Genomic DNA, 144,179 nt, shown 5'->3' on the forward strand with positions numbered 1-144,179 from the left:
AAACTTCTACACAAGTGTCCAAACTCCAACTAGGAAATACAAACTTGCAATTAAACTACAAACAAGGATCTCAGCTTTTCAAGATTTAACAACCTTCTTTGTTTAATCTGAAACCAGACAATTTACAAAACAATCCAAATATATCACCCTCAAGATTAGATTTGAACCCACAACCTTCCAGAAATGTGGTCCCTGCTTACATGGTCCCTCATGTAAGCTACCATCAGCCTGTAGGATATTCACAGAGACAAAAGAATTTTCCAAGTCCAAGCATTCCACATCTCCCCCCTCTCGATCAAGGTAAATTTAAAACTCTGCAGTCTTATTCAAGGCCACATGAACAAGCTGGGAATTATTTTTTAAGATAAGAGAATTCTAAACCAAAACTTAACAAATTTGGAAGTCAATCTAACCACCAGTTTGCCCCTATTCTAAATCCACAGACAGATAACATGGATTCTGAGCATTCTGGAAAGTCTATCTACACTTCGATAATCCTTGTCATTATGTTCAAAAACCATTTCAAGTTCCTGTCACAGCCATTTTATTCTCATAGTTCATTTGATTCACCTCAAAGACTCAAACCAAGGCAAAGATTTCCACAGCGTTCCCAAATTCCATACAGCATATTCCAAGTTTATCAAAATTAATTTCAAAATCTCAATCCAGGTTACACATTTTACCAAAACTCTCTCAGACCTCTGCAAACTCATAAATATCCTGATGCCTCTTTGCAAAAACCATCACGACTTGGTTCATTTTCCAGACAGAACCAGTACTTCCGGAACCAGGGCGCGTTTGTAAGGGCGCGTTTGTAAGGGCGCGTTTGTAAGGGCGCGTTTGTAAGGGCGCGTTTGTAAGGCCTCCTTTGCCTCTTAACAGCCTAGCCACGGTGCACTTTTCTAGGCCACAAACTTGGGCTCGTCCCCTTAAACGTCCCTGGAACCAAAACACTCGCTCTGGTTCTATTTTGCACAAACCCAGAGTCTACAAAAAACAACAAAACTACCACATGCTTCTACAACCCAGGACAGACCACATAAGCCAGATGCCCTCCCTTGGCCCAAGAGGAGACAGATCTTGGGACCGAAATCAGATGTCCTCCTGATGGGACTGGACATGGCTTTGAGACGTGAGTGTTAAAATGTGTTTCTCATTCTCATCTCATTATGATTGAATTTGACTTTTATTTTCAAATTTGGGGGAAATAGTGACTAACAGATATTTCTGGTTCAAATGTGAAATATTTGAAGCCAGTTTCACATTGTAAAAGACAGGTTAGAGAACACATTTTACTAAAACATGGCAAACATCATCACACCTTTATTTAGTTTGAACTGTCAGATAAATGTGTTCCTTGTGCGTAAATTGTCTCTGTATTTTGGAGGGAATTTTCTGTGTTGATGACAGAGGCAGAGGGATTCTGTTTTACAACTCAGTGCTAGTTCATTTTTTTTTTTTATTCTTCACAAACTGTCACTTAACTGATGAAAAAGTGTGATAAATATTCAGCACACCAAACCAAGTCACAATTAGAAAAATATATGAATCTGTCAAACACATTTATTATACTTACTCTGTTGTCATGGAGACGTCAATTTTTTTGTTGTATCTTAAGAGTCTGTCTTTCTCACAGGTCTGTCCCAGATTAACAATACCCAAATCCCAAACAAAAATAAGAGGGATGTTTTTCTAAATAAAATGATCCAGTCCTATTTGTTTCTGCTTGACTTTTATTCTATATTTTTAATGTTCATAAGTTCATAGAATTCTTAGAATTTTTTTTATTTATTTTTTTTTTTTTTCAGAGAATTTGTGTTTTTCAGATCCTAGACTGTGATGATGTCATACTCCCAGATGGGGCAGAGATAGTTTTTCCTATTGTTTACAGTGTACTTTGCCAAGAAATATTTGACTTATATTTGATAAGTTCACAAATGTTGAACTGGATCATTTCTATGAATGACTAGACCCAAGAAGTCGCTGTATTAAACACAAATCTGAATGTGAAAAATGTTCAAATTAGCCTTCATCTGTGTTGAATATGATTGGCCTGTTGAATGTAGTGATGTCATATTAAACGCAGCACTAATATGTTTTCATCCATACTAAATCACTTTTAAATCACTCAACATTTAAAGCTTCAGTATGTAACTTTTTGGAGGTGGCACGTCACCTGCATGATTCCATAGAAACAGAAAGTGAAAACAATACTTCAAAACATTCTCCATAATATTCAACATTTCATGCCATACTGTGGGATATTAGAGCTAAAGGAAAACTACATTTCCATGGAAACAAGCAGGAGGAGGCTAAATAAGAGTCAGGTTTGTGGAGATGCAAGCCCACTCACAGCATGAATGTTTTTCAGTACTTTTACTTCAGTCTATTTTTAGCTAAAAAGTTACATACTATAGCTGTAAGAAGAGTTGAGATATGCTTACTTTACTGTACTTTTAATCGGCTCCAGTTGGTAGTTTCAGTTTTCTTGTTCAAAAGTGCGATAGGTCTTTTTAATAACAACTTGTTCTAAAGCTGACGGGCTCCCAGGGCTCAGATGGTGAATTGGCTCAGACCCAAAACTGAAACACACTGATTTAAACCGAGTTAATGACACAGAGAAGTGAGAGAACATTCATTTAAGATAAAGACTGATATTTAACAGACATAAGGCCGGAAAGGAAGGGAGGAGAGAGACAGAGGCAAAAGCAAACTCACAGCAGAACAAAAAACTTCTGCAACATATGTATTCAAAACAAACTGTCTATGTGGAGATTGAATGTTCTTACTGTGTCTTTGTGGAGTTTGCATGTTCTTACTGTGTCTTTGTGGGTTTCCCCCATCAACCTAAAACATGCACAACAGGTTAAATCCTCCAGCTAAGGTTGTCCTGCCCAAGACTAGGTCAAGATCTGGACTCGCTCCCACTGCTCCTGACAGATTTAACCCAGAGACACTGAAGGATGAGTCAAGTGTTGGTTTAACCCAAAGACACTGAAGCTGTGACTGAATCTAAAGCTACACCAAGACTGACCCAGGACTGACCTAAGACTGAACCAGGACCGAACCAGGACTGAACCAGGACTAAACCAGAACTGAACCAGGACTAGTGTGAACACAGCCTTGTCCCTGGTTTAGTCTGGTCCTGTTAGAGTTAGTCTGGTTTCGAGGGCATAACATCTCTAAAACTCCCCACATCTCCAGACTTTTCCACACAGCTGTATTTCAAGGGCACGTTTTTTTTTGCCAAATGTCGGATTAAACACAGATCTGTCCTCATCAACTCTGTCCTCTGTAATTACCCCCAAGTCTACAGCTGAAGGACCGCCTCCAGACAGATGGTACTGTGGCAGAGTGGTTATCCTGTCTTCTCCTCGCTGTAAGGAGGTTGTGGGTTAGACTCCTGATCTCTCTGAGTAGAGTGTGCATGTCCTCCCTGTGTTACTGTGGCGGAGTGGTTATCCTGTCCCTTTTCTTATTGATAGAAATGTTCGTTTCTGATGCAAGCGTCAAAGAGGAGAAAGAGACTGAAATATAAGTCAGAAGGGTTTAATGAGTTCATCACAGGTAAAGTTAACAATGGAGCACCGGACTCTCAGGAAAGGATAGGAAGAGAGTCCTGAGATGTTTGTCTTTCCAGCTTTTATAGGCCTCCCAATGTGTGAGGCGGGTCTTCCTCTCGGCAGCATGTGATTACACATTAAAAACCTTTTTTGGCAAAATCCCTGAATGTGCGTTTTTAAGTCAATCAATCTTATTGTTTTATGACCCTCACAGGATGGGGGCACTCAGTCCTTGGTGAACAGGGCCACAGATAAGAAGTGGCCCTGGTCCTAGATGTTATCTTCTTGGCCCCAGTGCTGTAGATTGCTTTACGACCCTCTCAGGGTGGGGGTCTTTGGTGAGTAGGGCTACAGGCATCTGAGGGTAGCATTACATTGTTAAAAAAAATACCTTACATTATGATGCCACCAGAGGGCGCTGTTGTCCAGTTGTTGTCTCACTGATTTAAATGTCACAGCTTTGTTTACTTTGATATTATGTTGAATACAACTTTTTTTTTTTTTTTTTTTTTTACAAAGAATCATCCAAAGTAGCTGCACATGTATAGAAATTTACATAGAGCGTTCAAAGTGAGAACAGCCTCAGTCACATGTTTATTAAATATGTTAAAGGTCCTATATTACACAAAATAATACTGTTATAAATGGACATAGCTAACCTGTTAGACGTGTCTGGGGTGAGGGAAGCCCCTGCTTAGACTGCTGCCCCCGTGACCCGGCCCCAGATAAGCGAGAGAAAATGGATGGATGGATGTTTTTATTAACCCGCTATATGATCCCTCGCTCATCACTCGTATTATGGAACGTGGCTCCAGATTCGCCCCTGTAACTGCTAGCCTCGATGAATTTCATTTGACTGGAGCCAAAGGCTGTGGGAGACGTCACACTTACTTTGTCTACTTCTTTATACTGACTTTGCACAAAATTGACACTTATGATCGTTAGGACATGTTATAATGTTGTAACCTGTTGTAATGTTGTGATGTCATAAAGTGGTAGTTTTCAAGTGAACAGTTCCTTTTACTTTTAGTTCAATAGTGATTGGCAAGAGCTGAAATGATCTAAATGATTCTAGTGAAGGTGTATGGAGTTCAAAAACACAGTGGAGCACTTCCTGTATCACCAGATGACATCACAAGGTGGAAAAGGGTGTTGTCAGTTTGAGAGAAGAACTCAGCCTAAATATGCAGGGTTCGTGTGTTAAACATGTGCGAATGAAGCAAAACACAGCTACACATCGATCATAAACGTGAGTAATGTGGGACCTTTAATGAGCACATTTTGCATGTCTGAGGAGCCCTCTCGCTGCGCCCCTCGTGCTGGGGGGCGTGGTCACTGCTGTGCGCGCTCCCGGACTACATGCGCGTTCCAGGCTCCTTCGCATCAAGCAGTGGCGTGTGCTCGTGTGCGCGTGCGTGCGGCAGTGCGGACTGTTTTCCTTCAGGCTCCATCCTCAGCGCCATGGTTTCACCCTCCTGAGGCTCACCTAAGGCCGGGTAAACCCTGCGCCGCAGCGCGCTGTTCCGGAGCTCCGGTCTGGTTCTCAAAGCGGGGAGAGGCGGGCGACGAGGCCGAGGACAGAGGCTCAAACAGTGTGGAAAATACAACATGGAGACGGTGATGGAGAGAGAGTGCAGCGCGCTAGGGGGCCTCTTCCAGACCGTCATCTCCGACATGAAGGTACCACAGACTGGGTTTAGTCCTGGTTTAGTCCTGGTTCAGTCCTGGTTTAGAACTGGCTCGGTCCTTGTTTGGACCTTGGTTCTAGACTATACTTGGTCTGGTTCTGCAGTGCAGTTTGTGGGTCAGTGTGTCAGATGAACGCAGACAGAGTGATGTAACTGTTGTAAAATGTAAACCAAGTCTAGTCCTGGTCTACTTCTGGTCTCATAGCCTTGGTTTTCACCCAGGTTTAACCCTGTTTGGTCCAGGTTTAGTCCAGGTTTAGTTCAGATTTAGTTCAAGTTTAGTCAAGATTTAGTCCAGGTTTAGTCCAGGTTTAATCCAGGTTTAGTCCAGGTTTAATCCAGGTTCAGTCCTCTCGCCTCATTATGAACAGTTTTTTTTTCATTTTAAGGAAATTATAAAGAGCCGTGTCCAGTCTGAGTCATGTCCAGTCTGAGCCATGTCCAGTCTTAGCCGTGTCCAGTCAGATCTGCGTCCAGTCAGAGCCGTGTCCAGTCAAATCTGTGTCCAGTCTGAGCCGTGTCCAGTCAGATCTGTGTCCAGTCTGAGCTGTGTCCAGTCTGAACCGTGTCCAGTCACAGCCGTGTCCAGTCAAAGCCATGTCCAGTCAGAGCGTCATTTACTGACTTAATAAAATGACTGTTGATAACAATAAAATCTGTTTAACATTAAGAATGAATGGAATAGAACATGTCTCTGTTGTGACTGGCCAACGTTTGACCAAGGAGGAGCCTCTGTTTTAGTCCTGGTCCAGACCTGGGTTAGTTTAAAAAAAAAAAAAAAAAGGTTGTTAATGTTTTGTTTATTGCCCCTGTGTGGTATATTCATGGGTTTGAACTGGTTTAGTCCTGGTTTAGTCCTGGTCTGGTCCTGGTTCAGTCCTGGTTTAGTCCTGGTTTAGTCCTGGTTTAGTCCTGGTTTAGTCCTGGTTTGGTCCTGTTACAGTCCTGGTTTGGTCCTGGTACAGTCCTGGTTTAGGCCTGGTTTAGTCCTGGTTTCATTCTGGTTTAGTCCTGGTTTGGTCCTGGTTTAGTCCTGGTTTCATTCTGGATTAGATCTGGTTTAGTCCTGGTTTCATTCTGGTTTAGTCCTGGTTTAGTCCTGGTTTGGTCCTGGTTTAGTCCTGGTTTCATTCTGGTTTAGTCCTGGTTCAGTCCTGGTTTAGTCCAAAGGAAGGTCTTGTTAGTCTTTAGTCTTTTTATAAAAAAGATAAACAAAAGAATGAGAAGGATCTGAGTATAAAGAACCGGACGGAGGAGAGGGAGCAAGGGATGAATGAACGAAGGAGAAGAGGAGTGTGCCCCCTCCCCCTGCAGCACTGTTACCACGGTTACAGGGTATGACGCGGGACACACCCCTCAGCATCAGCACCGACTCCAGCATCAGCAGAGAGAGAGAGAGGAGAAAGGGAGGGAGAGAGAGAGCGAAGGGAAAGAGAGAGGGGAAAGGGAGAGTGGGAGAGAGGGAGAGAGAGCAGGGAAAGGAGGGGGAGAGAGAGAGAGAGGGGGGAGGGGAAAGGGAGGGGGAACGGGAAAGAGAGAGAGGGAAAGGGAGGGGGAGAGGGAGAGAGAGAGAGGGGAAAGGGAGGGGGAAAGGGAGGGGGAGAGGGAGAGGGGGGAGAGAGAGTGGGGAAAGGGAGGGGGGAGGGAGAGGGGAAAGGGAGGGGGGAGAGCGAAAGTGGAGATGGGGAGGAGGGGGAGAAAGAGAGAGAGGGGAAAGGGGGGGAATTAAAGGGAGAGAGGGGAAAGGGAGAGAGGGAAGATGGAAAGGGGGGAGAGAGGGAGGAGAGAACGAAGAGGTGGGAGAGGAGGAGAGAATAAGAGAAGAAGGGAGAGGAAAGAAAGAGAGGAGGGAAAGGGCTACAAGAGAGATGGAGAAGAGGGGTAGAGGGGAGGAGGGCAGATTGAAAGCAAGGGAGAGGTGGGAGAAGTGGGAGAGGAGAGGGAGGGGTCAACAAGAAAAAAGCAGAGAAATAGGAAAGTGTAGAGGGAAAGAGTGCAAGGAGTAAGAGGGAGTAGGAAGGAGGGAAGAGAGCAAAAAGGGAGGTGAGAAGAGAGAGAGAGGAGACAGTAGAGGGGAAGAGAGAAGAGAGGGAGGAGAGAGCATGTGGAGGCCATAAGGGGAGAAAGAGAGAGGACACAGGAAGGGGAGGAGGAAAGAGGGAGAGAGAGAAGGAGAAGAGGAGCGAGAAGAGAGGTTGCAGAAGAGGGGAGGAGGGAAGACAGAGAGCCGAGAAGGGGAGGAAGAGGAGAGAAAGGGGAGTAGGGAAAAGAGAGAGGGAGAAAGAGAGGAGAGAAAGAAAGGGGAATGAGGAAGAAAAGAGGAGAGAAAGGGGAGATAAAGATAATGAGAGAGAGTGAGAGAGCTGGAAAAGGCTTGGAGAAGGCTTGGAGAGTGGAGAGAAAAATGGAGAGGGGTGAAGGAAAGAAAAAGAGACAGACAGGATTATAGAGAAGACAAAAAGGACAGAAAATGAGAAATGGTAGGAGGAGGAAAGACAAGAGGAGAAAAAAAGAAAGGGAAAGAGCAGGGAGAGAAAGATGGAGAGAGAAAGAGACAGAGTGATAGACAGACATAAGGAGAGAGAGAACTAGAGAGAGGATAAAAAGACACAGAGAAAGAGAGAGAGTGATGAGAGAGAGACAGAGATAGACAGAGAGATAAGAGACAGACAGAGAGACAAGAGAGAGAGACATAGATAGACAGAGAGAGAAAGATAAGAGAGAGACAGAGAGACAAGAGAGAGAGACAGAGAGAGACAGAGAGAGAGAAGAGAGACAGAGAGAGAGACAAGAGAGAGAGACATAGATAGACAGAGAGAGAAAGATAAGAGAGAGACAGAGAGAGACAGAGAGACAAGAGAGAGAGACAGAGAGAGAGAAGAGAGACAGAGAGAGAGACAAGAGAGAGAGAGAAAGAGAGAGGCACAGAAAGAGACAAAGAGCTAGACAAAGAGAGAGACAGAGAGACAAAGAGATAGACAGAGAGAGAGAAAGAGAGAGAGATGGACAGGGAGAGAGAGAGTTTGCAAAAGTACAAGTTTAATTGTCTGTTTTGTTTTTTTTTTCTTTCCTCAGGGCAGTTTTCCGATTTGGGACGATTTCATCAACAAAGCTGGAAAACTGCATTCCCAAATCAGGTTTGTTTGAATATATAAATAAAATGTAATGTGAAAGACACAGAGTCCAAAATCAAACACAAAAATCAAATGTGTAAAAAGTAATTTAAACAAATCTGAAATGTTTTTTTCTTTGTTCTTCAGAGCGACGGTTGTGGCCGTAGCTGCTTTTCTCGATGCCTTTCAGAAAGTGGCCGACCTCGCCTCCAACAGCAGAGGTATGCCAGATGCCCTCCCATCTTTTTGTATCCCTGTGTGTCAGATGCCCTCCCATCTTCTTGTATCCCTGTGTGTCAGATGCCCTCCCATCTTGCTGTATCCCTGTGTGTCAGACTGAGATGGAGCAGGTCAAATGTCTGTAGTTAATGTGCAGATGTTGTGGTGTGGTTGAAGAAATATAGCGGGAGAATAGACCTTAAATCCAGTTCTGGTTTAGTCCTGGTTTAGACCTGGTTTGGACCTGGTTCAGTGCTGGTTAAGTCCTGGTTTAGTTCTGGTTATGTTTTTCTGATGCTAAAGCTCTATTGGGCAGTGGTTTCCATAGTAACATTGTCATCCTCTGTTACCGAGGGCAACAGGAGACAGGAAACAAGGAAGGGAGGAATTAAGGAACCAGGTCTAAACCTGGACTAAACCAGGTCTAAACTAGGGCTAAACCAGGACTAAACCAGATCTAAACCAAGTCTAAACCAGGTCTAAATTAGGACTATATCAGAACTAAACCAGGCCTAAACTGGGACTAAATCAGGCCTAAACCAGGTCTAAACAAAGAATAAACCAGAACTAAACCAGGACTAAACCAGGACTAAGCAGGACTAAAAAAGATCTAAACCAGGTTTAATCCAGGACTAAAGCACAGTGAAGCCAGGACTAAACCAGGACTAAACCAGGACTAAACCAGGACTAAACCAGGACTAAACCAGGACTAAACCAGGACTAAACCAGGACTAAACCTGGACTAAACCTGGACTTTTCTGGAACAAAAGTGTAATATTTGTGGCGTCATTGATGTTCTTGGTTCAGACGTTTCTCCAGAGACCAACTCAGTTCTGTATTTAGCCCGAGGGGTGTTTGAGTTATGGCCCAGCGCCTCTGAGCAGCTGCAGACGGGTGGAGACTGTCCCTGAGGAGAGGCATGAGATGAGACTCACAGAACAGACCTGGTTTAGTCCTGAAATTACTCCTAGTCTAGACTTGGTTTAGACCTAGATTAGTCCTGGTTTAGTCCTGGTTTAGATTTGGTTTAGCCATGGTTTAGCCCTGGTTCAACCCTAGCTTAGTCCTGGTTAAGACCTGGTTCAGTCCTTGTTGAGTCCTGGTTTAGTCCTGGATTAGTCTTGGTAAACTCTAGAAGATGTAATTGCGTCATATCTAATGTTAAATCTCTTAATCCAATAAAAGATTCTGCACTACTGCACTGTTTTTTTCTGTGTTTTCATGACAAAAACAACCACAGCTCTGAAGGTTTTTTATCTTTACAAAGATTTTTTACAAATCTTCATTCTGACCTTGAAGGAACATTGTCTGTTCTGATTGGTTTGTCTGCCCTTAGTACCGCCCTCAGGTTCAGAACGTCGTTGTTCGTCCAATCCCTGCCCCAGAATCACTTTAGTCTGATGACACATGAAATGCACTGGAGCCTTTATGAACTTGAACCATATTTATAGTAGCTGCAGACATGTGCTCTGAGTTCTGAATGATTTTGCTACTTCTCAGTGTGAGGCTTGAAGCCAGTGGAGTGTGTGAAACTGCTCCATCTGCTCCTGGGGTTTGATTCTGGTTTAGTCCTGGTTCAGTCTTGGATTAGACCTGGTTTAGGCCTGGTGTAGTTTCTTGTTTAGGCCTGGTTTAATCCTGGTTCACACGTGGTTCAGTCCTGATTAAGTCCGGTTTAGTCCTGGTTTAGTCCTGGTTTAGTCCTTGTTTAGTCCTGGTTTAGTTCATCTGCTCCTGAGGTTTAATCCTGGTTTAGTCCTGGTTTAGTCCTGGTTTAGTCCTGGTTTAGTCCTGGTATACTCCTGGTTTGGTCTATCTGCTCCTGAGATTTAGTCCTGATTAAGTCCGGTTTAGTCCTGGTTTAGTCCTGGTTTAGTCCTTGTTTAGTCCTGGTTTAGTTCATCTGCTCCTGAGGTTTAATCCTGGTTTAGTCCTGGTTTAGTCCTGGTCTAGTCCTGGTTTAGTCCATCTGCTCCTGTGCATCCTGTGGAGTCCAGTCTGTTCCTCAGTTACTGGTCCAAGTGTTTTACACATCTCTGTCAGGTCTTATATTGTGCATATTGAATACATTTTTTAACCATGTCATTACGTGTCGTTTGTTTGTACCTTGGCCCACACAGAGACACTCATCAGTCATTAAAAAGAATGAAATTTAGGAACAGGGTCATGATTTATAGGTAAGGTTAGGATCTAGTCCAGACATGGGCAAACTACGGCCCAGGGCCGTATTTAACTGAAATTTAATACATTAAATTTTAATTTAATTATTGCATTTGGAAAACAATTTGTACAATGCACCTTGCATATACAGGCCAAATATCTAATGTAACATATATATATATATATATATATATATATATATATGTTCTAGTCTGTAGGCTGTAGTCTGTCGGTTCTACTCTGTAGGTTCTAGTCTGTAGACTAGTTTGTGGGTCTAGTCTGTAGTCTGTAGGCTGTAGTCTGTCTCTCTCTAGGTTTGGGTTATAACAGTCTCATTTGTTGTTGTCTTCTTTTTTTCAGGAGGGACGAGGGACTTAGGCTCGGCTCTGACCAAAATGTGTCTGAGACATCGCAGCATTGAGACCAAACTCAGACACCTGTCCATGTACGCACCTGTCATAAAACCTACACACCTGTAAACACCTGACACGCACCTGTCACACAACAAACACACCTGTCAACACCTGACACGCACCTGTCACACAACAAACATGTCTGTCAACACCTGACACGCGCGTGTCACACATCATACACACCTGTCAACACCTGACACGCGCGTGTCACACAACAAACACACCTGACACGCACCTGTCACACAACAAACACATCTGTCAACACCTGACACGCACCTGTCACACAACAAACACATCTGTCAACACCTGACACGCGCGTCACACAACAAACACACCTGTCAACACCTGACACGCACCTGTCACACAACAAACACACCTGACATGCACCTGTCACACAACAAACACGTCTGTCAACACCTGACACGCACCTGTCACACATCATACACACCTGTCAACACCTGACACACACCTGTCACACAACAAACACACCTGTCAACACCTGACACGCGCGTCACACAACAAACCCACCTGTCAACACCTGACACGCGCGTCACACAACAAACCCACCTGTCAACTCCTGACACGCACCTGTCACACGTCATACACACCTGTCAACACCTGACACGCACCTGTCACACAATAAACACACCTGTCAACACCTGATACGCACCTGTCAAGATCTGACACACACTTGTCACACGTCATACACACCTGTCAACACCTGACACACACCTGTCAACATCTGTCCCCATCTGACACTCACCTGTCAAAACATATCTACAACTGACACGTACCTGTCAACACCTGTCCACACCTGTCTAAAATATGATTTACACAATAATATTATATTAATGACATCGTGTCCTGCTGCAGGGTGTTTGTGGACTGTCTCATAAACCCTCTTCAGGAGCAGATGGAAGACTGGAGGAGAACCACCAGCTCACTGGACAAGGACCACGCCAAAGGTAGACCTGGTTTAGCCCTGGTTTAGCCCTGGTTTAGTCCTGGTTTAGACTTGGTTTTGTTCTAGTTTAGACCTGGTTTTGTCCTGGTTTAGACCTGGTTTTATCCTGGTTTAGTGCTGGTCTGGAATTGCCTGGCCAGCCACACCCAAAACTGACTATTGATAAATACAAAGAGATTAGAATTGAGGCCAGGTAAGCCTTAGAGCTGGTTTAAATTGAATGCCTAATTATTCACCGCAATGAGTTTATAAGCACTTTTCTCAACTCTCAGAGGCCAGAACGGAGTTTTGATGTTATGGTAAACATGCACTTCCTTATTCTTAGACAATAGAACACTTTATAATTAGATGCAGAGAGTACACAATGGACTTTTTTTTTTTTTTACTGAAGAGCTGCTTATACAAGACACATTTTACTTGATGAAAAAAACTGTTTCTTATTCAACCCTGTTTTTTCTCTTGTTTCGACAGAGTATAAGAAGGCTCGTCAGGAGATAAAGAAGCGTTCTTCAGACACTCTCAAACTGCAGAAAAAAGCAAAGAAAGGTTCAAACTGCACTCATGTTATCCACACACAACAGGAGTCCAACCCACAACCTCCTCATGAAAGTGAGGACAACCACTCTACCACAGTAACACACTCCTCGCAGACTGAGTAGAGGTTAATCCTGGTTTAGTCCTAGGTTGGACCAGGGTTACACCTGGGTTAGACCTGGTTATAGTCCTGGTTTAGTCCTGATTTAGTCCTGGTTCAGTCCTGGTTCAGTCCTGGTTTATTCCTATAAATTTAGTCCTGGGGTAGTCCTAGGTTAAACCTGGTTTAGTCCTAGGTTAAACTTGGTTTAGTCCTATAAATTTAGTCCTGCTTTAGACCTGGATTAGTCCTGGGTTAGACCAGGGTTAGACTTGGTTATAGTCCTGGTTTAATCTTGATTTAGTCCTGTGTTAATCCTGGGCTAGTTCTGGGTTAATCCTGGGTGATGTCATGTTATTCACACACAACAGTAGTCTAACCCACAACCTCAGAGACAGGGTAACCACTCTGCCACAGTCACACATGGAGGGTATGAGAGATGGGGAGTCTAACCCACCACCCTCTGGTGTGTTGCTCAGTTCGTGGGGAGCAGGCCGCCTTGGACAGTGCGATTCAGTTGGTGTCGGGTCAGTACCAGGTTTTGGAGGAGGCTGAGACCTGTGCAGTGAGGAGAGCCCTGGTGGAGGAGAGGGGGAGGTTCTGCTGCCTCGTGTCCATGCTCCGACCCATCATGGTACGACCCAATAGATAGACCTGGTTTAGACCTGGTTTAGACCTGGTTTAGACCTGGTTTAGACCTGGTTTAGACCTGGTTTAGACCTGTTTTAGTTCTGGTTTAGTCTGGGTTTAGTCCTGGTTTAGACATGGTTTAGACCTGATTTAGTCCTTGTTTAGTCCTGTCTTAGTCCTAGTTTAGACCTGGTTTAGACCTGGTTTAGTCCTTGTTTAGTCCTGGTTTAGTCCTGAGTTAGACCTGGTTTAGACCTGGTTTAGTTCTGTCTTAGACCTGGTTTAGACCTGGTTTAGTTTTGGTTTAGACCTGATTTAGTCTTGTTGGACTGTCCTTGTCAAGTGTTTCGTGTGTATGTGATAGTGATTATCGGAAAGTATCAATTCTCCTTTAAATATATATATATATATATATATATATATATATATATATATATATATATATATATATAAATTAACTTCAAAGTCCACACCAGTTCAAACTGGTGTGGAGCAAAGATAAGGAGGGAAACTGGTTCATTTAAATGGACATGTTTATTTGTTTATTCACTAATATTTTTGATTTCAGGACGAGGAGGTGTCTTTACTCGGGGAGATGTCTCACCTCCAAAGTCTGAGTGAAGACCTCAGGACTCTGAGCATGGACCCCCACAAGCTGCCCCCCTCCTCTGAACAGGTAACCCTCCCGCTCAGAACAGGTAACACCCCCCCCCCTCCCTCCTCTGAACAGGTAATACACTCCCCTCCTCTGAACACCCCCCCCCCTCCCCACCCCCCAGGTAACAATCCTCTCCTCTGAACCAGGACTAAACCAGGACTAACCCAGGACTAAACCAGGACTAAACCAGGACTAAACCAGAATTAAACCAGGAACACACCAGGACTGTCTATGCCTCTGATCCAGGTGCTTATGACTCTCTGTGTGTTTCTAAACCAGTATTAAATAAGGACTAAACCAGGACTACACCAGGACCAAATCAGGACTAAACTAGGACTAAACCAGGACTAAACCAGGACTAAACCAGGACTAAACCTCTGTGTCTCTGGTCCAGGTGCTCACAGACCTGAAGTCCTCAGACTGCTCCTGGTCCTTTCAGTCTCCGCCCTCGTCTCCAAGCTCCACCTCCAGGAAGTCCAGCATGTCCAGGTCTGTTTCAATGGAGACACTTCCTCCAAGACTAAACCAGGAGTAGACCAGGACTGGGCCAGGACTAAACCAGGACTGAAACAGGACTAAACCAGGACTGAACCAGGACTGAACCAGGACTGAACTAGGACTGAACCCAGACAGAACCAGGACTGAACCAGGGTTAACCTCGATCTAAACTCGGGCTGACTCAGGTCCTTCCCTCCTGTAGCTCGGTGAACAGTGTGAGCAGTGGGGACTCGCGCTCCTCTGGCTCTCCTCACTTCCGGTTCAGATCTGGATCTGGTCCAGTCCAGAGTGGCTCGGTTCGACTCTCTTCCGTCTCATCCCATGACTCTGGATTCAACTCCCAAGACTACAGCTCCCGAAGCCCCAGCGCCACGGCCCCGGTATGTTCCACAGAATAGCTTTAACCTATGTAATGAGATGTTCCGCAGAAGAGCTTTAACCCTGGTCTAATGTAGTGTCCTTTTCAAACATCCACAGAGCAGTTTTGCTTCATTCACATGTTTGAGTAACTCAGATTTAGTCTGTCTCCTTCTGTACTGACTTACAGTCGAAAACTGAGGGCAGGTATGGTACTAGCTGCTGTTTTCCAAACAGGAAGTGAGCATGGGTACGATTCCACTCCACTGACTCCAGTTAATTTCTATTGAAAAATCATGGCCTCTCTCTGTAACTGCTGCTGTCAGACTCATCATTCTCATCTTAAAATGTTTGTTTTAACCTGATCTACATGATCCTCGTGATCAACTTGATTTTCGTAAATCAAGATATGAACATTAACCAATCAGACCAATCAGACACCTTCTTTCCCGAGGTCGCTGGCGATAGCGTTTAGAACAGGTTTTATATATATATATATATATATATATATATATATATATTCCATGTGCAGAAAAACACCCCCAAAGCATGATGTTTCCACCCTCATGCTTCACAGTAGGGATGGTGTTCTTTGGATGGTACTCATCATTCTTCTTTCTCCAAACACAGCGAGTGGAATTAAGACCAAAAAGTTCTATTTTGGTCTCATCAGACCATATGACTTTCTCCCATGACTCCTCTGGATCATCCAAATGGTCACTGGCAAACTTAAGATGGGCCTGGACGTGTGCTGGGGAACCTTCTGTGCCATGCATGATTTTAAACCATGATGTCTTAGTGTATTACTAACAGTAACCTTGGAAGCGGTGGTCCCAGCTCTTTTCAGGTCATTGACCAGCTCCTCTGTGCCGTTCTGGGTAGATTCCTCACCTTTCTTAGGATCATTGAGACCCCACGAGGTGAGATCTTGCATGGAGCCCCAGTCCGAGGGAGATTGACAGTCATGTTTAGCTTCTTCCATTTTCTAATAATTGCTCCAACAGTGGATCTTTTTTTCACCAAGCTGATTGGCAATTGCTCCGTAGCCCTTTCCAGCCTTGTGGAGGTCTACAATTTTGTCTCTTGTGCATTTTGACAGTTCTTTGGTATTGGCCATGTTAGTAGTTGGAGTCTTACTGATTGTATGGGGTGGGACAGGTGTCTTTATGCAGCTAACCACCTCAAACAGGTTGCTTCTAAATTTAGGATAATAAGTGGAGTGGAGGTGGACTTTTTAAAGGTGGACTAACAGGTCTTTGAGGGTCAGAATTCTAGCTGATAGACAGGTGTTCAAATACTTATTTGCAGCAGTAACATACAAATAAATGATTTAAAAAAATCATACAATGTGATATCCAGATTTTTTTTAGATTATGTCTCTCACAGTGGACATGCACCTGAAATGCATGAAAATTTCAGACCCCTCAATGATTTCTAAGTGGAAGAACTTGCAAAATCACAGGGTGTTCAAATACTTATTTGCATGTGGGTGACTCTCAGTTCTTTTACAGTGTATGTGTAGACTAAAGCGCTGATGTCTTGAATACAGCAGAATAATTATCAGAATATTGTTAATGATATTTGCAGCTGTCGGTGAGCGCTCTAAAGAGGAGCCGCACTGCAGATCCCATCAGCCACCCGAGCGATGACATCGCTGCAGGGGAGGAGCCACGACTTGGGCGACATCTTACAGTCCAGTCCAAAGACCACAAGGACCCCAGGGAGGAGCTGGTCCAGGCTCTGACCCGAGGATTAAACCTGGACTCTAAGGGGTCTTACAGGGACTCAGCCTACAGCAGCCAGACCCACACCCCATCCTGCTCCGAAGACCAGACAGGTACTGAACCAGGAGTATACCAGGACACAACCAGGAGTATACCAGGACAGAACCAGGTCTAAACCAGATTTGAACCAGGACTGAACTAGAACTAATTTGTGCAGTGAGTGTAATGTGCAACTGTGTGGACTGTGCAGTGAAATGTAATGTGCAATTTTAACTTGACCCTTTTGTGACCCCAGCCCCTGGGACAACAGATGGAAATTAGCCTTTGGCTATAATCTGGCATGTTTACATTCATGTTGAACCATGTTTGTTCATTAACATGCATTGTCCCAGTCAAATAAATAACTAAATAAATAAATAACTAAATAAATAAGACTGAACCATGTCTAAACCAGGACAGAACCAGGACTGAAGCAGGAATGAATCAGAACTGAACCAGGACTAAACCAAGTCTAAACCATGACTGAACCAGGACAGAACCAGGACTAAACCAAGTCTAAACCATGACTGAACCAGGACAGAACCAGGACTAAACCAAGTCTAAACCATGACTGAACCAGGACAGAACCAGGACTAAACCAGGACTAAACCAGGACAGAACCAAGACTAAACCAGGACTAAACCAGGTCTAAACCAGGACTGAACCAGGACTGAACCAGGATTAAACCAGATCTGAACCAAGACTGAACCAGGACAGAACAGGACAGAACCAGGACAGAACCAGGACTAAACCAGGACTAAACCAGGACTAAACCAGGACTAAACCAGGACTAAACCAGGACTGTTTCTTCCCTCTCTCCAGGCTCAGATGGGGATAACTTCTCAGTGAATTCTGAAGCCGAACCTCAGACTCCGGATCAGGAAAAGTCCGGTTTTCCTCGGAATCCCGACCAGTCCCTGTCGTATCGGAGACTGTACCAGACTAAATGCACCTCCTCTGTGCCAACACCAGGGGTCGCCACCATCCGCCGCGCTCCCTCCTCCAAACCCAGCCTCCGAAGGCCCTCTTTGAGTCTAAACCTGGGACTAAACCTGGGACTAAACCCAGGTCCCGTCAGACCGCCCATGATCCCCGTCAAAACCCCCACCGTCCCGGACGCAAGGGAGCCGCCCAGCCCGCCGCCGCAGCCCTCCACTCGGGCAGAGGCGGAGCGAAGGGCCCCTCTGCTTCCAGAGCTCTTGGAGGAAACAGAGACGGAGGATTATCTGGTCCTGATCCGACGAGGGGTCAAACTTAAGAGGAATCGAGACGTGAGGGATCGGTCAGCGCCGGCCATTCACTGAAACCAGAGGGAAAGGTTCAAATGGAAAAGTGTTAACCACCAGTTTAAAGTGCATCTGACAGGTTTGAGTACTTTTTCACTAAAACATACTCACATTTTTACTAGTGTAGTCCTGTTTTTAAATTTTGGTAATTGGTAATTTTACTACTACCTGGTTGGACATGAGCAGCAGATGTGACAGACATAGAGGTAATTCTATAACTGTTACCTAGCAACCACAATGTAAATAAGGGCCAAAACTAGTCTAAATTACACAATAGTTTTGATTAGACTAATACAAATAATTTACTCCTTTATTTTCTTAAATCTCAGAAAATGCCTTTCTTGTGAGTAAATTGTCTCTGCATTTTCTGTTTTACAACTCAGCGCTACTTCCTGTATTTTTGTATTTTTCTTTTCAAAATTTCTTCACAAACTGCCACTTAACTACTCTAAAACCATGATAAATATTAACCACAGGTACTGTCCCCTAAACCAAGTCCAAATGAGAAAAACATGAGAACCTGTCGTATGCACTTTAAGTCCTGAGGAGGACATATCTGGAGCTATTGGTGGGAAATTTGTTGGGAAACCAAAATTTCAATATTAGTTAAAATAAGATGTTGCTTTGTAATCCTTAAAGATGAAATGGTGAATCAAAAACCTTCAGTATTTGAAGCGAAATAAAGAGAAAACTAAATGTAATGTTTCAAAAGTTGTTGGGACAATCAGAATGTCTTTATCAAGTCTTCTTTGAATTTGAAAATGTCCAAATGTCGCCAGAAATGTCCCCTCTACATGCTGAGATGCTGCTGAAAGAGTCATCATTACACCTTATACTGTATTAAAGATCAACCGATATGTTTTTTTTCATGGCCAACTCTGATACAGATTGTTTAGAGTGGATATTTATGGGATGATTTTGAATATTTTCCCCCAATGCTAATATTTATTTTACTCTCTTTTACTACAGTCTGGATAATTTGACAGTGTAGTTACGTTTTGTGGAGTTATCTCTTCTCACTAAGGCAGGGGTCTGCAAACTTTTTCCTCCTTTGAGCTACTTTTCCAAAATGAAAATGCCATAGAGCTACTGAGAAACAAAGTAAATACAAGAGACACGGCATTAGATGAGGAACAGTTAGACATCTGTAAAACATAAATCATTATCCTTTTATTAAGAGTTAAGCATCAAAAGTCCCTTGGTGAGCTGCGTGGAAGTGGGCGGAGAGCTGCATGGAAGAGGGTGGAGAGCTACTGGCAGCTCCAGAGCTAAAGGTTGGATCCCTGCACTAATGGGTCTTAAAGAACTTTTCCCAGAATTGTGCCAAACGTTTTGATTTCTCCCAGTGTGATGTCACCAGTGTGAGACTCTCCAGTCCCTGTAATTTCCAAAGTAGTTTTAAATTGTTTCTTTATTGGTGTAAAATCATTTGGCCTGGCCAAAAAAAGCCACCTGGAGGAAATAGGTACGAGCCTCCTGCAGCTGGTCAGGTCTAGGTTCAGCTCAAAGAATGAGGTCAGCTGACTGCCTGAATATACTGAATGACCAGGTTATTCCATCAATGGATTTTTTCTTCCCTGATGGCACAGGCATATTCCAAAATCACAATGCCACGATTCATCAGTCTCAAATTGTGACAGAGTGGTTCAGGAGCATGAGACATCATTTTCACACATGGATTGGCCACCACAGAGTCCAGAACTTAACCCCATTGAGAATCTTTGGGATGTGCTGGAGAAGGCTTTGTGCAGCGTGTCGTAACGGGCGGGTTTGGACCCAAGGTGCAGACCAGAGCGAGTTTAAACAGTGTTTATTTACAGAGGAGTGAAAATACAGTCTTTCAACAGTTCACAAAGCAGGTACAGGAACCGGGGAGCGGGAGACGGATCAGGCAGGTGCGGTGCAGGGAGGACGAGCAGAACAGGACCAGGACGAGGATCAGGACGGGCACAGTACCGGGAAGGCAGGACAGGCGGAAACCAGAGCGGGGACCAGGCGACAACCAGGGAGCAGGACAGAACGGAGGACGAGACGAGCAGGAGACGACACCAGGACAGGAACGTAGGAGCTGGAGCTGGGCGAGCAGAGGCAGGGGTCTGGAGGGTAGCAAAAAATCCAAATAAGCGCATGCAAAAAGGCAACAGGAATCAAACAAAGCTAGAGGCATTCACGTTGTACACGCGGACGGTCTGGCGCCGAGTGTAGTCTGCTCAGCTCTCAAATACTCAGCCACAGGTGGTGCTGATTGCAGATGCGCTCCAGGTGCGCACGGGAGGAGAAGACCACTCCGCCCAGCTCCAGACACACAGGTAGGGGAGGGGGAGAGAGCACGGGAGGACAGGACAAACCGGCATCATGACACAGCGGTCACACTCTACCATCATCAATGCAACATCTTGGTGAAAAATAATACAACACTAGATTGAAATAAATCTTGTGACATTACAGAAGCAAAATCGAAACAATGCCACAGTGAATGTGTGCTGTAATCAAAGTTAAAGGCGGAACAACCAAATATTAGTGTGTGTGACCTTTTGTTTGGTGGTGACTTTTTTTTGGCCAGCCAGTGTATTTACAACAGGGCTTTTCTCATGAGTTTAGGTTAAAACCCGAGAATCATCAAAACGTGTCATGCGCACTTTAATGCTGATGCACTACAAAGTGCAAATATTGACCAACCAATATATCGGTCTGTTCTATTCTCTAGTGGAGGTTTGTCAGTTCCTGTCATTGCTATGAAAATGTTATTGCTTTGTCTGGAAAGTTCCACATTGTGGCATTAAACTTATCCCTTTCATTTATTCACTTATGTTTTAGTGCCAAGTATACTCTTGGTGGAGTCACCACTGCTTTTATTCCATGTTGTGGAACATTTCATGCAAAACAAACATCTCTATAGAATAAAAGGTTTCAGCTCTCCCCCAGAAAAGTTACGTGGTACCCCTTTCATCTAGAATTTTGGAAACAGCAGCGTATTCTAGATGAGCCCTTTAACCCAAGTCTGGTTTAGGTCTGATTTCGAAGGCACATTTTGATTAATCATGTCTCTTATATTGTGCTAATCTGCTCCAGTCATGTAAAATGAACGCTCCTCTGCATTTTTAAAGTCCACACAGCTGACTAAAGCAGGACCTAAGACCTCTTATCTTTAGGGTCTGGACCCTGCAGGTAGTGCTGCAGAAACATGTAAATAAATTGAGATCAAAAAGTATCAAAAATAAAAATATTAAAAAAGGATTTTTATGAGAATTTAAATCAACAAATGTTTTACTATAATTTATACATGTGTCATTTAGAACCATAGCATCACAGTGCCACATGTTATATTCACATATTTTCAGTTAGTTTTATACATAAACAAAGTAAGAAAGTAAAATAAAAAGTTATAAATGTATAAAAGCATTTCACTTACAGAGGGGGTATTTTGCAAAATAGAATATTTTTGTTTTTTAGCTGTCTACCATGTTATAGCGTTCCCTCATCAAAAACATGTCTGAAGAGGTTTTAGTTGTCATTCATGCATGTTTGAGTAATCTAGTGATCTCTCCTGGGCCCTGTTCTTATGTTCTGCTGTAAGATTCTGTGCAAAGCTCCACCCAAAAATTTCCCAAACCTGATACAATGTGCAGTAGTTGCATTAGCGGGATATATGCTGATTATGTTATGATAGCGCTCTGAAGGGGAAGCGCAGGGAGTGAAGGGAGGGGGAACTCAAAGCATTAAAAATGAAAGAGAGAGAAGTAAAATACCCCCTCTTTAAACTTGGCATGTTTTACACTGACGCAGTTCCAGTATAACATCATTTAACCGTCTCCGGTCCTTTAGTACAGTTATACTTGAATTATTATTATTAGTATTTTTTATTTTTTTTTGCTGGATAAAACTTTTTTAGGCTTTTTAAATGAATGCTAAGCTAACAGAAACAACGCAACACTGAAGCTGATGTTAGCATAATGGAAATATTTATGACTGTCAAATGGTACAGAATAAACATCAGTATTATCAGGAGTTTAAGATAACGATAGCTTAGCCTAGCCTAGCCTGACTTTTAGCTCAGATTATGAAGCTTTTGAATGTAACAGCAGAACAAATGTGTTTCTCTCATGTTTACAGCGTTTGGGCTGACCACTGTTACATCGTTTTAGCCTAAACTCAAACGAGTTCAAGGCAGAATGTTGGATTTTTATTTATTTGTGTTAAATAATGTGTTTGCTCAGCTGCTAATGTCAGTGTCACAATAAAAGACTATTTATATTATTAGCCTAACTGTTCATAGCCTCACCCTACAGCAACAGGTTCGATTCCCAGGTCTAGTGAAGTGTTGTCGCTCAGTGGTCAGAGTGCTCAAGGTTGGTAGTTCAACCCCCACTTGGACCAGTGACCAGTGCTACTGTTGCTGAGAATTTAACCCAGAGACATTAGTTATGAAAGTCTATGTTTCCAAAATAATGATGATTTGACAGTTGCCCCGCAGTGACCTGACAGCAGCAGAGCAAATCCACATGACCTTTGACCTACCGATCTCGTGCCAAATCCTCTCTCTCTCCTGTCCTCCCCCTTTCTCCTCCTCTCTGTCCTCCTTCCCTGACTCTCCTCTCTCTCCTCCTCGTCTCTTTCTCCTCCTCTGTTCTCCTCCCTGCTCTCCCATCCCCCTTCTCTCTCTCTCATTGTCTTTCTTTCTCCTTCTCTGTCCTCCTCCCCACTCTCCTATCCCCCCGTCTTTTACCGTCTCTTTCTCCTCCTCTCTCGCTCTCTATCTCTTGTCCTCCCTCTCTTTCTCCTCCTCTCTCTTCTCCTCCCCTGACCCTCTTCTCTCTCTCTCCTCTTTCTCTCCTGTCCCCTCCCTTTCTTCCCTCCATGACTCTGTAAATGTCCCATCTGCAGCATGTCTCTTTATAAACCGTTTTTGTGCCAAACAAACATGTTTTTACGACAGAAGTTTGATTTAAAAAGAAATGATGACTTGATCAGTGTGAATGTCGTGAGACTGAAGCGTTTTTACGCAAATGATGCTCTTACGATAAAATGTTCAGTTTATTGAAACTGGGAATGAGAAGGTCCTGTATTACACAAAACTGACTATGTCAGCTTTAAGCCAAGGTATAATGCTGTTACCTCCTCCAAAACCTGGAGGTGTGTTTTGGTCCATTCACACATTGGAGTAACACTTTTTTATTAGTCTGTCTACATCTCCAAAGCTCAAAATGCTCTGTTCCCCCTTGTGATGTCATGAAGTGGTAGTTTTCAAGTTAACAGCTCCTTTTACCTTTAGTTTAGTAGAGATTGGCAATTCCAGAGCTGAAATGATCCAAATGATTCTAGTGAAGGTGTATGGAGTTAAAAAACATAGTGGAGCACTTGTGCACTGTAACATCACATGATGACATCATAAGGTGGAACAGAGTGTTTTCAGTTTGAGATGAACTCAGCCTAAATATGCAGGGTTTGTGTGTTAAACATGCGTGAATAAAACAAAACACAACTCCAGGTCTGTTTGTGATGAGGAAACACTATAACATAGATCAGAAAACCGTGTAACATGGGCCTTTTAAACAGCCTCATATGGGCCTTTAAACAGCCTTATATGGGCCCTTTAAACAGCCTCATATGGGCCTTTAAACAGCGTAACATGGGCCCTTTAAACAACCTCATATGGGCCTTTAAACAGAAATGAGCAGAGAATATAGTTTGTGTTTTGTCACTGAATTTAGCAAATGTTGCCAAATTTTTATAATCTTTTTGCGATGCTCTGATTTGTGCTTTTTATTGTATTTCAGAGCTAAGTGAATGATGTTGTTCTTTTTGAATAAAATGTCTCAAAGCTGTGTGTATTTGTGGTTAATATACAATCATACAGTAGATTTGAGAGCTGACACTTTGACTCTTACTTGAGTAATACAGCGTACAGTGCAGGGTTGTCAGGTTGGCAGGTTAGGGGCTGGATGGGGTCCACAGGTGCAAGTTAGGGACTGGATGGGGTCCACAGGTGCAGGTTAGGGGCTGGGTGGGGTCCACAGGTGCAGCTTAGGGGCTGGGTGGGGTTCACAGGTGCAGGTTAGGGGCTGGAGATGCAAAGACCAGGCAAGAAACTGGGAACAGTGAGTTTCAGAAAAGTGTAATCTCAAAAGTGCCGTGAAGAGTTCTCCTCCTCCTCCAGGTGAGAGCGAACAGCTCCTCCAGAGAGAAAGACAAAGAGCAGCTTTAGGATGACCTTGAACAAGGGATGACACACATATAACACACATGGGAATAGAAAAGAACTAACATTTAAAGTTGAAAATCACATTCTATTATCATGGTATAGGAAGTGGTATCGAGTCTATTTCTTAGTGTCAAGTTGAAATTTTAGCATTACTTGAGTAATATATTTTTCAGTGTGAGTCTAAAGTGACTGGGACTTTATGTAACAATATGGATTTGAACATGTGTGTTTGTTGCTCCTTCAGATGTGATTTAGTTTGTCTCATTTTTGTGTCTGTCCTTTTACCAGATTTTGTGCATTATTTAATGTTTTTTCTAGTTCCTTTAAAATTCAAATTATAAATCAATTGTTACCTCCAGACAGTTCAGTAGCTATTTTCCCAAACACTAAAATTCTTGAAGAATATTATTTTGAAGTAATAGTACTACTACATGGTTTGGCTACTCACCCATGTTGACTTTGCAGCGACATCACACTGAGGATGTTCAATATGTCTATGGCAGAATATTCAGCGGTTATCATGAAGACACAATGCACATATGAGCAAACACAGTCTGTAAGTTTTAAGACTGTCTTAAAACTCAAGAAAAAACACAAAATAGATTTAAAAAGCACATTTTCAGGAGCCTGTGATCAATCTGAGCATTCATGGTCCTGTTTAGGAGTTTGATTTTACACATAAACGTGAGAGTGACTCACTGAAAAACTTTTAGCTGATGCTAGCAACAGTAACGAAAGCTAGCTCGCTTGTGACTGTAATCTGACAGGGACTTGTTTAATAGCTCAAATCATCTCCCGTTTTGGTCCCAGTTTAGTCAGTTCTTTCAGATTGTGTTAGCACAAAACCCAGATTAAAGTCTAATTTGAGTAACAGTTCAAACAGAGCAGTACCTACAGCTGTAAAGTATCAACACTGAACCAAACCAAAAAGCACAAACCACAGAATACTGGGTCTTTTATTGACTTAATGTACAGATTCAGTCTCATAATTCACCTCTGCCAAAGACAACATAACATAACCTGATTACGCTCTCATCATAATCAGATTACACTCGTCATTATCAGATTACAGACCAGAGAAACTCCAGTTAAAGGATTTCCATATACACATAACATCGGTACATATTTACAAAATAAAACATCTGTCGTTTTGTAATAAAATGTGAAATTGTAAAATATAAAAGGCCTTTGTTCGTTGTGTTGCAAAATGTATTTAACACAAGTAATTTAAATATTTTTGAAAATTATTATATAAGGTCCCAGTAAATATGTGTGAATCAGGACTGAACCAGGACTAAACCAGGACTCAACCATGACTAAACCAGGAGTAAATTAGGAGTAAACCTGGGGACTAAAAATGAGGACTAAAATAGCACTGAACCAGAACTAGATTAGGACTAAACCAGGACTAAACCAGGATTAAACCCAATCTGTGCATTTGTGACTTGCTAAAACCCTAATCATATTTTCATTTGTTTAAAAAAAATTAAAAATGCTGTAATATTTGGATGATCAAATTGTAAACATGTGGAAGAATTATGAAAACATTAAATAATCAAAAATAAACTCCTCAAACTTTTAAAACAAGAATTCAGTCTCATTTTGCAGAGAATTTGTTCAGTCACTCCTTAATATTTTGGTGAAATTGAGTTGTAAACAAATGAAAACTTATCCTTAGCTGTCTCTCTGTTATAATAATTCAAAAATTATCAAAATAATTTTACAAAAAAAAACCCGTTATCTCTATAACAGGGAATTTAGGGATTTTGTTAAAAAACATATACACAACACATATATCTCAGGCACTGTGCACACTTAGGGTAGCTCAAAAGACCTAGCCAACAACACTGTAAACAAAAGCTGTTTACAGTTTCAGTGTAGTTAACCCCTCCCTTCAGACAGATATAAGGCAGTTTCCAGCAGTAATCTGACCAGAAGTGAAAAAGCGGTTTGGATGAGCAGCCTAACGTCTTCACTCCTACAATGTTTTGTCCAGTTGAGAGATTTTATATTTTTCTTTTATTATGAATCAGACCTGGACGACAAAGGGATTACACAGACTCCTCTGCTCCTTTGATTGGTCAATTCTGCTCCTCAGCTTCTCTGGGTGATTGTTTCCTGCTCCTCAGCTCCTCTGATTGGTCGGTCCTGCCCCGGGCTCCTCTGATCTGGTCGGTTTCTAACTCTCTACTGTTTCAGGGTGAGCCTCTTCCTCCTCTGACCCACAAGAGGCACTCTGCTCTTCCTCTGATCCAGGGTCAGAGCCACACAGAGATGCCGAGCGAACTGCAACAACATGAGAACTGTCATCCTCTGCTCCGTTTGCTCCTCCTCTGACCCTCACCTCTGTATCCTGCGTTCCTCTGACTCACTCCGGCCTCTGACCCTTTCCTCTACTACTCTGACCCTCTCTCCTGCATCCTCTGCTCCTCTGAACCTCTCCTTTGCTCCTCTTTTTGTTCTTTGAGATGTTTTTGAGATGTTTGGGAGGGACTTGGCTCTCTCTTTCTCTTCTCTGCTTCTTTGGCCCTTTCTTCCTCTCCTCTTCTGCTCTGTTCTTTGAGATGTTTTACCATAGTTTGGGAGGGACTTGGCTCTCTCTCCTCTGCTGCTCTGACCCTCTCCTCTGCTCCTCTGACCCTCTCCTCCTCTGCTCTGTTCTGGGATGTTTTACCGTAGTCTGGGAGGGACTTGGCTCTCTCTCGCTCTTCTTTCTCCGGAGCTTCTAGGCTCTGGTTTCTCTTTAGGGACGACCAGGGTCTGCCGTCGACGCCCACATTTCCCACAGTCACTGGGGACTCGAATGCAGCGCTGCCACACACACACTCACCTGACAAAACAAAACAAAAGTCTACCATGAACAGCTTTTCATATTTGGACAGAAAAATGCAGAAATGAAGGTTAGATCAGCTGCGCTGTCTCATTAAAAGAGTTGGTTTTCAGACAGTAAAATGTGTCCCTCTCTCAGGATTCTGTCTCAGAACCTGGGATTTTTGTCAGAAATCTTCAAAATTCAAATTCACAAATGTTTTTTCCCTGATCGTTTCTATCAGTGACAAGGTCCATTCTCCTGTTGTATTTCTCCAACCACAACACAACAGGAGGATGGGAGGGCATCTGACACACAGGAATACAGGAGGATGGGAGGGCATTTCTATCCATGACATGGCCCATGCTTTTTCAGTTAATCCTTAAAACACATTAACTAAAAAGAAAAAATAGATCCAATATGAGCCACAAAGTCACAAATGAACGACACTTTTAAAAAGACTCATTTTGGGGCTTGCCATGGAAACATCCTCACTGATATCGGTGCATCTTTTTCCATTATTCCACCATATTTATCCAACAACATCTGCAGGTTAACCCTTTCCTGTCCAGTCCTTTCACTCAACATTTTGTTTTTGTTTTTTTTAATCTGGAGTTGTGTTTTGTTTCATCGGTTTTTATTAGTCTGTCTACATCTCCAAAGCTTAAAATGCTCTGTTCCACCTTGTGATGTCATGAAGTGGTAGTTTTCAGATTAACAGCTCCTTTTACCTTTAGTTCGGTAGACATTGGAAATTCTAAAACTGAAATGATCCAAATGATTCTAGTGAAGGTGTGTAGAGTTTAAAAGCACAGTGGAGCACTTCCTGTATTACGACATGATGACATCATAAGGTAAATGTTTCCGTTTGATGCAGGGTTTGTGTGTTAAACATGTGAGAATGAAACAAAACACAACTCCAGGTCTGTTTAAGGGAGATCAGGACACAAAGTAATATGGGCCCTTTAAACTTAGATTGGCATTGGCATCATTGGCATATTTCTACTGTTCTAGAGCAGTGTTCCATCTTCTTCTCCGTTATAGGCTAGAACAATGCACTTTAAAGTCTAATATAGCACCGTAATGTTTTAGCTACTTAATCTTTTGTAGTTTGTTTGCACTTTGAGCTTCTTGCACGTTTAAAGTAAGTTTGGAGATACATCCAAAAAGAAAAGCATATGATTTTCCAAATCACATCACATTTCCCTAATCACATACCATTTCCCTAATCACATTACATTTCCTTCATAATTACAGTTTTATGGTTATTCTGAGCTGAACACTGACTGTCAACAGGAGACATCACAGAGACTCCACAGTCCTGCTCTGATGACACCCTCTTCAGACGAGGAGTGGGAAGTGGAGGGACGGGAAACTCCTCTGGGAAAACAAAGAGACAGAGTTTGATTCTGGTTTAGCCCTGGTCCAGTCCTGGTTCAGTCCCGATTCAGTCCTGGCTTAGTCCTGTTTTATTTACCCTGCAGACTGACAGTTGGACTGGTTGGACTGGTTGGACTTTTGAGTCCAGTGGAGGAGGAAGACCTGACTCTAGATCTTGGGGCTGGTTCAGGTCTGGAGTCCTCTGGGTCTGAAGGTGGTGAGACATCTGGCTTTTCTTTAAGAGCAGACATGGCCGGCGGAGCATCCGGTATATCTTTAAGAGTAGACGTGAGTGGCGGGGCATCTGGTTTATCTTTAAAAGCCCACAGGAGTTAGAGAGCGGACAGAGTGAAATATAAGACATTTCATAACTGGTCCTGCGTCCCACCTGCTGTGGCGTTCTTGCGTTCAGCTTCACTTATTTCAGGTTTGGTTTTTGTCTCAGACTAAAAAAAAAACAAAAAAAAAAACAGCACATTTATAAACTATTTCAACCAAATATTCAAATACACTTTTTTTTATGTCAGCTTGTACTTCAAATAGACTGTAACACATTCTTGGTCTAGAATGGCCAGCCCTAGCAGAGCCCAACATGCACAGAATTTCAGGGGCCGGAGGGGATCCGGGACCACTGGATCTCATCTCTGCTTTTTGCAGATGATGTTGTCCTGATGGCTTTATCAAACCAGGACCTGAAGCAGGCACTGGGGCGGTTTGCAGCTGAGTGTGAAGCGGCTGGGATGAGAATCAGTTCCTCCAAATTTGAGGCCATGGTTCTCGACCGGAAAAAGGTGGCTTGCCCTCTTTGGGTGGGTGGGGAGTCTCTGCCTCAAGTGGAGGAGTTCAAGTATCTCAGGGAAGACCCAGGACATGCTGGAGGGACTATGTCTCTCGGCTGGCCTGGGAATACCTTGGGGTCCCAACGGGGGAGCCGTAGGACGGGTCTGGGATGAGGGAAGTCTGGGAGTCCCTGCTTAGACTGCTGCTCCCATGACCCGGACCCGGACAAGCAGAAGAACATGGCCAGATGGATGGGCATTCTTGATCGACTAAAACACGTCCTGCTGATTGATTAGTCGATCCTGATCCTGTTCTGTGGCCCCGGACCCTCCCTTCGCTCGCCTGGCTGGATGACCTGGTGCCTAGCTGGGATGACTCCAGTCCTGCCGTGGGTGGGCCCCCCTCTGTCCCTTAGTTGAGTGGCTCTGGCCCTATAGACTTGAACTCTATCTGCAAATGGGTGCACATTAGTCCTCGACACATCTGCAGAATGTCCATCCATGGGAGTGGATATACAAAGGCATGACACAAAACAATAAACCACAGCTTTATAAACTTGATGCTATGTGCAGTGGTTTCATTAGCGTTGATTGTAATGTGAAAGAGGTGTGAAGAGGGAGTGACTTTTGAGAGTCAAAAATGAAAAGTGAAACTTATAAAACATGTTAATATGTTGTTTGCGGCAAATATAGCATTTTCAAAACAATAAAAGGAAACATGGTGATCTAAATATATTCTGTGTTAGCAGTTAATGATCCATAGAAGTAAAATGCCCTCTTCATCCTTACGCATTCATGCATGGTTATAAGTCAGCCACAGTTGCCACAGGACAGACTAATCCAAACCTTCTGAGCTGCCAGTTTGGCCTTCATCTCAGCCATTAGCCCCATCCCCAGAACTGGCACCCCCATATGGCGCGGGAAGGGAGGGGCTCGGAGGGGCTCTGGCCTGATCTCTGGATTGGTCTCTGGTGTGGTCTCCGGTCTGGTCTCTAGTCTCGCCTCTGGGTTGGTCTCTGGTCTGGTCTCTTCAGATTCATTTGGATGGTTCTCCTCAGTTTGTTCCTGGGATCAGAGGTTAAAAGTGCATATGACAGGCCAGACTATTAGTTGATATAGTTACATTCCAGATGTTGTTTTTTTATTTTGGAGGTTACTTAGTTTATTCCATATTTTTCAGACTATAAGTAGCACTTTTTTCATAGTTTGGCCAGAGGTGTGACTTATACTCAGATGCGAATGTGAAATTATTCAAGTAAAGCTCAGAGTGAGGGCACTCTATACTTGTGTACCAGTATGACATCCACACAGAAGTGGTGCTTCATCTACCTCCGGAGCAGGTGGAGTTGTTCAGAAGCGACACCGAGGATGAAGATTTCAATGGATTTAGTGATTTGGAGTGAGATCCAGAGTAAACTTGTTAGCTTGTTATTTATGCTTTAGTTATCTAATTAACTGTTAATATCTTACGTTAACATACCAGACACATATTCAGTTCTGTCTATGTTTCATGTAGCTGAATAAATATAAATATGTTACATTAGTGTGTACTGCTATTCAGCCTGTTGTTCTCTTTTTTATTGTTATTATTATAACTTGCCTTCAAAGATAAAATGTCTCTTCTCGGTCTCGGATTTTGTAAAATAAATTTCCCCCAAAATGGGACTAATGGTCCAGTGTGACTTATATGTTTTTTCCTCATTATTATGCATTTTTTCGCTGGTGTGACTTGTACTGCGGAGTGATGTATATTCTGGAAAATATGGTAATTTTTCTTCCTGTTTGGGCAGCAGATGTGACATACATAGAAGATATGCTAAATAATATAACTGTTATCAAGCATGATGTAAACAAGGGCCAAAACCTGTCTAAATTACACAATAGTTATGATTAGACTAATAAAAATAAATGACAACATTTAGTTAAATGAAAAAAAAAACAAAGTCTTCCTTGTGTGTACACTGTCATGAAAATGTAAATTCATAATAGACTAATTGGGTGCCTGCTTTCCTCAAAGTCGTTTCCACTTGCGTTAGCAACAGGTTTGATTGAAAATGTTGCTAAGAATCTGTTTCCTCCTAAACCAGTGGTGCAGGCAGGAAGGGGCGTTACCTTCAACAGTCTTGCTCCTGATTGGCTCTTTGGTTGCTATGATGCTACTTGTGGTTGGAATTCCAAATATGGAACTCCAAATTGGCCCATATAACTGCTAGACTCAGCAGGCTTCATTTGACTGCAGCTGAACGCTATTATGGGTGACGTCACAATCACTTAGTCCACTTCTTTATACAGTCTATGTTTACAACTCAGTTATTTTCTGTATTTTTGTCCTTTTCTTTTCAACTTTTTCCACAAACTGCTATTTAACTGGTGTGAAACTATGATAAATATTGACCAATCAGACAAACATGAAAACCAGTCAGATGCACTTTAACCCAATGCAATTACAACTGGCCTCACCTCCTCATGTGACAGAACTCTGTACATTTGATGGTTGGTTTTGGGGGACTGATCCGGAGACAGTGAAGGACAGGGCGAGACCGGGGACAGCTCCTCTTCTGGCACACTAGCACTTGCAGTGGTGCTCGGAGCAGCAGCGGGCACTGTGGAGGAGGCTGGTGGACTTACAGCCGCCGAGCCGTGGGACTTTTCGGAGCGAGATGTTCTGGACTTTATGTAGTTGAAGAATCCACTCTTTCGTTTTTTCTCTGGGTCTTGAGAGTTTGACTTCACCAAAGGACGTCTGTGAAAAGATTTAAAATGACACTATTTTAAGACCTATTCTGACAAATGGACTTTTCAGAGCTTTTAATCATCTTCTCATTGTCCTCTGAAGTTGTACTTAAAGTGATTCATGCATGCATGTTTTAGTAATCTTTATACAGCTCTATGTCAAGATGTCATTCATCTGATCTGCCCCCATTTCACATGCCTGAAGAAGTTTTAGATCATCCATGCATGTTTGAATATTTTAGCGATCTCCCCTGGGCCCTATTTGAACATTCTGTACAAGGCTCCGCCCACAAGCCTATGTCATCCATACTCCCACATGACAATTCTCTATAAATATACAAAAGTATGATACAAAACTGTACTCGACAACTTGACAAAACTGATGTGATGTGTAAGGGAGGGGAGACTCACTGTTATAAACGAAAGTGAAACTTATATAACATGTTAATACTTTGGCGAATATATTGTTTTCACAGTTGGCCCGTGTTTTATTTTCTAAACATGCAGGTATGTTCATATCATGTTGGCATGTTGGTGCTGTATTACCATAGTTTAAAAAAAAAGCGTGTCTTAAATTAAAACTCAAAAAAACTGTGTAACGTCTTTCTATGTAAAAATCTCATGTTACAACATGAAAACCTACAGCTTATATTCAAGTGTGACTTATATATGAATAAAATTGATCTTCTTTTAAAATTTAGCCAGTGCGGCCTATATTCAGGTTCGCTCAATAGTCCGAAATTTACAGTACCGTAATTTCCGCACTATAAGGCGCACCTAAGAGCTTCTAATTTTCTCAAAAACCCACAGTGTGCCTTATAATCCGATGCGCCTTATATATGGATCAATATTGGTCAATTATGACACCCGTATTCAGGAGGCGTCGCCGAAGTAATAGTGGTAATAACCCTTTAAGGACTGAGCACACTATGGGCCAGTATAGCTTACCTAGACCTACACTTTTATTCTTTTTTAGCCATAAAAATCATGTTAAACGAAGTATCAGAATTTACTGCATTTTTTCACACAACTACTTCTATTTTACACATCCATCCGTATTTTTTCTTTTACGCATCGAATAAATGACTGGGAAAATCCCCGCAGCACCCACGCTCTCATTCGTCACCTTCGAGGGACAACAGAGGCAGATTACCATAATGATGGTAAAATATTTAGATAGCCCCATGTCTCCGCTTTGAGATGCCCTTTGAATTTACATGAGAGCATGACTGGTTGCGGAGTTACGCTGCTGGAAAGTCCACAACCGCGAGTCTAACGGCGACGATAGGATCTGACGCTATAGGGATAACAGGGAGACGGAGACAGCGCCGGGCGACATACGCCACAATCTGCCAATGGATTGCGGATGCCTGGGCTGATATATCAATCTCAACTGTGGTCCGAGCTTTCACGAAGGCAGGAATTGTCACTGAACTGCCAGACAACAGAAGCGACGCGATTTTGACGAGACGGAATCGGGCACTTTGAATGCCGAGCTCGCCCAACTGTTCAACTCAGACACTGAAGAGGAAGAATTCGACAGATTCGTGAATGAGGAATGAACTGAAAAAGTGAGGTTTACATGTTTCTTTCACGTGTTTACAACTAAACAAGGCTGGGAGATATTGTGAATATAATACATTAACGTTTGAACAACGTTGAGTTATTGTTATTGCGTTGCACTATTTCAAGAGTTACTATATTGTGAATGCATAAACTTGTTTTGTGAGTGAACAAAGTTTTCAGAACTTTTTTTTATTATATTAATAAAGTTTGACTGACTGAATTATCTGACTGTTTTGTTGACATTCCCTTTAGCGCAGCTCCATCTCTGCATCTGTGCATTACACAACCCCAGCTACTACAGTAGTTTCTATTCTATGCGCCTTATAATGCGGTGCGCCCTATATATGAAATTTGTTTTAAAATAGGCCAGTCATTGAAGGTGCGCCTTATAGTGCGGAAAATACGGTAGTTAATTTTTATTTTTTAACAGATCCTTTAAAGAGGCTTATTTTACTGAGGCATTAACAGTAACACATAACATATTTACATTTTATTGTTTGGAAAATGCTATATTCACCGAAAAAAACATGTTAGCATACTTTAAAAGTTTCACTTTCATCCCTTTTCCTTTGAACCGTCATGTCCCTCCCCCTTCAGAGCAACATCACAACACAATCAGCTGCATTCCACTAATGAAACTACTGCACATCACATCAAGTTTGTCAAGTTGTTGTACACAGTTTTGTATCATGCTGTTGTATATTTATGCATAGTTGTCGTGTGGGAGATGTAGGCTTGTGGGTGGAGCCTTACACAGAATGTTACAGCTAAGGAGTGTTCAAATACCATGAGCGAACGCTAAATTAATGAAATATGCATGGATTACGTCTAAACCCTCTTTAGACATGAGGGTACACCGTTATAACATGGTAGAAATCTAAAAAAAAAAGTTGCATAATGCCCCCTCTTTAAAGACGACATGTTTTGTGTTCTCACTTGAAGCTGAGTTTGGACACAGTTTTGCTGAAGAATTCATCGATTCCTTCATCCAGTTTCTCCATTAAACTGCTCTGCTCTGTGTCCACTGCACCAGGAGGGGGCGCCACCACACGCTGCAGAGAGAGTGAGGATCGCACAGATCAAATATTCTGCACTATTCAAACATTTTAAATGCTTTGTACACCTTAGACCTATTTCAAAATGAAACGCTGTGTGCATGCTTCTCTCCAGGGAGATGTTATTGCTTTGCTTAAAATGTTCCATTGTACAGCATTATATTTATATATTGCCATGGAGACAAGCAGTTGAGAGCATAGACATAGATGCTGATGCTATGTTCGGGAAGATTTTGGAACACCATGGGTCTCAGAATGATGAAAAGTTAGGACCGTTGTCACAAAATATTATATCTTTAGAATGGTCAACCATCCTCAAAATGGCAGCTGCAAAAAATAGAGCCCTGTTTAAATTCATAGTTGAGTGTGTAAACGTTTTGATGCCTTATTTTATGATAATTAGTGTGTAAAACTGACATCTGAGCTTACAGCAAACCCACTTTCAGCTGAGCTTTCTGAACGTGTGCAGTTCTGGTAAACATCTAGTGATGCTAAACCTCATCTTTTACACGTGACAAAAGTGGCTCAGTTGTATGCTGCATTCGCCGGTCGAGAACCATGGCCTCAGATATGGGGGAGCTGATTCTCATCCCAGCTGCTTTACACTTGGCTGCAAACCGTGTAGATGTCTGACAGTAAACCCCTAAATGTATTAATAATTAGAGCTCAAATGTTTAAGATACATTGAAAAATCTTGCATTTCATCCATCTTCACACAGCAGGTGAAGTCAGGTGTGGAAGTCTGGCTGTCTGGAAGTCATGCCTTGTGTGAGGATGTGCATTTCTCAACTCAGAAAACTCAGAGGAGCACATGAACAGCAGTAGCAACAGGCAGAGAGAGAATTTTTTTGCATCTATTCATGGGTTTCAGACAAACAATTACTGCCTGATTTGAAGGACTTGTGAGAACCCGTAGAGGACTTTCCCCCGTTCAAAAGATATAATGTTTTTATTTGCTTAATTGCTATGACTGCAGAGGATGGTTGACATAGCTTGAAAACCCATGAACAGTGACAAACAGACAGACAAAGAGAGAGATTAGGCACGTGAATACCTTTGCTCTTGTGGGTTTGCTCCGTTTCTTGGGTTTAGGTCTGGACTTGGTGTGATGCTCCAGAGTCTGGACTTGGGCCGGGGGGGGCAGGTCAGGGGGCGGCGTTCCAGCGTGATGAGTGGCTGTTTTGTCTGATGGCGTGGGGACAGGAGAAGAAGGGGGCAGGTCCTCGATGTGAATGGGGACTTCCTCCAGAGCTTTGTCCAGATCAAACTCACTCTCTGTCAGAAAATCACACAGTTACGCAGTAATAAGCGCTTTGTCAGAACTTTCTCTAACTATTCATCTAGATAAGAGAACAAAACACAGAAGGCAGATACTAATTTAACTCGCAGCGAGGGGTAGTGGCGCTCATTACAGCTCGTCCCAGGCTACTGAGGAGCCACTTCCCTAAACTTTCTTTTATTGACTTCGACTCTCACATGTGCAAATGGGAGGTTACATACAGTTACACAAGCATAATTTCTGAGAAACTTGTCTCGCACCTGTCATCACTGGAAACGGATGGGTGCATTTTTACATGACAGAAAGAAGAACATTCGAAAATTACAGTTTGCACATTAAGAATACACTTTGAAATATACTTTGATAAAATAGTAAAATAAGCATTATACAATATAAAATCCTTTACAATCTCTGAGACCAAATGTGAGAAAGTTTGAAATGTTTTGGTCAGTTTGGTAAAATACAACATTTGAGTCTGAACTAACTGCTGGGAAATTTACTTGAAATTAAATGTTTCTAGAACTGTGTTCCTCCAGTTGGTCACTACCTGATGTTTAAGAGTCTTTTTAAAGAGTGAGTATTTTACTTCTCTGGGGTATTAACTGTAACACATAACATATTTAGATCACCAGGCTACCTTTTATTGCTTTCGAAATGCTATACAGTTGTCCCTTGCTATATCGCGGTTCACCTTTCACAGCCTCACTGTTTTGCGAATTTTTTTTAGAGCAAGTTTGGATGCTTTTTTACAGTGTATGAATATGCATTGTGTTCTGCGTCCTGATTGGTTAAGGGACTGTGGACCATTGTCGATCAATCTCCTCCGTGCCGTGTGTCCTGTACAGTACAGAATGTGTTCAGCCAAATTTATATAAATGTTGGATCGCAGTGTGACTCTGAAGTGCTGTATGTTTGCAAGTTTTCTCCCCGACAAAACTGCCAATGTCGATGAAACATTCTGCACCAACAAATTTCAGAAATGTTTGGACTGAAGTGTTTCTTTGCACGGAGAGGTGCCTCTGTGGATACCGCTGAAGCAGAGGCACGAGCACAATACATTTAAAGCAATCACCGAGGAAGAGGGATATAATATACAAAGGTTTGAACTTTGAGATGTTTAAACAAGAGAGAAATGTGAGAAAATGTTAATGCCTGTCTGAGAAAAGCGTATAAAGTGTGTGAGGGGTTTTACAGCCTTAAAACATATAATAATTGTAAAAAATAAAGCTGACTACTTTACGGATTTCGCCTATTGCAGGTTATTTTTAGAATGTATCCCCCGCAATAAACCAGGGACCACTGTATTCACCAAAACAATGTATTAACATGTTTAATAAGTTTCACTTTTGTTTTGGATGCTCTGAGTCTCCCTTCAGTTACCAGTTGCCTCGAATGCACCATAACTGTCTTTTTCTGGAACATCACAAGACTCACCAAACGCCACAGACACTGGCCTCAGCATCCGCACCAGGATACTCTTCCTCTTAGACTTCATCTGAGGAGACAGCAAAGAGCTTTAGAGTTGTGTTTTTTACAAACAAAGTCCTCCAACACAGGGGTGGCGCCAGGGAAGGAGGGCTTGAGGGGCCCAAGCCTCCCTTAGAACAGCCAATGCTCCCCCACAGCTCCCCCAAAGACCACAGAGCGTTCATAATGAGACTACAATAAAAAAAAAAAATCCATATTAGGTTTTATAAAACACTACAGGGTGCGAAACACAAACATGACAGTTCCATTGTTAAAAGGCTCAACATTAACATAAAACTTGTGCACCCACATGGAAGATCTTAGCACCTCTTAGCTCCTCCAACCAAAACTGTCCCAACACAGGGTGTTCAGAGGGGTCCCCTCCCAAAAAAGTGAAATGTGTGATTTTCTATGCTCCGGTAATTTTTTGTTGCCTGGGCTTCAGAGATACACTTCTGCAGTACTTTCTGAAGAGATCAGTCTGGTCACCGGTTATCACACTTACACTAGACTGCATGCTGTGATTCATTGTTATTCGCTCTTTTGCATCTCTCTGAATATGAACTGCAATGTAGCGAAACACCAGAACAAGACTGTAGCGCAAAGCCACCACCAGCAGGGGCAATGGTGAGGCGTTAGATGTGTACTCGTACCAAGTTGGAATCCATGTGCTTCGTGTCCAGAACCACTTCCTCTTCCTGTTTGTCTGCTTCCTGTTGTAGTTCAGTCTCCTCGATGACCTCAGGCTCCAAGGGGCGGTCCTGCTCCAGAGGATGACCTTTGACCCTCACGTGCTCTGCCTGAACACAGCAGAGACAAAAGTTACAATAAGGACATAAATATGACATTTAGGTCTGTATGCAGCAGAGACAGACAGATTGTGCTAGAGTAACCTTATTTTTAGATTAGCCTGATTGGTCTGTGTTCATTAAAAAAGACTGCATACTGAAATAACTTGGCCATTTCGACTATATTTGATTCAAAAAGGAAGCAATTCACTAATCAAGCTTAGAATAACTACGCAGACAGCAGACAGCTGAGAAGAGAGACTGAGGGGTCAGCAGATCATAAAATCATCTTGTTTGCCTCAGTCTTGACTCTGGAACAGTTAGAAAGATGCCAGAAAGGGAAATGATGATTTACTTTATATGAAAATGATAAAAACATAAATACTGTAAAAAACATAAGACTGTGTACCAGTGTGAGTTGTGACTGAGACAGAGACTCCAAGATCTCATCCACGATTCGATCCGACATAGAAGACGCCATATTCAACTTCACCTCACTGAGACACAGAGAAAGACCTACTTTATTTCTGGTTTAGACCTGCTTTAGTCCTGTTTTAGTCCTGTTATAGTCCTAGTTTAGTTCTGATTCAGACCTGGTTTAGTCCTGGTTCAGTCCTGCTTTAGTCCTTGTCCAATCCTGTTCTAGACCTGTTGCAGTGCTGTTATAAAATAAATAAAATAAATAGCCCTGCTTTAGTCCTGTTATAGTCCTGGTTTAGTCCAGGGATAGACATGGTTTAGTTCTCTTCTAGACCTGATCTAGTCCTGGTTTAGTCCCGATTTACTCCTGTTTTAGTCCAGGTTTAGTTCTGGTTTAGTCCTGGTTTAGTTCTGGTTTAGTCCTGGTTTAGTCCTGGTTTAGTCCTGTGATAGTCCTGCTTTAGTCCCGTTATAGTCCTGGTATAGCCCTGTTATAATCCCGCTTTAGTCCTGGTTTAGTCCTGATCCAGACCTGATTTAGTCCTGGTCCAGACCTGGTTTAGTCCTGGTCCAGACCTTGTTTAGTCCTGGTCCAGACCTGGTTTAGTCCCGGTCCAGACCTGATCTTGTTGATGATGTCAACTCCACTCTGCTCCAGGAGAGTGGAGCAGATGAAGTTCTCAGATATGGTCTTCTTCTGGCCTCCCCTGAGCAGCAGCTCCTGCCTCAGCGCGCTCCTCTGCATCACATGGGGACAGAGGGTTTGGGCTGAGGACACCATCTGCTCCAGGAGAGACTGAGACAAGAGAGGACATAAGACCAAAACTCAGAGACAAGAAAACAGATAACAGAGAACAGACCAGCCCAGACACCAAACCAGAGACCAGAGAAAAGTGAGAACAAAGAGTTTGGGCTCAGGAGACCATCTGCTCCAACAGGGTCTGAGACAAGAGAGAACATAAAACCAGAGAAAGGACACTGTACAATATAGTTGTACTGGGGCAAGACACATTTTGCTCAAATACATGGGAAAAATCAGGAACATGGTCATATAAGTGTAACCCTGCACGGCAAGATGGATTCTTGCGATATTTGTGAGTTCACAAACTCACGAAATTCCATCTTGAGGGCTGTAAGGTAAAGTGGGCAGACCAGTCACATGGCCAAATAAACTAAAACAAAGTACTTCAGTCTAATCTCACAGAAATACAAATGTATTTTGTGAAAATTGTGTAGAGGGAAGTGTTCCGTGCATTTGTGGAGGGAAAGATATCTGCTTTTCTCTCTTCTGGATTTAACTAAAGTTTGATTTCTCTGACTGTTCTGCTGTTGTGATGTTTCAGCCAATCAGATTCAAGTATTCATCATGACGCTCTGCCTTTTCCCGATCTCTTTCAGCAAAAGTTGTTCCAGATAAATGTTAGAACTCAGAGTTCAGAGTGACACACATGAGTCAGGTGTGAGGTGTGAGCAGGTTAATGTCTGCATTCTCTTTATGCTAGACCTCTAGTGTTATTCCCACAGACCTGCAGCTGCTGGTCCAGGACTTGGAACACTTCTCCAGCCATAGACCCCAGAGTGTCCTGGATCGCTCCCACACACGGTCCCCGGGAGGCACTGTCTTGCAGGTGGTACAGATTCGGCAGGAGCTGCAGACGAAAGGAACAAACTTTACAACTGTTACTTTACACTTGTCATTCACATCTGAGAGAGACTGAAATCTGAACTTTAAACTAATCTGAGAATCCCATACATTAAACAAAATGTTTGTAGAGGGCTAAACTACAGGGTTAGCAGCTTTTTGCACAGAATTAGACGCTATGAAGACAAAGGGAGGGCATCTGATACTCAAGGAGGATACACATTTGTAGAGGTGTCAATTCTGACCGTTTTGGAGTGTCGTGCGTCCCTCATGAGGCTCTGTGCTCTCCTCACATCCTCCTGAATAGCACCAGACTTACAAAATCTCAGAGAGTTCAGATGGTCCTGGACCTTCACACACACAGAGTCCATCATCTGTGAAGAGAGAGAGCGGGTCAAATACAGGAGAGAGACAGTGCTGTGTCCATCATCAGTGAAGAGAGAGGGTCAAATACAGGAGAGAGAGAGAGAGAGAGAGAGAAAGAGAGAGAGAGAGAGAGATAGAGAGAGACAGTGCCGTGTTGATCATCTATAGTATTAGCCTGGCTCTGCAGCTCTGCAGACTCTCTTCCTTCCTGTTGGACACAGGAGATTTGGGACCCGTTACAGAGAGTCTTTGAATTAACACACACAGAGCAGAGCGTTCTATGGCCCACACTCACACCTGCACAACTCTTAGCCACGCCTGGTTATGTCATCACACAAAACTATTTGCTTACATGTCAATGAAGATACAACTGTTCCAAAAAGTTTGAATGTGTAAATGTTGATTTTTCACACTGATTAAAAAAAAAAAAAAAAATTAAAAATAAAAATAAAAATTATATATATATATATATATATATATATATATATATATATATATATATACACACTTTTTTTTTTTTTTTTTTTTTTTTTTTTACACATACAAATTTTATTTTAAAGGTACAACTTTGTAATTTTACAAGTACAAATCTGGAAAATTACACTTACACGATTTTGAGACATTTCTTGCACCGATTGTCTTAAAATGATTTGTAAGACAGCAGGGGGCGGGGCTAGAGGGGGTCGGGGTTGCTGTGGCAACGGCTAAACTGGTTTATATACAGTAAAGGAGCTAACCTGAATTCAGACAGTACATCACCCTATGTGATATTATCATGTGCATTATTAAGCTTATTGTTGTAAACCAAGGTAAATTGCATAGATGACAATTTGTAGCCACACTGGATTTAACAAGATTTTTAGAAAAAGGCCCCCCCCCCCCTTTCTCGTATGAATTGCGCTAAGCCCGGCCCCTTTCCTCTGTGACAGTTGGCTTCATAGGTGGACAGTATCTGCTGTCAAGGGATGACGGTCCCTTGATAGCAGATACTGGCATATTTACAGAAATGTCGATTAATATGCACTGTCCCTGAAAAAAATAAAATAAAAAATTCAAATTCAAAAGTTGTGCGATTTATGCTAAGCCCCTCCTTTTATTCTATGATTCACGCTAGGACCCACCCATCTTCTCGTATTGTTCACGCTAGGCCCATTTTCTCATATGACTCACACTAAGTCCTGCACATTTTTTCGTATGATTCACGCAACGCCCCGCCCCTTTCTTATATAATTTCTTTCTTTCTTATATAATTTCTTTCTTTCTTTCTTACATAATTCACGCTAGACCCCCCCAATTTTTTGTATGAATCACGCTAAGGCCTGCCAATTTTTTCATATGATTCGTGCTAAGCCCCTCCTCTTTCCTCTATGACAGTCATATGATTCACGCAAAGCCTCGCCCTTTACTTCATATTCACGCTAGGCCCCACCCCTTTTCTAGTATGATTCACGCTAAGCCCTGCCCCTTTTCTCATATGATTCATGCAAAGCCCGGTCAACTTTTTCATATGATTGATGCAAAGCCCCACTCTTATCTTAAATGATTCACGCTAAGCACCGCCCTTTTCTTATATGATTCACATCAATCCCCGCCCTTTTCTTATATGAGTCACGCTGAGCCCCGCCCTTTTCGTATATGATTCATGCTAAGCCCCACCCTTTTCTTTTATGATACACGCTAAGCCCCGCCCTTGTCTTATATGATTCACACTAAGCCCTGCCAATTTTGTATATGATTCACACCAAGCCCCACCCTTTTCACATATGATTTTCACATATGATTCAACCATATGATTCACGCATATGATTCAAGAATATGATTCACGCCAAGCCAAGCCCCGCCCGTTTCACATGTGATTTTCGCATATGATTCACGCCAAACCAAACCCCGCCCTTTTCGCAAATGATTTTCGCATATGATTCATGCATATGATTCTCGCATTTGATTCACGCGTATGATTCACACCAAGCCAAGCCCCACCCTTTTCGCATATGATTCTCGCATATGATTCTCGCATTTGATTCACGCGTATGATTCACGTCAAGCCAAGCCCCGCCCTTTTCGCATATGATTCTCGCATTTGATTCACGCGTATGATTCACGCCAAGCCAAGCCCCGCCCTTTTCGCATATGATTCATGCATGATTCACGCATATGATTCACGCATATGATTCAAAAATATGATTCACGCCAAGCCAAGCCCCGCCCCGCCCTTTTCACATATGATTTTCGCATATGATTTTTGCATATGATTCACGCCAAGCCCTACCCTTTTAGCATATGATTCACGCATATGATTCACGCCAAACCAAACTCCGCCTTTTTCGCATATGATTTTCACATATGATTGTCGCATATGATTCACGTATATAATTCAAGCATATGATTCACGCCAAGCCAAGCCCCGCCCTTTTCGCATATGATTCACGCATATGATTCATGCATATGACTCACGTATATGATTCACGCCAAACCCAGCCCTGCCTTTCTCGCATATGATTCACGCATATGATTCACGCCAAGCCCCACCCTTTTCGCATATGAGTCACGCATATGATTCACGCATATGATTCAAGCATATGATTCACGCCAAGCCAAGCCCCGCCCTTTTTGCGTATGATTTTCGCATATGATTTATGCATATGATTCACGCACATGATTCAAGCATGATTCACGCCAAGCCAAACCCCGCCCTTTTCACATATGATTGTCGCATATGATTCACGCATATGATTCAAGCATATGATTCACGCATATGATTCAAGCATATGATTCACGCATTTGATTCAAGCATATGATTCACGCATATGATTCAAGCATATGATTCACGCCAAGCCAAGCCCTTTTCGCATGATTCACGCGTATGATTCACACATTTGATTCACGCGTATGATTCACGCCAAGCCAAGCCCCGCCCTTTTCGCATATGATTCTCGCATATGATTTTCGCATATGATTCACGCATTTGATTCACGCCAAGCCAATCACATATGATTCATGCATATGATTCACGCATATGATTCAAGAATATGATTCACGCCAAGCCCCGCCCTTTTCACGTGATTTTCGCATATGATTCACGCATTTGATTCACGCCAAGCCAAGCTCCGCTCTTTTCGCATGTGATTTTCGCATATGATTCACGCATATGACTCACGCATATGATTCACGAATATGATGCACGCCAAACCAAACCCCACCCTTTTCGCATATGATTTTCACATATGATTTTCGCATTTGATTCACGCCAAGCCCTGCCCTTTTCGCATATGATTCACGCATATGACTCACGCATATGATTCACGAATATGATTCACGCCAAGCTAAGCCCCGCCCTTTTCGCATATGAGTCACGCATATGTTTCAAACATATGAATCACGCATATGATTGAAGTATGTGATTCACGCCAAGCCAAGCCCCACCCTTTTCGCATATGATTCATGCATATGATTCATGCATATGATTCTCGCATTTGATTCACGCGTATGATTCACGCCAAGCCAAGTCCCGCCCATTTCGCATATGATTCTCGCATATGATTTTCGCATATGATTCACGCACATGATTCAAGCATATGATTCACGCATATGATTCAAGCATATGATTCACGCCAAGCCAAGCCCCGCCCTTTTCACATATGAGTCACGCATATGATTCAAACATATGATTCACGCATATGATTCAAGTATGTGATTCACGCTAAGCCAAACCCCGCCGTTTTCACATATGATTCATGCATATGATTCACGCATATGATTCACGCATATGATTCAAGCATATGATTCACGCATATGATTCACGCCAAGCCCCGCCCTTTTCACATATGAGTCACGCATATGATTCAAACATATGATTCACGCATATGATTCAAGTATGTGATTCACGCTAAGCCAAACCCCGCCGTTTTCACATATGATTCAAGCATATGATTCAAGCATATGATTCACGCATGACTCACGCCAAACCAAGCCCCGCCCTTTTAACATATGATTTTTGCATATGATTTATGCATATGATTCACGCATATGATTCAAGCATATGATTCACGCATATGATTCATGCATATGATTCACGCATATGATTCATACATATGATTCAAGCATATGATTCATGCATATGACTCACGCCAAGCCGAGCCCCGCCCTTTTCGCATATGATTCACGCATATGATTCACGCATATGATTCACGCATATGATTCACGCATATGACTCACGCCAAACCAAGCCCCGCCCTTTTGGCATATGATTTTCGCATATGATTCATGCATATGATTCTCGCATTTCATTCAAGCGTATGATTCACGCCAAGCCAAGCAAGACTTTTCGCATATGGTTCAAGTATATGATTCAAGCATATGATTCACGCATATGATTCACGGCAAGCCCCGCCCTTTTCGCATATGAGTCACGCATATGATTCACGCATATGATTCACGCCAAGCCCCGCCCTTTTCGCATATGATTTTCACCTATGATTCATGCGTATGATTCACGCCAAGCCAAGCCCCGCCCGACTCTTTTCGCATATGATTCTCGCATTCGTATGATTCACGCCAAGCCCCGCCCTTTTCGCATATGGATCAAGCATATGATTCATGCATATGACTCACGATAAGCCAAGCCCCGCCTTTTTCGCATATGATTCTCGCATATGATTCACGCCAAGCCAAGCAAGCCTTTTCGCATATGGTTCAAGTATTTGATCCAAGCATATGATTCACGCATATGACTCACGCCAATCCAAGCCCCGCCCTTTTCGCATATGATTCAAGCATATGATTGATGCATACGATTCTCGCATTTCATTCACGTGTATGATTCAAGCCAAGCCCCGCCCTTTTCGCATATGATACTTGCATATGATTCTCGCATTTGATTCATGCGTATGATTCAAGCATACCATTCACGCCAAGCCCCGCCCTTTTCGCATATGGTTCAAGCATATGATTCAAGCATATGATTCATGCATATGACTCACGCCATGCCAAGCCCCGCCCTTTTCGCATATGAGTCACGCATTTGATTCACGCATATGATTCACGCATATGATTCATGCATATGATTCTCGTATATGATTCTCGCATTTGATTCACGCGTATGATTCACGCCTATCATTCACGCCAAGCCAAGCCCCGTCCCGCTCTTTTCGCATATGGTTCATTTGATTCATGCATATGATTCTTGTATTTGATTCACGCATATGATTCACGCCAAGCCAAGCCCCGCCTTTTTCGCATATGATTCAAGCATATGATTCACGGCAAGCCCCGCCCTTTTCGCATATGAGTCACGCATATGATTCATGCCAAGCCCCGCCCCACTCTTTTCGCATATGATTCTCGCATTTGATTCATGCGTATGATTCTCGCCAAGCCCTGCCCTTCTCGCATATGATTCACGCATATCATTCACGCCAAACCCCGCCCTTTTCGCATATGGATCAAGCATATGATTCATGCATATGACTCACGCCAAGCCAAGCCCGCCCTTTTCGCATATGATTCACGCATATGATTCACGCATATGACTCACGCCAAACCAAGCCCCACCCTTTTGGCATATGATTTTCGCATATCATTCATGCATATGATTCTCGCATTTCATTCACGCCAAGCCCCGCCCTTTTCGCATATGATTCAAGCATATGATTCATGCATATGATTCACGGCAAGCCCTGCCCTTTTCGCATATGAGTCACGCATATGATTCACGCCAAGCCAAGCCCCGCCCTTTTCGCATATGATTCTCGCATTTGATTCATGTATGATTCACGCCAAGCCAAGCCCCGTCCTGCTCTTTTCGAATATGGTTCAAGCATATGATTCAAGCATATGATTCATGCATATGACTCACGCCAAACCAAGTCCCGCCCTTTTGGCATATGATTTTCGCATATGATTCATGCATATGATTCTCGCATTTCATTCAAGCGTATGATTCATGCCAAGCCAAGCCCCGCCCTTTTCGCATATAATACTCGCATATGATTCTCGCATTTGATTCACGCGTATGATTCACGCCAAGCCAAGCCCCGCCCTTTTCGCATATGATTCAGGCATATGATTCACGCATATGATTCACGCATATGATTCAGGCATATGATTCACGCATATGATTCACGCATATGATTCAGGCATATGATTCACGCATATGATTCACGCATATGATTCAGGCATATGATTCACGCATATGACTCACGCCAAGCCAAGCCCCGCCCTTTTCGCAAATGATTCATGCCAAGCCCTGCCCTTTTCGCATATGATTCACGCATATGATTCACGTATATGATTCAAGCCAAACCAAACCCCGCCCTTTTCGCATATGATTTTCGCATATTATTCACTTATATGATTCATGCCAAACCAAACCCCGCCCTTTTCGCATATGATTTTCGCATATGATTCACGCATATGATTCACATATATGATTCATGCCAAACCAAACCCCGCCCTTTTCGCATATGATTTTCACATATTCAAGCATATGATACACGCATATGACTCACGCCAAGCCAAGCCCCGCCCTTTTCGCATATGATTCAAGCATATGATTTACGGATATGACTCACGCCAAACCAATCCTCGCCCTTTTGGCATTTGATTTTCGCATATGATTCTCGCATTCGATTCACGCGTATGATTCACGCCAAGCCAAGCCCCGCCCTTTTCGCATATGATTCAGGCATATGATTCACGCATATGATTCAAGCATATGATTCACACATATGATTCAAGCATATGATTCACGCCAAGCCAAGCCCCGCCCTTTTCGCATATGATTCATGCCAAGCCCTGCCCTTTTCGCATATGAAAAAGGGCATATACGCGAATCATATACGCATATGATTCACGTATATGATTCACGCCAAACCAAACCCCGCCCTTTTCGCATATGATTTTCGCATATGATTCACGTATATGATTCATGCCAAACCAAACCCCGCCCTTTTCGCATATGATTTTCGCATATGATTCACATATATGATTCATGCCAAACCAAACCCCGCCCTTTTCGCATATGATTTTCACATATGATTCACGCATATGATTCACATATATGATTCACGCCAAACCAAACCTCGCCCTTTTCGCATAAGATTTTCGCCCCGCCTTTTTCGCATAAGATTTTCGCATATGATTCACACATATGATTCAAGCATATGATTCACGCCAAGCCAAGCCCCGCCCTTTTCGCATATGATTCACACCAAGCCCTGCCCTTTTCGCATATGATTCACGCATATGATTCACGTATATGATTCACGGCAAACCAAACCCCGCCCTTTTCGCATATGATTTTCACATATGATTCACACATATGATTCACATATATGATTCACGCCAAACCAAACCTTTTCGCATAAGATTTTCGCCCCGCCTTTTTCGCATAAGATTTTCGCATATGATTCATGCATATGATTCACGCCAAGCCCCGCCTTTTTCGCATATGGTTTTCGCATACCATTCATGCATTTGATTCAAGCATATGATTCAAGCATATGATTCACGCCAAGCCAAGCCCCGCCCTTTTCGCATATGAGTCACGCATATGATTCACGCATATGATTTTCGCATATGATTCATGCATATGATTCTCGCATTTGATTCACGCGTATGATTCACGCATATTATTCACGCCAAGCCCCACCCTTTTTGCACATGATTCTCGCATTTGATTCACGCGTATGATTCACGCCAAGCCAAGCCCCGCCCTTTTCGCATATGATTCACGCATATGATTCACGCATCTGATTCACGCATATGATTCACGCATATGACCAAGTTCTGTTGTTGTGTCCTTAGGCAAGACACTTCACCCACATTGCCTAGTATGAAAGTGGTGTGTGCACGAATGATAGGTGGTGGTCGGAGGGGCCGATGGTGCAGATTGGCAGCCTCGCTTCCGTCAGTCTGCCCCAGGGCATCTGTGGCGACAGTAGTAGCTTACCATCACCAAGTGTGGAAATGAATGAATAATGACTATAGTGTAGCGCTTTGAAAAAGCGCATTACAAGTGTAAGCCATTATTAGTCAAGCATATGATTCACGCTAAGCCAAGCCCCGCCCTTTTTGCATATGATTTTCGCATATGATTTTCGCATATGATTCACGCATATGATTCACGCATATGATTCAAGCATATGATTCAAGCATATGATTCACGCCAAGCCAAGCCTCGCCTTTTTTGCATATGATTCAAGCATATGATTCAAGCATATGATTCAAGCATATGATTCAAGCATATGATTCACGCCAAGCCAAGCCCCGCTCTTTTCGCATAAGATTTTCGCATATGATTCAAGCATATGATTCACGCATATGATTCAAGCATATGATTCAAGCATATGATTCACGCCAAGCCAAGCCCCGCTCTTTTCGCATAAGATTTTCGCATATGATTCAAGCATATGATTCACGCATATGATTCACGCATATGATTCACACATATGATTCAAGCATATGATTCACGCCAAGCCAATCCTCGCCCTTTTCGCATAAGATTTTCACATATGATTCATGTATATGATTCACGCCAAGCCAAGCCCCGCCTTTTTCGCATATGATTCATGCATATGATTCACACATATGATTCAAGCATATGATTCACGCATATGATTCAAGCATATGATTCACGCCAGGCCAAGCCCCGCCCTTTTCGCATATGATTCAAGCATATGATTCACGCATATGATTCAAGCATATGATTCACGCCAAGCCAAGCCCCGCCCTTTTCGCATATGATTCATGCATATGATTCACGCATATGATTCAAGCATATGATTCACATCAAGCCAAGCCCCGCCCTTTTCGCATATGAGTCACGCATATGATTCACACATATGATTCACGTCAAGCCAAGCCCCGCCATTTTCGCATATGATTCAAGCATATGATTCACGTCAAGCCAAGCCCCGCCCTTTTCGCATATGATTCACGCATATGACTCACACATATGATTCAAGCATATGATTCACGCCAAGCCCTTTTCGCATAAGATTTTCGCATATGATTCATGTATATGATTCACGCCAAGCCAAGCCCCGCCATTTTTGCATATGATTCATGCATGATTCACGCATATGATTCAAGCATATGATTCACGCCAAGCCAAGCCTCGCCCTTTTCGCATATGATTCAAGCATATGATTCAAGCATATGATTCACGCCAAGCCAAGCCCCGCCCTTTTTGCATATGAGTCACACATATGATTCACGCATATGATTCACGCATATGATTCACGCATATGATTCACGCCAAGCCAAGCCCCGCCCTTTTCGCATATGATTTTCGCATATGATTCATGTATAGGATTCACGCATGATTCTCGCATTTGATTCACGCCAAGCCAAGCCCCGCCCAGCCCTTTTCGCATATGACTCTCGCATTTGATTAACGCGTATGATTCACGCCAAGCCAAGCCAAGCCCCGCCCTTTTCGCATATGATTCACGCATATGATTCATGCCAAACCAAGCCCCGCCCTATTCGCATATGATTCAAGAATATGATTCAAGCATATGATTCACGCATGTGATTACAGCCAAGCCAAGCCCCACCCTTTTCGAATGATTTTCGCATATGATTCACGCCAAGCCAAGCCCCGCCCTTTTCGCATATGATTCACACATATGATTCACACATATGATTCACGCATATGATTCACGCATATGATTCACGCCAAGCCAAGCCCCGTCCTTTTTGCATATAATTCATGCATATGATTCACGCACATGCTGAAGTGGCACAGGCCTACACCACGGACTGCACTTCCACCACTGTCTTTGAGCGTATGATACGTACATTACGTACGTTATTTTTAATTATTTATAATTTAATAGAGGAAAAGCCAAGATATCGTCGTCACAGCCGTTTCTTTTTTCTTTTTTTTTTTTTTTAGATTGAATATCAATAGGCAAATATAACCTTCAAGGTGATTTTTTTCTCATTTGTAGCTACTTCATAACTTTAACCAAATATATCTAGTGAAAATGTAATAACAGAGACAGAGGTAACAATATCATTTTGACATTCATAGTCTATAAACCAGAGAATACTGATTAGTTGTATATAAAGTTGGATATTGCTGTTTAACGATTCAGTATTTTGGCCAGTGGCTACACCACTTTGTAAGGTATTTTTTAACAATGTAATACTACCCCAGATGCCTGTAGCCCTACTCACCAAAGACCCCCACCCTGAGAGGGTCATAAAGCAATCTGCGAGCACTGGGGCCAAGAAGATAACACCTATGACCAGGGCCACTTCTTATCTGTGGCCCTGTTCACCAAGGACTGAGTGCCCTCCATCCTGTGAGGGTCATAAAACAATAAGATTGATTGACTTATAAACACACATTCAGGGATTTTGCCAAAAGGTTTTTAATGTGTAACCACATGTTGCCGAGAAGAAGTCCCGCCTCACACACATGCACTGGGAGGCCTATAAAAGCTGGAAACACAAACATCTCAGGACTCTTTTCCTATCCTTTCCTGAGAGTCCGGTGCTCCATTGTTAACTTTACCTGTGATGAACTCATTAAACCCTTCTGACTTATATTTCAGTCTCTTAGTCCTCTTTGACGCTTGCATCAGAAACAAACATTTCTTACAACTTTAATAACAGTAGAGGGCGATGATTACCTTCTATGCCGTGCCAGTTCTTTCCATCTTATTATTGTGAAGTATTTTCTAGCAGTGCAGCGCTACATCAAGCTAGTATCTTCATTTACTAACACGAAGGTAAATGACACGTGCCCACAAGGGGGTGCAGACCTATGGAATGTACCGGAACTCATGAAGATTTTATGCACATCTCAGGACTCTGTTCTATCCTTTCCTGAGAGTCCATTGCTTCATTGTTCACATTACCTGTGTGGAACTCATTAAACTCTTCTGACTTTATGTTTCAGTCTCTTGGTCTTTGACGCTTACAATAGAAAAGAACATTCTTACATTATTCTTATTGCAGTAATAATTTCTAATGATAATAATGTCTTGTGTAGCAATAACTGCACTTTCCTTTATTCCATGTAACTCCCCTCCTTTTTAATCATCAAACACACAGCCTGTACATATCTTTATTCAGATTTAACAGTTTCATGTCGCACTGTTGTAGATGAGGTAAACCAGTACGAACATTTGAACGTATATTGCACAGCGGACTCCATTTTCTTCTGTTTCTTGCGTAGTCGTGGTGCATGATGGGATATAGAAGTGCGTGAAGTGTGCACGGATGCACGGTTCGGTTATGTCCGATCTCCATGGAAACGGTGGAAAGGGAAGGGCAGGTTTGTCGGGTGCATTCAGTAGGGTGCGTTGAAATGGGACAGCCCTTGTTGCGCCGGAAATTACGTAACTGCCCTTCGACGCACACTTCAAATGGTGATTTAATTTCTTTGTCTGTAAAGTTCAAAATACCAGAGCTCTTATTAGCCCTCCTCTGTATAATCCCCCTGCTCTTGTCAGGCCCTCTGATGTTTTAATCACTTTGAATGTGTGACTTTGTCATTTTTAAGAGAGACTGTTGATAGCTTGAAGCCTTCTGGGTCCCCCATGATCCAATTCCTCCTCGATTGTTTAAAGAGGTTTTCCCAATTGTTTCTCAGCATGTGCTCAATATGGTAAATTGCAGCCTATTAAAAGGGGCGGTACCTAAGAGTTTTAACCTGCTGTAGTGCAGCCTCTTCTTAAAAAACCTGGTCTTGATGCTGCTGATATGGGAAATTTCAGACCCATATCAAAGCTTCCTTTTATTTCGAAAATCTTAGAAAAGATTGTTTACTGTCAACTGAGGGATTATCTAGAGGGCCATGACATCCTCGAAGTGTTTCAGTCTGGCTTCAGATCAAGGCACAGTACTGAGACCGCATTATTGAGGGTTTTTAATGACATTTTCGAGGCTACTGATTGTGGACATAGTGTCATTTTGGTACTTTTAGATCTGACTGCGGCGTTTGACACAATAGACCACCAGATCCTCCTGTCACGACTGCAGCATTCTGTTGGTATACAAGGGTGTGCACTCGAATGGTTTAAGTCCTACCTAACAGACAATTCTGTGTCCACATTGCAGCCACTGAATCCTCTGCTGCTGCCCCTCTCACTTGTGGAGTACCCCAAGGCTCCATTCTTGGGCCACTTCTCTTTTCTGTGTATCTCCTCCCTCTTGGGTCTATTTTTCGCAAGCATGGCATTTCGTTTCATTTTTATGTGGATGATGCACAAATTTACATGCTGCTTAAGAAGGAAAATTCCTACAGTGCTAAAACTCTCAGAGACTGTGTTGAGGAAATCAAAAATTGGATGTCCTTAAACTTGCTGTTCTTAAATGTAAAAAAAACCTGAAATTTGTAGTGTTTGGGCCTAGTGAGGCAAACACCTTTAGTACTGATCTTGGTTCTCTTGCTCAATATGTGAAACCTGTTGTGACAAATCTTGGTGTGAGGCTGGATAATGATTTAAAACTTGATGTCCAGATAAGCGCTGTTGTCAAAACTAGCTTTTTTCAAATTCGTCAACTCGCGAAAGTCAAACCTTTCCTGTCACAGCATAATTTTGAGATTTTAATTCATGCTTTTATCACCAATCGTTTGGATTACTGCAATGCTCTTTATATTGGTCTGAACCAAACTTCTGTCGCACGTCTCCAACTTGTTCAAAACGCAGCTGCTCGCCTTTTAACTGGTACAAAAAAACAGGAACACATTACTCCTGTTTTGATGTCCCTACATTGGCTCCCTGTCTCTTATCGTATTGATTTTAAAATTCTTTTATTTGTCTTTAAATGCCTCCACAGCCTCGCCCCACAATATCTGTCCGACCTGCTTCATCCCTATGCTCCTGCTCGTTCACTCAGGTCTGCAGATCTTTCACTGTTGGTGGTCCCCAAAACGAGGAGGAAATTTCGCGGGGAACGGGCCTTCTCTGTGTCTGGTCCCAAACTGTGGAACGCCTTGCCCCTGCACATTAGACAGGCTGAGTCACTTCCTACTTTTAAATCAGTTCTTAAAACGCACTTTTTTTCTTTAGCTTTTCACTGATATGTTGACTTTTATAGTGTACAGTTTGTAGTTATTTATTTGTATGTTTGTCATTTATCTGTGTTTTTAAAATGTCTGTTGTGTACTGCACTCTGGTCAACTCTTGTTTTTAAAGTGCATTAGAAATAAAGTTGCATTGGATTGGATTCTAAGGCCAGTTTGGCGAATTGAGACACGGCCTAAGACCCCTTTTCTCGTAAGACCCACCCTTTACTTATATAATTCACGCTAGACCCCTCCCCTCTTCTTGTATGATTCACACAAGGATCTGCCCATTTTTCATGTGATTCACGCAAAGCCCCGCCCCTTTCTTAAATAATTCATGCATACATATACATACATATACATGCCATGAATCGCTCAGTGTTCAAAATGCCTCCAATATAACTTCTACAAATATCCAGTGTCCTCAATCGTTTACTTCCTTTTTTTGTCCGTTTTGTCATGTTTAGAAGATAAAACTGTTGCAAAACAACAGTGAGAAAGAGACCAACTTGCTGGGAATATGTTGATGTTATGAACCAGAGCCCTCAAAGGTAAATGAAGTCAGAATTGTTGGCTTTTCTGTAAAAACTCCCCCTGTAGCCTACATGGAGTAATACCTGTTGTATTGTGACGCCCCTATAATACACACAGAGCATTACCTGTTGTGTTGTTGTGGTGACGATGCCCTGCTGCAGTCTGTAGGCTTGCTCCTGTAGATATTTACGAGTCTCATGGTTCCTTAGGAGATACTGCTCCATCTGAACAAATAAATAAATAGATTGTATTCTCAGTTAGTCCCAGGCTTACAACAAACTTCTGGATCTTCATACTGGATCTTGAACCATGACTTTGTTTTTATATAGACTTATAATGAGACGGTTTTAAGAGGGAAAAGCCCAGAAACTCCTAAAAGGGATTTCCTACTGACCATTGTTACCTGGACTTTACAAAGGTGAGTTAATTCTCTCATTTCTATTGAATATGGTACTATACTTGGTGTAAATATAAAAAAAAAATAGTTTTACACCAAGCAAGAAGCAATTTGTGAAGAAAAGTTTAATTTATTTTGAAAACTACAGGAAGTAGACAGTGATGACACTGGGACAATCCTTTCAAAAGTTCTAATTCTTTAAGAGCTTTACAGGAGAAAATTTGTCCCTGGCACTATTTGGACAAAAGGATGTACTTTGAACCAAAAGTTTATGATACATAATAAGATAAGAGATGTCGCCTTTAAAGAATTTACCTGACTAATCAATTTATGCACGAATATATCAAAACAATTGACCCTAATTGCACTTTTTGTAAAGAATGCCACGAAACATTAAGTCATCTTTTTTGAACATGCACTATTACAGTCTTTTGTCTTAGTCTTTCGGAATCCCCGTAAGGCAGCAGGCCCAGACGGTGTCTCTCCTTCCACCCTTAGACACTGTGCTGAGGAACTGGTTCCTGTCTTCACGGACATTTTTAACACCTCCCTGGAGTCATGTCATGTCCCAGCCTGCTTCAAGCTGTCCACCATTGTCCCCGTCCCCAAGAAGCCCAGGATCACTGGACTTAATAACTACAGACCTGTGGCGCTGACGTCTGTAGTCACGAAGTCATTTGAGCGCCTGGTCCTGCACCACCTCAAGTCCCTCACCTCCCCCCTCCTGGACCCTCTGCAGTTTGCCAACAGAGCCAATCGGTCTGTGGACGACGCCATTAACCTGGCCCTTCACTTCAGCCTCCAGCATCTGGACTCCCCGGGAACCTACGCCAGGATCCTGTTTGTGGACTTCAGCTCTGCATTCAACACCATCCTCCCTTATCTGCTCCAGGACAAGCTCGCTCAGCTCAACGTGCCTGACTCCACCTGCAGGTGGATCACTGACTTCCTAACGGACAGGAGACAGCGCGTGCGGCTGGGGAAGAATGTCTCGGACACTCGGACTATCAGCACAGGATCTCCACAGGGCTGTGTACTTTCTCCCCTGCTCTTCTCCCTGTACACCAACTGCTGCACCTCCAGCCACGACTCCGTCAAACTGGTTAAGTTTGCGGATGACACCACCCTCATCAGACTCATCTCGGATGGCGATGAGTCTGCCTACAGGAGGGAGGTGGACCAGCTGGTGTCCTGGTGCAGCAGCAACAACCTGGAGCTCAACGCCCAAAAGACAGTGGAGATGATTGTGGACTTCAGGAAAATCACAGCCCCCCTGCCTCCCCTCACCCTGACGGACTCCCCCATCACCACTGTGGACTCTTTCCGCTTCCTGGGCACCTGCATCACCCAGGATCTCAAGTGGGAGCCGACCATCAGCTCCCTCATTAAGAAAGCCCAGCAGAGGATGTTCCACCTGCGGCAGCTGAGGAAACTCAAGCTGCCAGTCCAGATGATGGTGCAGTTTTACACGGCCATCATTGAGTCCATCCTCACCTCCTCCATCACTGTGTGGTTTGCTGGGGCCACTGCCAGGGACAGACAGAGACTGCAGCGCATTGTGCGCTCTGCTGAGAAGGTGATTGGCTGCAGCCTTCCATCTATACAGGACCTGTACGTCTCCAGGACTCGGGGGTGAGCAGGTCGTATAGCAGCCGACACTTCTCACCCTGGACATGGACTATTTGAGCCACTTCCCTCTGGCAGGAGGCTACGGTCCATTGGGACCAGAACCTCTCATCATAAGAACAGTTTCTTCCCCTCTGCTGTTTGTCTCATGAACACTTTATAATATCTGCACTAAACTGGACACTTTATAATACCGGTCACTTTAATAAGCCATGTTTGTACTGTTGTTCTGATGCTGCTGTTGTATATATTTTCTCCCTTTAAGTATTTCATTTGATTTTTTAAGCATATCTTTTTAACTTTGTGCATGCCCTTATTTGTATTTGTATTTATTCAGTGTGTTTATGTTGTGTTCACAGACTATGGCAATAAAAGTCTTCTGATTCTGATTCTGAATTTATAAAAGACCATATTAACCCTAACGTTTTACAAAATTTGAACATATCATTTTTGGTGTACATGATAAGAACTTAGACTCAAATAAAAAAAAAGGCAATTAATTTAATTAGAGTTGGCAAATGTTATTTTCATAAAAGTAAATTTTCTTTGTACCTCTTTGTTTTTTCCTGTTTTAGGTAAGCAAATAGTATCCTACATATTCACATATCCACATCTCCAAAAGCTTAAACAAAGAAGCCATATTAACATTTGAAGCTTGCTTGTCTTTAAACATCTTTGTGCAGTGTAACAGTGGGACCGTTTAACCCTTTCCTTCCTCTCTGTTGCCTCCGTCTGGCATTCAATGTGTTCTTATGTTATGTTGTGTTCTGCATGTTATCACTGTAATGACTTTTCTATAAAAAAATAAAATTAAAAAAAGGTCTGATTCTTTAAACATTATTCTAACAAAATAAAGGTGTTTTATTTTCATTTTATTTGTCTCTGTGACATTAGATGAATTTTGGTCCAGTGTGTAACTCGGTTGCTAGGTAACAGTTATGGATTTCCCTAGTGTGATGTCACGCTTTCCAACCAGGAAGTACAATTTTACATCTCATAAATGGCCGAACTGGGCAAATTTTTGGTTTTAATTTTTAGTACATGCTATAATGATCTTAAGTGTGTTTTAGTGAACTGTTTTGTCAACCCTGTCATACTGTCACTTTAAGTTGAGGTGTGATTGACAGGCGAATTAACTAATCAGAGAGACCCATGCTCTGTTCAGGTCAAAACAAACATTAGGAGTAAAAAAAAAAGAAAAAACAACCCAGAGGAGGGACAGTAGATTTGTGCTGAATCAACAGAAGCACCAAACTCTGATTTATCTCAGGTAAAAGAAGAATCAGATTCAGTTCTGAATGATACAGAGTTTTGGAGAGGTCTTCTGCATTTGAGACACACAAGAAACAAACACGCGTCTGTGGTTGGACCGTCCCAAGTGTAGCTCAACAATCCTGCCCACTTCGAATCGGCTTCGGTTCCAGAAGTAAAAATTCCAATCATTTTTCCCATAAACTTTAGGAAAAATTCAAATATTAAGAGTCCAAACACATCACAGAGGCTACGTGGTAACTAATGTCCGTACTACGTATTTTTTATGTCCAAAAAGCACATATAAAACAGAATAAATGTTTTAATTACTCAGCACTTTATAAAATTTCTGAGACAGATTTAAAATAAAATTATAAGACTGGTACGTAGTGCATCTTTAGCATGAGCGTGTCAAACATTTTGTCATTACGTGTTAATTCTATTCAAATAAAAAGAGTTACACTTTTTAACTAACAGAACAGTACATGTCTTAACTTTTAAGGCCTTATTTGTGTTTGGGTTGCGGGTTAAATCCCTACTGTGGCTGTGTCCCAAATATGAAACCTGGAACAGTACATTTTGGGGTCAGTGTTTGTTGTGAGTACCTGAACCAAACTTTTAATATACATTTTTTTCTGAGTGTCTATGGGAAAAATAAATTAGAAATGTACTTTTGGAGCCAGGGGTGTGCAGTCACTGTTGAGCTGAGGTTTGTCGGGGTCAATGGTCTGACTCAATTCAATTCATTTTATTTTTGTAACGCCCAAAATCACAACAACAGCTGTCTTGAAGGGCGTTCATGTTTTGGTTGATCAGGGAAACCAGAGTACCTGGAGGAAACCCATCCAGACACGGGGAGAAACATGCAAAACTCCACACAGAAAGGCCTGGGCGACCCGGGGATCGAACCAAACCTTGCTGTGAGGCATGAGTGTTGCCACTCAGCCACCGTGCTGCCTACACACAAAAACAAACAGGAAAATCAAACAACAGGAAAAATCAGAGAAAACAAGAAAAATCGGCCAGGCGAGGAGGAGGGAGGGAGAGGGAGGTGGGTGGAGGAGGGCCAGGAGGGCCAGGCGGGGAGGAGGAGAGGGTCCAGCTGTCATCGGGGCATCTGAAAGAGTTACAATCCGGGGAGTGGGACAGGGGACAACATGTGAATAGTATTGCTGATGAGAAAATAGGAGGAAGTAGAGGATAGTGCTCAGGTTGCCATACTTCCCCCAGCTTGTTATCTCCTACTGCAGCCTATCTTTTTTTAGCGTTTTAATGTCACTCCCAGCCAATCTGGTCATAGTTAGTTCGGAGTGACAATAAACCAGGGGTGGTGAACACGTGGCTCTCTGCCAATAGGAATGCGGCTCTTTGCCTCTTATAATATTTTCCATATACTGCGGCTCTTTGCATTGTATCATGTTTCACTTATTTTTTTTCTCTCTTAAAACGCATTCAAATCCACCAGGGCTTATTAAAACAAATAATAAACAATATATAAAAACTGATTTATCAGCTTTTTTTTACGCTGCGTCTGACACGTGACTGCTTGTCATCTGCGCAGGTTACGTCTAATGTCGGGAAAATAAGTAAACATTTGATGCGCGTGCAGACTGTTACCCTCGAGTCAAAATGGCAAAATGCAAAACTAAATGAAAATATGAGGATGAACACAGCTCATTTCTGGAAGAATGGGAAGATGCTTACTTTTTTATTGAATGGAATGGCAAATCACTCTGTTTAATCTGCAATACTACAATATCACATTTCAAGGCTTCAAATCTTCAGTGTCATTTTAGCGATCTCCAGGCTAATATGGACAAGGAATTCCCCAAAGGTTCCTGAACTACGCAAGCACAAACTGAGCACCTTGAAAAGCCAGGTAAAAAGACAGTCTCAAATGTTTCAGCAATTGAACAAGCATGGAGAAACTGTGACACTTGCATCCTATAAAGTGGCATGGAAGATTGCCTTTGCTAAAAAAAACGTACAACGAAAGAGAGTTTTTAAAACAGTTTTTTGTGGATGTAATTGAAACCTTGGCTCCAGATAATAAAAAAACCCCACTGAGATTATCATACCATCACTCCAACAAGGTAAGAAAATCTGTGATGTGGTTTGGAAATAACACCTGACTTATGCTTGTGTTAATATTTTAATAAGATAAGATAAGCCTTTATTAGTCCCACAGTGGGGAAATTCCAATATTGCACCGCACAGTTAAAAAACAGAAGGATAATGGTACATGCAATAAAACAAGATAATATACAAATAGCTTAAAATAAAAGTTTACATTATACAGGCCCTACATGTGTTTCTGAAGTGTGTTCAGTAGTTGTGTGTGTCAGAGAGAGACAGAGATGAAGATAAAGAGCAAATGTGTGTGTGTTTGACAGAGTGAGAGAAAGAGAGAGAGGGGAAGAGATGCCTGTGTGTGTGTGTTTATGTGTGTATGTGGGGGGGTATCTGACCTCTGGGTAGGTGCTGTGTTAACTCTGGCTAAGCTGCATTTGATGTGTGTGTTGAGGGTGGACCCTTATCTTGAAATGAACAGAAGTACAATGCTTGCTGTTGTTTTGTAAGGATAGGAGTGTTTTAAGGGAAATAATATGGTTGTAATTGTGTGTGTGTGTCTGTCTTGGCAGGTCAGTGCGTCGTGTGGCTCTTTGAGTGTTACGGTTGAAAATTTTGGCTCTTTGTACCTAACTTGTTCGCCACCCCTGCAATAAACTAAGTAACCTGGTCATAAGCTATACTGAAGAGGAAGGTTTTAAGCCTGGTCTTAAATACAGAGACTGTGGGGGCCTGTTTAACATTAGCAGGGAGTTGATTCCATAGCACAGGAGCTTGGTAACTGAATGCTCTCCCTCCCACTGTACTTTTGGACACTCTAGGAACCACTAATAGTCCTGCATTCTGAGAGCGGAGTGCTCTGTTTGGCTGGTACGGGACAATAGCATCTTGCAGATAGGATGGGGCCATACCGTTTAGGGTTTTGTATGTCAGGAGGAGGACTTTGAATTTGATTCTAAGCTCGACAGGAAGCCAGTGCAGATATTTTAGTACAGGACTGATGTGGTCTCTTCTTTTAGTTCTTTTAGTTTAGCGGACTCTGGCCGCTGCATTTTGGACTAACTGGAGGCTCCTTATAGTACTTTTGGGGCAGGCGGCGAGCAGAGAATTACAGTAATCAAGTCTGGAAGTAACAAATGCATGGATGAGTTTTTAGCATCGTTTTTAGGTAAAATATTTCTCATTTTAGTTATATTTCGCAGGTGATAGTATGCGGTTTTACAAGCTAAGTTTATATGGGCTGTGAATGAGAGATTTTGATCAAATAGGACTCCAAGATTTTTTACAGTAGGGGTAGAAGCAATGCTGACATTGTCGAGTGAGATTATCTGGTCCGACAGAGAATCTCTTTGACCTTTGGGACCAACGACAATGACCTCTGTTTTTTCAGGATTTAAGAGCAGGTAATTCAAGGTCATCCAAGTTTTGATGTCCTTCACACAGGCACTGAGTTTATCTATTTGATCAGTCTGATTTGGTTTCATTGATAAGTACAGCTGAGTGTCATCAGCATAGCAGTGAAAATTAATGCCATGTTTTCTGATAATGTTACCCAATGGCAACATATACAGAGTAAATAGGATTGGACCAAGCACAGATCCTTGTGGAACACCACAGGCTACTTTAGAACAGGGAGAGGTGCTCTGGTTTATACTAACAAACTGGTACCTATCTGATAGATAGGATTTAAACCATTTGAGGGCGGTCCCTCTGATTCCAATGTCACATTCTAACCTCTGCAGTAGAATGTTGTGATCACTGGTGTCAAACGCTGCACTGAGGTCTAGTAGGACCAGGACTGAAGCCAGCCTGTTATTAGCAGCTAGTAGTAAATCATTTGTTACTTTAAGCAGTGCAGTCTCTGTGCTGTGGTGAGCTCTGAATCCAGATTGAAATTTTTCAAATATATTATTGTCCTGCAGGAGGAGGCAGAGCTGTTTCACCACCACTCGTTCTAGAATTTTTGAGAGGAAGGGACGATTACAGCTAGGTCTATAGTTGGCTAGTTCATCAGGATTTAGGTTAGATTTTTTCAAAAGGGGTTTAATCACAGCATACTTAAAGGACTGAGGAACGTAGCCATTTTCTAACAACATATTTATTATGTTATGGATGGAATCTATTATTAGGGGGAGGGCTTCTTTGAGGAGTCTGATTGGAATAGGGTCGAGCATACAGGTTGATGGTTTGGATGACATGATGGCTGAGGTAATCTCCACCTCATCAACAGGAGTAAATTTATCTAATATTATTAGAGGATCTATGTGAGATATTGGTATTACAATGACTTGATTTGCTCAGAGCTGATTTTATGAGTAGCTTTGTTGATTTTGTCTCTAATGGTTGTAATTTTGTGATCGAAGAATTGAAGAAAGTCATCACAACTAATGTTCGAGGGGATAAGAGACTCCAGACTCTTCTGCACACAGAATGTGGAAGGAACCAATTGTTCAGGAAAGATCATCTGGACCGCTGTTACAAGTTTCCTTTAGAGTTTGTTTATATTGGTAACTAAAGCTAATATGGAAAAATACTTTTGTGGTTACTTCTGGGGTAAATTCTAGACCAGGGGTCACCAACACGGTGCCTGCGGGCCCCGGGGTCGCCCTCAAGGCCTACATGAGTTGCCCGCAGGCCGGTTCTAAAAATAGCATGAGCTGCATCTAAAATTTCCTTTTTGTTCTTTTTTTTTTTTAAATCACCCTTGGATTTATGCAGATTTAAAAATGACAATGTCTTAAAAATATGTTCATTATATGTGAAGTTAAGGTGAACTCTGACCTACACAGTTCAAAGGTTAGTATTGTATGCATGACAAAACCAGTGCTCCATATGGAAGAAAAAAAAAATTACATAACAAATTTTATGACTGTAAAAGAAACCTGCAAGTGTCTCATCTGCAGAGCAACTGTGGCGATGGAAAAGCAGCACAACTTGTCACAAAAGCTCCACACTAACTCTCTACCAGGAGGCGCACTACAGGCAGAAAAAGCCCTGAGCTAAGGGCAGCTTTGGGTTGGCTACAGTCTTTTAACAACACCACCGGCGAAGAAGTCACAATAAGCTACCGAGATATATTTTAAAAATGTAAGTACATTTTTCTTTAGCATTACGTAATTGATAACTTTTTGAAACATGGTGCAACATAGTTTATGTTTTGTTAAAAAGATTTGTCAGTGGTTCGTGAAAATGGGACATTTTTCCTATGAGATGTAGTGATGTAAGTGATCATCTGAAAATGTAACAATTACTGAGATAAATAAAGTTTATTTATTTAATTTATTTGTACAGCACAATTCGTACTATACAAATAAATAAAATAAATTAGCTTTATTAAGTTAAAGTAATGAATATTGATATCTGTTTCCACCTGTTTCCACCTTGCCCATGTTGAGCAGTTATTTTGGCGCCACCTGTCTGAGTTGAGCTGTACCTTTAGCAGAGCGTCCTCAGTTTTCTCTGGGTTGTTCTTCAGAGCCTGAGCCGCGTCTATGATGGGAGCAGGCATGAAGCGTATCGTGTAGTTCCTAAAACATCACCACAAGATTCAAAAACAAAACAACAGTGAGCTGAACACACAGCAGAATCCCTCTAGTTTCACCTGAGCTGAGACAGGGCAGAATTCTCAGGTGGGATTTGTTGTTAAAGTGTCACACTACAGATTTGTTCACCTAGTTTATGGTTAATATCTCTGTAACTACACAAAGTTCAATGTCTTCTCTATCAGTATAAATAAAAAAAAAAAAGAAATGATTTTTTTCACAATAGCTGTGTGCTGTTATTCAACCCCAAAGACGTGAGTGTTGTCAGTTGAAAAGACTTTAAACCATAAGATTAAAATGGCAAGTTTGTGGAGCCAATCCCAAACCAATAATGAGGAGCTTCAACATTTGTGGATCATAATTTTGGAGATTTTCATTCAAAAACAGACTCAGAGTTATATAAGCCCCGCCCTCCATCTGAAACTATGACATCATCAAACTCTAGAGCGTGAAATCATCCCACACAGACATAAACTGTGCACAAGCAGCTTGATAGATGTAGTTAATAATAATAATAATAATAATAATAATAATAATAAAAGCTTATCTGAGTCTCACTTCTCAAGCGCTGAGGCTACGTCCTGCAGTCCCTGTGCGCTCACACTGTTCCGGTCCCAAAGGATCGTTCTGAAAATAAACAGCAAAAACAAGTTTCCTTTCATTTATTTATCTCATTTATTTTCCTTCTACAGAAATATGTCTCTCTGCATTTGACCCGTTCTTCAACAAGTACGACTGGTTAAACTTGTCAAGGCTCATTCATTTGTTGATGTTCTAGAAGCATACAGATATGCTTCTTTCTTTCTTTCTTTCTTTATTTGTCAGGACTATGTGCAAATTTATTAATCTAACAAAAGAAAAGATGAATTACCAGTACCAGTTTTAGCTACTGCTACTTTCCATCTTCCTCTCTGGGCAGGTGAACACACATTAAAAATACATTTAATTACAATTACATTATAAAACTAATAATTCATCATTGACATTATCAGTAAAATACAATAAATGTCCTCATGTCTAATACCTGATGTTTCATACAGCGCAAACCAATATAAAAAATCAAATATGTGCAGGTTTTTACAGTGAGACAGAACAGATTAAATAGACTGATGTGGACACGTTTGGTTATCTAAAATGTACTTTTTCTAATTTCTAGTAAAATGATTCAAATCTACAGACAGTTTCAGAGTTTGGAGCTGATTTCACTTTCTGAAATGAAAAGGCCGACTGAGCAAAGGCCGAAGATCTGTTTGGAACTCTGCAGTTTGGGTTCACACAGACCGAGTGGATCGGGGAGTTTGATTGGAAGAAAGTTTAATACATTTTTTTAAGTTATTGCATTATTAATAATTTTTAATACATTTCTTAGATTTGAATACAAAATTAGTCGTGTAACTGATCATGTTATATTTACTTAAAATATTACAGTGGTGATAACGAAGGTGTTATTTATCGAGTGCCTTTACTGCCTGATTGCAGATGGATCTGAGCGGTTTGAGCGCGCTCTCATTGGCCTGAGACCATCCTCTGCGTCGTTCTCTCTGTAATCTAGTCCATCTCCTCAAAACATGTGGACTCTACACGAACTCACCACTGGGCATCGCAGTGAACACAGCTTGACAGTGGAAGTAAAACAAAAAATGACTAGAAAAACTGCAAAACAAATAAACGTTTCCAACAAGTACAAGTACAATCTCACCAAAGCAAGTCAGAATTATAAAACATGACACGTGCACTTTAAGGTTAATGGAGGAAACCGGAGGAAACCCACAACAGACACACAGAGAACCAACCCATTTTTGACAGTAAGGAATAGAGTTGATACTCAGTACTGATTCTGATACCACATTGATAATAAAAACACTATTTCTTTTAGAGAATATACTGTGATTTTCCTCATTAAATGTTGCACTTTGTGTTCTATTCCCATGTGTGTTATATGTGTGTAATCCCTCAGTGCGCAGTAAATTCATAATGCTCCATGGGTGTATACTAGTCTATGTGTCTTATACTTGTGAAACATACATAGACTCATCATTATAAACATATTTAGGAAAAATTAATTTCTGTCCTGTGAATGTGACTTTTTTAGTATCAATACTTGCAAACAATGAGTATCTAGTTTTAGTATGGATTAGGATCTGATTTTTGATACTTCTGCCAAACTCACCTCAGTTTGGTGTTGATCTGCAGAGCTTTGGCGAGCATCTTGGCGCCCATGTCCCCCATGGCGTTCCCACTGATGTCCAGTTTGGTGAGAGAGGAGTTGGAGCCCAGAGCGTTTAGGATGATCGAGAGCTCTGCCTTCAAACGTGAGTCAGCCAATGAGAGAGAAGAGAGGGGCTGGAAGAGAAGACTGGACTGAAGCAGGACTGAACCAGGACTAAACTAGGTTTAAATCTGGGCACAACCAGGACTAAACCAGGACTAAACCAGGACTAAACCAGGACTAAACCAGGACTAAACCAGGACTAAACCAGGACTAAACCAGGACTAAACCAGGTCTATAGTCTATATTATTTTAGTACTCACTGAATCCTCCTCTTGGATCATGTGCACCAGATTATCCAAAACCTGTGACAAGTTTCTATGGAAAAACAAACAAGAGAGAGAAATGGAGAATTATTTAGATATATATATATATATATATAAAAAAAAGATAAAAAAAATTAAAGATAATAAAATAAATTATATATATATATATATATATATATATATATATATATATAATTATATATATATTTTTCCTTACTTGGTTTTGATGTTGCTGAAGTTTTTGCCTAGAGCCAAGTGTCTGATGGAGCGGTTTTTGGAGAGCCACACGAGGAGTGTCACTAGGTCCATGTCCAGGCCTGAAAATACAGATCAGAGGTTAAAGGGGGGTATTTTACTCCTAAGGGGTATTAAAGAGGGGGTATTTACTTCTATATGGTATTAAAGAGAGGGTATTTACTTCTATGTGGTATTAAAGAGGGGGTATTTACTTCTATGTGGTATTAAAGAGGGGGTATTTACTCGTATGTGGTATTAAAGAGGGGGTATTTGACTTCTCTGGGGTATTAAGTGCTAATTCATAACATATTTAGATCACCATGTTACCTTTGATTAACAGAGTTTGATTGTGTTCTGAGAGTGACATCACAACACAATCAACATGCCACTAACGAAACTACTGCACATCACATCAGGTTTGTCAAGTTGTTGAGTACAGTTTTGCATCATGTTTTTGTATATTTATGGAGAACTGTTGTGTGGGAGCATGGCTGACATAGGCTTGTGGGTGGAGCATTGCATATAATCTTACTGGGGGATTTGAATAGGGCCTGGGAGACTAGATTACTCAAACATGCATGGATGACATCTAAAACCTCCTCAGACATGTTTTTGATGAGGGAACAATGCTATAACATGGGAGAAAGCTCCAAAAAGTCAATTTTGCATAATACCTCCTTGTGGGGAAGCTGGCCCGAGTGATCAAAATAGGAGGCAGACTCAAAAGAAGTCCCATTAGACACAATTTATTCCCGTGTAGTGGTACACCGTGAACACAAAAAATAATCCATATTTACAAAAATTAACGGTGCTCAACGAAAAACTAAGCAACCAAACTTAAACAACTGAAACAAAAGCCACAAGTACCCTGGCTACACTGTTGTTCCTCATCTGTCTAATTGCCCAGACTAAAATACTTTCCTGTACCGGAAGCTCCGCCCCTGGTATACTCCATCTCTTGTCCAGGGGGCGGTGGGAGTAACATAAGCGCTATGTTCCATAAAAACATCTCTCGGGCCCAAGTCCCTTTACTAAAAGTGTTTAACTAAATAAACTATAAACACTTAGCTCATGAAATGAAAATACACAAGACATTAACACAAAGAAATAAACAAACTTAAGCCAGTTTTCCCCCCTCCACATGGTCCGGCCCACGACCCCACTCAAGCCTATAAAATGGCCGACATAGGGCACATCCCCTCTTTGTCTGGACCATGTGGAGATGCAGGTAAGATGATTATTGGATTGAACTGAATAGACACATTTAACTAAATAAAATATATTTAACTAACAAATGTGTGGTGATTTAACTGATTACAACTAAACAAAACAAACCCGAAGTTATTGAAGTTATTGAAAATGAACAGACATGTGCAAAACCAAATAATACTATTAAAAGGGACAAAGGCCCACTTTGTCACACCCCTCTTTAAGGCTGAAGAGGTTTAGGTTAAGGCACACTTTATTGTGCTTGTTGTGAAATGTGTCCTCTGCCTTTGACCCATCCTTCAGTATCCCTTGGCTAACCTGTCAGGAGCAGTGGGGCCCATCTCCAGACCTCAAGTCTGGGTCAGGATTACCTGCATGTTTTGGGTTATATATAGTTAATTATCTACTGTCTGAAATACACAGATGTCATGCTCAAGCCTGAAATTACAGAAAGAGTGTGGTAATATATTATACATAATATAAACTATTTAAACAATGAATCTGTTTAAATCAGATCAATATCCATAGCTGCTAACACCAAAGGGAGTTAGTTTTGTGAGTCCGGTGAAGGTGAGTGGAATTAAAAACAGAGGTGCACGTCTGGACCACCTGATGACATCATAAGGTGGAGTACTACATCCAAATAAGCCACTATCTGAAATATAGTGTTTTAAAGTGTGTAGGTCAGGTTTTCATGTTTGTCTAACTCTGACTTGGTTTGGTGGGACAGTATCTGTGCTAAATAATCATCATAGATTTACATCAGTTAAGTGACAGTTTGAGGGGGAAAATTACTGGAAGTAACTGAGTTCCAAAGTTCCATCCAAAATGCAGAGGCACAAGCAAAAAAGGAAAACATCTCACAATTTAAACCTTTATTAAACAAAATAAAGGTGCTGCTAGAGGCTTTAGCTAACTATTGTATAATTTAGACCGGTTTTGGCCCTGGTTCACATTATAGTTGCGAGGTAGCAGGTTTGGAATGTTGTGGGTATAGAATTCTGCTCAAGAACCAAAAAAATCATGTTAATTTTCCCTTTAAGACTTTAATAAGGCTTTTTTATTTATACTTGATCTAATGCTAATGTTCCACCAAACCACTGTTCTACCAAATTCATATTCTACAAAAGTAATGTTCTACAGAACTCCACATGTTCCACCAAAGTAATGTTCTATCAAGGTAAGGTTCTACCAAACTCATGTGAACTAAAAAAAATATCTTTCATTTTAGGTCATACATTTTTCTTTTAAAGCAATGGGCAAGAAATAAAAATAATAATTATTAATGGTTTGTCCATATGGTGTATAACACACAGTTTTGTATAAACACAGAGCAGTGCAGTGTTTTATGCATTTTAAATAGAATAAATAGTACAATTCTGATCGCTTACCATTGTCGGAAATGTCCAGACTCGTAATGTTTGGGATTTCGGCGATGCATCCCTCCAGAATCTGAGAGCCGCCAGAACGCAACTGAAGGAAAAAGGACAAAATAACAGTTTAAACTTGAAATTTAAAAACAAAATTAATTAAAAATGTTAAATCTCGTACGTCACAGCCGCTGAGGTCCAGAGACACATCACTGAGGTTTGGGTTACAGCCCAAACCCAAAAGAAGAGCCCTGGAACAGAAACAAGAGCATGGGAGGGCATCTGCCACAGGGAGAGAGGGCATCTGACACACAGGGAGAGAGCATCTGACACACAAGGAGGGCATCTGATACACAGAGAGGGCATCTGATACACAGAGAGGGCATCTGGCACACCTGGAGGGCAACTGACACACAGGGAGGGCATCTGACACACAGGGAGGGCATCTGACGCACAGGCATTTGGGGATGGGAGGGCATTTGACACAGAGCTTGGAGTATGGGAGGGCATATGACTGACTTGAGTGCGTCCAGGGGCAGTTTTGTTCCTGACAGAGACACAGAGCTCAGACTCAGAGCCGAGCTGAAGAACAGTTTGAACCCGGACGAGATCTCCTTAGACTTTCTGTAAACAACAAACACACAGGTCATTGACACTTTGCAGCTCCTGTCATCAACATTCCCATGGCTAACTGAAGCACTGCTTTGTCTGAAGCTCTGTTACTCAAGTTAGACACATTTTCAGAAGCCTGTGATCAATATGAGCATTCATGGCCCTGTTTAGGAGTTTGATTTTCAACAAAAAAGTGAAAGTGACTCACTGAAAAACGATCTGCCAATGCTAGCTAGCTTGAGACTGTAATGTTATTTGAGAGGAACAGCTCTCCTGTTGTAGTTCAGCTAAGTCAGCTCTTTATTCAGATTGTGTTAAAACAAAGCTCAGATTAAAGACTAACAAAGCCTCAAACAGAGCAGTGCCTACAGTTAATTGTCAATAGTTGTTTTCCTTCAACATTTACTTTTTGAAATAGTATTTGGACTGATTTGTGCATGTTAAAGTAATCTTTAATTGCTTATTTTCAAAATGCCTTTTGCCTATCTACCCCCGTACCTTACAGTTTTATTTTCTTAATTGATGATACTTGTAGGGTCTGGCAGTGTTGTGTAGTCATTTTGGTAAAAGAGAAAAAAAAATCTACACGCTAGTGTGATGTGCAGCTATGCATAGGACAGGCCGACAGCATGTGGCACTTTGTTGTGATGACATTTACGGCACTGCCAGCTCCCGTTGGGCATCACAGGTTTCAGTCAGCAAACTCCTTTCTTTTATTAAGTTATTTTAGACCATTACTGTGAATTAAAATGTTCAAATTGACCAGAGTAGGAGCTATGTTCTCATTCCAGTAAGTCAGACCTGTTCCCAGTGTATATTGGACTCCGCCAGGGCTGCCCTTCGTCACCGGTTCTGTTCATTATTTTTATGGACAGATATTCTAGACGCAGTCAAGGGCCGGAGGGGGTCTAGTTTGTTTGCAGATGATGTTGTCCTGATGGCTTCTTCGAGCCAGGACCTGCAGCAGGCACTGGAGCGGTTTGCAGCAACTGCTCCGAGTGGATGGAGAGTCTCTGCCTCATGTGGAGGAGTTCAAGTATCTCGGGGTCTTGTTCACGAGTGAGGGAAGGATGGAACGTGAGATTGACAGGCGGATCAGTGCAGTGTCTGCAGTGATGAGGTCACTGTATCAGTCTGTTTTAGTACAGAAGGAGCTGAGTTGAAAGGCGAAGCTCTCGATTTACCGGTCAATCTACATTCCTAGCAACTAAGCATTAGCAAGCAACCAAAGCTATTGTCATAAGCTTTGGTTGCTTGCTAATGACCTAATGGGTAATGACCAAAAGGACAATATAGCGGACACAAGTTACTTTGCTTTGCAGCGTGGCTGGGCGCTCCCAGAGAGATGGGGTGAGGAGCTCGGTCACAAGGGAGGACCTTGGAGTAGAGCCGCTGCTCCTCCACGTCGAGAGGAGCAGCTGAAGTGGCTCGGGAATCTGTTCAGGATGCCTCCTGGATGCCTCCATAGGGAGGTGTTGGCCTGGGAACGCCATGGGGTGGAGGAGGTGGATGAAGTGTCTGGGGTAAGGGAAGTCTGGGAATTCCTGCTTAGACTGCTGCCCACGTGACCCGGCCCCGGATAAGAGGAAGAAAATGGATGGATAGAAAATGTGCAAATTATAACATAATGATCCACAGCTGTCATAGATTATAATCATAGGGCGGACACAAGCACAATATGTCTGCTTTAACACAAGCTGACCAGAAAGAGATGATTGAGTTGGAACTACAACAGGTGAGCTGATTTGTGCAGTTAAACAAGTCCCTCTTAAATAACATTACAGCTAGCTAGCATTAGCCAACAGTTTTTCAATGAGTCACTCTCACCTTTTTTGTGGAAACTCCTAAATAGGCTCCTGAAAATGTGCTGTTTACATGAGTTTTATATTTTTTTGAGTTTCCAGACTATATAAACATATTTAAATATTTCTTTCTGGTGTAATCTGCTCTGACCTGTGGGAGAACACACACTTGGACAAGTTCAAGACCGACAGGTGCTGCAGACTTCCTCTGAGCAGAGATGAACAGACCTGAAAAAGAGAGAGGGATGAGGGAGGAGGAGAGAGGGAAGAGAGGAGAGGAAAAGAAAGACAGGTGCTGCAGACTTCCTCTGACAAGAGATGAACAGATCTGAAACAGGCAGAGGAGAGAGAGGGGAGGAAGAGAGAGAGAGAAAAAAGACAGGTGCTGTAGACTCCCTCTGAGCAGAGATGGACAGGTCTGAAACAAAGGGGAAAGAGGAGAGATCAGAAAAGAAGAGGAGGAAGAGATGGGAGGGAGGAGGGAGAGAAACAGGTACAGCAGACTTCCTCTGAACAGAGATGAACAGATCTGAACCCAAAATACTTCTTTAATTAGTTAGGTATTAGGTGTCCTCTGACCTGTAGAGCGTGTGACCTCTGATGTGTAGAGTGTGTGATCTCTGACCTGCAGAGTGTGTGACCTTTGACCTGTAGACTGTGTGACCTCTGACCTATAGACTGTGTGTCCTCTGACCTTTGACCTGTAGACTGTGTGACCTCTGACCTCTGATCTGTAGAGTGTGTGACCTCTGATGTCTGACCTGTAGAGTGTGTGTCCTCTGACCTCTGACCTGTAGTGTGTGACCTCTGACCTGTTCCAGGGAGCAGTCGCTGTGGGACAAATCTAGCGTCTTCAAAGAGTTCGGCTGAGACAGAAAACTCTGCAACTGCTGAAAAAGAGAAATAAAGAATATTAAGAATGTCATCATTTGGTTTGTACGAAACATAAACTATACAAACCTAAAGCTAAAGCATTAAAAGAGACACAGAATGTTTAAAATGAAATGTTTCAGTCTACAGTTTGAATATGACCTGGCACAGAGGCACAGGCGCGTGACCTGCACCTTGTCTCCTCTGTTCTATGTATGTTCTATATGTCCTCACCCTAAAGGTCCATTGTGGGTCAAAGGCGAGTGATTTACATGTTAACCCTGTGTGAAGGCATGTTGATGCCCGAGTAAACGTTCTGTGGCACAAATGAAGCAGTGAATTCACCAAAGATAAAAAAATTCAACTTTCTGCATTTAATTACATTGCATGAACCAGTCAGGGGCCGTGTTTTTATAGTGTATAGTGGTCTATGTAACATTGTTGGTACTGTCATTCGAATAGTTTGATTTGCAGGTTTGAAATAAATCATATCTCATATAATTTAAGTAAACATGTGTCCCTTTGGGTCTGTTTTAATGTCAAATTGTAATTTATTTCATCAATTTTATCAAATTTTCACTTGTGAATCAGCAGATCTCAGCAAGTAAAAGTAAATGACATAGCCAACCTCACGAACTAGAGAGTGCCATATATCTCCTGTCATCATTGGTTCCACTGATACAGCTCTGTATATTTAAGAACATTGAAAATGTATATTTACAAATACACTGACTGGCCAAAAAAAAGTCGCCACCTGGATTTAACTAATCAAATAGGTTGGGGTTGCTGCAGTTGGTCAGGTCTAGGTTCAGCGACAGTCTGTGCTCAACGAATGAGATCAGGTCAGATGACTACGTGAATATACAGAATGACCAGGTTATTCTACCAATGGATTTTTTCTTCCTGGGGCATATTGCAAGATGACAATGCCAGGATACATCGAGCTCAAATTGTGAAAAAGTGGTTCAGTGAGCATGAGAAATCATTTTCACACATGGACTGGCCACTACAGATACCAGACCTTAATCCTTGTGCAGCGGTCAGACTCTACCATCATCAATGCAAGATCTTGGTGAAAAATGTATGCAACACTGGATGGAAATAAAGCTTGTGACATTGCAGAAGCGAAATCGAAACAATGCCACAGCGAATGTGTGCCATAATCAAAGCTAAAGGCAGAACAACCGAATATTAGTGTGTGACCTTTTTTTTTGGTGGTGACTTTTTTTTGGGCAGGCAGTGTATAAATTTATATATACAATTCTGACGTGTGCGGAGGCAAAAAATGCTGTTTTCTGGATGCAATCTGGATGCCCACCATTTTCAAAATGCAAACAGACGCAGAGGGCATTGCAAAGCTGCCCATGATCTTTCTGGAGTCAGAGTGAATTTACTTACGCCACCAAATTCGAAAACTCAAGCATCCTTGATGCGTGAATGAAGCAAGTGACTCAAAAAATTCATGTGTCCAACTAGTGGCATTTGACATGATTTTTCCGCTTAATTTGCGTTTGGTGGTAATGCACCACAAAGAATATATACAGTTTATATAGAAGTGTTACCTGCAGCTCGTCTCCTCTCATAGAGTTCTCAGACATGTCCAGTTTCTTCAAACTGGAGCCAACCACAGGGTTTGAGCTGAGCGCCTGGCACACACTGTTCACTCCTGAAACATACACATGTGTCCATGTGTCATAAATATACAACAGAAACAAGCTACAACAGAACTCGACCTGAAACACACTGACACACACGGGTAAGACATGTTTAGCTCTGTCACAGTGTAAAATAGATAATAGAAGCGTGCTTTAACACATTAAGACCACAGACTGTATAAAGAAGTGAACTAGGGGAGTGTGACATCACCACAGCGTTCCACTCCAGTCAAATGAAGTTCATCAAGGCTAGCAGTTATAGGAGCCAATTTGGAGCCAAGGTCCATGTTTGGTTAGTATCATAGCAACCAAAGAGACAATCTGGAGCGAGGCTGTTGCTAATGCTAGCAGGAGTGACCTCGAGAAAAGAAGGTACCTGATTTGTCTATTATTAGCAGCAGCAGTTACTGTTTTCAATGTAAAGTGAGTTGGAGCCAGAGGTGATAGCTTACTTCTTATATGGAGTTATAGCTAAACCACCAGCCGCTGCGGGTTGTAGCTATGATCATAGACCGTCTTAATCATATAAACTGTATGATCAAACATGTCTTTATCATGGTGTAAACATACATAAAAGACAAACATTAACCCGCTCAGTGACCTTTAGCAGAGAGTCCGGTCCTGGACAGGTTCAGCTGTTTTAGCCCCAGAGGAAGTTTCGCCAGCTGGGAACTCAGGGCTGATATACCTGAGACAGAGACAGTTGTGTTATGATGATGGTTATAAAAATTTTATCAATCTAAACTGTAAACTCAGGGATAACACAAGTCACACGACTCAAGTCCTGTGTCCATTTGACACTGGAATAAGTGTGACAACAGGACAGCTAAACTAAAGCCCCAGTGTGTAATATTTTTGATGCCGTGCATGCCAACTGCTTGTCACAATGAAGCTTGATAAGTATCTTAGCAATAGCATTTCCAAAACATTACAAGTCATGTCTATGGAGAGGGGACAATGCTTAAAATATGTTTTTCAAGGTATTTGTAAGCACTAGAATTACTTACCATAAAATAAATACTTTCTTCTAATGCAATTATTGAGTGAAATGTTCCGCAGTGGAGCTTTAATATGTGTGTGCTACCTTTGTCTTCAAGGGAGTTGTTGCAGAGTGTGAGAGAGTGCAGAGCAGAGGCCGGGTTATGGGACAGAGCAAGAGCCAACTTCTGAGCAAAGTCACTGCACATACAAAAGATCACATTTCAAAATAAAAGTTAAATCTTCTATTTATGAAACAACTTTTTTTGTGAAAGTACAGTTCTGAGTCTGACCTCCGGAGGGCAACGTTGTCCAGGACCAGTTCCTCTAAACGACTGGAGCGAGCAACGACGCGAAGGAGCTGATCGCAAACGTCTGCCGGCTGAAAACAAGACCGGGAATGAGGAAAAAGGGGTATTACACTTCTACTCTAGTGAACTTTTAGCCATGTTAAAACGCTGTTACCTTCTCAAAAACAGACCTATAGTTGTGTTTTGTTTCATTCACACATGTTTGAGTAACACTTTATTATTAGTCTGTCTACATCTCTAAAGGTCAAAATACTCCACCCTGTGATGTCATGAAGTGGTAGCTTTCAAGTTAACAGCTCCTTTTACCTTTAGTTCAGTAGAGATTGGCAATTCCAGAGCTGAAATGATCCAAACGATTCTAGTGAAGGTGTGTAGAGTTTAAAAACACAGTGGAGCACTTCCTGTATACATGATGACATCACAAGGTGAAACAGAGTGTTTTCAGTTTGAGAGAAGAAGTCTAAATCTGCAGGGTTTGTGTGTTAAACATGCGTGAATGAAACAAAACACAACTCCAGTTATGTTTGTGATAAGGAAACAACATTAAAACAGAGATCAGAAAACAGTGTAATATGGGCCCTTCCTGGATCATAATTTTGGAGATTTCTTTCAGAAACAGAGAATCTCCACTCACCAGTTTGTAGTCTTTGATAGAGAGTTTGGTGAACCACTGATTGTGTTCAAGAACTGCAATAATTGGAATCAGGTCTCTACAAAAACACAAACTATAATTATATACGTATAGGAGGACAAAAGGCCATTTGACACACAGAAAAGGTATCTGACACACAGGGAGTGCATCTGACACACAGAAAAGACATCTGACACACAGGAAGGGCATCTGACACACAGGGATACAGGCGGATGGAAGGGCATCTGGCTCACTTGTTCTCCAGGTGGATAAAGTCTTGCAGGTTCAGTTCTTTGGTGTCCTGGGTTAAATAAATGGTGTCAACGTCCTGAAAGAAAAATAGATAAAATGTCACATGGTCCAACTCTGCCACAAAGACCAGAGTAAGATGTTTTATTGTAATAATTTACTTTTATTTTTCTGATTTAATGTAATTGAACGTAACATGAAGAGGACGTACCCATTGGACCTCGTCTCTGTATGGCAGCCCCAAGTGATCACACATGACCCAGTACTGAAGAGAGAATCCTCCTGCAACACATTTACAGGAAAGGAAAGGAAAGGAAAGGAAAGGAGGAAAAGGAAACACTTTGGTCTTCTTTAAAATGATTATTTAAATTTTAGTCTAGATCAGAGGCCACTGATCACTTTAAAACAGACAGATTGTGCTTGTGTCTCTATATTTCTCATCTTTGATCATTATGCTATAATTTACACATTTTAAATAATAATATTCATCTAAACAGACTTATTAAAAGAAACAAGTCCACTGACTTTCGAGTTAGAAAACTGCGGTGCCCAGTGGGAGCTGATGTCACCGTAAACGTCATTACAACAAAGCGCTGCCTATGGATAGCTGCACATCACACTTGTGAGCAGCTGATTATTTTCATTTGTGCCAAAATGACTACGTGTTGCTGCCAAATCAGTCTATCAGTCCATCCATCCATCCATCTTCTTCCGGGTCGCGGGGGCAGCAGTCTAAGCAGGGACTCCCAGACTTCCCTCACCCCGGACACGTCCTCCAGCTCCTCCGGTGGGACCCCAAGGCGTTCCCAGGCCAGCCGAGAGACATAGTCCCTCCAGCGTGTCCTGGGTCTTCCCAGGGGCCTCCTCCCGGTGGGACATGCCCAGAACACTTCCCTAGGGAGGCGTCCAGGAGGCATCCTGAGCAGATGCCCGAGCCACCTCAACTGGTTCCTCTCAATGTGTAGGAGCAGCGGCTCTACTCCGAGCTCATCCCGTGTGACCGAGCTCCTCACCCTATCCCTAAGGGTGCGCCCGACCACTCTGCGGAGGAAGCCCATTTCAGCCGCTTGTATCCGCGATCTTGTCCTTTCGGTCATTACCCAGAGCTCATGACCATAGGTGAGGGTAGGAACGTAGATTGACCGGTAAATCGAGAGCTTCGCCTTCCGGCTCAGCTCCTTCTTTACCACAACGGACCGATACAGCGACCGCATCACTGCAGACGCTGCACCGATCCGCCTGTCAATCTCCCGCTCCATCCTTCCCTCACTCGTGAACAAGACCCCGAGATACTTGAACTCCTCCACTTGGGGCAGAGACTCACCACCCACCCGGAGAGAGCAAACCACCTTTTTCCGGTCAAGAACCATGGCCTCGGATTTGGAGGAGCTGATTCTCATCCCAGCCGCTTCACACTCGGCTGCAAACCGCCCCAGTGCCTGCTGCAGGTCCTGGCTCGAAGAAGCCATCAGGACAACATCATCTGCAAACAGCAGAGATGAAATCCTGTGGTTCCCAAACCAGGCCCCCTCCGGCCCCTGGCTGCGCCTAGAAATTCTGTCCATAAATATAATGAACAGAACTGGTGACAAAGGGCAGCCCTGGCGGAGTCCAACATGCACTGGGAACAGGTCTGACTTACTGCCGGCAATGCGAACACAGCTCCTGCTCCGGTCATACAGGGACCGGACAGCCCTTAGCAAAGAGCCCCGGACCCCATACTCCCAGAGCACCCCCCAAAGGACACCACGAGGGACACGGTCGAATGCCTTCTCCAGATCCACAAAACACATGTGGACTGGTTGGGCATACTCCCATGAGCCCTCGAGGACCCGATGGAGAGTATAGAGCTGGTCCAGTGTTCCACGACCAGGACGAAAACCACACTGCTCCTCCTGAATCCGAGGTTCGACTATCGGTCGGATTCTCCTCTCCAGTACCCTGGAATAGACCTTACCGGGAAGGCTGAGGAGTGTGATTCCCCTGTAATTGGAACACACCCTCCGGTCCCCCTTCTTATACAGAGGGACCACCACCCCGGTCTGCCATTCCACAGGTACTGTCCCCGACCGCCACGCGATGTTGCAGAGACGTGTCAGCCAAGACAGCCCCACAACATCCAGAGACTTGAGGTACTCAGGACGGATCTCGTCCACCCCCGGAGCCTTGCCACCGAGGAGCTTGCCAACCACCTCAGTGACTTCAGCCAGGATGATGGATGAGTCCGCCTCTGGGTCCCCAGTTTCTGCTTCCTCCTCGGAAGACGTGACAGTGGGATTGAGGAGATCCTCAAAGTATTCCTTCCACCGCCCGACAACATCCCCAGTCGAAGTCAGCAGCTCTCCACCCGCACTGTAAACAGTGTTGGTGAAGCACTGCTTCCCCCTCCTGAGGCGTCGGACGGTTTGCCAGAATCTCTTTGAGGCCGTCCGATAGTCCTCCTCCATGGCCTCCCCGAACTCCTCCCAACCCCGAGTTTTTGCCTCTGTGACTGCCCGAGCCGCGGCACGCTTGGCCCGCCGGTACTCATCAGCTGCCTCAGGAGTCCCACGAGCCAACAAGGCTCGATAGGACTCCTTCTTCAGCTTGACGGCATCCCTTACTTCCGGTGTCCACCACCGGGTTCGGGGATTGCCGCCGCGACAAGCACCACAGACCTTACGACCACAGCTACGAACAGCCGCATCTACAATAAAGGTGGAGAACATGGCCCACTCGGAGTCCATGTCTCCAACCTCCCCCGGGATCAGGGAGAAGCTCTCCCGGAGGTGGGAGTTGAAGACCCCCCTGACAGAGGGCTCCGCCAGACGTTCCCAGCAGACCCTCACAATGCGCTTGGGCCTGCCAGGTCTGTCCGGCTTCCTCCTCCGCCAGCGGGTCCAACTCACCACCAGGTGGTGATCAGTTGACAGCTCAGCCCCTCTCTTCACCCGAGTGTCCAAGACACGCGGTCGGAGGTCAGATGACACGACAACAAAGTCGATCATCGACCTCCGACCTAGAGTGTCCTGGTGCCACGTGCACCGATGGACACCCTTGTGCTCGAACATGGTGTTTGTTATGGACAAGCTGTGACTAGCACAGAAGTCCAATAACAAAACACCGTTCGGGTTCAGATCGGGGAGGCCGTTCCTCCCAATCACGCCCAGTCTATCAGTGATGAAAAAAATAAAACTAGAGATTCCATTGTGTTGGCCAATGAAATGAATGTATCTCTAGGCTTATGTCCTGAAAATAGTGCATTATAGAGCATTGTATTGTAGTATAGTGTATTATAGTACACTATAATACACTATAATGCATTATAGTGTATTATAGTGCATTATAGTGTATTATACTGTACAATAGTACATGACTGTATACGATAGTGCATTATAGTGCATTATAGTGTATTATAGTGTATTATGATACACTATAATGCATTATAGTGTATTATAGTGCATTATAGCATACTATAGTGCATTATAGTGTAGTATAGTGTATTATAGTGCATTATATTGTATTATAGTGCATTATAGTGTATTATAGTGTATTATAGCATACTATAGTGCATTATACTGTATTATAGTGCATTATAGAGTATTATAGTGTATTATAGTGCATTATAGTGTAGTGTAGTGTATTACAGTGCATTATAGTGCATTATAGTGTGTTATAGTGTATTATAGTGTACTATAGTGTATTATAGTGCATTGTAGTGTATTATAGTGCATTATAGTGTATTATAGTGCATTATAGTGCATGATAGTGTATTATAGTGCATTATAGTGTATTATAGTGTATTATAGTGCATTATAGTGTATTATAGTGCATTATAGTGTATTATAGTGCATTATAGTGCATTATAGTGTATTATAGTGCATTGTTCTGACCACAGGGCCCCAGCTCTGGCGCATTCTCCCATCTCTCCAGGAGGGGCTCTGTTCTCTCTGGAGGTTTCAGGCTCAGCTTCTTCAACAACTTCCTACAACAAAGAAGCAGAATGATCTTTTATGGTAATGCATTTGAGTGTAGACAGTGTAACTGAGTTTAAACATACGTGTATGTGACACAAACCAAACACAAGAGGAATAAAAGCATCAGGAGGAGACGCTGTCCACACTCAGACTCTTTGAGTGACTCAGGAGCTGAGGACACTGTGTGGAGTTAATGCTAGAACGTTGGGACAGGAGAGGCGCTCGGCTGGGTCATTTGTCACGTGGTGAAGTTTAGGGACAGGATTATTTTCTAAAGTTTGCAAATGTTTAAGGTTAGAGTTTAAGTTAAGATTGGGGTTTGAACAATGTTTTGGGGTATTAGCAGAAATAGCTTTAAAAAATAAATCTGTCACCTAAAGCCTTATCTCAACTTACACCATAAAATAAAACACAAAACAGTCAAAAATATCCCATTTAGGCCTGTTTACAGCTACAGATTCTACCATGTTACCACGGCGACCTCAGCTACATGATTACTTCCGTCCCTCCAGAGAAATCTTGGGATAAACGATAATACTGAAACTAGTTTAAGCCATTAATATAAGATTTAAATAATGCCGATAATCCCAGTAAATCCTTTTTAAATAGGTTGTTTCATTAAAAGACATGATCTGGAGCAAATAAATTGCAGAATGTCCCAATAATTATCTGTAAAATTGCCCCCTACAGGTCACAGGTAAAATCTTCCCACTTTGGAAAGAAAAATAACTCAATAAAATAAATAAAGTTCTGACTTCAGAGCCATTCAGCTGAATTAACTCTAGGAGGTAAACAATAGAATGACAATGCTGGAGCACAAGCACAAGAAATGAGGTTTTTCAAGTTAGAGGTGGAAAAATCCCAGTTACCAATCTGGAACACACTATAAATCAAACCAACAACAGTCCCTGTGTGTCAGATGCCCTCTCTGTCTGTCAGATGCGCTCCCCGTCTGTCAGGTGCCCTCCCTGTGTGTCAGATGCCCTCCCTGTGGTGGGACTCACGGTAGGGCATAGTTGGGGCAGATCTTGCGAAGGCTCAGGCCGATGTGAGCGATGATGTCATCCACGTCCAGAACAGAAGAACGCAGCACCCAGAAGCCCCTGTCATGCTCCAGAACCAGCTACAGAGGGTGCCAAAGCACAGGGAGAGGATCAGAGGGGCTCAACCAAGAAGACCACACAATCAAGATAAACAAAAGTATTTTTAAGAACTCAGTGGGACACAAGTCTGTTTTTAGCATAAATCAGCACTAATGACCCACTTCATTAGATTATGCTAATTAAGTGGATTATTTTAATTACTTGGTTACCTATTCAAAATGATTAAAAATGCAGCTCCACCTCCTTTGAAAAAAATGTATTAAAGTTTGTTCTGAACAAATTCCCCGATCCACTGGGTGCTCAGTTAACCCAAGCTACACAGGTCTAAAAAGATCCTGGGCGTTTGCTCAGTCGGCCTTTTCTTTTCAAACCATCAGCCAGTGGAATCAGCTCCAGACAGGCTGAAACTGTAGATCTGAATCGTTTCAACAGAAGTTTGAAAAAGCACATTTTAGATACCGTATTTTCCGCACTATAAGGCACATCGGAATATAAGGCGCACCTTCAATGAATGGCCTATTTTACAACTGTTTTTATATATAGAGCACACTGCATTATAAGGCGCATAGAATAGAAACTGTAGTAGCTGGGGTTGTGTAATGCATCCACTAGATGGAGCTGCGCTAAAGGGAATGTCAACAAAACAGTCAGATAATTCAGTCAGTTAAACTTTATTAATAGAATATTAAAAAAACGTTCTGAAAACTTTGTTCACTCACAAAACAAGTTAATGCGTTCACAATATAGTAACTTCCGAAATAGTGCATGTCCATATTCACAATATCTCCCAGCCTTGTTCAGTTGTAAACACGTGAAAGAAACATGTAAACCTCACTTTTTCAGTTCATTCCTCATTCACGAATCCCTCGAATTCTTCCTCTTCAGTGTCTGAGTTGAACAGTTGGGCGAGCTCGGCATTCAAAGTGCCCAATTCTGTCTCGTCAAAATCGCCATTATCCATGTCGCTGCTGTTTTCTGGCAGTTCAGTGGCAATTTCTGCCTTTGTGAAAGCTCGGACCACAGTTGAGACTGATATATCAGCCCAGGCATGTCTCTTGAAATGTGCCATTTTGGGGTCTTTATACACACACAAGTGGTGTGGGAGTGGAATTTCCCTTTACCGCTATTACTTCACGACGCCTCCTGACTACGTGAGTCATAATTATCCAATATTGATCCATATATAAGGCGCATCGGATTATAAGGCACACTGTGGGTTTTTGAGAAAATTAAAGGCTTTTAGGTGCGCCTTATAGTGCGCAAAATACGGTATTCAAATATGTGAACATCAGTGAAGATGATCTGTGCTGTATTCACTGCATAAAACATGCACATAATGATCTTTAATATTTGTATGGACTTGAGGTGTCCATACAAATATTAAATTGTATCTATGAGGCTTTTACGCTAAAATTAATTAATGTTTAAAGATCAAACAGTGGACAGTGAGCTGCAGGTGGGTTAGGGGTCAGAGTTTAGGGGATTAGGGTCACACAGTGGACAGAGAGTTGCAGGCAGATGTCAATGACAACATGTTAAACTCTACACAAATGCGGAGAAAAAATTACAGAAAGAAACTGTTTAGAAAGAGAGTTGCTTGTGTCTCAAAGCTAATGCTAATGCTATTTTTGAGGGATGACAAATCCACAAACTGAAATAATCTACATTAAAAAACAAACAAAAATTGGTTAGTCTTTACTTTAATCAGTTTTCATTTTAATAGGTTGTTTATTTTTTCATATTTTATGCTTTTAATTAAAGTTAGCGTTCAGTGAGCTAGCTAGCATGCTGCTGTGCACAGGTCCTACTGTAATGAAATGTGTATTTTTAGTGTGTGTTTACTGGCCAGGGATAGAACACAGAGCAGTAGATAAATCTGGTACAAATCATGTTTTCTTTTGTAAGATTCATGAATTTGTACATCACCCCTGACAAATAAAGAACTAAACTAAACTAAACTGCACTGATCCAATATTGAAAAATAAGTAAATTGAAAATTGTGCGTTATTCAGATGAAGATTGGAGCATATTTAATTACAGGTCATTAAAAGTCCTATATTACACAAACGTGAGTCTTGTGAGATTTAAGTCATTTTATAATGCTCCTCAAAAACATGCTTGGAGTTGTGTTTTGTTTCATTCACACATGTTTGAGTAACACTATCATTGCACTATCACTGTCATTAGTCTGTCTACATCTCCAAAGCTCAAAATGCTCTGCTCCACCTTGTGATGTCATGAAGTGGTAGTTTCAGTTAACAGCTCCTTTTACCTTTAGTTCAGTAGAGATTGGCAATTCTAGGACTGAAATCATCCAGATGATTCAAGTGAAGGTTTATGGAGATTAAAAACACAGTGGAGTACTTCCATATGATGACATCACAAGGTGGAACAGACTGTTTTCAATTTGACAGAGGATCTCAGCCTAAATATGCAGGGTTTGTGTGTCTAATATGTGTGAATGAAACAAAACACAACTCCAGGTCTGTGTTTGCTGATCCCTCTGTTCCTCCAAACCTGAGCCATGTCCGTCTAAGCAGACAGTGTTTCCTTATTTGCCGTTATGGAATCCTTATAAGGAGTTACCTGTCCTTAAAAGGAGATATCTGTCCTTGTTTGAAGTTACCTGGGTGGGCTTGTTGCTGCTGACTCCCTGTAGATCCAACAGACTAAACGACTGCTCCACCTGAGGAACATCAAAATGTGAAAAAGGTTAAACTCATGTTGAAAAAAAAGAGACAAGATTGTGTGAATGTTTTTGTGCTTTTATATTTTGAAATAACTTTACAGTGACTAAAGAGACATGCTGGAGCAGGAGGACACTCATTGCTCCACACAGTTTAGAAATCCAGACCTGTTCAGACCTGCTCAGACCAAGACCTCAAAAAATGTGTCAGAGGATTCTCGACCAGCACTTAAGTACGACTAAAAGAGGACTGAAACAGGACTGAACCAGGCCTGAACCAGGACTAAAGCAGGACTAAAACAGGACTAAAACAGGACTAAAACAGGACTAAAGCAGGACTAAACCAGGACTAAAACAGGACTAAAAGAGAACTAAAACAGAACTGACTCAAGACTAAAACAGGCCTGAACCAGGACTAAAGCAGGACTAAAGCAGGACTAAAACAGGACTGAACCAGGACTAAAGCAGGACTAAAACAGGACTGAACCAGGACTAAAGCAGGACTGAACCAGGACTAAAGCAGGACTAAAACAGGACTAAAACAGGACTAAAACAGGACTAAAACAGGACTAAAGCAGGACTAAACCAGGACTAAAACAGGACTAAAAGAGAACTAAAACAGGACTGACCCAGGACTAAAACAGGCCTGAACCAGGACTAAAGCAGGACTGAACCAGGACTAAAGCAGGACTAAAACAGGACTAAAACAGGACTAAACCAGGGCTAAATCAGGACTACAACAGGACTACAACAGGACTAAACCAGGACTAAAACAGGATTAAAGCAGGACTAAAACAGGACCAACGCAGGACTACAACAGGACTAAACCAGGACTAAACCAGGACTAAAACTGGACTAAAGCAGGACTAAACAGGACTAAAGTAGGACTGAACCAGGACTAAAGCAGGACTAAAACAGGACTAAACCAGGACTAAAACAGGACTAAAGCAGAACTAAACCAGGACTAAAACAGGACTGAACCAGGACTAAAGTGGGACTGAACCAGGTCTAAAACAGGACTAAACCAGGACTAAAACAGGACTTAAGCAGGACTAAAACAGGACTAAAGCAGGACTAAAACAGGACTAAACCAGGACTAAAACAGGACTAGACCAGGACTAAATCAGGACTAAAACAGGACTAAACCAGGACTAAAACAGGACTAATGCAGGACTAAAACAGGACTAAAGCAGAACTCAACCAGGACTAAACCAGGACTAAAACAGGACTAAAACAGGACTGAAGCAGAACTCAACCAGGACTAAACCAGGACTAAACCAGGACTAAAACAGGACTAAAGCAGAACTCAACCAGGACTAAACCAGGACTAAAACAGGACTAAAGTAGGCCTGAACCCCAACTAAACCAGGACTAAAATGAGACTGAACCAGGACTAAAGCAGGACTAAAGCTGGACTAAAACAGGACTAAAACAGGACTAAAGCAGGACTGAACCAGGACTAAAACAGGACTAAACCAGGACTAAATCACTAAATCAGGACTAAAACAGGACTAAACATGAACTAAAACAGGACTAAAACAGGACTAAACCAGGACTAAAACAGGACTAAAATAGGACTAAAACTGGACTGAACCAGAACTAAAAGAGGACTAAAACAGGACTAAAGCAGGACTAAGACAGGACTAAAACAGGACTAAACCAGGACTAAAACAGGACTAAACCGGGACTAAACCAGCAATAAACAGGACTAAATCAGGACTAAAACCGGACTAAACCAGGACTAAAGCAGAACTAAACCAGAACTAAAGCGGGACTAAAGCAGGCCTAAACCAGGACTAAACCAAGACTAAAGCAGGACTAAAGCAGGACTAAATTGGGACTAAACCAGGATTAGTACAGGACTAAAGCAGGACTAAAACAGAACTAAACCAGGATTAAAGCAGGATGAAGGCAGAACTAAACCAGGACTGAACCAGGACTTAACCAGAACTAAAGCAGAAATAAACTGGACTTAACCAGAATTAAAGCAGGACTAAAACACGATTAAGCAGAGACTAAACCAGGACTGAACCAGGACCACAGTCTATATCAGGTCCAAACCACTACAGCGCTCTCAGAGATATTTGATATGGTTTACCCAGAATGCACCAGGGCACACAGTGTGGGAAACAAAAACAGAGACACAGAGAAGGAGGGAAAGGAAGAGAGGAAGAGAGAGTGGAGTAGAGGGAGAGTGAGAGAGAAGAGAGAGAGGAGAGAGAGAGAGAAAGAGAGAGAAACATGACTGCTGAAAAAATCTGATGAAGTGTCTTGCTAAAGGACATAACAAGAGTACAGAATATAAAGGCAGTTACAAATCAAACCAGTAACCTCATGGTGAGTGGGCAAAGCACTCCTACAAACAGACCAGGCCAGATCCTGAGTCCCAGCTCTTTTCCTGTTTATGCAGAATATTAAACGTCCCTCTGAACTTTGGGAATTTCAGGAAACAAAAATAGAACTCTGTCTGAACTCTGAGAATCCCACTCAGGGAGCAAGAAGAGAAAGAGTCCAGATAAACTGTTAAAGCCCCACTGCGGGATAATTCCTCACATTAGAACAACGTTAAAGCCCCCCTGCGGGACATTTCCTCACATTAGAACAGAGTTAAAGCCCCACTGCGGGACATTTCCTCACATTAGAACAGGGTTAAAATCCCACTGCAGAACATTTTGTCACATTAGAACAGGGTTAAAGTCCCACTGCGGGACATTTCAACACATTTTTGCTTGTGAAATGGTGTGAGTGGTAAAGTGTTTGTGGCAGATCAGGTGACACACACACACACACACACACACAGAGACAGAGAGAGTTTTGTTAAGAAAAAAAATGACATCAGGAATTTAACAGCTGCTGTGGAAAGAGAAAGAGAAGAGAGAAAGAGAGAGGGAGGGTGTTAAAAGGAGGAGGAAGAGATAGAGGGTGAAAGAGAGGAGAGAAAGAGAGAAATGGGGAGGAAATAAAGAACAAGGCAGAGGAGAGAGGGAGAAGAGGGTAATAGGAGGAAGGAGAGAGAAAATAAGAAGAGAGAGGGAGCAGGTGCAAAAGAGAGGAAGAGAGAGGGGAGGGTAGAGGAAGGAGAGACAAATGAAGAGAGAGAAGGAGGAGAGAATAAGAAGAGGAAGGAGGGAAGACAGACTGAGCGAGGGGAGGCGGAGTGAGGGATCAGGGAGAGGCGAGGCAGGGAGGAGGCAAAAGACAGGAAGAAAAAGAGAAGACAGAGGAAGGAAAGTGAGAAGGAGGCAGAAGGGAGAGAGAGAGAAGGGATGGAGGGAGGGAGGGAGGTGGAAAGAGCAGAAGAGAGTGAAAGAGATAAAAATGAGAGGGGGGGAATGAGGAAGGTACAGAGGGATTAATAAGAGAGAGATAAGAGTAGAGAAAGGAAAGAAAGTGAGAGATCAAGAGTGGGAAAGAGTGGGAAAGAGAAGGAGAGAAAGAGCAGAGGAGGAGAGAGGAGGAAAGACTGACCTTAGAGGGAACTCGAGATGTGAGGAGGAAGAGTCGGTGAGGAGCCAAAACCTAAAGAACACAAACATATTTTTATAAAGAAAACTCATACAACAGATAGAACCAGGACTAACCCAAGACTAAACCAGGTCTAAACCAGGACCAAACCAGGACCAAACCAGGACTGAACCAGGACAGTACCAGGACTGAAATGGGACTGAACCGGGACTAATGTTTTCACAATACTAAAATTTCAATCGATCTTGATAAGGAATACTCAATACTGATTCTGATACCATGATGATAAAAAAACACTCTTTCTTTTAGACAATATACTGTGATTTTCCACATTAAATGTTGTACTTTGTGTTCTATTCCCATGTGTGTTATATGTGTGTAATCCCTCAGTGTGCAGTAGGTTCATAGTGGTCCATGGGTGTATACTAGTCTATGTGTCTTATACTTGTGCAACATACAGAGACACATCATTATAAACAGAGTCAGGAAAGGTTCATTTCTGTCCTGTGAATGTGACTGTGTTATTATCGATACCTGCAAACAATGAGTATCTCATTTCAACACTAGTTTTAATATCAATTAGCATCTGACTTTTGATACTTTTAACAACCCTAATTGCGACTGACCACCACCAATATCAGCCAGAGTGGAAGTCAACCCCAAAACCTTTCATTATGGGGCAAGCTAATCCCAATTATATAGTAAACTGTCACTGGAATTTTGTTCAGGATGTTTGGGGAAGATAGACAGGAAATGAGAGAAAGAAACAGGAAAAAGGAGCAAAAATACATCACCCAAAAATGTCTAGAAATAAAGTGAAAACATATTTTATAACTGAGAAAAACTGAAATTAACTCAAAAATGAATCCAAGAATCATTTCAGAACATGATTGTAGAGTCTAAATTACAGGATTAGGAGCTTTTACACAGAATAAGGCGCCATGGAGGGCATCTGACACACAGGGAGGATATAAGATAAAGAAATGCAGACTTTGGAAACTTTATCATTTGAAATACTAAAATTTGTAATTGTAAATGTTTTTCTGAGTTGCAGAAGCTCAGAGAGAAACATCTGGGAACCACACCAGACCGAACCAAGACTCAGTCCAAAACCACGTTTAGATCCAGTCCAGGATTTAAACTGGTCCAGATGTTGAGTCTGCATTGAGCAGGTGCACAGCAGATACAGAGGGATGTGAAGTACTATGTTTCTGATCAGTCCTGGTTTAGTCCTGCTTTAGTCTTATTTCAGAGTTCAATCCTGCTGAAGTCCTGGTCTAGTCATGGCTCAGTTCTGGTTTAGCCCTGGTTTACTCTTGGTTTAGTCCGTTTTTTTTTGTTCAAATTTAGTTCTGGTTCAGACCTAGCTTGGTCCTGGTTCAGTCCCAGTTCAGTCTTGCTTTTGTTCTGGTCTAGTTGTGCTTTAGTTCTGGTTTTACCCTGGACCAGTACTGTTTTTGTCCTGGTTTAGTCCTACATTAGTCCTGGTTTAGACCTGGTTCAGCTCTGGTTCAGTCTTGCTTTAGACCTGGTTTAGTCCTGGTTTAGACCTGGTTTAGTCCTGGTTTAGTCCTGGTTTAGACCTGGTTGAGACCTGATTTAGTCCTGGTTTAATCCTGGTTTAGTCCTGGTTTAGTTCTGGTTTAGTCCTGGTTCAGTCCTGGTTTAAACCTGACCCTCTGTTCCTGTACTCCCGGTTCAGTTCTGGTAGAGACCCAGTTCAATCTGGATGTAGTCCTGGTTTGGATGTAGTCTAGCCCATGGTTTAATCCTGATTTAAATCTGTTAAATCCTGTGTTAGGTCTGGTTTAGTCCTGGTTCAGTCCTGGTTTAGACCTGCTTTAATCCTGGTTTAGTTCCTCCTCTCATGTGGAATGCTGTGGTCCTGTCCTGACAGATGTTTGAGTGAGGAATTTTTGCAGAAAAACAAAACAGGGAGGGCATCTGACGCACAGGGATACAGAGGATGGGACGGTATCTGACTTAAACTCACCAGGACTCGATTCTCCACTTTGTCCTTGATCTCCAGCTGAACTTGGACCTTTAGTTCGACCTTCACCCCTCGACCCAGAGCCTCACGAACGCTCTCTGAAAAGACACGAAAACCAAGTCTAAACCAGGTCTAATCCAGGTCTAAACCAGGTCCAATCCAGGTCTAAACCAGGTCTAAACCAGGTCTAAACCAGATCTAAACCAAGTCTAAAGCAGGATTAAACCAGGACTGAACCAGGTCTAAACCATGTTTGAGCCAAGCCTAAACCAGATCTAAACCAGGACTAAACCAGGTCTAAACCAGGATTAAACCAGGACTGAACCAGGTCCAAATCAGGTCTAAACCAGGACTAAGGCAGGTCTAAATCAGGTATACAACCAGGTCTAAACCAGGTCGAAAGCAGGACTAAAACAGGTCTAATCCAGGTCTAAACCAGGTCTAATCCAGGTCTAAACCAGGTCTAAACCAGGTCTAAACCAGATCTAAACCAAGTCTAAAGCAGGATTAAACCAGGACTGAACCAGGTCTAAACCATGTCTGAGCCAAGCCTAAACCAGATCTAAACCAGGACTAAAACAGGTCTAAACCAGGATTAAACCCGGACTGAACCAGGTCCAAATCAGGTCTAAACCAGGACTAAGGCAGGTCTAAATCAGGTATACAACCAGGTCTAAACCAGGTCGAAAGCAGGACTAAACCAGGTCTAATCCAGGTCTAAACCAGGTCTAATCCAGGTCTAAACCAGGTCTAAACCAGGTCTAAACCAGGTCTAAACCAGGTCTAAACCAGGTCTAAACCAGGACTAAACCAGGTCTAAACCAGGATTAAACCAGGACTGAAACAGGTCCAAACCAGGTCTAAACCAGGTATACAACCAGGTCTAAACCAGGTCGAAAGCAGGACTAAACCAGGACTAAACCAGGTCCAAACCAGGTATAAAGCAGGACAAAACCAGGACTAAACCAGGTCTAAACCAGGTTTAAAACCAGGTCTAAAGTAGGACTAGACCAGGACTAAACCAGGTCTAAACCAGGTCTAAACCAGGATTAAACCAGGACTGAACCAGGTCTAAACCAGATCTGAGCCAAGCCTAAACCAGGTCTAAACAAGGACTAAACCAGGTCTAAACCAGGATGAAACCAGGACTGAACCAGATCTAAACCAGGTCTAAACCAGGACTAAACCAGGTCTAAACCAGGTCTGAGCCAAGCCTAAACAAGGTCTAAATCAGGACTAAACCAGGTTTAAACCAGGACTGAACCAGGTCTAAACCAGGACTAAACCAGGACTTAACTAGGTCTAAACCAGGATTAAACCAGGACCGAACCAGGTCCAAACCAGGCCTAAACCAGGACTAAACCAGGTCTAAAGCAGGACTAAGCCAGGTCTAAACCAGGTCTAAACCAGGTCTAAACCAGGATTAAACCAGGACTGAACCAGGTCTAAACCAGGTATAAAACCAGGTCTAAACCAGGTCTAAAGCAGGACTAAACCAGATCTAAAGCAGGACTGAAACAGGTCTAAACCAGGTCTAAACCAGAACTAAACCAGGACTTAACCAGGTCTAAACCAGGATTAAACCAGGACTGAACCATGTCTAAACCAGGTCTAAACCAGTACTAAACCAGGTCTAAACCAGGTGTAAAACCAGGTCTAAACCAGGTCTAAAGCAGGACTAAACCAGGTCTAAACCAAGATTAAACCAGGACTGAACCAGGTCTAAATCAGGTCTAAACTAGTACTAAACCAGGTCTAAACCAGGTATAAGACCAGGTCTAAACCAGGTCTAAAGCAGGACTAAACCAGATCTAAAGCAGGACTGAACCAGGACTAAACCAGGACTTAACCAGGTCTAAACCAGGATTAAACCAGGACTTAACCAGGTCTAAACCAGGACTAAACCAGGTCTAAACCAGGTCTGAGCCAAGCCTAAACAAGGTCTAAATCAGGACTAAACCAGGTTTAAACCAGGACTTAACCAGGTCTAAACCAGGATTAAACCAGGACCGAACCAGGTCTAAACCAGGCCTAAACCAGGACTAAACCAGGTCTAAAGCAGGACTAAACCAGGTCTAAAGCAGGACTAAACCAGGTCTAAACCAGGTCTAAAGCAAGATTAAACCAGGTCTAAATCAGGTCTAAACCAGTACTAAACCAGGTCTAAACCAGGTATAAGACCAGGTCTAAACCAGGTCTAAAGCAGGACTAAACCAGATCTAAAGCAGGACTGAAACAGGACTAAACCAGGTCTAAACCAGGACTAAACCAGGACTTAACCAGGTCTAAACCAGGATTAAACCAGGACTGAACCATGTCTAAACCAGGTTTAAACCAGTACTAAACCAGGTCTAAACCAGGTATAAAACCAGGTCTAAACCAGGTCTAAAGCAGGACTAAACCAGGACTGAACCAGGTCTAAATCAGGTCTAAACCAGTACTAAACCAGGTCTAAACCAGGTAAAAGACCAGGTCTAAACCAGGTCTAAAGCAGGACTAAACCAGATCTAAAGCAGGATTGAACCAGGACTAAACCAGGACTTAACCAGGTCTAAACCAGGATTAAACCAGGACTTAACCAGGTCTAAACCAGGATTAAACCAGGACTGAACCATGTCTAAACCAGGTCTAAAGCAGGACTAAACCAGGTCTAAAGCAGGACTAAACCAGGTCTAAACCAGGTCTAAAGCAAGATTAAACCAGGTCTAAATCAGGTCTAAACCAGTACTAAACCAGGTCTAAACCAGGTATAAGACCAGGTCTAAACCAGGTCTAAAGCAGGACTAAACCAGATCTAAAGCAGGACTGAAACAGGACTAAACCAGGTCTAAACCAGGACTAAACCAGGACTTAACCAGGTCTAAACCAGGATTAAACCAGGACTGAACCATGTCTAAACCAGGTTTAAACCAGTACTAAACCAGGTCTAAACCAGGTATAAAACCAGGTCTAAACCAGGTCTAAAGCAGGACTAAACCAGGACTAAGGCAGGTCTAAACCAGGTCTGAAGCTGGACTAAACAAGGACTAAACCAGGACTAAACCAGGTCTAAACCAGGTGTAAAACCAGGTCTAAACCAGGTCTAAAGCAGGACTAAACCAGGTCTAAACCAAGATTAAACCAGGACTGAACCAGGTCTAAATCAGGTCTAAACCAGTACTAAACCAGGTCTAAACCAGGTATAAGACCTGGTCTAAACCAGGTCTAAAGCAGGACTAAACCAGATCTAAAGCAGGATTGAACCAGGACTAAACCAGGACTTAACCAGGTCTAAACCAGGATTAAACCAGGACTTAACCAGGTCTAAACCAGGATTAAACCAGGACTGAACCATGTCTAAACCAGGTCTAAAGCAGGTCTAAACCAGGACTAAAGCAGGTCTAAACCAGGACTAAACCAGGTCTAAAGCAAGAGTAAACCAGGACTAAACCAGGTCTAAACCAGGTATAAAGCCAGGTCTAAACCAGGTCTAAAGCAGGACTAATCCAGGACTAAACCAGGTCTAAACCAGGTATAAAGCCAGGTCTAAACCAGGTCTAAAGCAGGACTAATCCAGGACTAAACCAGGTCTAAACCAGGTATAAAACCAGGTCTAAACCAGGTCTAAACCAGGTCTAAACCAGGACTAAACCAGGGCTAAACCAGGTCTAAACCAGGTATAAGACCAGGTCTAAACCAGGTCTAAAGCAGGACTAAACCAGATCTAAAGCAGGACTGAAACAGGACTAAACCAGGTCTAAACCAGGTCTAAACCAGGATTAAACCAGGACTGAACCAGGTCTAAACCAGGTATAAAACCAGGTCTAAACCAGGTCTAAAGCAGGACTAAACCAGATCTAAAGCAGGACTGAAACAGGTCTAAACCAGGTCTAAACCAGAACTAAACCAGGACTTAACCAGGTCTAAACCAGGATTAAACCAGGACTGAACCATGTCTAAACCAGGTCTAAACCAGTACTAAACCAGGTCTAAACCAGGTGTAAAACCAGGTCTAAACCAGGTCTAAAGCAGGACTAAACCAGGTCTAAACCAAGATTAAACCAGGACTGAACCAGGTCTAAATCAGGTCTAAACTAGTACTAAACCAGGTCTAAACCAGGTATAAGACCAGGTCTAAACCAGGTCTAAAGCAGGACTAAACCAGATCTAAAGCAGGACTGAACCAGGACTAAACCAGGACTTAACCAGGTCTAAACCAGGATTAAACCAGGACTTAACCAGGTCTAAACCAGGACTAAACCAGGTCTAAACCAGGTCTGAGCCAAGCCTAAACAAGGTCTAAATCAGGACTAAACCAGGTTTAAACCAGGACTTAACCAGGTCTAAATCAGGATTAAACCAGGACCGAACCAGGTCTAAACCAGGCCTAAACCAGGACTAAACCAGGTCTAAAGCAGGACTAAACCAGGTCTAAACCAGGTCTAAAGCAAGATTAAACCAGGTCTAAACCAGTACTAAACCAGGTCTAAACCAGGTATAAGACCAGGTCTAAACCAGGTCTAAAGCAGGACTAAACCAGATCTAAAGCAGGACTGAAACAGGACTAAACCAGGTCTAAACCAGGACTAAACCAGGACTTAACCAGGTCTAAACCAGGATTAAACCAGGACTGAACCATGTCTAAACCAGGTTTAAACCAGTACTAAACCAGGTCTAAACCAGGTATAAAACCAGGTCTAAACCAGGTCTAAAGCAGGACTAAACCAGGACTAAGGCAGGTCTAAACCAGGTCTGAAGCTGGACTAAACAAGGACTAAACCAGGACTAAACCAGGTCTAAACCAGGTGTAAAACCAGGTCTAAACCAGGTCTAAAGCAGGACTAAACCAGGTCTAAACCAAGATTAAACCAGGACTGAACCAGGTCTAAATCAGGTCTAAACCAGTACTAAACCAGGTCTAAACCAGGTATAAGACCAGGTCTAAACCAGGTCTAAAGCAGGACTAAACCAGATCTAAAGCAGGATTGAACCAGGACTAAACCAGGACTTAACCAGGTCTAAACCAGGATTAAACCAGGACTGAACCATGTCTAAACCAGGTCTAAAGCAGGTCTAAACCAGGACTAAAGCAGGTCTAAACCAGGACTAAACCAGGTCTAAAGCAAGAGTAAACCAGGACTAAACCAGGTCTAAACCAGGTATAAAGCCAGGTCTAAACCAGGTCTAAAGCAGGACTAATCCAGGACTAAACCAGGTCTAAACCAGGTATAAAGCCAGGTCTAAACCAGGTCTAAAGCAGGACTAATCCAGGACTAAACCAGGTCTAAACCAGGTATAAAACCAGGTCTAAACCAGGTCTAAACCAGGTCTAAACCAGGACTAAACCAGGGCTAAACCAGGTCTAATCCAGGTCTAAATCAGGACTAAACCAGGGCTAAACCAGGTGTAAATCAGGACTAACCCAGGTCCAGACTAAGTGGTTTGTGTTGGAGATCTCAAACTTGGTTCACACGACTCCGCCGACCACACACTTAAACACAATGTGGGAAAGTACTTTTTATATCCAATATCTTCCATGGATACAAATACAACTACTAATATTAAAACTGCAAGCAGTGATAAAGGCCCTCGCCACCCCTTGCGACCGCGGGGTACATGCCACCGCGGAGATCCTGCCTTTCGTTCCCCATTACATCGCGCCTCCCCCCAAAATCAGCGACTGAGTAATACTACTCCATTCATTCGAATGGGACCATTTATCACATTGTCACGCCTGAACGGTTGGAAATAGAAGTTTGTCTTCATTGGCTTTTTTGTTCAGTATGATGAGAGGAATATGTGTACCAAATTTCAATGGTCTCTGACAGAGTAAATATTTTTCATCCTATTTAACCAAAACCCATGTATTTCAATGAGAAATGTCAGACGTTGCCATGGCAACACCTTTAAAAATAGAGGTATGGTGTCATTGACTTTTTTGTTCAGTATTGGAATGGGGATGTCCATGCCAAAATTCAAATGTTTGTGACAAAGTAAATTTTTTTTACGTACCATTTAAAATTTCAAGGGGGCGCTGTGGAGCACTGTAATATTTGACATATGTGAATTGCATATCTATGCACTCAGATTAAGATTTTGAACAAAACGTATATTAATGCCGGGAATTAGGACACTGCATGTTTTAGTTACGGGCCATTTAATATTTCAAAAAACTTATTTTTTCTTTGCAGGCTGGCCACACCCACATTTTATTACTTAGAAAATTCCAAAAGAGTTTCTTATAATCCCACATGGGTCTAGTTCATTTTGACCAATTTGCAAATTGTTTGAATGAAAATCTGAGGTGCAAAAAATCCAAATGTGAGAGGTAAAATTTTGAAAAAATTGGGTTCCGCCCACAATGGCCGACTTCCTGTAGGGTTTAGGGTGGGGTCATAATATAATTTTTTACTTGTCGTGACATGTTCTATCTTTGTACCAAATTTCATTTGTCTACGATGAAAAAGGTCTCTCATTGCCGCAATGTATTTCAAATTTTGAGGTGGCGCTATTGAGTCATTTTCATACGTTAATTTTTTTGAACATTAAAATAAATTTTTTTTTACCAATCTTGAATTTTGGGTCCAATAAAATTGACTTTTTGTTAACGTTCAGGGGGTCAAAAGTGGATTCAAAGTCGCGACCAAAATAATAATAATAAGAAGAAGAATGGAAACGCATTTTCCACCCATTATTTTTCTCCTAAACCATAACAGCTACAGTCATGTGACTTTCTCACATTGTGCCCCATCAAAAATAAGGCCCCTGTGAATTTTTTCACACGTCCACAACAAATCGATTGTCTTCTATGAATTTTTGAAAATGGAATTTGAAGAGGGCGCTAGAGAGGCATTTTGTGAGAGAGTGCCTTGATTTGCATATCATTGCGTTCAGCTCACAAATGTGCATAAACGCTGTATTAGCCTTTTCCCAACAAAAAATGTGTGAAACATAAATATTTTATTGAAATATTGCAAAAATTGCGATTTTGTTGAAAATTCACCCTGACCACACCCAAAGTCATAATCAAAATGTAATTGTTAATCTTTAATCACACATGGGTTTAGAGGGATTTGGCCAAATTTGAAGTGTTTGTGATGAAAACTGGGCGAGAAAATGTCCTGAATGCGAGGGTGTGCACTTTTGTCATTCCCGGGTTTGATCTAATATGGCCGACTTCCTGTACATTTTAGGGCGGGGCCATAATATCATTTTTGTCATGTCCCGACATGTACTATTTTTTGATGTGAGTTTCGGATTTTTACGTCGACTTTTTTCCGAGTCGGGCTCCCATTGGCCCCATGAAAATCAAAGTTTGAGGTGGCGCTACCGAGTCGTCTTTCGTTATTTTTTCTCGGGGTCTTTTGTGACAATTAGAGCTCATCGAGTTCTAATTTTTGACACCACTCACTGCCATGTCGGGGCGTGTTTACTACTTGATTTTTGCCATTTTCCACGCTCCGGACGCGGTTTTAATGAGTCCCTCGCCGGGACGGAGTCCCAGGCTCGGGCCTAACTAGTACTAGTACTTCTTATCTGTGAGTGAAAGTTGAGCTGAGGAATGTCCCTCCCCCCGCTCCTGTTCTGATAAGGAAGTACTCAGGTACACAGCCCCAGGATACGAAAACTCACTGCACTGTCTGCTCATACTCTACTAAGAGTACTGTAACTATAATACTGCTTTTACGACTTTGATAGATCTTATCTTTTTACTACAGCTTTAATGTTTCTTCTACAATAACTGCACAGCAAATATTACCGCTACAACTACGACTACTACTCGTACTTTCTGTTCAAGTACTGTGAAAGCGCAGTTTTGGCTTGCCAGGCAAAATACTATAACTTATTCTAGTACTACTATTACAAGCCTATATACTACTAATAAAAGTGTATTACTGCCATAATTATTGCAACCTCCACTGTAATTACTGTAATAACTAATACAACAACTACAACAACTTCCTCAATACCATACCTCCTCAAAACAGACCTGGAGTTGTGTTTTTCTTTCATTTTCACATGTTTCAGTAACACTTTATTATTAGTCTGTCTACATCTCCAAAGCTCATAATGTTCTGTTCCACCTTGTGATGTTATGAAGTGGTAGTTTTCAAGTTAACAGCTCCTTTTACATTTAGTTTAGTAAAGATTGGCAATTCCTGGGTTGAAATCATCCAAATGATTCTAGTGAAGGTGTGTGGAGTTTAAAAACACAGTGGAGCACTTCCTGTATTACCATATGATGACATCACAAGGTGGAACAGAAAAAAAACAGCCTAAATGCAGGGTTTGTGTGTTAAACATGTGTAAATGAAAACACAAAACACAAACTCCAGGTCTGTTTGTGATGAGGAAACAACATTAGAACAGATCAGAAAACATCCTAATATGGCCCTTTTCAAATGTGCACATGAATAATAACTGATCCTCCTCCTCAGCTTCCTTCTCTCCTCACCTAACCTCCTCCTCATTTTGTCTCCTACTCCCTTGTTTCCTACTTCCTTCACTGAGCCCGTGTCCCTGCGGAGTGACACAGGGACGAGGCGTGTGTCCAAATATCCCTTAGGCTGTTTACGGTCCTGTAATTACGATATCAAACTTTTACAACACTTTATAACACTTTTAGGACACGCCTCCAGCTGTGTCTTCGGTCCAGTCCTATCAGACCCTGTTTCGGTTCTGTCTTATCTTTCTTCCCTTCGTGCCCGCGCTCCCCCGCGCTCCCGGGCCCCTCTCACCAAGCAGCACTTGGGGGAACTCCGTCTTCTCTTCCATGGTTCCAGCGGGAGATCGCAGCAGAAGTGCCCGCTCCAGAGTGCAGCAGGGCGGGTACAGTCCAGGGGAAGGGCCGGTGTCCCTCGGAGCTGCAGGTCTGTCTCAGCGCTCCGGAGCTCAAATCAGAGGTGTCCCGTTGTGTGACGTACTTAAAAGGTGTGCCGAGCGCGTTACCTGTGGACACCTGACGTGCACGGCCATTCCTCCGTGCACGCGCGCGTACAGGTGAAGTCCAGCGGCGCGAGCTGGTCTCGTGCACGGTCACTGGGTCTCCGGAGGTGTCCCACTTTTCCAGACTGCACACGGGTAAGAACGGCCTTTTCTACAAACTTTACGTCGCCACGCGCGCACACGTCTTTTTACGTCTCCTCACGCACACACATGTGTCCTCAGGCGCGCACGTCTCCTCAAGCGCGCACATATCTGATCACCAAGAAACTTTTGGAGCTTTTGTTTTTCTTGTGTCACGTGATTGCGCGCTGACCCCTGCTGGACACACGGGGGTGGTGCAGAGGGCTGTGCAGCTCCAATCACACTTTAGATTAGAACATTGCTTCTCAGTTATTTTCTATCATGCCCCATCCTGAAGTAGAAAACATTTCGCGTGTCCCACCGGAGTCATGGTGAAACCAAGTGCTCTATATTCTTCATCAGACTTCCTCGTCTTACTTTTCAGGTGACTTTCGTGCGTCTCATTACCTCCGTCTATCTCCGCCTGTCTTTTCATCCCTGTTAAAATGTTTTCCATAGTGTCTCTTTAGCAAAAGTGTCTCTGTTCACTGCCCTGTGTCACGGTCTATTCACTATCTCCCGCTCTTTGCTGTGCGCGCGCTGCGTACGCGCTGTCTACAGTACTACAGTACTACAGTGTCATACGGAGTCATAGGACAAGGACTGGATTAGAACAATAATACAATAAGTATACGTACAAGTACAAGCAAGCAAGCAAGCAAACAAACAAATATGACTCAAAAAAGTTACTACAGCACTGGCTACTGAAAAACAGGAGCTTAACATTAAATTTCAATTGAAAGTTATTTATTTTTCCAGAGGACTCAAAGTGCCGATGACAGGCTGGACTACTCGTTTTACTTAGACACAGATAAGATCATTACATTTAGGATTTTACAAAAAATGTTACAATTTTTTTCCCAGTGTGGCCGTTTTTTAATTTTCAGATTTAACTTCCTGCTCTGAAATCATGACATGACGGTAAGAAACTCCAGAGCTGTGACCAAAAGGTCTCTAATGTCGAATGGAATTATTATTTGACAAATACAAAGAAAACACCTTTTTTTTGTTGAAATAAATTTTAAAGAATAAGCGAGAGGAAAAAAAAAAAAAATGCAGAGTTTTACCAAACATTTGGACAGAATTGTCACAGTGTGACGTTATCAGTGTGTTCAGTGTGTTTCTCTAAAACAGAAGTCTCTACTTTCTGGAGTTTTCAAAATGTGGTTAACTTCACAAATTGCTTCTTAGTTCGTGTAAAAGTATCATTTATATTATTATTATCCCACCAAAATAAATCAAAATGAGAGAATGAGAGCGTGCCACATGCACTGTGCACATGAAACATTGTCATTCATAGCAGTGCTTAAACGAGATTACACAAGTACATTAAAAGAACTTTACTTTGAAGCCTAAAATATCAGAAAAATAAAACCAAATTGTAAATTGTTGCCAAACGTCACTTCTCCAGAGAAAATATAAAGCTTTTTAATAGAAAATTACACATAAATGGAGGAGCAAACGTGATACAACAAACAAGTGTCATCAGCAGTTATATGTCTGAATGAAGGAACATAAATACATATAATGTATATGAATATAATGACAAGATTTATAAGACAATAAATCAAATAAAAAGTGCATTTGCATCATATGCTGAGGTGAGGTAAGACCCTGTTCAGGGGGACATTTCTGGATTTGACATTTGTGAATAAAACATTTGGCAAGACATAATATTACATTTACACAGACTTCTTCTCTTTATATTGAATTAGTACAACAAAACCAATACCTACATATACCGAGGTATATGTGGGTGTATAGTTTCAGGTATATGTGGGTGTATAGTTTCAGGTATATGTGGGTGTATAGTTTCAGGTATATGTGGGTGTATAGTTTCAGGTATATGTAGGTGTATAGTTTCAGGTATATGTGGGTGTATAGTTTCAGGTATATGTGGGTGTATAGTTTCAGGTATATGTGGGTGTATAGTCTGAGGTATATGTGGGTGTATAGTCTGAGGTATATGTGGGTGTATAGTCTGAGGTATATGTGGGTGTATAGTCTGAGGTATATGTGGGTGTATAGTCTGAGGTATATGTAGGTGTATAGCCTGAGGTATATGTGGGTGTATAGTTTCAGGTATATGTGGGTGTATAGTCTCAGGTATATGTGGGTGTATAGTTTCAGGTATATGTGGGTGTATAGTTTCAGGTATATGTGGGTGTATAGTTTCAGGTATATGTAGGTGTATAGTCTCAGGTATATGTGAGTGTATAGTTTCAGGTATATGTGGGTGTATAGTTTCAGGTATATGTGGGTGTATAGTCTCAGGTATATGTAGGTGTATAGTTTCAGGTATATGTGGGTGTATAGTTTCAGGTATATGTGGGTGTATAGTTTTAGGTATATGTAGGTGTATAGTCTCAGGTATATGTAGGTGTATAGTCTCAGGTATATGTGAGTGTATAGTTTCAGGTATATGTGGGTGTATAGTTTCAGGTATATGTGGGTGTATAGTTTCAGGTATATGTAGGTGTATAGTCTGGTTTACTTTTTGTTCTTTACAGAGCTGGATACCTAAATGTTTAATTTTAGTTTTATTAGAAATGTGGCAAATTTCTTTTGAGTATCATGGAGAGAAAATGTTTTTGGAGAGAATTATTTTTTTTGAATATGATACAATAAAAAAAACAAAAAAACCTGTATCATCAGCTGACTGATAACGATGTCATTGCCCAGGACATTTAATTTGTGGATGTAAGTACAGTTTTAATATAAATGGATAATAATTCTCTGACCAAAATGAAGAGATACAGCAAAATTGAAAAGCTCTGAAGAACACCCACATCTCCACTGAAGCTCTGAGCCCTTTGAGACACACAGCTCTTCACGTTCAGTTCAGTCTCTAAATTTAAAAACAGACTCAAAATGCTCAAGTGTAGAAATACTAAATGTGTGTTCTACTGAAAGGATTTTTAAAAGTCCAAAAAGAAAATAAACGCATGGTCTCCGATTAAGTCACTGTTCATAGTCCATAACATGTCTTATTTTATTATGACTGATCTGGCCTTTAAAAACACAGATTTTAGCCCTGACTGAAGGCCAGAGGCACATGAATGTCAGGAGCTCATTATGTTTTGGAACAGAGGTGATAAGCTCATGTCTCATAGTAACTGGAAGTGAACAGGTCTCAAAGATGTCTAAAAGCACATGGTAAAGTCTGACCCCGGGGCTTTGTGGAGCCATAGTCTGACCCTGGTGTTTGTTGGAAGATATTTTGTCAATTACAGCATCAAGTTTATCAGTAGAGAGAGGGCAATCACAGGTCTGTTTTTTGGTCCTCATTTATGTTTGGAATGTTATGTGCAACGTCTTTAGGAAAGGTTTCCCAGTCCATTTCAGAACATTTCATGCCGTAAACGTCCGTATATATATATATATTTTTTCATAATTTCTTAATTATTAGTTAAAGAGTTAACTTTTCTTTTTTCTACATCACAAAAGAAAGTTCTTCTCTCCTTCTTTTATCCACTTTGTCCTAGATCTGAAAAATGCTCTTTTATGAAGAATCAACTGATCTAAAGAGAACTGCACATTTCAAATGGTTTGTTTATGTTCCTCTTTCTGAATGGGTTTGTTACAGTAGAAATTAAATTGGTTTTGATAGAAATGTTTGTTTCTGATGCAAGCGTCAAAGAGGAGAAAGAGACTGAAATATAAGTCAGAAGGGTTTAATGAGTTCCTCACAGGTAAAGTTAACAATGGAGCACGTTCATCACAGGTAAAGTTAACAATGGAGCACCGGACTCTCAGGAAAGGATAGGAAGAGAGTCCTGAGATGTTTGTCTTTCCAGCTTTTATAGGCCTCCCAGTGTGTGAGGCGGGTCTTCCTCTCGGCAGCATGTGATTACACATTAAAAACCTTTTGGCAAAATCCCTGAATGTGCGTTTTTAAGTCAATCAATCTTATTGTTTTATGACCCTCACAGGATGGGGGCACTCAGTCCTTGGTGAACAGCGCCACAGATAAGAAGTGGCCCTGGTCCTAGATGTTATCTTCTTGGCCCCAGTGCTGTATATTGCTTTACGACCCTCTCAGGGTGGGGGTCTTTGGTGAGCAGGGCTACAGGCATCTGAGGGTAGCATTACATTGTTAAAAAAAATACCTTACAATTCCCCCTTTTCACACCATGCTACATGGTGTGAACCCAACTATGAAAAATAAAAAGTAATGTTTACAACAAGTAATAATAATGGAAGAAATTAAAAATTTAAGCAAGTATAATACTAAGGATAATAACAAAAGCATACACATTCATGAGTAGAATAAATGAAAATAATTTTGCTAAATTAAAGTACGTGGATTTATGGGTACAAAATCTAAAAACCCATTTATTATAGTTTTGTCATTTTTTCACCTTCTGACTTAAATGGGAAAAGACATTTTGTGGCCCCGCTCCCGGCAACCGTCCGAAAACACCACATATACCCACAGTACTGTACATGATTATGCTATTATTAAACCAACCCAAAATCAAAAACATGAATTTCCCAAAACAACATTATACAGCATGTTTACACTGAATGTCCTCAGTCTCAGAGTCAGAAATAATTGTGATGTACATAGGAGGAGGGGTGTTAGAAGAAATAGGAAGTAGTGCCATTTGTTTTGCAGCAGTAACTTCTTTAGAAAAAGCTGTAGTCACACACCTTTCAACCATAGTACGAGCAAATGGGATGAAACAACAGCCACAGACCATCAGTATGGTTAGAATTATGCTAATAGAAGTGAAAAGCGAGAGAAATAAGGTTTTCCATTTACCGAAGGTATTAGAAAACCAATCACCTATTACATCATTAATTCCAGAGGCAGTAAGCATCTGGTCTGAGTGATCTTTCATTTTATCTAAAAGTTCTTGGAGAGGCCCAACAGGGCCAGTGTTATTGGGTATGATTGTACAACACTGGTCACCAAAGAGTGAACATACACCTTGTTTTTCAGCTAAAAGCATGTCTAGAGCAATACGATTTTGGTAGGTCATTAACGTATTAGCATGTAGTTCTTCTTGTAATAGAAGTAAAGCAGCTCTAGTTAGATTGGCCTGATACATAACATTGTAATGAATATAATTAATTCTATCTACATTTTTATTAATGGTACACCACCAACAAAGAATAGATTCGAAACCTGCAGCAACTTGGTTAGCAATCTTATAGTTAATGGAACATTCTCTAAATGATAACACCTTTTTTCACACAATCCAGTTTTGAAAACTAAAATTTAATTTGTAATATCCCCCCTTTGACACATTTATATATCTATATATACATGTGTCAACTTTGGATTCGTTGTCTTCTGCTGCAAGAGAACAGTCAAATTACTGTTGCTGAAATAAACATTTTGTGAAGCCCAAAACTGTTATTGGTTAGTTGTTAGTGTTGTTATTGTGTGATTATTTCATAGGAACATGCAAAGGAAAAAAAAAATTAAAAAAAATAGAAATTATGCAGCATCCGCATTACAATTAATGTAGTATCTCTTTTGAGAGTACTCATACAATGCCACAGTCATAATTAAGAAGAATCAAGTTCGGCCAAATCAGTTCTAATTTGTTTCAGAGTGCATTCAGGAAGTTGGGCTCTGACGCAATGAGTAATGTGAATCCAGTGGCTCACTTTACTTTTGTGGGCTTTGTCAATTTTTTCGATTCTAATAGCCCTTGAGCGACTGTTAAGTACCTTGTAAGGACCTACAAATTTGGGTTCAGTCCAATTAGGTTTAATACTTTTTACCAGTACCCAATCACCAGGTTTGATTGGGTCTTCTAAAGTTGACTCAGAGGAGTTCTCCAGGTTCAGGATCTGTTGGGAGAGAACTAAACTTAAATTAGTTAATGCTTTGTAATAGTCAGAGATTTCATGATCTTGGTCATTTCTAGGTACACACACATCAGGTTGGAGAGGAGTGTCCATCCTTCTCCCAGTTAAGATCTCATGTGGAGAGAGATTGAGATGTTTATGTGGTGTGGATCGCATTGCCATCAGCGCTAATGGCAAGGCATCCAGCCACGTCATTTTGGTGGAGTTCATGATTATAGCTAGATAGCTTTTCAATGTGCGGTTTGCTCTTTCAACCAGGCCCTGGGATTGTGGGTGAAAGACTGTTCCAAAATGTTGTTTTATTCCACAATATTTACACACTGTTGTCATATTTTTGTTAGAAAAGTGTGTGCCATTATCAGATCTGATGGTACGGGGAAACCCATACCTAGGAACAAATTCTCTTGTCAGCCACTTAATGACTGAATTAGCTGTCTCTCTCCTTACTGGGGTAACTTCGACCCATCTTGAGAAAGAGTCTACACATACCAATAGGTATCTGTAACCATTACATCGATTTGCGGGACCCATGTCTGTGAAATCAATTACAATGTGTTTCCATGGGCCGTCTGGAACAGAAAATGTTCCCATGGCTGCTTTAATGGCCGCTCGAGGATTAAATTTTTGACAAGTGTCACATTCATACACAGTAAGAGATATAATATCTGCCATGTGTGGATGCCACCATGTTAGCTCAAGCAAAGAAATAGTTTTGTTTTTTGAAATATGTCCTAGTTTATGAGCCTCTGTAGACAACATGCTCAACAATTTGCTGGGTGCAACCAAACGTCCGTCATGATAGCGCCAAAGTCCTTTTTCGTCCTTCTTCGCACCCTTGTCAGTCCAAACACTATGTTCATATGGTCCTGCGTGAGTCTGTAAGTCAATAATATCCTGCTCTGTCAACTTCACTGAATCTTTCTCTTCATCCATCTGCACACACACATACTTTTTACTTGGAGGTCCTTTATAACCTGCTGCCTTTTTTTGCTGCTGCATCTGCTGCTTCATTCCAGCTACTTCAGATGGGAATTTAACAGCTTCTATCAATTCAGTCATTTCTTTGAGATGTTTAATAGGTTGTCCAGTGCTGGTTATGAATCCCTTACGCATCCAATGAGGGGCATCAATGTGTATTTCATGTGTTACATAAGCAGAAGCAGAATATATATTTGCTGTTTGATCTTTAGCTAATTGCAATGCTCTGGTTAAAGCTATTACTTCTGCAAATTGTGCTGAAGCCCCTGGCATAAGTATCTCTTTAGCTTCCATGATTTCAAACTTTTGTCCAGTGGCTTTCACTACTGCATATGATGTTCTAATTTTCCCTGTGTTATCTCTATAGCTACATCCATCACAAAACAGCATTAGTTGTGGGTTCTGCAGTGGTTCTGCATACAATGTTGGTACTAGAGTCATGTCTAGTCGCGCTATGTCAGCACAGTTGTGCGGCGTCCCTGTCCCTAGATCATTTGCCATATTGATGGTTGTGCCTTCAAATGTAATATGTGGCTGATCTAGTATTTGTTTGATTTTTTCTGTGCGTCGTTCTGAGAGTATAAAAGCTACTGATTGTAAATAGGCTGCTACTCCATGTTGTGTATGTATGATTAGAGGATGACATTTCACTATGTGTGCTGTTTTAATTATGGCCATAGATATAGCTGCTACATGTTGTGTGCATGGTGGATGTCCTTTTTCTATATTGTCTAATTTAGCACTATGATACATAAGCACTTTACGCTGACCTGCCACACCGTCCCCCTTTTTCTGATAAAGTATTGCATTGCCAACTCCATTTTTCTCATACACATCTAGGTGAAAAGGTATGGTATAATCTGGTACAGCCAAGTCACATGAATGTGCCATTTGTTGTTTTAAGGAAACAAATGCTTCCTCTGCCTCAATATTCCAGTTTAATTGAGCAGTAAGGTTAGTTGGTCCTGCCTCAGTTATCAGTGCTCTTAATGGGGCTGTGTGGTTGACATATTCAGGTAAATAGTTCTTACTGAAGCCTGTTAAACCTAAACATGATAACATGTCTTTTACTATTTTAGGTTTAGGGTGGTGGAGTATGGTAGATCGATGTTGGTTTGAAACTGAGGAAGATGAGCCTGAAATTGATCTCCCAAGAAATACAACCCTTCGCCTTCCAAATTGTAATTTTGATTTACTAACTTTATACCCCTTTTCAGCCAAACGTAAAAGAGTGGAGTGGGTTGCGGTGAGAATGTCCTGTTCATTAGGCGAGGCTATGAGGATGTCATCTACATATTGTATAAGAACTGTACCACTTGGAAGCAAAAGGTCGGTAAGGTCTCTTTTCAAAGCCTGATTAAAATACCCCGGAGAGTGTACAAAACCTTGTGGTGCACGTGTATAAGTATACTGTTTCCCAACTTTTGTTTCTAATTTTGTTAACTGTGGCCATTCTGAATATCGTTTCAAATATGTTGCATATGCATTATGTAGAAGCCCCAGTGCAACAGCTCTGATGTACAATGAAAAGAAATAGCCTAAATAATGTTATATTGGTAAATGATTATTTTCAGGAATGGAGCAAAAATGTTTCAATTAAATGAATACACTTCTAAATTTTGTAATTGGGTTAAAAACAAAATATTTGACTATGTGGATCTGAGAACAGGCTCCAGTCATGAGTGCCCAGGCAAACACAGCCCAAACGCAGCAGCACAGACAGTTTTATGGGGCCTTTAGAGGAGCAGCAGAGCACTTGAAGGTTTTGATTCAGTTCATTCATTTGTCATGTGACCAGTAGTGGAGGAGCCCAGTCCACAGATGAGTTTCAGAGCCAGCAGGACTTTCTTTGGTTTTAGTTCAGTTCATGTTTCTCAGTGACGCAGCAGCCATGTTTAGACAGTCTTTAGACAACAGCAGAGCAGAGCCAGTCCAGGTCATGTGACCTTTCAGTTCAGAGCTGGCGCGATGCACCCAGAGCCACTGCACTCAGACCACGCCCACCCAGACACAACAGGCCAAAGACCCATCCCAAATCCACTTCAGTCAAAACTAAAATCTATTCAAAGTCTATTCCAAGTTCCAGTTTGCATAAGAAATCTGTATCTATATTTATAATATCTTAAAGTTAAAGTGTGAAATTTTCAATAATTATAAAGACATGGTTTGAATTGTTTACTTAAATTTCAGCATGATCTAATTAAACAATTCTTCTAAAGTTTATGTGAATGCTCAAATAAGTCATTACTGTCAGATGAGTTTAAACATACTGCTCTTTCTTTTTATATGCATACTTCTGATGCGTAAACTGTTCAGAGAGTGCAGGATTCTGAGAGTATGGTGATCTCCCATGCCTGACCCATGTAGGAGGGGTCAAAAAGTCAGTTGGAACTCTATCATAACCTGTGTTTGGTATATCACTAATATGTAAACCTTTTGGCCTTGTAGATTTAGGTTTAACATCAGCTGTACACGAAGTCTCATACAATGGTTCATCTATTTTTGTTTTTATTTTACTAGAGACCTCTTCTAGTGTAGAACTTTGAGAATGCTTATCATCACTTCCAAATTGTATTGTTTTTCTTATTGATTCAGTAGGTGTAGGAGTTCTTGAGCCTTTAGTGTTAATGCCCTTCACATTAACAAATTTCAGTGTTTTAACATAATCTGGGTCAATCAGTTGCCCTGCCATAGATGTTGCTCCTGCTGCACTGTCATCACTGATTGCTTCTGTATTTTCATCAAGCATTGTGTTTACTACTTTAATAGCTTCAATTGTGGTAGGTTCTTCTACTATGTCTACTAATCCTGCTTTAACTAATACCAATGTACATTGTAGTGTCGTGGTGTTAGAGTCATTAGTTATCAGTGGGGGTGTAACAGCCCAAGTTTGTGAATTAGTAGCTTGAGTTAGTAATTTATGGGCCTCGCTATAAGGTGAAAGGTCAGTATAAGGAGGAGGGAGAAATGCATCTTCCCCCTTCTTATCTAAGGTCGTTTCCCTTTCAGTTTTAGATTGCACCAATTGTATTTGTGGCGTCACTGTGGTGTATGTTATGTTAAAACCTGCCCCCCTCATTAGGTGGGGGAGGTATGCATTGCAAAGAGCTTTATTTTTTCTGGCTATATCCACTCTCTTTTTAAACTCCCCTATACATTTTTTGCCATTTCGCTCCCATTCAGCTTCAGTGAAATCACAAGCAGCATGGACAACCGTTTGAATATTCAGCAATTGTTCTTTTCTAGGATTTGGAGATGTGTCCTGTCCTATCAAACCTCTCATTTGCAAGTCTTTTACCCATATCTCAAACTTTTCTGTCTCTTTCTTCTTTTTTCTATCCTCTGTCCCAAACAAAAGTATATCTAAGGCATTAGTACACGCTTCTTTCGTCGTAGCAGGAGTAAACTTCGTCCCTGTATCGTCCATTGTCTAGTGGTGGAAAAGGTTCCCAATTTGACCTTCAGGTGAGAGGGAAACAGGCTAATGCTGATGGAAGATAGTGGGGGTAGGGTTGAAGAAAGGAGGGGATGTATAGCTGAGTAAGGGAGTATGATAGGCAGGAGAGATAAGACTCACCCTAAAAGAACTATTCACTTAGAATTTATTTGAGAGCAAATAGTCAGAATCCTAATTGAGTAAACCCGCAACTGCTTTTCCACCACAGTCAGTCAGTCTGTTTGTCACTAAGTCTGTTTTACACACCTGTAATTTGGACTATTGGGAATGAAAATGTTAATAAAACCTGTTTACATAAGCCTAATGTATGGATCCAAACCTTTCACCACAGAGATCCCTTTAGATCTACCTTGTCCGCCCAAACTTCTACGCAGAGGCCGAAGCGTCTGTGCGGGGTGGGGGTTCTAGCAGGATATGTGATTTTAGTTTTAAAGACCCGACACTCCTACACCCCGGGCTGTTTGCCTTTATTTTCTCCACCCCCAAATGCAGCCTACGCAGTCTCTACTCCAGCCAATACTCTATGTGATAAAGGCTAAAAATGAGGAGTCAGAGACCCAAGCCACCCACAGTGACCCAAAAAGAAGAAGAAGAAGTTCTGTCCCTACCGGTTTATTCAATCGTGCTCAGCTGAGTGGGTCCCGGACCCAGGGCTCCACACCCCACTTACACGGTCCAACCGTGTCTTGGTCATAGGGCGCTCAACACCCTCAGAGTCCAACTCTGGCCAACAATAGAACCTAGTCTATTGTCAGACGACCGGGCCTAATGCCACCTGGTCCCGGACCAGGATTTTCCCCCTAACACGGTCCCAGCCGTCTTGGTTACAAGGGCTCGTGCGTTTCTTAGCAGTGACTACATTCAATAGACTCTCGTCAGATTCTATTCCAAGAGGTAATTTGATTAAGAATTTAACTAGTTGCCCTCAGGGTCCAGCCCTGGCTTTCCAGTAGAACCTGGTCTGCTGGCAGTCTCTCAACCGGGCCTAGCGCCACCTGGTCCCGGACCAGGATTTCTAATACCGGCTCAGTGATCTGTCCCTATGTGTTAGTAAATGTGCTTCATGTAACTTTACATGTGAAAGAACAAACTGGACTAGATAGCCCACCCAATTATATTCTAAATTTGCAAGACAAAGAATTACAGATTCATGTGAGAGTGACAACCCTAATAAAGAATAAAATAACCTATGCAGAAATTTTATTAAAAAGGTTTTCTGCTTACCTTATTTTGGGGCCCCTGGTTGTCACCGACTCAGTCATCATACTTCACCTCGATATGCCCAAAGGTCCTCCAGATCACTTGACACCAATCACGTCGGGGTCACCAAATTGATAGAAATGTTCGTTTCTGATGCAAGCGTCAAAGAGGAGAAAGAGACTGAAATATAAGTCAGAAGGGTTTAATGAGTTCATCACAGGTAAAGTTAACAATGGAGCACCGGACTCTCAGGAAAGGATAGGAAGAGAGTCCTGAGATGTTTGTCTTTCCAGCTTTTATAGGCCTCCCAGTGTGTGAGGCGGGTCTTCCTCTCGGCAGCATGTGATTACACATTAAAAACCTTTTGGCAAAATCCCTGAATGTGCGTTTTTAAGTCAATCAATCTTATTGTTTTATGACCCTCACAGGATGGGGGCACTCAGTCCTTGGTGAACAGCGCCACAGATAAGAAGTGGCCCTGGTCCTAGATGTTATCTTCTTGGCCCCAGTGCTGTATATTGCTTTACGACCCTCTCAGGGTGGGGGTCTTTGGTGAGCAGGGCTACAGGCATCTGAGGGTAGCATTACATTGTTAAAAAAAATACCTTACAGTTTATAATGTCATGTTCTTTTTGGTAAAGTTCCCTTTTCTTTTTTTTTTGAAGAATTAAAAATTCACAGATTTGAAATGTGAAGGACTCCCATGTTCTGACTGGGCTTATAATGAAATTTAATTAAATACAAATAAAAAAAAGAAATAAAATAAACATCAAATGAATACATTAAAATTTAATAAATATCAAAATAATACAATAAAATTAAATAAATATCAAATTAAAACATGTAATTTAGCAATCTGGTACGCCACCTTATATGATGCTAACAGTGCTCGCTGGTTTAAGTGACATTCACAAAGCGGGATGATTGTTGTTAATATTTGGCACGTTTACGCTGAAAAAACTCCAGTGTCTTATCAGCATGACAAAGGTGTAATGAGGTGGCGCCTTAACTTATTTGGCTTCATACTGTCCGCTGCCACAGCAGAAGATAGTCTGACCCTGGTGTTTGTTGGGACATAGAAAACTGCACATGCAGCTATTTGCCACCAGAGTGAGCCACACACCTGCCCTGACTCTGGGTCTGGACTCTTTTAACTGCAGACACACTGTTATATCACATTTATTTTATTTCCACAGGTGTAAGATACTTCAAGTAATCGTTTACTACAATTTAAGGGCCCAAGTTAAGCTGTTTTCTGATCTGTTTTAATGTTTCCTCATCACAAACAGACCTAGAGTTGTGTTTTATTTCATTCGCACATGTTTAACACTCAAACCCTGCAGATTTAGTTCTTTAGTTCTGAGTTCTTTTCTCAAACTGAAAACACTCTGTTCCACCTTGTGATGTCATCATGTGGTAATACAGGAAGTGCTCCACTGTGTTTTTAAACTCCACACGCCTTCACTAGAATCATTTGGATCATTTCAGTCCTAGAATTGCCAATCTCTACTGAACTAAAGGTAAAAGGAGCTGTTAACTTGATAACTACCACCTCATGACATCACAAGGTGGAACAGAGCATTTTGAGCTTTGGAGACAGACTAATAATAAAACTGGTCAAACGTGTGAATTCATTTTCCATTTTCTTTATTTGTACAGGGAGAGCCCAATAAGAGCATCAGACCTTTTTCAGACACCCTGTTCAAACACAGAAAAATACAAACCAACAAAACAAATTTAATTAATGCATTTGGAAAACAATTTGTGCAATGAGCCTTGCATATTCATGCTACATATTACAGGCCAAATCTCTAATGTAATATATGTAGTGTTTCAGAGCTTTAAAGTAGAGGCTGAAGTCTGTGTGTGGATTATATCTGCATAATCCAGCACAGAAACAAATGGGCTTTACTGTAATTCAATGAGAGACAAGATTTGATTCTATAATAAAATGATCATTTTGATTTGAAAATGTTACATAATTCCGACACATGTATTTTTAAGTTTTCTTCAAGCCAAAACTCAAGATATTTGTAGGTGTTGACTCTTTCAATCATTGTACCATTTATTGTATTTAGATTTGTATCTTACACATCACTTAAAAAAAAAATAAAAAATCATATATTTAGTTTTATTTGCATTCAATGATAATTTTAGTTTTTTGCTGCAGTTTTAAAATGGTCTGATCAGCAGAGGGAGCACATGCAAAAACACATCACCTGCATATAAATGTATGAGACTATGTCTGGCAACCTATGGAATTAATAAAGGTAGTGATTAAAAGTCCATTTTGCGTAATGTAGGATCTTTAAGCACATTATATAAGCAGTAATGTAGGATCTTTAAGCACATTATAACTTATTACTTAACTTATAACTTATTAACACTATTGAATTACTGAATTTAAATAATATAAATAAATTAATAAATAGTAAAAGTTTATACATCTATATAAAATATGAAAGTGAAAGTGCTGTTGACGTGATTCTTTCTCAAACTTTGATTCTGCACATTCTGATGGAGCTTTTATTACAAAGAATACGGCATCTTTGCAAAAGTTTAATGCCATACTGAGGAACATTTCAGACGAAGCTCTTGACTCACGCAAACAGGAGTGCTTATGTGCATCACACCTAGGCTGAAGATCATAACAGTTATTGCTATATACTGTAGACAATATAAACTGATAACTATTAATTATAATGAAAACTACTATAACAGAAGTTTATAATGGAACTAGAGTGCATAAATAACATCGGATCTGAAGCATGACTTGCTCAAATAGTATCAGGAGAGGGTCTGCCCCCTCTGTTTTTTTTTGGTTTTTTTTATTGCTTTAATTTTTTATTTATCTTATTTATTTTTTTGCATATTATGTGGTTTGTGTTTTGTTTTCTGGTCAACTTCTGTGCCCGTATTATTGCTTTCTATTGATATTACCACTTAATATGCTTACCGTACTTTGTTATTATTAGGCCCGAGCCTGGGACAACATCCTGGCGAGGGACTCATTACCACGTCCGAAACCCGGAAAATGGTAAAAATCAAGTAGTAAACACGCCCTGACATGCCAGTGAGTGGTGTCAAAAATTAGAACTCGACGAGCTCTAATTGTCTCAAAATACCCCGAGAAAAAATAACGAAAGACGACTCGGTAGCGCCATCTCAAACTTTGATTTTCATGGGGCCAATGGAAGCCCGACTCAGAGAAAAGGCAATGTAAAAATCTGAAAGTCACATAAAAAAAATAGAACATGTCGGGACATGACAAAAATGATATTATGGCCCCGCCCTAAAATGTACATGAAGTCGGCCAAAAGCGCACACCCTCGCATTTAGGACATCTCCTCGCACAGTTTTCATCACAAACACTTCAAGTTTGGCCAAATCCCACTAAACCCATGTGTGATTAACTCTTCAAATTTCATTTTCAAAAATTCATAGAAGACAATGTATTTGTCTTGGACTTGTGAAAAGTCACAGGGGCCTTATTTGTGATGAGGCACAATGTGAGAAAGTCACATGACTGTAGCTCTTATGGTTTAGAGAAAAAACAATGGGTGGAAAAAAATTTCTATTATTATTATTGTCGGATTGAAATCATTTTTGACCCCCTGAACGTTAACGAAAAGTCAATTTTATTGTACCCAAAATTTAAGGTTGGCAAAAAAATGTATTATTTTGATGTTCAAAAAAATTTACGTATCAAAATGACTCAATAGCGCCACCTCAAAAATCTAAATTACATTATGGTAATGAGAGACCTTTTTCATCGTAGACAAATGAAATTTGGTACAAACATAGAACATGTCAAGACAAGTAAAAAATTATATTATGACCCCACCCTAAACCCTACAGGAAATCGGCCATTGTGGGGGAACTGAATTTTTTTCAAAATTTTACCTCTCGCATTTGAATTTTTTGCGCCTCGGATTTTTATTCAAGAAACTTGCAAATTGCTCAAAGTAAACTAGATCCATGTGGGAATATAGGCTACTCTCCTGATTTTTTTAAGTTATAAAATGTGGGTGTGGCCAGCCTGCAAAGAAAAAAGCAATTTTTTAAGGATAAAATTTTACATAACTCACACATGCAGTTTTCTGTTTCCCGGCGTTAGTATACGTTTTATTCAAAATCTTGATCTGAGTGTATAAATATGCAATTTACATGTGGCAAACATTACATTGCTCCACAGCTCCCCCTTGAACTTTTTAATTGTACGCAAAAAAATTACTTTGTCACAAAATTTGGCATGGACATCCCTATTGCCATACTGAAGAAAAAAGCCAATGAGAACATACGTCTATTTTCAAAGGTGCAACGTCTGACATTTCTCATTGAAATACGTGGGTTTTGGTTAACTGGGATGAAAATGATTAGTTTGTCATAGAGCATTGAAATTTGGTACACATATTCCTCTTATCATACTGAACTAAAAAGCCAATGAAGCCATACCTGTATTTCCAATCATGCAGACGTGACAATGTCATAAATGGTCTCTTTGGAAAGAATGGAGTAGTATTACTAAGACGCTGATTTTGGGGGGAGGGGTGATGTAAGCGGGAACGAAACACAGGATCTTCATGGGGGCATTCAGCCCGTGGTCGCAAGGAGTTGCAAGGGCCTTTATCACTGCTTGAAGTTTTAATAATAATAATAATAATAATAATAATAATAATAATAATAATAATTATTATTATTATTATTATTATTATTATTATTTATGTATTTTACTATTTCACTATACTATAAAAAAAAGAATAATAAAAAAATAAACCAGAACTAAAAAAAGGCTTCACTGGCATCTGTTTAAATCCTTGTTTTGATCTTTGGAGATCTACATGGACAGTCTCCTGTGTGTATCTGACCTGATCAAGCTCAGTCTGATAAAATTACAGTGTACAACTTACATAAAAATGTTCTTGGAAATCCGCCATAAACCTGCTGACGTCACAATAGTGTGTTTCCTGTATTACAGGACGACAGCTCCCTGTCCATTACAAGAGCATTTAAAAAAGGTTCTCATGAATATTTGATCACTTCCCTTCAGAGTTCTGTGGAGCTTCCATACTCACCGCATCACCGCTGTTTGTGCTTTTACAAAGAAAAAGTTTCTGAAGAACATCTTTGACAGGGTGACGGTCCTGGAGTAATTTACAATGAGAATGTCCTGTAAAGCATGGCATTTTCAACTGCATTGTCCTGAGACTCCGATTTTTACTTTGAACGCAATTTGGGATCGCACAAAGCAGAGCCAGAAATTATACTCAAGTAAGAGTAATGTTATTTCAAAATAGTATTACTCAAGTAGAAGTACAAAGTAATGGTTCAAGAAATGAGTCAAGTAAGAATAAAATATATTTGGGAAAAGTACTACTCAAGTAAGAGAAATGACATAACATCTGAGACACATAAGACAAATGAGACACATGAGACAGACACATGAGACATGAGACAGATGAGATACATGAGGCACATGAGACAGATGAGGCACATGACACATGAGGCTCAAAGGACACATGAGACACATGAGACAGACACATGAGACATGAAACAGATGAGATACATGAGGCACATGACACATGAGACTCAAGGGACACATGAGACAGATGAGGTACATGAGACAGATGAGGCACATGAGACAGATGAGGCACATGAGACAGATGAGACACATGAGGCACATGAGACAGATGAGGCACATGAGACAGATGAGACACATGAGGCACATGAGACGGATGAGGCACATGGAACAGATGAGGCACATGAGACAGATGAGGCACATGAGACAGATGAGGCACATGGAACAGATGAGGCACATAAGACAGATGAGACACATGAGACAGATGAGGCACATGAGACAGATGAGACAGATGAGGCACATGAGACAGATGAGACACATGAGACACATGAGGCACATAAGACAGATGAGATACATGAGGCACATGACACATGAGACTCAAGGGACACATGAGACACATGAGGCACATGAGACAGATGAGGCACATGAGACACATGAGACAGATGAGGCACATGGGACAGATGAGGCACATGAGACAGATGAGACACATGAGACAGATGAGGCACATGAGACAGATGAGACACATGAGGCACATGAGACATATGAGACATATGAGACAGATGAGACACATGGGACAGATGACAGCTCTACAGATGTGTAATGCATTTATAAAAAGTAAAGAAAGTACTAACAACAACAGTGCAATGGTCGGACAGGTGCATGTAGGTCCTCTTGTGTCACCTTCTCACCTGACCTCTGGTTGTAAAAGCACATGTTGTGGTTGATGTAGTCTGCCCAGTGGCCAGTAGGTTGTGCTAAATGACACCATGACTTCAACCATGCATCCAACAGCAGAAGAGAAGGGCAAACTTTTGACAGGCGATGACTTAAAATTTTATTGGACAAACCCTGACCGCACGTCCACTTTGTATTTCTTCTTGAATTTTATATATATATATATATATATATATATATATATATATATATATATATATATATATATATATATATATATATATATATATATATATATATATATATATATATATATATATAAAACATTTGATAATATGGGCATTGTGTAACCATGGTAACTGCTGAAAATTCCACCATAGACATGCAAGTAGAACCCTCCCCCCAGTGTGATGTTACTGCAAAGTATCAGTACATAATACAGATTCACATCACATAATTGTCATGACCTGAGTGACACTGCCTTTCATATTTTATGAGCCTGAACAATGCCTCATAATGATGTGTTTCCCTCACTGGTTTTACAGTAAAGCTTGTGGCTATATTCAAGTCTTCTGAGAAAGTGGATCATCTGTATCAACAGACCTCACTCATTTCCTTGTGGTAAATTTCTGTCAGAGGGATTACAGTAAGTTAAACTGCATTTGACAGATTCTTTTTTTTTTTTTTCTGACTTACACTTTTAATTTAGTGAGTTTTAAAACAAAATACCTCAATTTATGTCATTAACGCTCATCAACTCCATCCAAAATGAGACAGTTTACGCACAAGGAAGGCGTTTTTCTGACAGTTTAGACCTTCATTTAAGAAAATAAAGGTGTTGTCATTTAAATTTGTTAGTCTAATCGTGACCATTGTATAATTTAGACATGTTTTGTCCCTTGTTTACATTATGGTTGCTAGGTAGCATATCTCTATATAGTATAGAGTATAGTTGAAACAAAAAGTTTACATACACTATATAAAAAGACACATAAGCTCTTTTTTCTCTGTGTCTGACATGAAATCAGACTAATCTTTTCCTGTTTTGGGTCAATTAGGATTAACAAAATTATCTATATTTGCTAAATGCCAGAATAATGAGAGAAAGATTTTTTAATACAATTTTTCATGACTTTCTTCAAAGTCAGAAGTTTACATACATTTCATTAGTGTTTGGTATCTTTCCCTTGTCTAAAAACTAAAGAAAAACTCCCGCACACTGTCTCACTCTTAATGCAATTTTATTCCATACAACGTTTCGGTCGCTCTGACCTTCTTCAGCTATCCTGAATAACCTGAAGAAGGTCAGAGTGACCGAAACGTTGTATGGAATAAAATTGCATTAAGAGTGAGACAGTGTGCGGGAGTTTTTCTTTAGTTTTTAGACAAGTGCTTCACCTCCTACGCACCTGTCGCCCAGTCGGGTGTGCAGAGTTTACACAGAAACGAGGTTGGTATCTTTCCCTTTAAATTGAATGACTTGGGTCAAATGTTTTGGATTTCCTTCCACAAGCTTCTAACAATAGTTGTCAGGAGTTTTGTCCCATTTGTCCTGACAGAACTGGTGTAACTGAGTCAAGTTAATTTGTGGCCATCTTGCTCCCACAGGCCTTTTCAGGTCTGTTCATTTTCAATAGGACTGAGATCAGGTCTCTTTGAGGCCACTCTGGAATACCCATTTGTGCCCAAGCTTTAACTTCCTGGCTGATGTCTTGAGATGTTGCTTCAGTATTTCCACATATTGTTCTTTCCTCATGATGCATCTATTTTGTGAAGTGCATCAGTTCCTCCTGCAGCAAAACAACCCCACAACATGATGCTGCCACTCCCGTATTTCACAGTTGGGATGGTGTTCTCAGGCTTGCAAGCTTTGTCCTCACGTGCACCTCTTAACCTCCATGTCCTCCTCACCTGCACCTCTTCTTCACCTGCACCTCTTCCTCACCCGCACCTCCTCCTCACCCACACCTCTTCCTCATCCGCACCTCTTCCTCATCCGCACCTCTTCCTCATCCGCACCTCTTCCTCACCCACACCTCGTCTTCACCCTCACCTCCTCCTCACCCATTCTTCTCCTCACCTGCACCTCCTCACCCGCACCTCCTCCTCATCTGCACCTCCTCCTCCCATGAACACATCACCCCCCATCCCCCAGCACATCTAATTCAAGCTCCCACCCTCCTGTCTCCCACATCAGGACTAAACGTGGGGGCACAGGGCCTTCTCCGCTGCTGGTCCCACCCTTTGCACCTCCCAAACACATCACAGACTCACCCACAAGCCCTGAAAACCTCACCTGTCCAGCCAGAACAACACGATTTGACAAAACCTTGCAAAGACGAGTGGAGGTAGAGCTGTATCCTGTCTCCCTGAGACAAGCATGATCCGTTCGTGTCAAAACCAAACATGGCTGCTCACATGTATAAAATGGGAAAAAAAACAACACAAGGACTGAGAAACAGTGCATAGAATCAGTTATATAATGTTGTGAATGTTACAAGATTTTTTTCATTGGGAATGTGGTTGGACTGTCTCAGGTTAGGACAGGAATTTCACCCTATTACCAACAGGATGTACATTAAGTGTTTGTTTCTTCTGTTTGCCTTTGTTCATCTCATGTAAAGCATCTTTGGTTATCTTTAAACACGCTCGACCAGTGTTATGTTTTATAACAGCAAACATTGAATAAGGAAGTGTGTCGAGACCTTTTACTGGTGGTATGCATCCCTCTGAAACACCTGAGCATCAAACAGGAAGTGGCTGCAGCTTTGACATAAATGTAAATACTGTGTAAAATATGAATGAGTAAACATGAGGCATATTTCCCATGACGAAGCTGGGCTATCTTTAGCTCCAGATTCAAATGCTGGATTTGCGTATTGGGAAAATGTTTAACCAGAATATATACCACTGGATTTAAATGCTCATCCACATGCCAGAATCAGTTACCAGGAAAAGGTCACAATCACAGGACAGAAATGAATATGTTTATAATGATGTGTCTCTGTATATTTCACAATAATAAGACACATAGACTAGTATACACCTGGACCACTATGAACCTACTGCACACTGAGGCATTACACACATATAACACAACTGGAATAGAACACAAAGAACAACATTTAATGTGGAAAATCACTATTATCTAAATAAGGAGTGTTTTTATTATCATTGTGGTATCAGAATTGGTTTTGAGTATCAGGTCTATTCCTTAGGATAGAAATCAAGTTTGAAATTTTAGTATCATAACAACACTAGCTCCAACTAATCATTATTTTAGCACTCAACTGGTCAAGCGATTATTTCTATGGCACATTAAGACTTTTTAAACAAATTAATTGAATTATTGTGACTGAAGGCTTCTAATTAGAGTATTTATGTCGTAATGAATGGTGGATCAAAGATACAGACTCGGGGTGCAGGTTTAACAGAGTTTATTGCAAGCAGTGTGAGCTGGTAGTAGGAAGCTGGGTTGGAGGCTAAGGTGCATGGTTGTTTCAAGAAATGGAGAAAACTGATGATGAGAAAACTGAAGGATGACATGAAGGATGACTTGTAGAAGCACAGGAAGATGACATGAAGGATGGCTTGCAGAAACACAGGAAGATGACAAAATGATCTGGCAGCCTTAGTAACCATCCTCAGCCCCCTAGTACTCCAGAGGTGGAGGCTTGATTGCACACCCACACACACACACACACACACACACACACACACACACACACACACACACACACACACACACACACACACACACACACACACAAAAACAAAAACAAATCTTGACAATTTACAAATTAAAACGGACATATTGTGCTTGTGTCTGCTCTATAGTTCTTATCTGTGACCCCTTTAGAAAACTGTGGTACCCAATGGGAGCTAAACGTCATCACAACAAAGTGGCGCATGCTGTCGGTGCCTCCTATGGATAGCTGCAGAGTGAGCGGCAGATTTTTTTCATTTGTACTGAAATGACTACACAACACTGCAGGTATAGGTATGCAAGTATCACGATTAAGAAAATAAAACTGGAGGAGGAAGTGTGTATGTCACAGTGGGCGTGTACGTCACAGTGGGTGTGTACGCCACAGTGGGCGTGTACTGGTGAAGGTGAAAATGGGGGCAGATCGGAGCAATGATGTCTTGAATGCAGCAAAATGACTCAAACATGCTTGAATTACAACTTTAGAGAGTTGATGGAAACAAGTATAACATGGTTTAAGCTCTGAACTTTGCAGAATAGATCTGATGCATTATTGCTGAAAATCTGAAATTATTTGTTTATTTTTTTTACAGAATGCCGCTGTCTGTGTTATAAACGGTCTATTCGAATGTGTTTTAAAGTCTGTGTAGTCCAGTTAGCTATTACCATTATCAAAGTACAACTATGATTAATTTTATAATTAAATATAATCAGTCAATAAATTGTGGCCCTAATATCAGTTCTGCAGTTTGAGGGACTGTTTTTAGAAGTTGTGGGTTCCTAGCTAACTTTCTTTTGTTTTTCTTGACATGTTCTGGCTGCTATCTGCAGGCCACAGACCAATCAGGTTGTTGGAGGAGGGTGTCCCAAGTGAGTGAGAGGAGGAACGCTCCTTCATCATGGTTGATAGTGGGTGTTTCCCAGATCCTCGGCTTCTGAACCACTGCAGCGTGATCCATGTCATCAGAGCTCCGCCAAGTGGTGCTCCCCCCAAATCCCTCACATCCTCCATGCACGACTCCATTTACCAGGAATGCACTCGTGGACCCTTGGCCACCCTGGACTGCTTCAAATCAAATTCAGTCCACTGCAATTTTTAATTTTGATGAACTTGATCTAAGCAGTAAAGCATGTTTTAATAAAATAAAAGTCATTACACAATAAAAAATAACAAAACATTTCCCAGTTTTATCCATACTTCTGCAGATAACACTATTATAAGACTGAATGAATTCAAATCAGGTCCAATGCAGTGTTCCGAGTTGGTGCCCCTCTGCCCCATTATCTTACATGTATTTTATTTTTATGCTTGTTTTGGGACGTGGCTGGTCACACTATAAATCCATGGCGTGCTCCCTCTTGTTCTTGGTCACGCACACTCCACACCGCCTTGCCCTCCACACCTGGGGTGTGCGATCTTCGTCGTGTGCGCTCTACGGCTCTGACTGCTGCTCAGTGCAGACTGCACGATACCTGTTAGCTGCAGTTAGCCCTTTTGTGTTTGACCTTGTGGGGCTGTCGTGTTTTCGCCTTTTGTTTGATAACAAGCTAGTTTGGGGATGGTTTTGGTTTTAAGTTCACGATGTTGGCACCAGCTTCTACGGCCCTGTATGGGGTTGGCTCGGTGCCATGTTTTGTTTGGCTGGTTCATCAGGTCCACCTCTGTTGTTTTGGGCATTGGAGGGGGTTTTGGGCATTTTAAAGTAAATTAAAATTAACTTAAAATAAACTATTTAACTTTTCGTAACCCATTTGACACCTGTGTCCTCTTTAATATGTTTGATCCACCTGTTTCGTAACACAGTCACATGAGCAACGTCTCTTTAAATAAGGAATTGAGGATGAGATGATTGTCCCAGGATATGTTGGCTGTACATTTATTTCATGATAAGCCTAAAGAACCTGATGACAGATTCACTAGGCTTCATTATTCACATGTTTTAATGCCTGTTGACACATAAAGACACTTGTAAATACTTTTCATTTCTAGAAGTATTGATTTTTATTCAAACTCTGAATTCTATGGCTGTTGGTCTGGTCATGTGACACGTCCTCATCTTGATGTGTCGGGCTTTTATTTGAATAACTTTCAAATGTCATGTAAAATAAGTTTATCTTTAAATTAAAAACGTAGTATGTAATGTTTCTGGAATGTGTGCACCACCTGTTTGTCTCCATGGAGATGTTATTGCAGGTGACTCCATCAGGGCAGGTCTGTGGAGAGGCAAGCCTGCTAACAGTAAAAAATGCATGTTTACAAGATATTTTTTTAATAACTTTAATAAATGCAAGACCTCACCTCTGACCATGAGATAACCTCTGTCCATGACCTCACCTCTGACTGTGTCCACACCTCTGTCCATGACCTCTGTCCATGACCTCTGTCCACATCACCTCTGTACATGACCTCACCTCTGTTCAGACCTCACCACTGTCCATGACCTCATGCCCTCACCTCTGACCAGAGCTCACCTCTGTCCAGACGTCATAACCTCACCTCTGTCCAGACCTCACCTCTGTCCAGATGTCATGACCTCACCTCTGTCCAGACCTCACCTCTGTCCATGACCTCATCACTGTCCATGACCTCATGACCTCACGTCTGTCCAGACGTCATGACCTCACCTCTGTCCAGAGCTCACCTATGTCCAGGACCTCACCTTTGTCCAAACATCACCTTTGTACATGACCTCACCTCTGTCCAGACCTTATGAACCTCAGTGCTAGGGCACCATAGGCACAAGTAGTCGCAGCATTAGCACCAGTAATAGCTCTGATGCATATAGACCTATTATATTTATCTGATGAATTATTTACATATTTTCCACTGTTGTTATTTCAGCCGTGACTAGATTCTGGAACATAAGTTCCAGAGAAAAACTGATTCCAGAGAAATGCCCCTTCAGTCTAGGGTCAGAGATCTATCACTTTTACAGAGATATAAAAATATACAGAGGGAAAGAGCAACAAGAGAAACATAAACACAGGACAAATATTGTGTTCATATAATCTCAGAGGTGATAGAGAAATGAGTGAGAAAGTAGTGGTCCAAGAAATGACTCAAGTAAGAGTAAAAAAGTATTTGGGAAAAGTACTACTCAAGTAAGAATAATTTAAAGAGTAACTGTCCAGTAACATCTGATTTATATATAATAATGCACAAAATCTGGTATTTTTAAACAGACACAAAAATGAGACAAACTTTATTACATCTGAAGGAGCTGCAAGAAACACAAATGTTCAAATCATGTCATATTTTCAACATAAAGCTTTTGTCACTTGTAGAAAGAGGAAAGAGGAACCACAACTTTTACTCAAGAGTACTGTTACTTCAATAAAAATATACTAAAGCAGGACTAAAAGTATGCTGCTAAAAAGTACTCAAAAAGTGCAATTTCTTTAAAAAGTTACTCAAGTAAATGCAATTGAGGTAAAGTACTACCCACTTTTGCCTATCTGTCTGATGTCATTGCAATAATAATAATAATAATAATAATAATAATAATAATAATAATAATAATAATAATAATAATAATAATAATAATAATAAGGAAGGAATAATAAAGAAGCTTCTATATTTACCCTGTCTGTATGAGAAACTAAAGCATAGATGACCTTTAGTGACCTTTAGTGACCTTTGTGGTTCACATTATGTAAGAGCACATGTGCAGAAACAACACTTCCATATTCCATTAACCTTTTGGTTTGTGGGTGATGCTGTACCACTGAGCCCACTCTCAGAGAAACTGACAAACTGCTGTGTCATTCAGGAAATTTTACATGGGCAGAGAAATCAGGTTCTGGAGTAGAGTACCCTAGAAAAATGGGATCAAACCTCCTGGACATGTATAAGTACAGTCATGGATTTTTAGTGACAAAGTATGAAGTGTGACGGGAAAGTAGTAGGGTGACAGTAGTACAGTTGGCAGACAGTTTTTTCACTGATCCAAAGGCTGGTGGTTGGAATCCTGCAATTCCAGATCCCACAAATGAATGCTGTTGTAGTGTCTTGATGTGTGTGAATGGGGAGTGTTTTGCTGCATTAAAACATGATCATTTAGTACATATATGTGCATTTATGTCATTAGCCTCTTCTCCAGTGGCATGGTTCTCTTGGGACCTTGGATCAGATCTGTTTGGTGCAACTCCTCCATCTGAGTTGTGTTTCTATGCCCCAGGTCAAAGGACAGGGCTCTGCTCCGTGAGACACTGACATCACTGACCCTCTCTCTGTTACTGCTGCTGTCAGGCTTGTCATTATGACTCTACATGATCCTGGGGTTTTATTTCACTATATTGTCTCTAAATCACAATATAAACATTAATAACAGACTAATCTGGTGCATGCTTTTCTGAGGTCTCGTTAGCAACAGGTTGATTGACAGCCTTGTTGCTACGTGCCTGCAGCCAGCCAAACCAGTGTTGAGTGTGACCAAATATGGTCCTGTCTGAGCAGAGCTGAGTAAAGTCTGACTTCAGTGAAACAGAAAAACCTTCTGGATTCTGCTCAAATACCATCATTTTGTTTCTCTGAGAATAAACTGTGTGAAAGAGTTAAACTTTGATGTGAACATATTTAAGCTCAGACACACATGTGACAACAGAACCCAAAGTAAACCTGTTTAATGAGTTAAACACGTTAAATTTAAAAGGTGGCAAACTGGGCATTGACACATACACCAAAGTGCCAAGGTGCCACTCGCCATGTCTCAGCAGATTTTTGGGTTCAAGTCCTGCCTGATTTATTTTTATTCCTGTTAAACATTTTCTAAGGTTGAACCAAGCATCACATTTCATCAGAAAAAAAGTTCTATCATAATATTTAGATTATATAAGGTGTCACTGGAGAAATAAAAGTCATGAAAATTGTGGACATGTCCCTCTTAGACACTGGACATTTGTTTATTTGTTTTGTCAAAACATTTTGTAATTGTCAAACTTTTAGTCTTTTGTGAAATCATTTTTCAAGTGTCACTTTCAATCATTTAAATTTCATCTTTAATCTTTGGCTTTACAACATGAGTTTGGCTGTGCTTTTCAATATTCTGAAAACTCCACACCTGTCACACCTCTGTCACACTGCCCCAGAGCAGGGGTGGAGCTGAGACGCGTACTTTTCCACAGAAAATTTTAAATATTCAAAATATTAAATATCACATGTGACATGCATCACTCACACTAGAATTTGATGAACTTAGTCATAGTTTCAGGTGGACGTAGAATCTCCAAACTTCTGATCCTCAAATGTTGAGCTGTCTAATTATTTGTTTGGGATTGGCTCCACAAACTTGTCAAACGTATATTTTAAATTCCTTTGAACTGACTACACGCTATTGTGAAAAACTCATTTCATGCTCACGTCTGCTCCCGCCTGCTCCTCTCTCCATGGTTTTACATTAAAGCTTCATGATGAGACATTTCCTCTTTTTGTGTGAGGTTAATTTTAGACCTGACGTCACTGTCAAGAAATAATCATACATAGTGGTTCTGGTTCTGAGGGGACTTCCTGTTTCTATGGGCACTTCCTCGTTACCCAATTGACATCAGTCATGCTAGTTTGATATTCTGATTATTGATTTTTTTCCAGTGAGATCACGCTGGGGGTGTTCTATATGTGTGTCTATGGTGGAATGGTCAGCAGTTACCATGGTGACATTATGCACACATTAGCAAACACTGACAAAAAGTTTTAAGATTGTCTGAAAACTCCAAAAAGAAGCCAAAAGTGATTTAATAAGCACATTTTCAGAAGACAGTGATCAACACAAGCGTTCATGGTCCTGTTTAGGAGTTTGATTTTACACAAAAAGGTGAGAATGACTAACTGAAAAACTGCTGGCTAATGCTAATGCCAATGCTAATGCCAATGCTCGCTAGCTTATGTCTGTACTGTTATCTGAGAGGGACTTGTTTAACAGCTTCAGAGCTTCAGACAGAGTAGTGCCTATGGTTAGCAAAGTATCAATGTCCTTATTGCATTTTCTGTATTTATCACACCTGTGATAAGCTCTGAAGAAGTCGGACTGTCTTTATCTTGCCCCAGGTATGTTTATATTGCCTCAGCAGACACATCACAGCAACATCATGTGATACTGGTGAGGAAGGGTGCAGAGTGCAGCTGAAACTGTCAAGGTCAGGAACAAATACAGGTTTGCATATAAATCTCAAGCATAAAATAGGGATAAACCTGGTCTAAAATAGGACTACACTGATTACTGATTCTGCCATGAAACTCATCGAGGCTAGCAGTTATAGGGGTGTCGTAACGATAGGCACGAGGGACCAAAAACACAGAACTCGGGGAAGTTTCAACAGCGGCTACCATGGCTCTCTAGTCCCATATAGACCTCAGGAAGGAACATAAAAAACAGCCATTACCATGGAATTCTGCCATGTTTGTGGCAGTAGTGCAAAACTCTCATAGAGATATATGAGCCAAAACAACATTTAAAAGTAAACAAAAGTGGTGGAACAACACAATAAACCCGGGGCCACTGCTGGTAAATACATCTGTGACTCTATAGTGTCAGAAAACTTTTGAGTGAACGCTAATACTAGTGTTTAACATCTTCAAATCTCCACAGGTTTAACATTAGGCTCATGGAACTTTCTATGAGGTGTGACGTCACAATCCTGAGCTCTATTAAAAGCTCACTGGTATTTGCCAATGATGGTTCATGAAGAATTTCTTTTGGACGATTCCTTAACATGAACGGTTGGAGCTGGATGTCATTTTTTAAAAGAATTGAATCTTTATATTTCTAATTTGTATGCATTTTAACATTGATTAACACTGAACCAACACAAGGATCAGCACAGAAGCAGTACAGCAACAGCTCTTTGTAATGAACAGATCCAAAAGATTCGGATCCGATAAAAGAGGTGATAGTCCCATCATAGTATTTGCCCATAACTATCAAAGCCATTTTACATCAAGTCAGACTTCTATGTTTTTACATTTACAGCTGACGTCAATGCAAAGTATCAGTATTAGTTTTATCAACCCACATCTGCACAAAGAATGGTACTGGAGCTGGCACTGGAGATGGCACTTTCTGGGAAACGACTCATTCTTAAAAAAAAATAAAAATAAAAGAGCAAGAGTTTCTGCACAGTGTTTCTACACTGTCATCTTTTTTTTTTTTTTTTTTTTTTTACATCCAGAGGAAGCTTTACATTTGCATCTCATTGGCTTCTCAGTTCAATTCTGAGTTTTTTTCCCATGACAGGTACTCATTTTACTAAAACAAACTTACAATTATTATATTTAAGATATTTAACTTTTTTTTTTTTAATGTTCCGAGGTTGGACATTGTTTAGGTTTAAAATTTTACTTCCTGGTTGGAAAATCATGGCTTGTTCCAAATTGTCATACACTGCCTGGCCAAAAAAAAAGTCCCCACCATCTTCCTTGCATTGATGATGGTAGAGTGTGACCACTGCACAAAGCCTTCTCCAGCACATCCCAAAGATTCTCAGTGGGGTTAAGGTCTGGACTCCCTGAACCACTCTTTCACTCTTTTTTGCTTTGAGTCCAATGAATCCTGGTATTGTCATCTTGGAATATGCCCATGCCGTCAGGTTCAGTCCCAATCCCTTGAGTTCCCTTCACATTGTGCGTGTGAAAATGCTCTTACTTTTGCTATTAAACATAGCCATTAGTTCTGCTGTTGTTTTTCTTCAATTTGATTTCACCAAACATTTAAGTCAGGGGTCTCAAACTCAAATTATTATCAGGTATTTAAAATTTTCTCAAACGTCATCGCTTTTTTCAACATACATGAGGTAATATGCCAATTCTTGTGGATTTTATGGATATACGTCGTTATAGCGCACAGCACACAGTGACACATGGCAAAGTCACACTAACATTAAACTTTTATATTGTCCTGCGGGCCACAAAATATCCTCTCACGGGCCACAAAATATCCTCTCACGGGCCACAATTGGCCCCTGGGCCGCGAGTTTGAGACCCCTGATTTAAGTGATCGCTGATCACGATTATTCAGGATTTTTTTCTGGCCACACTTCTTCCTCGAAGACGATGGGTCCCATTATCCTTCCAGTTTTTAATAATGCGTTGGAGTGTGTAGTGTGTTTTCTCTGTTTGATGCCAATGATTTGACCCTTCTCAAACAGACTAACAACTTTTCCACGACCACGAGATGTGTCTTTTGACATGGTTGTTTAAAGAAATGAGAAGCAACTCATTGCACCAGTTGGGGTTAAATAACTTATTGCAGCTGAAAGATAATTGCCCATGCAGTAATTCAATCCAATAGCAGGCTCATACCTATTTGCTTAGTTAAATCCACATGGTGACTTTTTTTTGGCCAGGCAGTGTAACTCCTAAGTGTTAGCCCCTAACTCCTTTATGTTTATGTTATGTAGCTACGTCACAGGGTCACATGACACTAAAACTGTTTAATAAAAACTACAACACCCACAAAACCGACTGCTCATCAGTCTCCTCTACTGCTCTGATTTTAATGAGAACTGACCCCTGTGTTTGCATATGAGAGAAGAAGCACCACAGACTGTACAATATTACTCTGAAGCACCTCCAACATGTCGATCTGCCCCATGCACACAGTAGAATAAACATGCTCCAGACCCACTGTCAGCTGTAGCCTCTGCTCTGTCCACTGTCACAAATATTACACCAAATCTTTTCCTTTAGTTCGTGGAATAGAGCAGTACACGGGGCTCCATCAGCAGAGTTTATGCAAATTAGCCTTATGACTTCTATTCTATTATTATGTCATTGTGCAGTGGTTGTGTAGTGTGTTGTTGTGTACCAATAAAACACGTGAACATGGCGTCGTATTGTTTTTCACTGGCCTGTGCTCATTGGCACATGGATCCACAAATATTTTTTTTCCCACATTACTTCCTTAATATGGGCTCGCACCTCCCACCAGAATCAGAGTCCTAGCTGCTAGAATGGAGCTAGTGCAGGTTCAGAGCGGGGCTAGGCTAAATCTTACAAAGCTAACTTTTAGGCACTTTCAGTATTTAAACACTCTAAAAAGATGTCTGTGTAATTCCTCAGTCGTCCAAGTTTGATCCATTGCAAAAGACAGAATAGCAGAGTTGTTAAAGATTGAATAGGGTCGTTTAAGCTGAAACTGTTTACAGTTTCAGTGGAGTTAGCTCCTCCCTTCAGATAGATATAAGGCAGTGTCCAGCAGTAATCTGACCAGAACTGAAGAACCGGGTTTGAAGAGCTGCCAAACGTCTTCACTCTTGCAACAATTTGTCCAGTTGACAGATTTAATTTCGTCTTTTCGTCTAAATAGATCACATTGTGCAAATAGAGCAGAATCCCTACATAACCTGACCTTTGTGAAAGCTGTGGATTCCCTGTCAGACGAACACGGGCACTGTGAATTACCAAAAAATGCATTGCGCTCTCTGGGACAATTCTTTCTCTCTCAAGCTCCTGGAGTGGCCACAAGTCGACCATGCCCTGGGACAGAGGGGGAATGTCTTATCCAGTTCTTGCTATAGATCACTGGTTAGGAAACTCCCGAGGTTCCTATGGTAAAGGAGCTATGAAAGGATGCATACAGTCTCTTTTTCCTAACTCCTTCCTAACTCAGTGGACTATCTGGACAGTCCTTATCATGGCAGATGGTCACATACATGCAGTTTTGACATAAGAAGCTTGGAGCTTTGTTACTAATTTGACAAATTAGTCTGTCTAGATCTCCAAAGCTCAAAAGCCTCTGTTCCACCTTGTGATGTCATGAAGTGGTAGTTTTCAAGTTAACAGCTCCTTTTACCTTTAGTTCAGTAGAAATAGGCAATTTCAGAGCTGAAATGATGCAAATGATTTTAATGAAGGTGTGTGGAGTTTACACAAAGGACCACATGATCACAAGGTGGAACCTTTGAGAGAAGAACTCAGCCTAAATATGCAGGGTTTGTGTGTTAAATGAAATAAAAGAAAACATAGATCAGAAACATAGATCTGTTGAAAAGGCTGAGATGGGAAAGTGCATGTCACCTGTCAGCAGAGATCAGAACTTTTGCTGTATAATGCATAGATTCATCTGTCACCTTTGTCACCTGTGAGAACAGTATTATCATGAGCTTGACTAATGTAAAACTCAGTGCCATGCAGTACCAGTCTGATCTGTGGAGACACTGCTACAGCAGTTTGCTGTGAATATTGTGTGGGAGGAGTGGTGTGCTTTTTGTGTTTTTTTTTTTTTTTTTGTTTTTTTTTTTTTTGAGAGTTTTAAAAAATGTATTTATTATTATTATTGTCTGCCTTTTAACTCCGGACTAAGAGTCTTTGATAAAGTTTTGATGATGATTTTCTTCACAAACTGCTTCTTGATTGCTTTAAAACTATCATTTATATTGACAGGGGTCTTTCCCACTGCTTTTAAAGCTGCAGTGGTGAGGCCCCTGCTGAAGAAGAGCAATTTAGATTTTAATGATTTTAACAATTACAGACCAGTGTCCAACTTACCATTTTTAAGCAAAATTTTAGAAAAACTTGTTTTTACCCAGCTTAATTATTTTTTAAACACACAGAACATTCTGAAGAATGTCAGTCTGGTTTTAGGGTAAACCACAGCACAGAGACAGCCTTGACAAAGATTTTAAATGATTTTAGACTAAATTATGATTCTAAACAGGTGACAGTGTTGGTTCTACTGGATCTAAGCGCTGCCTTTGATACAGTAGACCACACTATTCTTTTAAACAGACTCAAACACCTGGTCGGCCTCTCTGTTACTGTACACAAATGGTTTACTTCCTACCTCACAGACAGAACATTTATGGTAAGTTTAGACACCTACTCTTCTCAGGTTCATAAAATCACATGTGGTTTTTAACCTGTACATGCTCCCGCTTGGTGATGTCATCAGGAGACATGGAATCAGCTTCCACAGCTATGCAGATGATACACAGCTTTACATCTCCATGTCTCCTGATGACACCAGCCCAGTGGATGCTCTTTTTAACTGTATTTTACACATCACATCCTGGATGGCAGAAAACTTCCTCCAGCTTAACCAGGACAAAACTAGGTTTTAATCATCAGTCCTGAGGCCCAGAGAGAGAAACATTTACCCAAACTACAGTCAGTCTTTTAATCCATCATTACAAGTAAGAAACCTGGGCGTTATTTTTGACTCTGAGCTGACTTTTATTCCACACATTAAAAACATCACAAAAATTGTTTTTTACCATTTGAAAAACATAGCCAGAGTCCATCCCATTCTCTCTCGGGCCAGCACAGAGACGCTGATGCATGCTTTTATCACCAGTCGTATAGACTACTGTAATGCTCTGCTCTCTGGTCTTCCCAAAAAGGCTATTTCAGGTCTACAATTATTACAAAATTCAGCAGCACGTGTCCTGACTAAGACCAGGGGGCGGGACCACATTACACCGGTTTTAGAATCCCTGCATTGGCTCCCTGTGTGTTTCAGGATCGATTTTAAAGTTCTTTTACTGGTTTTTAAATGTCTTAATGGTCTTGGGCCTTCTTATCTTACAGAACTGCTTTTATCCTATGAACCCTCGCGGCCCCTGTGCTCCTCCGGCAGCAGGCTCCTAGTCATCCCCAAAGTCAGGACACACACTCATGGAGAGGCCTCTTTCCAGTTTTATGGCCCCCGTCTATGGAACAGTCTGCCGGAGGACCTCAGGGCCGCAGAGAACATTCAGGTTTTTCAAAGCAGGCTCAAGTCCCATCTTTTTAGCATAGCTTTTGACTAGTATTTATCACTTTAGTATACTTCTCTATTTATTTAGGCTGGCTAGTATGTTTATGTTGATATCCATGTTTTACTTATGTTTTATTTACTTGTTTAGCTTTGATTTATTTTATTTCTTTTAATAATTTTAGATTTGCCAATATTTCCTCTGGGGAGCCCTCTGCACCGGGAGCTGTGGTTGGCTGTGGCTGCTGGGCGTTGGCTCGTGGGCCCTGGACCTTTGGTCTTGACCTCATCTCTTCTCTGGGCCCTGGGCTGGTGTCCTGTGGCTGTGGGTGACCCTGCTCCTGGTGCAGATGGTTCCTTTGGTGGCACTCTCTCATCTGGTTCATCTTTATCCAGCCTATTGCACTTAAACATATTTTATTGAAACCAAAGTTGTGTGTTGGGGTGGTGGGTGGGAGTGTGCGTTGGGGCGGGGGGTTGTGTGGTCATGTTTATTGATGTGTTGGGGTTGGGTTGTTTGGCTGTGGCGTGGTTGGGTGGGTTTGGTGGTAGGGACTGTTTTTAATGCACTGTAAAGCACTTTGTGTTACATTTTCTGTATGAAAAGCGCTTTATAAATAAAGTTTGTTGTTGTAGTTGTTGTTATAATGCTCACCAAATTAAGTCAAAAATAGAGAATGATACATAGTATGATAGAAAAAACATACATAAAACATCATATGCACTGCTAACGCAGATGGGTTTTAAAAAAGAAAAGTCTTTGCTGCATTGGTAAAAGCTAAAATTAAATTCACCTGGACAAATTATTGTTTGGCTGCTCATCCAAGCCTCTTTTTCAGTTCTGGTCAGATTACTGCTGGACACTGCCTTATATCTGTCTGAAGGGAGGAGCTAACTACACTGAAACCGGAAACAGCAATTCTTTACAGTTTCAGCCTTAATTCAACCATTAATGGCCCTACTGGCCCTGCTCTATTGTTCTCTTTGTTTGTTTTGGGTCTGAGGATGGAGTTAAAGATGGAAGATAGATGATTTCTCAGGCCCCCATACCTGCTCAATGAAGGATCATCTTTCCAAACAAAAATAACTCCCCTCTCAAAGCGTTTTTCTCTGGTTCAGGTCAGTCCTGCGTCGATGCTTTCAGACCAGGACCTGCTTCAGTTTCTGCTGTGAGGAGACACACATTTGAACTGTTCTACGTACTCAGTGAGGAGGCACACAACAGTTGCTTTGTGTTGAGTTTGACTCTGTGCTTAGTGTTGGGTGTAACTTAGTTATTAATACTTAGTGTCGTAATGCCAGTATAGGGTGGACCAAAGAGGTGCAGAACTCGAGGCAGATTTACAGTGTTTTATTTACAGTTAGTGAAATTATCAAACAAGAGTCCAGTAATCCGACAAGAGTCGCGGAACAGGGTGCGAGCGAGAGCCCAGGGGCGCGTCGGGGGGAGCTGAGACGGGAACAGGGAACCGCCGGGAGCGAGATCAAGACAGGACCGGGAACAGAACCAGAGGAAACCGAGCCAGGGCGGACAGGAAAGCGGGAGCCGGAACCGGAGGTGTGGAGTGGCCGGGGTCCAGGACGAGACAGGGAGGTAAAGGTAAGGAGTTTGGCTGTACCGGAGCACAGAGTCAGGAACAGAACCAGAGACCAGGAGCTGGGGAGGTCAGGAGAACCGGAACCTGGGAGGCAGCAAACTCCAATTAACATCAAAAAGGTAAGTAACAAGAATGCAAAAACAGAGCAAGAATAGTCACGTTTTCACAGCGGACGATCTGGCACCGAGTGTTTTCTCCCTGCTCCTCTTATCCACGGCAGGTGGCGATGATTACCTAGATGGGAAGCAGGTGCGCGCGGGAGGAGCCGGGAGCTCTGCCTAGCTCCAGATTCAGGCAGGTGAGGGAGGGGGAAGAGCACACAGGGAGGCAAAACAGGAGCAGAGATACGTGCCTCATGACAACTTTGTAACTGTAATTAAATTGCATGTTAAGTTACTTCACATTACTGTGAAAATACTTGTAATTAAATTACAGTTACAACTCCAATTCCAATGAAGTTGGGGCGCTGTGTAAAACTGTACAGAATACAGGGACTTCCGCTTCCGGTCGCATGGAGTGAGCAGCGCCAAAGACCAGCTCCGAACTCAAATCATCAATATTTCACTTCCCAGGTGCTACTTGAAAAACAAATTAAGCTCCGAAGATGGACACTAGGAAAGGAAAGAGGTATACACAAACAACCATAGATACGAAGCCGCTCCCTCCCTCCCCCGGGGATAAAGACGAAGCTGCTAAAAGTTATGCAAACTCCACCAACTCCGCTAACTCCGCTAACACCGGACCTGCAGATGAGGGGGGGGGGGGCCATCTCACTGGGGATACTACGCGTGGAACTGCAAAAACAGTTTGAGACATTCAGGAAAAACACGAAGGGTGATATTAAAGCTGAAATCGACTCTCACTGTAAAGAAATACGTAATGACATTGCAGCCCTGCGTCGTCAAACCAAGGCGGACATTGAAAACACCCGGGGTGAGCTTATGGAGCGGGTGGACAAACTGTTTACAATGCACAAAGAGACAGCAAGCGCTCAGAAAGACATGGAAGAATCCTTAAATGACCAATCTGATAGACTTGTGGCTCTGGAAAACTTATATCAGTCATTGGTTGATGACCATAAGAAGCTGAAAGAAAAGTGCACAGATCTGGAGAATAGAAGCCACAGGCAAAATATATGGATAGTGGGTGTTGAGGAGGGCGCAGAAGCAAACAACACAGTAAGCTTTGTGGCCAAGTTTCTGATGGAGATGCTTGGTGAAGAGAACTTTGATCATGCCATTGTGATAGATCGAGCTCATAGAAGCAGACCACAAAGACCACAGAGCCCGCATAACGGCGCGCGCCCGCGTGTCATAATAGCCTGACTCCACTACTACTCCGACAAAGAAAAAGTGATGTCTCTGTCTCGAGCGAAAGGCCGCCTGCTCTTCAAAGGATCCCCGGTACATATTTTCCCAGATGTAAGTCCGGAGGTGGGACGACAACGAGCAGCCTTCAACCAGGTTAAAGCTAAATTTCGCAGCTTCGGTGTGCGATACAGCATGGCTTTCCCGGCCAGGCTTGTGGTAACCGTAGACGGCACCAGACACACATTCAACAACCCCCAATCCGCGGAGAAATTCATTCAGAGCAGCACCCTGTCCCCGCCGGGAGAGGCATAAGCAGCTATTACAGGAAAGTATGCAAATCGGTATATTTTAGACTGAAATGGACTGTATACAATCCAGGTCCCTCAAAGTGCGAAAGTCATGTTACTCCTTTTTTCTTTTTGTTTATTAATGCTTTTAGATGATTTCCAATCTCTCTTTACCTTTATTTATTTATATATTTACTTATCATTATACACAATCAGTAATAGAGAGAGGTTGGACGCACTTTAACAATCTTAACAATCTTTATTATTATTGTTATCATTATCCTTATTATCGTTTACTTATTACTTATTACCAAGGACAAAAAAAGAAGGGAAATTTTTATTTAACATCATTAATTGGTGGGTGCACATGTATCTGCCAATATATATATATATATATATATATATATATATATATATATATATATATATATATATATATATATATATGTGTATGTATACTGGTGTTAGATCTTTGGTTACTAAGCGCAGATGGCAGAAATAATAGTTTGTGTAAAAAGAAAAATCTAATGTCTGGGAAGTGACTACATAAATATATCTTTTGCTGGAGCTTAGTGGTAAGTCAAATGTACGCACTCCTCTCTGAGTGTGAAGACTCAGGTCTCCTTTTTTGTTATCAGCCTTACTCTAGTTCAGGTTTTTTGAGGTTAGGTTGTCGGGGAAGTTCAGAGAGGGTACAGGGATTGTTCTTGTTAAGTTTTAATGTGTTGTGTTTTTACCTGCACCTTTTGTATGTATGCCTAAGAATGGAGGACGTCTTTAAGGTGGTCACAAATATGTTAAGACATATTTACTATCAGTACAAATATGGTTAACATGGAGAATATGGGTTCGGCAAGACAACTAAATCTAGTGACATTTACTTCATGGAATTGTAAAGGGCTCAATGGAGCAGTTAAACGAGGAAATATTTTATCTCATCTCAAAAAATTTGGAACGGATATAGGGTTTTTACAAGAAACTCATCTAAAAGATGAGGACCATAAACGACTGCATACGAAATGGATAGGACAAGTCTTTCACTCGAATTATACAGCCAAAAATAGAGGAACTGCAATAATAATAAAAAAATCTATCCCTTTTATAGCCTCAAAAGTAGTATCTGACCTTGGTGGGTGATTATATTATAGTCACAGGAAAATTGTACAACAATTTTATCACGCTAGCCAATGTTTACGCCCCTAATATTGAGGATGAAGGCTTTATAAATACTTTTTTTTCAGCGCTCCTTAACATGGACTCCCATCGGCTGATCATTGGAGGAGACTTCAATTTAGTTTTGGATCCTAACATTGATAGATCATCACAAAAAATATCCTCACTGTCTAAATCCACCAAAGCAGTTCAGATGTTTATGAGAAAATATAAACTATACGATCCATTTCGGGCTTTGTCTCCTAATACAAGAAAATACTCTTTTTTTCCCCAGTCCATCACTCATATTCTAGAATAGATTTCTTTTTAGTTGATTACGCATATTTGTCAAAAATCAAACGCTGCGATTATGAAGCGATGGTGTTGTCTGATCACAGCCCGGTTTCTCTCCAGATGGAAATGGAATGCAGTCTAACATATAAAGGGTGGCGATTCAATAACACCCTTCTATCAAATAGCAAAGTAAAAGAGGAAATTCAAAAACAAATAGCGCTTTTTCTTGAAATAAATGATAATCCAGGTGTAACAAGATCCATACTTTGGGAGACATTCAAGGCTTATATAAGAGGCCAGATTATTTCAATAAGTAGTCTTCAAAACAAACAACGAAGGGAAAAGGAAAAAACTAACCCAAGAACTTTTGGAGGCTGACAGGGAGTATGCCAACTCTCCTTCACCAAATCTTTATAACAAGAAATTGTCTTTACAAGCCGAAATAAATCTACTCTACACAACAGAAACCACAAAATTACTGACACAACTTAAACATAAATATTATGAATATGGGGAGAAGACGGGCAGATTGTTGGCCCAACAAATCAAGGAGGAAGCCGCATCACGATTAATTACAGAAATACGAGCAGATACAGGACAGGTGACCACAGATCCTAGAGTAATCAACGACACATTTAAAGCGTTTTATTCTAAACTCTACTCATCAGAATCTAAAAATGACCCAGATCTAATAGACAAATTCTTTGAAAATATTCAAATGCCTACCATAAGCTTAGATAACAAACAACTATTGGAAGAACCTATTACAAGTCAGGAAATAAAACAGGCAATTAATAGTATGCAGAACTCAAAAAGCCCAGGCCCCGATGGGTACAGCGCAGAGTTTTACAAGGCATTTGGGGAACAACTTACTCCATTTTTATTGAATGTTTACAATGAGGCTCTGTCAACAGGTTTCCTGCCACTTACTCTATATGACGCAAATATCACTCTAATTCATAAGGGGGGGGGGAAAGACCCGATTGAACCAGGGTCGTATAGACCCATTAGCCTTCTAAATGTAGACAACAAAATATTAGCAAAAATTTTAGCTAGACGCTTGGAAACGGTCATTAAAGGTCATTAAAGATAGACAATTTTTCTTTAACATTAGGCGATTGTTTAATATTATCTATACTCACAGCCCTAGGGAACAAAAATTGGAGGTCGTGCTCTTTGGACGCTGAGAAGGCCTTTGACAGGGTCGAGTGGGATTTCCTTTTCTTGGCCCTGTCGAGGTTTGGTTTTGGCCCTAGATGCATTTCTTTGATAAAACTGTTTTGTGCCCGGCCAAAAGCATCTATACTAACGAATAATATCAGCTCAGACTCGTTTTTACTCCATCGTTCAACAAGGCAAGGCTGCCCCCTGTCACCCCTATTATTCACATTGGCGATAGAACCCTTAGCCATAGCATTGCGCAGCGCAGCAGGTTACAGAGGGATTATGAGAGGAGGTACAGAGCACAAAGTGTCACTGTATGCAGACGATCTGCTTTTATATGTCACAGACCCGTTAGTCTCTCTGCCATCAATCTTAACCAGGCTATCTAAATTTGGGAAGGTGTCAGGATACAAAATCAATATGTCAAAATTCCGATAATAATAACCAAAAAACTCTTTAAAAAGATAGACTCCCTAATTTCAGCATTTATCTGGAGGAATAAGTCCCCAAGAATAAAAAGGAAGTTTTTACAGCGACCCAAACCTCTAGGAGGCATGGGGTTGCCAAACTTTCGTTTGTATTACTGGTCTTGTAATATTAGATGCATGTCCTTTTGGGACGGAAACCATAAATCTGGCTGGGGGCAGATGGAGGATCAGGCCTTTTTCCCAAATTTCTAGAGGTCACTGTTGTACTACACTTCAGATCTTTCTAAATTTAAGTGTCAGAACCCAGAAGTATCTCAGTAATTAAAGATTTGGTCCCAATTCAAGAGATATTTTAAATTAAATCATTGTTCAGTTTTAACGCCTCTGATAAAAAAAAACAGGGATATATATTGCTGTCTGATAAGACATTCATACATTGGTACCTCAGAGGGATTCATTCTATAGCAGACCTGTTCATTAACAAAACATTTGCTACATTTGATCAATTTAAACAAAAATTTAACATAGATAATAAGGATTTTTTAAAAATATTTGCAAATCCGAGATCTCACAAGAGCGGCTCTCCCATCTTTCCCCAGCCAGCCTCAGGAATGTATAGCAGACAGGATTATGCCCCGAGACCCACTGAAAAAAGGTATCATTTCAAAAATGTATCAAGACCTCTCGCAAATTGACTGTATGATCACTTTGGACCATCTGAAGGAGGCTTGGAGCACGGACTTTGCAATAAATATCACAGAGGACCAGTGGTGGGAAGCTCAGATACGCGTCCACTCTTCCTCAGTGTGCAGCAGACATTGACTGATCCAATTTAAGATTTTGTACAGACTGCACCTCTCCAAACAGACACTTGCGAGGATGTTCCCAGGTGTGGACCCTTCCTGTGAACGCTGTGGGCATGGTCCGGCCTCTCTATCCCACACTTTCTGGGAATGTCCCAACATCACTCTTTACTGGACGAGGATATTCGAGACCCTAACTGTGATCCTCAAAACTCCAATTCCAATGGATCCAATGACTGCACTTTTTGGTGTGCCTCCTGCTAATGTGAACCTTAATAGCAAGCAGAAGAACATCCTGAGTTACGTCACATTGTTGGCCCGAGATTTAATTCTATTGAACTGGAAGGACTAGAAAAGATAAAATTTTCTCTTTTTTATGCTATCTGGCAGCCCTTTATTGATTATTTTAATAATAGATGAATACCAAGACGGTCCTCCTATATGTATAGAACTGTAGATATGTGTCCATATATGTATATGTTTAGGTGCAGGTATTCTGTTTTGGTTTTTATTTTTTATTTATTTTTTTATTTTTTTCCTTCTCATTTATTTAAGTATGTGTGTATGTGTATGTATATATATATATATATATATATATATATATATATATATGTATATGTGTGTATATATGTATATTAATTTATTTTTTTATTTTTTATTTTCTTTACTTTTATTTAATTATCTTGTTCAATTGTTCAAAAACACAATAAAAAGAGTTTTAAAAAAATACATAATGCAATGATTTACAAATTCCTTTCAGCCTGTATTGAACTGAATAAACTACAAAGACATGATATTTAATGTTCAAACTGATAAACTTAATTTTTTTATGCAAATATTCACTCATTTTCAATTTGATGCCTGCGACATGTTCCAATAAAGCTGGGGCAGGGGCATGTTTACCACTGTGTTATATCACCTTTCCTTTTAACAACTATCAATACGTTTTCAGTGGGAGACAGGTCTGGACTGCAGGCAGGCCAGTCTAGTACCTGCACTCTTTTACTACACTCTTGTAACATGTGCAGAATGTGGCTTGGTATTGTCTTGCTGAAATAAGCAGGGATGTCCCTGAAAAAGATGTTATGTTGCTCCAAAACCTGTATGTACCTTTCAGCATTAATGGTGCCTTCACAGATGTGCAAGTTACCCATGAACCCACCCCCAGACCATCACAGAGGCTTTTGAACTTCGCGCTGATAACAATCCAGATGGTCCTTTTCCTCTTTGGCCCACAGGACACAACATCCATGATTTCCAAAAACAATTTGAAATGTGGACTTGTCAGACCACAGCACACTTTTCCACTTTGCATCAGTCCATCTCCACCATGAGCTCGGGCCCAGAAAAGCCGGTGGTGTTTCTGGGTGTTGTTGATATATGGATTTCACTGCATGGTACAGTTTTAACTTGCATCCCATGTAGTAATACCCTTTACACATTCATGTCTGTTTTTAATACAGCCTGAGGGATCAAAGGTCACGGGCATTCAATGTTGTTTTTCGGTGCAGAGATTTCTCCAGATTCTCTGAATCTTTTGATGACATTATGGACTGTAGATAATGAAATTCATAAATTCCTTGCAATTGTACGTTGAGAAACATTGTTCTTAGACTGTTGCACAATTTGCTGACGCAGTCGTTTGCAAAGTGGTGAACGTTGCTCTTCGGGGATGCTGCTTTTATATGACACTCACCTGTTTCCAATTAGCCTGTTCACCTGTGGAATGTTCCTAACAGGTGTATTTTAAGCATTCCTCAACTTTCTAACTTTTTTGTTGCCCCTGTCCCAGCTTTATTGGAACGTGTTGCAGGCATCAAATTGAAAATGAGTGAATATTTGCATTAAAACAATAACGTTTATCAGTTCAACATCAACATCATTATTAAATATCATGTCTTTGTAGTCTATTCAGTTCAATACAAGTTGCAAATCATTGTATTCTTTTTTTTTTTTTAAGTTTTACACAGTGTGCCAACTTCATTGGAATTGGGGTTGTACTAACAAAATACTTAACATGACCTCTGTGGAAATTGCACAGTTCCTCGGCCTTTGAATAGTTACTAGAAATTTGAAAAAGTACATGGAAATTAACAGTAGCTAAATCTGGTACTTTTGTTAGATTAATGAATTTGTACATGGTCCTGACAAATAAAGAATAAAGAAAGAAAAGATAGTGGTCAATTGACCCCCCCAGATGCAGAGAAGCAGCTGTAGCAGCGTCACACAGATGTAAAGACGAGGTATTTTATTCTTTTATTCTTATTATCAGATCACCATGTGTCACGAGTCCGGTCTGTCCTTGTGTTTCTGTGCTGTATTCCCCCTCCCTTCCGTGTCTGTGCCTGGAGCTGGGCGGAGACTCTGGCATTACCTCCACACACCTGCACCTCAACAAGCAATCGAGCCACCTGGGGAGTACTAAGAGGCTGAGGATTCCTACACTCGCTGCCAGATCGTCAGTGTATCCTCGTGGTACAGTCCTCTTGGCTCAGTCTCGCTTTTGGTGCTATGCTCTCTGTACTCTGTTGGTCTTTCTTGTTTTTTTTGACAGATTTTGCTCCATGGACTATCCGTGCACTGCAGCCTCTGACCCAGCTCACTTCGACTTGTACGAACACCTCCGCCTCCGACCCAGTTCACCTCAACCATTAAGAACACCCCAGCGGCAGACCCGGCTGTCAACGACCTGTGCCCAAACGCCCACCGCCGACAACTATCTTTCACATTTTGGTATTGTTAATAAACTCTGTTGAACTGTTTTCCCGAGTCTGTGTCTTTGGTCCCTCCGGACGTTACGACACCATGTTTCCTTTTATTGTTTTGAAAAAACTATATTCACAGAAAACGACATTAACGTGTTTAAGTTGTTTGTTTTTTTAATACTTTCAGTCTCTCCTCACCCCCCCTTCAGAGCACAATCAGCGTGCCTTCCACTAATGAAACTACTGCTCATCGTTTTTGGGAAGGTGATGCATTGAGTTTTTGTCTGTTTTGTTTTGCTGGAAGCACGTGGCTGCCTGACTCATCGCACGCCACTACATTTTGCCCTTGTGACTAAGAGATGATTAGGTATGATTTTCCCCTTTTCTAATATTAAAACAAGAGTTTGTAATCACAGAATGTTTTTTTCTTGAATTTTGCTGTGTAATTATTGACTCATGACTAACTGTTGAGAAACAACTTTATACTAGAAGCTGACAGCCTTTAGCAGTATGTGAACAGCTTAAGATGTATTACTCAATCTCATTTCAGGAATACTTTGCAATTTGAGTCTGTGGAATTTTCAGTTTTATTTTGTTTCAGGAGCTAAATTTCAGGGAAAACCTCAGTTTCACTTTCAATGTACTAATCTCATTCCAACAGTGTCCCCTCCTCCCTATCCCCTCTCTCTCTACTATAGACGAATCACCCCAATACAAGTTTTAGTCTAGATATATCTCACCTTAAAGGCCCTGTGCCTGATATTTCCTCATGTATTTGAGTAAACTGTGTCCTGCCTTGTTGGTGACATTATTGTGGCAACTCCACGTTGGTCTCTGAGAGTTGTGAAAATCACTTATAACCTCATCACTGTGAGTACTTAGGACGCTCAGATGCTTAAGGTAAGTGGGGAATAACTTCCACTGCAAACTGTTTAAAATGAACTCGTTCTGTTTTTCATGTTTTAAGACAGTAAATATCTGGTAGAGCGCATTTCAATATGAAACAAACTGAATTATTAGGCTGACATGAGGACATTACATTATGAACTGCTAACTGTAAGCTCTGCTCTGTCTGAGGCTTTGCTAGACTTTAATAACTTATCTGAACTACAACAGGTGAGCAGATTTGTACAGTTCAACAAACTGAAAAGCTGTCCAAGTACCACCTGAAGCAGATGGTACACCCACAATTTGAGAAACATTGCAGGAATGCTGTGATGTCATCTGTCAAGTGACACAGCAGTTCAGAAAGTATCACAGTATTGCAGTGTCACTATTACTACTGTCAAATACTCAGGTGAGTATTAGTCATATACTGCAGTAAAAACTCTATATCTGCTTTAGTGTCCTGTTTGAGTGCACGCCCATGTGTGCAACAAAACATTCACATCTGACCTTTAAAGTCTTTCCAACTGACAATCAAACGTCTTTGAGGTTGAATAATGGCACCACTTTAAGAAGCACTTTTGTTTATTTATTTTTTAGTTTATAGGGCACACTGCTAGGAGGGAGTTACAGTAATCCAGCCTTGATGGAATAAATGCATGCATAAATAGTCATGACACTGCAGTAAATCTGTCCCTCAGGAAAATAGCCCTGATAAGAGATAAGAGCTGGGCTGGCAGTGTGGGGCTGGCAAAACAGATATCTCTCTAGCAGTGCTCCTTCAGATACAGATTCTGTTTTGGTTTCAGTTTCACTTTGATGATGACCTTTCTGCTCCTTATCATCACTTTCACTTTGACCACAGGGCTGTTACTGGAACTCCCCTGGAGCTGTTATTGATACTCTGCAGCTGATGATCAACATTCTCTTGTGTTGTGATATTAAGTATAGGCACTTTAATCTGAGCTTTGTTTTAACACAATGTGACCGAAAAAAAAAAAAAAAAAAAAATAGCTAGAACAGAGGTCGGCAACCTGTGGCTCTGGAGCCGCATGCGGCTCTTTCATCCTTATACTGTGGCTCTGTGGCTTGGGAAAATAAATTATAAGTATTTAATTGAAGTGTATTTTATTTGTGTTATTTGTTTTTGTAGTTTAATCTCCTTGGACAGGGATGTCAAACACATTTTCACGGAGGACCACATGAGCAAAATGGCTGCCCCCAAACGGCCAGATGTAAAATAGATGTAACTACTTTTTTAACTTCTTAATTAACCATTTTTGTATTTATTACTTATTCATATTTCAAATATTGCATATTCATTTGCATAGATGTAAAAAATATGGCTGTATAATGACATATCTCTTAATAAAATGACATTTTATGGGCCTTGAGTTTGACACATGTGTTCTAGAATCTGGCATCCACACATGTGGACAACACATTTTGGGTTGTCTAGGCCACAATAATTTTTTTTTTCTCTACAAGGTCCTGGTGTCCACATATAAGGACATTAAACTAATTTAAAGGTGACAGAAGAGTATAACACATTATAGATTAGATTTCAGATGGCCTTAAAGGCACATGTCTGCACCTGTCAGCAGCACTTCAAATGAGCCGGATTATTGTGATCTTGAAAAAATATAATTATATTTTATAATTTTTAGTTGCTCAAAATAAGAGTCACACTGGTGGAAGTTGGTATATCCATCCCCAACACCGACATAAACATGCAGAAATCTGCATTTGGAGTCCTGGGGATGTTCAGATCCACATACGTCTTGAGCAGCTATTCTCCACCATGAACTATGTTACAAACAGCGCTGATGCCTCACAGACGACAGCCCACAGTCCTGCGGAAAGATGAAAGTGACTTTGTGCAGCCCTTTTGCAGACACTGTGCAGAGGTTCAGGAGCAAAAGTCTCATTAACAGGTCAAATAAATATTTATGCAGATATTTTTAAAATACTATAGTTGTTGGGTAGAAAAAACAACATATACAGTGTTATTTTCATTTTAGATGTCAAAAAGTATTTGCGGCTCCCAGTGTTCTGTGGAAACTGGGTCCAAATGGCTCTTTGGGGGTTAAAGGCTACCGACCTATGATCTAGAACTACAACAGGTGATCTGATTTGTGCTGTTAAACAGGTGCCTCTCAAATAACATTACAGACAAAATCTAGCTAGCATTAGCCAACAGTTTTTCAGTGAGTCACTCTCACCTTCCTAAACAGGATCGGGGACACTTGTTTTGATCACAGGCTCCTGAAAGTGCTGCTGTTTAAATCTATTTTGTTAACTTGAGATTTCAGACAATCTTAAAACTTGTGTTAAAGCTGTGTTTGCATGTGTGCATTGAGTCTCTGCAGTAGCTGTGATAGAAATGTGTGAAGGCTCCACCCCCATCTCACAGGAAACTCTATGTTCTTCTACCTGTCAAAGTATAAAAGTTCATTATCTCATGGTTGTAAAACAAAAGTCACTCTGCTTTGAAATGTATGTAGCTTTGTCATTCTGGTATAAATACTCAGACGCCTGTTTGCATTACAGAACCCATCATGCTTCACAAATTGATTATTATTCATCAAGAGAAACATAGCGGTATATAGTAGTGTGTGTGTGTGTATATATATATATATATATATATATATATATATACACACACACACACTACTATATACCGCTATGTTTCTCTTGATGAATAATAATCAATTTGTTGTGTTACAACAGTAATGGTGTCAAAAGTGAGTGGTCGTCCAAAAAGCAGCCCAGGGTTTTTTCTTTCTTTTGCTTTCTTTCCTGAAGCATGGAGCTTTCAAAGAAGAACATAGATGGACACCGGCTTCTGCCCTGGATCACCACTGCTGGATTC

The 144,179-nt window shown here is 41.4% G+C and overlaps 2 protein-coding genes across 4 annotated transcripts; one reads left to right on the top strand and one right to left on the bottom strand.

Moving 5' to 3' along the window:
- Window positions 1-4,971: 4,971 nt before the first annotated feature.
- Window positions 4,972-18,017, top strand: LOC117378379 (protein MTSS 2-like). Its single transcript, XM_055225245.1, has 12 exons — window positions 4,972-5,243; window positions 8,327-8,388; window positions 8,512-8,585; window positions 11,104-11,188; window positions 12,030-12,121; window positions 12,592-12,666; window positions 13,234-13,388; window positions 13,953-14,060; window positions 14,437-14,531; window positions 14,743-14,920; window positions 16,485-16,734; window positions 17,483-18,017. Exons 1-12 carry the CDS (start codon window positions 5,172-5,174, stop codon window positions 17,962-17,964), a joined length of 1,728 nt encoding a protein of 575 aa, XP_055081220.1. The 5' UTR covers window positions 4,972-5,171; the 3' UTR covers window positions 17,965-18,017.
- A 7,069-nt stretch (window positions 18,018-25,086) lies between these two features.
- LOC117378381 (F-actin-uncapping protein LRRC16A-like) lies at window positions 25,087-97,625 on the bottom strand. Of its 3 annotated transcripts, none has more exons than XM_033974968.2 (39): window positions 97,253-97,625; window positions 88,539-88,633; window positions 86,549-86,599; window positions 83,021-83,080; window positions 80,296-80,414; window positions 79,208-79,299; window positions 75,547-75,617; window positions 75,341-75,414; window positions 75,090-75,165; window positions 74,438-74,526; window positions 74,251-74,345; window positions 73,768-73,854; window positions 73,074-73,177; window positions 71,454-71,531; window positions 70,793-70,869; window positions 68,747-68,851; window positions 68,409-68,478; window positions 68,249-68,330; window positions 65,629-65,728; window positions 65,409-65,463; window positions 65,047-65,219; window positions 63,435-63,503; window positions 62,768-62,861; window positions 54,116-54,214; window positions 40,312-40,440; window positions 39,951-40,073; window positions 39,045-39,220; window positions 38,414-38,501; window positions 37,870-38,016; window positions 37,184-37,244; window positions 35,525-35,745; window positions 34,352-34,467; window positions 31,577-31,859; window positions 29,963-30,181; window positions 28,726-28,783; window positions 28,435-28,650; window positions 28,245-28,337; window positions 26,823-26,978; window positions 25,087-26,434 (listed from the first exon to the last, which is right to left on the bottom strand). In XM_033974968.2, the coding sequence occupies exons 1-39, from the start codon at window positions 97,287-97,289 to the stop codon at window positions 26,328-26,330; spliced, it is 4,245 nt and encodes a 1,414-aa protein (XP_033830859.1). In that variant the 5' UTR covers window positions 97,290-97,625; the 3' UTR covers window positions 25,087-26,327. The 3 variants fall into 3 exon arrangements, with proteins under 3 accessions (XP_033830859.1, XP_055081088.1, XP_055081089.1); XM_055225113.1 differs by having other exon boundaries at window positions 25,102-26,434; window positions 75,090-75,168; window positions 75,344-75,414; window positions 97,253-97,577; XM_055225114.1 differs by having other exon boundaries at window positions 25,102-26,434; window positions 71,454-71,528; window positions 97,253-97,577.
- Window positions 97,626-144,179: the final 46,554 nt, after the last annotated feature.

Source organism: Periophthalmus magnuspinnatus, chromosome 11 (genome assembly GCF_009829125.3).
Source record: "Periophthalmus magnuspinnatus isolate fPerMag1 chromosome 11, fPerMag1.2.pri, whole genome shotgun sequence".
Taxonomy (NCBI): domain Eukaryota; kingdom Metazoa; phylum Chordata; class Actinopteri; order Gobiiformes; family Gobiidae; genus Periophthalmus; species Periophthalmus magnuspinnatus.

What these genes read in the sequence shown, in the direction of transcription:
- LOC117378379 (XM_055225245.1), top strand. Translation starts at nt 5,172, where the DNA reads ATGGAGACGGTGATGGAGAGAGAGTGCAGCGCGCTAGGGGGCCTCTTC. An exon ending in AGGAAGTCCAGCATGTCCAG is followed by an intron (nt 14,532 to 14,742) that starts GTCTGTTTCAAT and finishes TCCCTCCTGTAG; the next exon opens with CTCGGTGAACAGTGTGAGCA. An exon ending in CTGCTCCGAAGACCAGACAG is followed by an intron (nt 16,735 to 17,482) that starts GTACTGAACCAG and finishes CCCTCTCTCCAG; the next exon opens with GCTCAGATGGGGATAACTTC.
- LOC117378381 (XM_033974968.2), bottom strand. Translation starts at nt 97,289, where the DNA reads ATGGAAGAGAAGACGGAGTTCCCCCAAGTGCTGCTTG. An exon ending in GCCAGAGCTGGGGCCCTGTG is followed by an intron (nt 75,618 to 79,207) that starts GTCAGAACAATG and finishes AATGTGTTGCAG; the next exon opens with GAGGATTCTCTCTTCAGTAC. An exon ending in TCACCACAACAACACAACAG is followed by an intron (nt 40,441 to 54,115) that starts GTAATGCTCTGT and finishes CTCTCTTCACAG; the next exon opens with ATGATGGACTCTGTGTGTGT.